The sequence below is a fragment of the Schistocerca nitens genome, chromosome 6, assembly GCF_023898315.1.
Source record: "Schistocerca nitens isolate TAMUIC-IGC-003100 chromosome 6, iqSchNite1.1, whole genome shotgun sequence".
In the NCBI taxonomy this organism is placed as follows: domain Eukaryota; kingdom Metazoa; phylum Arthropoda; class Insecta; order Orthoptera; family Acrididae; genus Schistocerca; species Schistocerca nitens.
Genome location: NC_064619.1, coordinates 306,906,587 through 307,050,765, shown reverse-complemented (window position 1 = coordinate 307,050,765; position 144,179 = coordinate 306,906,587). Strand labels below are relative to the sequence as shown.

The 144,179-nt window shown below is 42.7% G+C and overlaps 1 protein-coding gene across 1 annotated transcript; it reads left to right on the top strand.

Annotated features, from left to right (window-relative positions):
- The first annotated feature begins 72,521 nt into the window (after positions 1-72,521).
- LOC126263338 (forkhead box protein B2-like) lies at positions 72,522-135,203 on the top strand. Its single transcript, XM_049960427.1, has 3 exons — positions 72,522-72,873; positions 124,818-125,100; positions 134,743-135,203. Exons 1-3 carry the CDS (start codon positions 72,535-72,537, stop codon positions 135,201-135,203), a joined length of 1,083 nt encoding a protein of 360 aa, XP_049816384.1. The 5' UTR covers positions 72,522-72,534.
- The last annotated feature ends 8,976 nt before the right edge of the window (positions 135,204-144,179 follow it).

Below are 144,179 nucleotides of genomic sequence, written 5' to 3'. Positions count from 1 at the left end.
ATCACATTTAGGTGCCTGGCATGAGGTTCATCGAACCACCTTCACAATTCTCTATTATTCCAGTCTCGTATAGCGCGCGGAAAGAATGAACACCTATATCTTTCCGTAAGAGCTCTGATTTCCCTTATTTTATCGTGGTCATCGTTCCTCCCTATGTAGGTCGATGTCAACAAAATACACTACTGGCCATTAAAATTGCTACACCACGAAGATGACGTGCTACAGATGCGAAATTTAACCGACAGGAAGGAGATGATGTGATATGCAAATGATTAACTTTTCAGAGCATTCACACAAGGTAGGCGCCGGTGGCGACACCTACAACGTGTTGACATGAGGAAAGTTTCCAACTGATTTCTCATACACAAACAGCAGTTGACTGGCGTTGCCTGGAGAAACGTTGTTGTGATGCCTCGTGTAAGGAGGAGAAATGCGTACCATCACGTTTCCGACTTTGATAAAGGTCGGATTGTAGCCTATCACGATTGCGGTTTATCGTATCGCGACATTGCTGCTCGCGGTGGTCGAGGTCCAACGACTGTTAGCAGAATATGGAATCGGTGGGTTCAGGAGGGTAATACGGAACGCCGTGTTGGATCCCAACGGCCTCGTATTACTAGCAGTCGAGATGACAGGCATCTTATCCCCATGGCTGTAACGGATCGTGCAGCCAAGTCTGGATCCCTGAGTCAACAGATGGGGACGTTTGCAAAACAACAACCATCTGTACGAACAGTTCGACGACGTTTGCAGCAGCATGGACTATCAGCTCGGAGAAAATGACTGCGGTTACCCTTCACGCTGAATCACAGACAGGAGCGCCTGCGAAGGTGTACACAACGACGAACATGGGTGCACGAATGGCAAAACGTCATTTTTTTTCGGATGAATCCAGCTTTTGTTTACAGCATCATGATCGTCGCATCCGTGTTTGGCGACATCGCGGTGAACGCATATTGGAAGCGTGTATTCGTCATCGCCATACTGGCGTATCACCCGGCGTGATAGTATGAGTTGCCACTGGTTACACGTCTCGCTCACCTCTTGTTCGCATTGACGGCACTTTGAACAGTGGACATTACATTTCAGATGTGTTACGACCCGTGGCTCTACCCATCATTCGATCCCTGCGAAACCCTACATTTCAGCAGGATAATGCACGACCGCATATTGCAGGTACTGTACGGCCCTTTCTGGATACAGAGAATGTTCGACTGCTGCCCTGGCCAGCACATTCTCCAGATCTCTCACCAATTGAAAACGTCTGGTCAATGGTGGCCGAGCAACTGGCTCGTCACAATACACAAGTAACTACTCGTGATGAACTGTGGTATCGTGTTGAAGCTGCATGGCCAGCTGTACCTGTACACGCCATCCAAGCTCTGTTTGACTCAATGCCCAGGCGTATCAAGGCCGTTATTACGGCCAGAGGTGGTTGTTCTGGGTTCTGATTTCTCAAGATCTATGCACCCAAATTGCGTGAAAATGTAATCACATGTCAGTTGTACTATAATATATTTGTCCAATGAATGCCCGATTATCATCTGCATTTCTTCTTGGTGTAGCAGTTTTAACGGCCAGTAGTGTATTTTTGCATTCGGAGGCGAAAGTTGGTGATTGGAATTTCGTGAGAAGATTCCGTCGCAACGAAAAACGCCTTTCCTTTAATGATTTCCAGCCCAAATCCTGTATTTCTTCTGTGACACCCTCTCCCATATTTCACGATAATACAAAACGTGCTGCCTTTCTTTGAACTTTTTCGATGTACTCCGTCAGTCCTATCTGGTAAGGATCCCACACCGCGCAGCAGTATTCTAAAAGAGGACGGACAAGCATAGTGTAGGCAGTCTCCTTAGTAGGTCTGTTACATTTTCTAGGTGTCCTGCCAATAAAACACAGTCTTTGGTTAGCCTTCCCCACAATATTTTTTATGTGTTCCTTCCAGTTTAAGTTGTTCGTAATTGTAATACCTAGATAGTTAGTTGAATTTACAGCTTTTAGATTAGACTGATTTATCGTGTAAGCGAAGTTTAACGAGTTCCTTTTAGCACTCATGTGGATGACCTCACACTTTTCGTTATTTTGGGTCAACTGCCACTTTTCGCACTATTCCGATATCTCTTCTAAATCGTTTTTCAGTTTGTTTTGATCTTCTGATGACTTTATTAGTCGATAAACGACAGCGTCGCCTGCAAACAACCGAAGACGGCTGCTCAAATTGTCTCCAAATTCGTTGATATAGATAAGGAACAGCAAAGGGCCTATAACACTACCATGGGGAACGCCAGGAATCACTTCTGTTTTACTCGATGACTTTCCGTCAATTACTACTAACTGTGACCTCTGACAGGAAATCATAAATCCAGTCACATAACTGAGACGATATTCCATAAGCACGCAATTTCACTACCAGCCGTTTGTGTGCCACAGTGTCAAAAGCCCTTCGGAAATCCAGAAATACGTAATCGATCTGAAATCCCTTGTCAATAGCACTCAACACTTCATGTAAATAATGAGCTCGTTGTGTTTCACATGAACGATGTTTTCTAAACCCATTATGACTGTGTGTCAATAGACCGTGTTCTTCGAGGTAATTCATAATGTTCGAACACAATGTATGTTCTAAAATCCTGCTGCATATCGACGTTAACGATATGGGTCTGTAGCCGGTCGAAGTGGCCGCGAGACCGCTACGGTCGCAGGTTCGAATGCTGCCTCGGGCATGGATGTGTGTGATGTCCTTAGGTTAGTTAGGTTTAAGTAATTCTAAGTTCTAGGGGACTAATGACCTCAAAAGTTGAGTCCCATAGTGCTCAGAGCCATTTGAACCATTTGATGTGGGCCTGTAATTTAGTGGATTACTCCTATCACATTTCTCTAATATTGGTGTGACCTTTCAAACTTTCCAGTCTTTGGGTACGGATCTTTCGTCGAGCGAACGGTTGTATATGATTGTTAAGTATCGAGCTAATGTATCAGCATACTCCGAAAGGAACCTAATTTGTATACAGTTTGGACCAGAAGACTTGCTTTTATTAAGAGATTTAAGTTGCTTCACTACTCCGAGGAAATTTACTTCTACGTTACTCATATTGGCAGCTGTTCTCGAATCGAATTCTGGAATATTTACTTCGTCTTCTTTTGTGAAGGCATTTCGGAAGGCTGTGTTTAGTAACTCTGCTTTGGCAGCACTGTCTTCGATAGTATCTCCATTGCTATCGCGCAGAGATGGCATTGATTGTTTCTTGCCACTAACATACTTCACATACGACCAGAATCTCTCTGGATTTTCTGCCAGGTTTCGAAACATAGTTTCGTTGTGGAAACTGTTGTAGGCATGTCGCACTGAAGTCCGCGATAAATTTCGAGCTTCTGTAAAAGATCGCCAAACTTGGGGATTTTGCGTCTATTTAAATATGGCATGTTTGTTTCGTTGTTTCTGCAACTCGATGTTATAAACTAAGCGAGGGAGAGTGGGGTTTTGTTGCAGTGTCTACCACCGCATAGCCTTCAGCTAATTGATGGTTCGTTTATGAAGCCATTAACTCCGCTCAATAGTGATGAGTTTCGAGAATGGCTACGACGCACTAAGGCAAGTCGTATATCTGTTTCATATTTCCGCACTTCTTGGGTCAGCTTTTATCAGAAGCACAACAATGGAAATTTCTGTTAAAAGTTTAAAATATGGCCGATTGTTCCATCCATATTCACCGGAAACAGTTTTCTCCCAGTAGACACCAGTGATATCGGACTTACCGTAGGCCTTCAAGTAAAGAGCTGATCGTATCTGGAGCTGAACGATGGGAATTTACTTCGCCTGGTATATCGGTTGAAAAACACGTGCCTGCCAGGTTGGGTGATAAAGTTGACGAGGTTTCAGCCAAATGCAACGATGACACGCCGACTAGAAGGTCTGATCGAATGAGGGTAATTTTCCCAGTCCTTGGGTCTCTTGAATAATTGACAACACCATCTACTCATTTAATGTTACACATGAAATTCTAACGACTTTGTCAAAAGTTGGGTGAGTCGGATTGGTACTTAGAGTCAGTTGAGGATTGGGCCGCTTGTTCCACATGCGAAAAACGGGCACACAATTCGTGTGCGGGAATAGAGAAGATAATGAGACTATCCTAGTCTGTGAATTTTGTGAACAGGATTAAGAAAAGGATGCAATCAATGAAAACTGCTGTTAAACCGTTATAGCTACTTAAAACCAAATAAATACAGAGGAAATTTTTTTCTGTAGTTTTATATGATTTTTTTACAATTAGTTGGCGTAGAATGGGGCAAATGACATACGTTGCTGTTTCTAGAAAAAGAAATGTTCTTTTTTCCTTTCGGCGTATTGTATTTTCGTGATCACTACATTATAATGAGTTCATAGAGAAATCTGCAGTTCTCTTAGTTAATCTTTTTGTGTATTTGAAAAGCATTTTCAATTTCATATATCATCCTAAACTGGATTCCCCTGTACGGCAAAGTAATTAGATGTATTATGACAACATTACTAAATCTTACGGAAACACCACACTATATATCTTAGACAATAATGTTAATCTATTGATATAATGTTACATGAACACTATTTACTAAGTACACCCACACACAGACACAAGTGAGGGACCGCCCCAGTCCATAACTCTTAGGGAAAGGAAAAAATATAATATAGTCAGGTGTTCTTGTTTCAAGAAAATGATTTAAAAGTCGGTATCACGAATTTTTTTAACAGGGTCGGAATTGCAACTGTCTTATGGCCACTTATAAGTCACCATTCGTCTCCCAGAATATAAAAAAATACTCCATACCCTCAGGTCTCGACCGCCCCCCCTCCCCCTTCCAAACTATCGTATGGGCGCTCTTGCTATTTACTACTACAAGTTGTTGGCAAACCACAAAGTTATAATTTCTTCAGCATGAATTTCAGCTGGTTCCCTTTCCTGATTGTTTTAATGTATAGGATGAACAATATGGGTGAGTTTTTATAACTCTGTCTCACTCACTTCTTCACTACTCTGGCCCTTTCATGTGCTTCGATTATAGGAACTGCGATTTAGTTTCTGAATAGATTGTAGATACCCTTTTGCTCCCTGTAGTTCATCCGTGGTAGCTTCGAAACTTCAAAGAGGGTTTTGCAGTGAACATTGTCAAAAGCTTTTTTTAAATATACAAATGCTCCGACCGTGATTTTTTTTCTTTCTATCTTGCAAGCTAAAACGCTGAGTCAGTATTGTCTCGCGTTACCCTACGAGTACATTTATTCGGACAGGAAGGCGACTTTCCCCTGGATTGGTTTCTACAAGTATTTCCATCATTCGGTAGATAATTCGTGTTAGTACACACGTCAAAAAAAGTTTTGTATTACCTCGGTTCCGAGAGTTCCGGAACCTGTACAGAAAAATGGAAGAGAGATCAATATAAACATCATTTCCGCCCTTTTTATTGCTCATGAAAACCACACATTGCATGTTGTGCCACCATACATCGAGACCTTCAGAGGTGGTGACCCAGATTGCTGTACACATCGGTACCTCTAATACCCAGTAGTACGACCTCTTGCATTGAGGCATGCCTGTATTCGTCGTGGCATACTATCCACAAGTTCATCAAGGCACTGTTGGTCCAGATTGTCCCACTCCTCAACGGCGATTCGGCGTGGATCCCTCAGAGTGGTTGGTGGGTCCCATCGTCTATAAACAGCCTTTTTCAATCGATCCCAGGCATGTTCGATAGGGTTCATGTCTGGAGAACATGCTGGCCTCTCTAATCGAGCGATGTCGTTATCTTGAAGGAAGTCATTCACAAAATGTGCACGATGGGGGCGCGAATTGTCGTCCATGAAGACGAATGCCTCAACAATATGTTGCCGATATCGTTGCACTATCAGTCGGAGGATGGCATTCATTTAAAGTACAGCCGTTACGGCACCTTCAGTGACCACCAGAGGCGTAAGTCGGCCCCACCTAATGCCATCCCAAAACAACAGGGAACCTCCACCTTGCTGCACTCGCTGGACAGTGTGTCTAAGGCGTTCAGCCTCACCGGGTTGCCTCCAAATAGATCTCCGACGAGTGCCTGGTTGAAGGCATAAACGACACTCATCGTGAAGCCAATCCTAAGCGGTCCATTCGGCATGTTGTTGGGCCCGTCCGTACCGCGCTGCTTGGTGCGGTGGTTGTAACGATGGACCTCGTCATGGACGTCGGGAGTGAAGTTGCGCATCATGCAGCCTATTACGCACAGTTTGAGTAGTAACACGACGTCCTGTGACTTCACGAAAAGCATTATTCAACATGGTGGCGTTGCTGTCAGGTATACTGCGTGCCATAATCTGTAGGTAGCGGTCATCCACTGCAGTAGTAGCCCTCGGGCGGCCTGAGCGAGGCATGCCATTGACAGTCCCTGTCTCTCTGTATCTCCTTCATTTCCAAACAAAATCGCTTTGAGAGCCCTTCCTGGCACAAAGTGACGGTACGGACGCTATCGAACCGCGGGATTGACCGTCTTGGCATGGCTGGACTACAGACAACACGAGCCGTGTACCTCCTTACCGGTGGAATGACTGGAACTGATCGGCTGTCGGACCCCCTCTGTCTAATAGGCGCTGCTCATGCATGTTTGTTTACATCTTTGGGCGGGTTTAGTGACATCTCTGAACAGTCAAAGGGACTGTGACTTTGATACAATATCCACAGTCAACGTCTATCTTCATGAGTTCTGGGAACCGGGCTCAAGCAAAACTTTTTTTGATGTGTGTATATTGCAATCGTTGCTTATGGTACTAAACCAGTCAGCATCTGGCTTGTTTAACACTGTCGTTATGAATTTGTTCTTGAAGTCTGCGAATTTTTGTTCTGTGTCGTATCTAGGGGAAACTTTTTATCATGAGTGGTTCTTCCAAGGACCTTAATTGACCATGTGGGAATGTCATCTGCTCAGTTCCCGCCCGCTTAGCTGGGTGGTAACGTGCTTGCCTCCCATGCACTGGCCCTGGGTTCGATTCCAGGCCGGGTCGGAGATTTTCTCCGTCTGTGAACTGAATGTTGTGTTGTCCTCCTTATCGGACGCAAATCGCCCAATGTGGCGCCGAATGAAATAAGTCTTGCACTTGGCGGCAGAACCCGAGTGGGACATCCCGCTCAACAATGATTTGTTTTAATTTGTCTTTATTTATTTACTCGTCACTAAAAAACGCAAGTAATTAAATTAATATAGGATTTACGTTGACGGCTCATTTGTGAAAAGAAACTTTTTCTCTTTATTAATGACGATCAGTTGTAATACTGAGGTACTAATTTCTTGTAAACTATTAGAAACGATTTTATAAACGTTATAAAGTAGACACAGTGGCAATGTCAGAGATGTGGCGCTGTATAGAATCAAAGATTTGGGGTACGTAAAATCTGTATACCACTGATCTAGGTAAGATCTTTGGCGTACAACAGAGTAAATTGAGCCAGGAGTAAGCAGTGAGAGAGAGGGGAAACACTGTAAGCCCCAGCTACGAGAAAAAGCGCGCTTAAGTGAGTGTATATGTCAGCGTCGTGGCGGCAATGCATGTGGCCAATCTTAGTGAGTGTGAGGTGCATGCAATTCTGTCGGCCGCAGTACAGTGTTAATTAATGTAGAGGCTTCAAGAGAATTACTGAGGAAGAATCATCCACAACTGGAAAACGACCAGCAGCTTCGCCTCAAGTAAGACTGTACCATTTCAGACAACCAGCACTGTGAAAGTGTGACAGTGTTGTGAAGTTTTCAGTGGACAGAAAGTTCAGTAAGTGAAACTTAATCATAGTCCTACAGTAAGCACTACTCTAGTTACTTAACCAAGACAATACTTCGATAATCAGGGTTCTATCCTACTATCATATCAGCCTAGTATCACGTTATACAAAGGAGAAACGTTTCGGTACAAAAGTTGATAGAAGTGCCAGGATATAAAGTTAAATTCTATTTTAAGTTACTGGTTAAGCAAAATAAGTAAGTGTTACACCAAAATAATATTAATTAAACATTTAAATCAACCTTCAATTAATGTTGACTTTACTGAATCTGGCAAATGACACTGATTTTTGTACTCTTATTCATATGAGGGTGAGTCAGCTGCTTATACTGCTGTGTTTTATGCAACCTACAATGCCTTCAAATACCACAGGCAAGGGTTTCATACTCTCTCGCTCGCTACGTGGCAGTTATTAGTCACACAGGAAAAATTAACAGGACTTTTTTCAAAAAATTTAATGTAGTTAAATTCTGTAGCGAGATATGTTGTCGGTGGAGATCACGGCTTTCGAGTTATTCAAAACACGCGTTTGAAGCTCACTTTTGCACGCTTTTCTTGAATAATTCGAAAATTACAACTTCTAGCGTAAACGTGTCCCAATATTAACTGTAAGTACGTGATATTTCCTACAAGAAGGTCCTGTTAATTTTTTATGCAGGCTAACAGACTGAGCGTAGCGAGCGAGAAAATATGAAAAATTTGGACAGGGTTCCTGAAGGCGTTGGGGATTACATTAAACCTAGAGGTAGGATCAGTTAATTACCTGTATATTAAGAAGTTTCGTGTGTACAGGAAATGCCGAAATTTGTGGTAAGGTCTTATGAGACCAAACTGCTGAGATCATCGGCCCCTAAGCTTACACACTACTTAATCTAACTTAAACTAACTTACGCTAAGGACAACACACACACCCATGCCCGAGGGATGACTCGAACCTCCGTCGGGGTGGAGCCGCGCTGAGCGTAACAAAGCGCCTCTGACCGCTCGGCTATTCCGAACGACTTCGTGTGCATAGAAATTACACGTATCGGTCTCTTGGTTACCGAATTTCGGCGTTACTTTCGTACACTGTTGTCATTCACGATATCATTTGCGTGTAAATATTATACTTTTGGTAATGAATTTTGACCATTTGGGAATAGTAGTTATTTAAACTCGGCGACAATGAACGTTACTGTGAGCTCACGCTATGCCGTTATTTCCGTGTTGCGCAAGACAATAAGTAAATCAATTTTGTTTTTAAATAATCCTAATTTTGTCGAATATCATGGTAACTGACCAATCTGATTTTGTAAACGCTTGCATATTCAACGGACCTCCTTAATAAGTAATGACCGTTGTCGCTGTCTCGCTGGTTGTTACGTAGCACGTTCGTATTCAGTCTGACCCAACTGCTATAAAAAACTGTTGTTCACTTTAGGACTGGCGACCGTATTATTTCCCTCTATAATTAACTTCTCACAAAATTACAGTTTCTCATTTTGTAATAAATTCGAGTAACTGATCAAAATTAACCTTATTACCCATGTTTGCACCAGATCGTTATTAGGGCAACACATCCACGTGTCATAGTAACAATGAATTATAAACTTTTCCTTGTCATTTCGGTTCATTTTCTTCGGAAATGATGCTTTTTCCAGTAATTATGTATACTTAGACACGTTCGATCGGAAGTATCTCGAGGGCTGTGACAGAGATACAAAGACATAAAAAAAAGGCTTACAACCATTCATGACGACAACTTCTTTGAATTTCATTTTCGTTAACGTACTGATCAAGACATGTTGTTTAAGTAAGATAAAATCTCTTGAGACATCACATGTAGAGCTTCTGAAGACAACCGTCGTCTCCCTTAACAGACACCATGGAATCTTAGGGGTAGTCAAGATTTTTGTGCGCGGTATTATCACCAAACAATATAAACGTTCCCCAAAATTTAATCTTGTCCATTGTTATCATCGCGACTGTAAAAAAGGAAAGAACACGTCTCGAGTCAGTAATCGTGATTGTTGTTTCAATGCATAATACATTTTGAGCCTTGAGGGTTCATCTTCATTCTGCAGCACTTTTTGACAACAGGTTAATGCTGGTCCTATCATCGATTACTCGCAACGGTTCTCCTGCTGACACATCTCTATGCTGGCAGCTTCGGATATACTTGTGGGTATGACATTCACAACAATGTAGAATGAACAAAACACTTTTCTCCCTGTAGTACTCGTACTGAGGATTCTAGATGTCACTACAATAGTACGTAATGATAAGTTTTAACACTTGTACCGGTCACTGTTAGAGACTGATACGTCATTTATACTGTCTTACTGGATAGAAAACAAATACCACCCTTTACATCGTATTTCTCTATCCCCACAATTTTGTTCTACGTGTTCAACTACATCACTTTGGAGGTGCATAGCTACGTATCGCATTGTGGCTCTCTTTTCACCCACTGTCTGGCTTTATGTACATTTGGGATCTGCTGACGGCCGCTAATGTACCGAGAATCTTCGGGGAGCCTTTTCGCACATACTGTGAGCGCATTACACAGTTATCACAAGTACTTTCCCTTACCGAAAACAAAAATGGCTCTGAGCACTATGGGAGCTAACTTCTGAGGTCATCAGTCCCCTAGATCTTAGAACTACTTAAACCTAACTAACCTAAGGACATCACACACATCCATGCCCGAGGCAGAATTCGAACCTGCGACCGTATCGGTCGCGCGGTTCGATGTTGTAGCGCCTACAACCGCTCGGCCACAGCGGCAGGCCCCTTATTGAAAAAAAATAATATAACCATTAACGCAAATAAAGTGTTGTTTATTTATGGATACTCTGCAAATCACATTTAAGTGCCTGGCAGAGGGTTCATCGAAGCACCTTCTCAATTCTCTATTATTCCAGTCTCGTATAGCGCGCGAAAAGAACGAACACATAGATCTTTCCGCACGAGCTCTAATTTCCCTTATTTTATCATGGTGGTCGTTTCTCTCTATGTAAATCGGCGTCAACAAAATATTTTTGCATTCGGAGGAGAAAGTTAGTGATTGGAATTTCTTGAGAAGATTCCTCCCCAACAAGAAACGCCATTGTTTTAATGATGTCCACTTCAAATCCTGTATCATTTCAGTGACACTCTCTCCCCTATTTCGCAATAATACAAAACGTGCTGCCTTTCTTTGAACTTTTGCGATGCACCCCGTCAATCCTATCTGCTAAGGAACCTACACCTCGCAGCATTATTCTAAAAGAGAACGGACAAGCGTAGTGTAGGCAGTCTCTTTAGTAGATCTGATACATTTTCTAGGTGTCTTGCCAATAAAACACATATTTTGGTTAGCCGGCCGCGGTTGTCTCGCGGTTCTAGGCGCGCAGTCCGGAACCGCGCGACTGCTACGGTCGCAGGTTCGAATCCTGCCTCGGGCATGGATGTGTGTGATGTCCTTAGGTTAGTTAGGTTTAAGTAGTTCTAAGTTCTAGGGGACTGATGACCACAGCAGTTGAGTCCCGTAGTGCTCAGAGCCATATTTTGGTTAGTCTTCCCAACAACATTTTCTATGTGTTCCTTCCAATTTAAGTAGTTCGGAATTGCAACTCCTAGGTGTTAAGTTGAATTTACGGTCTTTAGATTTGACTGATTCATCATGTAACCGGAGTTTATTGGATTCCTTTTGGCACTCATGTGGATGACCTCACACATTTCGTTATTTAGGGTCATTCTTGGTACAACTTCAAATAGATTACTCAACAAGTTCTAGAACTTAGTCGAAAACGAATACGGAGTCAGTTATGAGGAAACTGCGTAAAAGAGGCATAGAGCAATGTTGAAGTAGAAACCTACTCCTAATTCCAAAGAAGACAGGCGCTGACACGTGTCAGGATTAGAGAGTTATTACTTTAAATAAGTTGTGATTGCAAAATAGTGGAAGAAATTACTTGCAGAAGGACGGAAAATTGTTAGATGCTGACCGCGGGGAACATCAGTTTGGAATTCAGAGATATGTAGGAACACGCAAGGCAACACTTAATACTACGACTGAACTTACAAGATAAATTAAAGAAAGACAAAACAACTTTAATAACACTTGTAGAACTAGATAAATCTGTTGACAGTACTAACTAGAATACACTCTTTGAAAATCAGTTTGGAATTCAGAGATATGTAGGAACACGCAAGGCAACACTTTATACTACGACTGAACTTACAAGATAAATTAAAGAAAGACAAAACAACTTTAATAACACTTGTAGAACTAGATAAATCTGTTGACAGTACTAACTAGAATACACTCTTTGAAAATCTAAAGACAGTAGTGATAAAACAGAGGTAGTTGTTCAAATGGTTCAAATGGCTCTGAGCACTATGGGACTTAACTTCTAAGGCCATCAGTCCCCTAGAACTTAGAACTACTTAAACCTAACTAACCTAAGGACATCACATACATCCATGCCCGAGGCAGGATTCTAACCTGCGACCGTAGCGGTCGCGCGGTTCCAGAAGAGGTAGTTAAATGTTATCAAAAAGTTGTACGGCAACCAGACTGCAGTTATAGGAGCTGAAGTATATAGAGAAGGGCAGCACGAATGGTCACAGGTTTGTTTGACCCGTGGGAGACTGTACCGAGATGCTAAAGAAACAGAACTGCCGGACTCTTGAAGAAAGACGTGAACTGTCCCGAGAAAGATTACTTAGAAAGTTTCAGGAATTCACTTTAAATGATGACTCAAGGGGTGTACTACAATACGCTACGTATCGCTCCCACAGGGATCGTGAGGATAAGATCAGATTAATTACAACTCGCAGAGAGCGATGTGAACAGTCATTCTCACCACGCTTCACTCGTGAATGGAACAGCAAGAAACACTAATAACGGGTACAATGGGACGTACCCTCTGCGATGCAATGCACAGTGGTTTGCAGAGTATAGATGTGATCGGTGAAGTTCGGCTGGGTTCGGGCCGCTTGTTGTCAACCTTACCTACGATACAATATTGTGCAAATATTGTGTAAATAGTGTTGATTGTTGTGCGGAGATTTGCAAAGTGCTTATTATTAGTCAGAAAAATAACAAAGATTCTGAATGCTGGACTCGGTCCTTCTAGCAGCTTGCCATCAACTTTTGTGTCATTTCTGCAACTCTTTGCCCTATTAAATATTGGTTTCTGTATCAGCTATTAACTGCCTGTCCTGGGAGAAGGAGGCGGGGCTTGTCCTAACAATCGATGTACTCTGAGATGATTGCAAGGCTTTGCTCCCAGCCTCCTCCGCAGAAGGGCCACTTTACAGCGTGCGATGAGTAGCTGAGACGGGGCTATAGCCTATCCCCGATGTTATTAGTCTGTAAACTTAGCGAGCTGTGGCGGAAACCAGTGAGAAATTCGTAAAGGGAATTAAACTTCACAGAGCACTAATTCAAAATTCGAGGTTTTCCTATGACACTGTAATTCAGTCAGACACGACAGAGGACCGAGAAACCTAGATGAACCAAATGAATATTGCCTTGAAAAGAGGTTATAAGATGAAAATCAACCAAAGTAAAACGAGGGAACTGGGATGTAGTCAGTTTAATCAGGCGATGCTGAAGGAATTAGTTGATGTACATTACCATTTGGGGAGCAAAGTAACTGATGGTGGAAGAATCAGACGTGATACAAAATAAATACTGGAAATAATAAAAAATACATTTCTAAAAAGGTAGGCATTTTACTAACATCTAATACAAATCTAAATATTAGAAATTTTTTTTCTGACGACATTCGTCTGCAGTATTTATTTGTACAGAAGTGTTTATATGTACCTCTACATACATACCCCGCAAGCCACCTTATGGTGCATAGCGGAGGGTGCCTTGTACCACTACCAGCCATTTCCTTTCCTGTTCCACTTACAAATATAGCGAGGGTAAAACGACTATCTATATGCCTCCGTATTAGACCTTATTTCTCTTATCATCGTGGACCTTAAGCGAACTGTTACGCTGGCGACAGCAGAGCTGTTCCGCAGTCAACTTCAAATGCCCGTTCCCTAAACTTTCTCAGTAGTGTTGCGCGAAAAGAACGTAGTCTCCACTTGAAGGATTCACCTTTGAGTTCACGAAGAAACTCCCTAATATTCACATGTTGATCACACCGGGTCGCACAAATGTTCTGTAAGGAGTCTCCTTCAAAGACGAACCACTCTTTCCTAAAATTCTCTCAGTTAATCGAACTCGATCGTTCGCCTTCCCTATTACCGGCCTAAAACGTGGACGAAAAGTGGAATAGGCAAAAAAGGAATAAGCTAGAAGCTTTGTAAATGTACTGCTACACAAAAATGTTGAATACTGAATGGGTACTCGTATAAGGAATGAGGATGCCCTGGATGGTATTGGTCAGAAGAGAACTGTAGCCCTATACGACAACTCGACTAAAAGAAGGGATAAGTTGGTAGGACACTTCCTGAGGCGTGAAGCAATAGTTAATTTGGAAATGGAATAAAATAATGGTGCACAAAAATAATAGAGGGAAACTAAAGCTTGCATAAAGTAAATATGTTCAAACAGACGTAGGTTGCAGTAACTATGCGGAGTCTTACACAAGATACACTGTCGTCCAAGAAGTTCCGTGATTGATTTTATTCCTGGCGTGTAAGAGACGTCAGCGCAATAGTTACGATGGCAACGTCAACTAACGTCTGTAAACAACAGACAGAATTTCGACCAGTCACTTGTAAGCGGGCAGTGTAAACTAGTGGACGTGTGGGTGCCAACGTTGTTGCGTCACAAATTCCAACGGGGCAACATTTCTAGGTCGGGTGTTCAAGACATTTCCTCAGAATGTTATAAAGAAGAGAAAAGTGGGTGGAAAGTTGTCCCGTACAGCTTGACTCCCGAACAAAAATGACAACGCGTGGACGCCAGTGGCGACTTCATTGAAATGCAAAACGCAAACCAATCTTTTGTGGAAAAAAAATCACACGGGTGAAGAGATTTGGCGTTATCAGTATGGCCACGCTACAAAAAGACAAATCGCAGATATTCATTTGAGGGATCAACGCGTTGATGACTTAACCAACTTTCGAGCCAATGTGACCCGCGAACTGAACAATATCCAAACGAACTTTTCTGCCCTTTCTCTTGGTTGTATGAACGTTCTAGGCTTTTAATCAACTGGCGGGAGACTACATAGAAGACCTGAAACATTAAAACCATCATTTTAACTTTTCTCTATTTTTAATTAATCCACACGTGAAACTTTTTCGAGTGACGTGGGTAGGCTTGAATGGAGAGTTGTATTAGCTGGTCCTCGTAATATACAGGATGTTCGGAAATTCCCTTTACAAACTTCTAGGACTTGTAGAGGTGTTTGAGTACACAATATTTTGAGCCGGAATCCATGTTCGGGAATGTACCGATTCCGTGTTACAACCGTTTGCTAGTGAGGTATGCAATAGTGTAGTCATGATGGGGAGAGGTTACGTCGAATCGGCTGAGGTCATTTGACGTCCATCCTATCTCTGTGACCTGGTTCGAATGCTTATACACGTGCCTGTCAATGTTAGAGGCACATGACTGAGAACCCGTCTGCAGAATACGTCGACATAATCCTTCTGATTTCCAAGCTCGCGGTAATGGAAGAGTTGCTTCTGGCCTGTATCAAGATCTTTCTCCATAACGTCCGACCCCATTCCATACTCTTTTCGCCACACAACGGCTTCGAGAGAATGGTACCTTCACCTTCAGCAGGCGTGATTGTGGTGATCCAAAGACACGCCGCACGCCTGAACTGGAAGTGACCGTACAACACCACGTTGAAGAGAACCCGTCAACGAGTAAACGAGAAATTTCTTTGGCTATTAATGAGTCGAACTGCAAAACAAATGACGTACTGGGTCACAATTATTCAACTACTTGTAAAAATTGCCGCGTTACAAACACGTTGCAGTACGGAAACGGTACGTTTCCAGACATGGGTTCCACTTCAAAATATTATCTACTTACTGCCCTCTGAAACTCCTAGAAGTTTGTAACAGGAATTTTCGAATACCCTGTATAACAATTAGCTTCAACATTTTTGTTTGCAAGAAAATGCGTGTCCGCGTATATGTGACAGGTTATGGAAGACGTAGTGACAGCAGCGTTGACGAACTACGTCGTTCAATCGGGGAGCGGGTTGCTGCGTGTATAATTTATTGCCTGATTAAAGCGCCTTCCCCTTAGGGCCGGACAAATGAGCTCATCTCTTGTGCCGGCACATCAGACGGCGCCGCCGCGCACGTCCTCGCACTGCTGCCGACGCCCTGAATCCCAATTACCGGCTCGGCGTTGGGCGACAAAAGGCGGGTGACCGACGGCCCTTCCGGCCGAAGCCGGCCGAGCGCGTCCGATGCGGCGGTCCAGCCGGCAGCGCCCTGTGGAACAAAATGGCGGTGTAGTATCCGCCCACCGACCAATCGCGGTGCGGAGCGGGCCCCGCCCATCCCCTCCCAACGCGAACCGGTGGCGGGCGACGACAGCGCCCGCGGCGGGCACGCAGTCCAACTCGGCCCTCCTGGCCGTTGCCGCGTGCCGGCTCGAGAGGTGAGGAGACCTAGCCGCTGGAGCACCCCTCGCCCCGCCCAGAAGACGCGCGCTTTCAATCCCCGCTGAAATGCTTTTGTTTCTAGGCGGCGGCCGCTGCGCCGATATTATCTGACCCGGCAGTGACAGTCCGGCACGCGACCGCTATCGCCGCCAGTGCTCGGCGCGTTTACGCTCGCGAAGCCGTCCTCTCTCTGACGCCTGCCGAGATAGGCTGCACTGATTACCGCCGCTCAATTTACAGACGCTCCGAGCCGTGAAAATTGTTTTCGAAAGTGCTGTTTTTTTGCCTTTGTGTACGTTTCTCGTTTGTGAAGTAGTTCCGGAGCGTTGGAAGAGCTCACACTTGGAGAACGAACCTTTGGAAATAGTTGTCATTAACCACCGTGTCGACTTCCCAGGGCAAGGAGAGGACGCTCTAGATTTATCGGTAAACCTTGTTTATGCGCTGTGGTGCACAGCACGACATATCTTGATAAGTAATAAACTTGAAGCTAATGTGCTATTATGAATCTCTTGCAATACGAGAAATTATTTTTATTTGCTTATTCGTCGGCCTCTAAGTAATTTATTTTAGAAACGACAATGGTTTCGGCCTGGACTGTTATTAGATGCATTTATTCACAATGGCCATTTGAGACTTTTATGCCACTATGAAGTGTCTACTCACTATGAACTGCATCAACGCATAATCGTTGTTTTTAAGATGACCCTACCCTCGTGTTAAAAAAAAAAAAAATTATCTATTCACTATACATAATAAATCAGTACTCTTCATCATTTATACAAAAAAACGTAACACTTCACGTTATCATTCTTTCGAATCCGTGTCTTGATTTTCCAGCAAAATAAAAATAACGAACACTCGTCCCTTATCACGCTAATTAAGTACGTGAACGTGGTTGATACAATGACAGAGTCCTCTTAACGAATCACTGTGCGTTGACACTCGTCTTGGTGAGCTGTCATTTTATAATGACACAATAGGCCCAAATCGCGGTTATAAATAAATGCATACAATAACAGTCCAGGTGCAATACGTTGTCATTTCTAAAATATTGTAGATCGATGGACGCAAGTGAATATGAAGTAATACAGTCATTTATTTCCTTCGTTGGATTGCCTGTATGGAAATATGCACGTGTCAGCTGCAGTTGTTCGAGTGTTTTACCTTGCAAAACAGCACACGAACAGATAATATTGTCAAAATCTGAAACGAATGTCGCCGCTTAATTATGTTGATGCATTTTCACGTGATCGGTGTTTGGACTGGTTATTCAGCTACATAATACAATTTTTCAGGGGAAGAAAAGCTCAAAAAAAAAAAAAAAGGTGGCCTTTCGCTGATCATTCGTCACCTACAAATTATACAGCTATGGATCTGATCCAAGCAACCATCACGTGGGCCTGCATCAGGATATTTACTCTATCAGCGTTGATAATGAGAATGTAAGTTTCCGAACCTCGTCTGCGAATAAAGTTCAAAGAAAGAATTGAGCTATTCGGTGGATCTTAATTTCCTACATAATACGTTATTATCTGACGATAAACTGTTGCTTGTATGGAATTACTACTAAAATATTTTAATTGGAATGACGCAAGCCGGAAAAGTATGTGTCTCATTAGCTGTTGCTACAGATATTCAAAAGGAATCGTAGAACTTACATCGAGACGCCCTTACATTCGAAAACGTACGCACATTTGTTATGATATATGAGAGGAGAAGGAAGACATCGGAATCATGGAAGTATGTTTGAAAGATATTAAACGAGTGATTATGAAAATTTCTTCTAGAAGGTCCCCTCTGCGAACGTGTGAAGCCACAGTAATTCTCTTTCAATATTTCTCTCTGCAGAGTTACAATAGGATGTTTTGATACAAAAAACAGTTAGACCACTCTCAACTCTAAAGGTGTATAGAATGAATTCTATGCTTGTGGTATGACGAACGGCTGCGTTGAGAAACTGAAATTTGATCTTCTAGTAGTGGGCTAGTAAACATGTTTATATAGTTTTCTTCGTTTTCTGTAACTGCGTTGTCTAATTAACACTGTTAGTTTGAGAAAAAACCGTGCCGTTTCTGACTAGAGATGTTTATAAGTCGGATGTCCCTGAGAGTAAAGTCTCTGGTTCAAACCCCAGCGCACAGTTATTGCCTCTTCTTCGGATGTTAATGCAAGACACGCTTAATCGTAGCACGGCAATATTCTATCTTGATAGCCGCCCAACTGCGTAATCTGCGTTATGGGAGCCATTTCAACCAAGTTTTTCCTTCTTCGAATATTATATAGCCTGTCTTTCCTCTTTATGTTGACATGTGACAGTCTTCACAAAAACTGATCTGTTTTCGGCGTCTCTGTTAAGCAAATACCATCACAATGCTCAGTTCCCATTACTTACTGTTCGTATTAATGGCTTCAGTCCGAAACCGCGCTGCTGCTACGGTCGCAGGTTCGAATCCTGCCTCGGGCATGGATGTGTGTGATGTCCTTAGGTTAGTTAGGTTTAAGTTGTTCTAAGTCTACGGAACTGATGAACTCAGATGTTAAGTCCCATAGTGCTTAGAGCCATTTCAACCGTATTAATGTGGCTTTAATGGCCACGTTTATCGATTTTAGTTTTGTCTCGGTCATTATGAAAGTTTGCGTTGCTGCACTACCTATAAACGCAAAAATTCGAGATAGGCGTATTGTGCAGTCTAGACAAAGTACAGCTACACGGGCGCTGAAGTTATATTGAAATGTGGAAATGGACAGACACTGACGCAGCAGAACGGACGGTGGGAAGGTCTGCTAATCCCCCTTTCGTGTAGAATAGCGTCTATATACTGTAGGGCAGTCGAGTAGGCTACCCTGCGCTTTGGAAAACGAGAGATACGTGCGAGAGCTTTCATCGTTATATTTACTCTTCGTTTAAGTCGGCTCACCCTGACATTTACAATTTTGTAAGTAAGGGAAGAGTAGAACGATATTCTTACATTTGGCAAAATGGTATCGGTTCTGGTTCCGTAACAAAAAGTCACAAGCAAACTAAGATACATGCAGAACGACGTTGCTCACTGGAAAGATTGCTGAGATGGACGTTATGAACTTAATGAAGTGGCTTTCGTACCGAGTTTAAATGTTATCGTTAGCTTAAAATATTTTCTGAATGACAGTATCTATTTTATTTTCCTTAAACTCTTTTTCGTTGTCCTTCCGTCAGGGTATTCAAGACAATAATTTTATTTTTTAAATTTCTACATCTTTATCTACATGACTACTCTGTAATTCACATCTAAGTGGTTGGCAGAAGGTACATCGAACCACTTTAGACAATTGCTGTACCGTTCCACTTTGAATCACGCGCGGGAGAAACAAACATTTAAATCTTTCTGTCCGAGCTCTGATTACTCTTATTTTATCGCAACGATTATTTCTTTCTACGGAGATAGGTCTCAAAAAACTATTTTTGCATTCGGAAACGAAAGTTGGGGGCTGAAATTTCGTGAAAAGATCTCGCGGCAACGAGAAACGCCATTGTTTTAATGTACCATATCCGCGACACTCTCACCCCTATTTCGCGATAACACAAAACGAGCTGTCCTCCTTTTAACTTTTGCGATTTCCCCAGTCAGTCGTAAGGATTCCATTACCGTGCAGCAGTACTTCAAAGAGAACGAACAAGCGTAGTGTAGGCAGCCTCTTTAGTAGGCCTGGTCTGCGAATAAAATACTGTCTTTGGTTCGGCTTCCTCGCAACATTATCTATTTTGTAGCGTAATAAAAATGTAATTGTGCTCTTTAGCTCAATATGGTACACTCCTTCAATATTATTTGAGTTATGAATAGCGGTAGGAGAAAACGACTTGTGTGTTCCTAATTGCGTAGTTTGGGTACTGAAGATAAAGGCAATTTTGGGGAAGGCGCGGAGTTAGTCTGAGTTGGTAGCAAGCAGGATTTAATTTCCCTACGGGTAATAGCATCACAGATACAATAACGTCTATCTCCACCTTACAGTATAGAAGTGCACAAGTGGTATCGACGATTAACGTACTGCCGAGTCTTTTGAAAAAGAATGTGTCTGACGAGGGAACCGCACCAACTGCCGTCACCGATATCATCCAGATTTATGGTATAGGGACAGAAGTGGCGCCTCCAAACGACCAAACGTTTAGGAAAAAACATCGTTTTTGGTGCGGGTCGGGCAAGGCTTGAACCTTTTTGTTAGCCTAGTTTCCAGGCAGCAGTTGAACACAGCATTACATAATTGTAATCCGAGGGTCGTGGGGTCGAGCCTCTATGCGAAATCTTTTTTTGTATGAAATTTTTGCGTTACTTACACTACAAATAAACCGAAATAATGCTCTATATATTGTATTTATTATATTTTTGTAAATGGCATGTAAAGGGAAAGTCAACGGAAATTTGGGATTGCACTTGAATTTCCGGGAAGGGATTGTAAGGCGGAGAGAGAATTTCGTACATAAAATTATATATATTTATCATTTTATAATTGTCCACGGCTCGTGGTCTTGCGGTAGCGTTCTCGCTTCCCGCGCGCGGGGTCCCGGGTTCGATTCTCGGTGGGGTCAGGGATTTTCTCTGCCTCGAGTTGACTGGGTTTTGTGTGTCTCTCATCATCATTTCATCCTCACTCACTCGCAAGTCGCCGTAGTGGCGTTAAAGAACTTGTGGAGCGGCGGCCGAACCGCCCCGCGAGGGGTCTCCCGGCCACCAATGCCATACGCTCATTACCATTATTTTACAGGTTTGTTTACACGTGCTGGTGTGGCACTCATCGTAAAAACAGGCATCTTGCATACGCTATAACCGCTGTATTTTTGCAATTACCTGGTAATTTTAAGGTTTCTATAGAAAAACAAATTTAGTTTACAATCATAAAAGGTTGTCTGTCATCGCACATTGTGGCAGCGAAACACGAGTAACGCATCATATATGAAAATATTGGCAACGAAATATATTTTGATGCAGTCTTTTCGGAATGTGATTCCTTTCTCTCTGTCTCGATAAGAGCAGTTTTTATGGCTTTTTATAAAATTCTTTACGTGACAATAAAAACAAGCTACCGTAGAATTACATTAGCGAATGCATTTCGGAGGAAGGGGTGGTGGGTGGCGGGGGGGGGGGGGGGGGGAGACGATTCACTTCAATGTTCAGTACTTCATGACGACAATTCTTCATCTTGAAAAATGTCATTGTAGAATGATGAATTTGTTTGTCCTCTCCATGAGTCAATCAACAGAGGATACTTGTTGTCCTGCGCGTGAGGCTTCATCATATCAGTTAAAAGATTTGTGTATAGTGTTGTTGGAAGTTCCCAGATTTTCTTGAAATAACTGACGAATTACTCATCCACCAAATTTTCTTTTGCCTTCCCTTTTCACGGCTTTCATGAAAATATTAGCAAACACATTATTTCGAGCATTATTTTGGTTTATTTGCAGTGTAAGTAACGTAAAAACTGAAATTAAAAAAATTAAAGAAGTTTTTTCAATTGTGTGTGAAATCTTATGGGACTTAACTGCTAAGGTCATCAGTCCCTAAGCTTAAACACTACTTAACCTAAATTATCCTAAGGACACACACACACACACACCCATGCCCGAGGGAGGACTCGAACTTCCGCCGGGACCAGCCGCACAATAAAGAAGTTTTCGTAGAAATACTACTCGACCCCACGGCCATCAGATTACCGTTCTCTGCTCTTTCCACTGCACCAACCGCGCTGCCTGAAAGTTGCGTTAACCTAAAAGGCCATCCTCCTCCCCAACCGCGCCAAAAATGATATTTCTTCCAAGCGCTTGGGTCATCTGCAGCTCCCTCTTCTATCACTTTCGTTTCTGGCCGAACCCTGCGTAGCTATACCATAAATCTGGACGAGATCCGTGGTGACGAGTAGGCGCAGTCCCTTTGTGAGCGTGAAACCTGGTAACATAAGGCGTGGTAACGTAAGGATTTCTGTTGTACGCGCGTCGCGCCACACATTTCCGTTACAGGGCGGGAGGCAACCGGCGTGCCTTGTAACACTGCGGCTTGGGTTTTTTGTTGCTCGCGCCACCGCACTGCGGTCTGACAGCTACTGGGCACAATTCCGTGTGCGGGTAGCTGTATTGCGCTATGCAACTTGCTAAGAAAATTTCTTACTGGACTGCAGTGACAAAGAACCTACGTAGTTTTGAGGTGAGTATCATCGCTTATTTGTATGCGTGGCAAGAAATGTGTTGAAACACATAAGAGTATTTTGATAACTCAGTGATATTCGGTGTAATGAACCCTTGAGACAAAGTTGGTGCACCATAGTTTGAGCGAAGCAGTAGAACTGTTCTTGCTCACCGTATAACTCGAGTAGGCAGCATGATAATAAGAGAAGTCGGGTGTGTCAGAACCACCAAGAGTTTCCAATTAAATAATCTTCTATTCACCACTAGTTTCGATCAGCTGATCATTAGGTAACGTAATAGTATTTACATCATTCTGTATAGTATCATTCAGTTTTTCATGGCCATCAGGCTTCCTATGATTGCAAACTTTTTCATTTCAGAGTAGCACTTGGACATAACACCCCGAATTACTTGTTGGATATATTGCAATCTCTGTCTTCCCCTGCAATTTGTACCCTCTAAAGCTCCAGCTAGAGCGTTGGGAGTTATTTCCTGGCGTCTTAACACAGATCCTGTAATCACATCCCTTCTTCTTGTCAGTATTTCCCGTATGTTCCTTTCGTCGTTGATTCCGCGAAGAACTTCCTAATTTCTTGTGTTATCAGTCCATAAAATTTTGAACACTGTTCTTCAGCAACAAATCTGAAACGCTTCGATTCTCTTCTATTACGGTTTTCCACACTCTGTGGTTCGTTACCATACGATGCTGTGCTCTAAGCGTACACTTTTAGAAATTTGTTTCTCTAATTAAGGCCGACATTTGGTGCTAATAGACTTCTATTGGACAGGAATACCATCCTCAACTGTGCTAGGTTGCTTTTTATGTCCTCCTTGTTTCACCCGTTAGGTTTTATTTTCTTTATAACTTAGCAGAATTCCTCACTTCATCTGCTTCTTCGTCCTCAATTTTCATATTTTTTCGCTTACCTCATTTCCGCTCCGACTAATTGCTTTCATATTTTACTCTCATTCATAGTATGTGCTTATTAGACTGTTAATTCCATTCAACAGGTCCTGTAATTCTTCTTCACTTTTCTCTGAGAATAGTAATGTCATCAATTAATCTTCTCACTGATGTCCTTTCACCCCGAATTTTTAATCTCGCCCCTGAAACTTTATTTTAGTTTTGTAATTGCTTCTTCGATGTATAAACAGCAGTGGAAAAGACCACATTCCTGTATTACACCCTTTCTAATTCGAGCACTTCGTTCTTTATTTTCAGTTCTTACCATTGCATTTTGTACGTAGTATATATTACCGTCTTTCCCTACAGCTTTATACTAATTTTCCTCAGCGATTAGAACATATTGCACCTTTTACATCGTCGATCTGTTTTTCTGTATGAGAAGACTTATGAAGGTGTCTTGTTTCCTTTAATAAGAGCAACATCAGATCTGCCTCTCTTATGTCTTTACCTTTCATGAAGCCAAACTGATCGTCACGTAAAAGACGTAGTCTAACTGTGGTGTGAAAAAAATAAAAACCATCTTGTTTCTGAAACTGATACTGTTGACGACAGTTCCGATGCAGCAAGATGGTTTTTATTATATGTTTTAACGCTATAGTAAGAACAAAGTCATACTGTTACTTACTTATGATTTGTTGGTCTAAATTCGTAGTTAATAGATGTTTATTTCTCCGTCAGTTTCTGGAGGTCCTTAAATATGTTTATTTTTCATATATATACGAGCTGTGTGGGACGACCTGCATGAAACATACCTTTAGTTTATTACAGTGTTTTTGGCGGCTGTAGCCAAATTTCGAAATTTCTTCTGAAGCCGAGACTGTGCGTGCAGTTTGTCGGTGAGAAGTCCGGAACCGTTCCCTGTTTGCATTAAGGGGATATAAGCTCGTTATTCTTCAGTCAGGATTTATTCTGCGGCTGCCAGAAGACGGGAGAATGTCCTGGCTCGGAATCATCTTTGCAGGTCTCTCCATAACTGACTCGGTAAAGAAATTCAAAGATCGAAGGAAGGCAAAGGACGGTAGCATCATGTCAAGTAAAGCACTACGGCGTTGGAATCAACCTTTGGCTTAATAACAGCTTTACCCTCATTCACAATAGAGCGCCCACCGCCTTACCTGCGGCACAGTGTAGAGAACTGGATTTCAGGTGAGAACATTAGCAAATGACCTTTTCTGGGCAACCGTTTTCACTTGATGTCGAGACTGTACGATAACAAATGTGTCCGGACCCGGAATTTGAAGGGGACGTCTTTTGACCGTGGCTCACGCCGTCGTGCTATCTACACCCCTCAACAGCGAAAGAGTTAACGTCGGTAATTTTCTGGTTCATCTTTTCATTGAGGATTGTTGTTTATTTTCGTAGCACATAAATATTTCTTTGCTTATTTTTTTGAACACGCCATTCAATAGTGTTTCATGTCAAAATTAGTATACTCGAAGTAACTGGCAAATTTCTCAATTTGAAACTCATCATGTCAACAGATTTTAATTCAGTAATTTTCTATATACCGGCACAGCAAGGGTTGTTAATGCAAATTAACGCGTCGTGTATGTTACGGCGCTTTCATGCTTCCTCCTGTAAATTAAATCACTATTTTGGCTTGGTTCTTCTGTCGGTGTGCTGAGCTCTTCGTGACCATAGGCCATACTTCATTAGGTCTCTACAGTCAGTTACGTAAATCAGGTCCAAATATTGTTATAAAGTGCATTAGTTGGCATCACTGCCACTAGAAGCGAGTATATCAACGCCACCAACTGCTGAACATTGCAGACGGCTGTGGTTCAATTGCGATAATAAGAAAGTATCTGCGGAGCTTGGACGGTTTGGGAAGAAAACAAAAAGTTGAAATTTTGAAGCGACCCAGAAGGTGCAATGACCACGAGAGTTTGGCATCCGGGATAGATTCGTTGCCGGTACACAACTTATAATGTGCCACCCGTTTCTAGTCTCTGCGGAGTTTGCATGTACGTGTATAGGTTGCGCCAGACATCGTCTGTGGATCGCCCCTCCTGCGATGGCCACTATCGCAATCGGTAAAGGCCACAATGCGAAGGGTACACATTGCGGATCCACTCTGGCACTTTTTCACGATACATTGTCATTACTTCCACTACTGCACTTTACCTTTCCTAGAGAACGGATATGCATTTACGTCGCTGTTGAAATAAGAAATGTCAAGAAAGAAGGAGTAAATCTACAGTGCCAATCGACCCACGACGGTATTACTACGAAGCTGTGAAACGCAGCTACAGATGTTCCACCAATGAGTGTAAAAATAACGGATATGTTGAGCATACCGTTTAGTATTTCATTTACTGTGAGCAATACGCTCCAAGAAACAATAAAATATGTTGCTGCGAAAGAAAAATTTACCGTTAACAAATAAAGGAGCAGTGCAGTGTTTTCCATCGCCCTTAAAAGGCTCTGAATGAAGAACTGTGGTCGTAGTTTAACAAAATATTGTGATGGGTTATCGTTAAAATTAGTTTTGACTACGCAGTTATCACAATATTTGTACGATTTGTACTTCAACGTCTGTAACAAGACAGAATATGTCTTTTTCTTTCTTTGCTATTTTAAATTCATTATCATAGCTTGGCACGGATGACACTAAGTATGTACGGGTGGACGACTTGACTGGCATCGTAGCCTTAATTCAGTTTATGGGTCACTCTGCAGAATTACGATTAAAATTCAGAGAATAAGATTAATTAACTGCATATCTTCGTTTCCTTACAGCTTATACGATTTAATCATTGCATGTCACGAAAGTTATCAGAAAAAGAGACTTAATCGACAAATATCATCATAGTTCAATCAATCTGCAGGAAATATTTATAAATTATATACACAGAGCCTCCTATTATTAAAGCCGCAACAAAACGTCTGTACTACTTACTGAAATTAGTCTCAACGCGGAGACAGAAAAACACGGCAGGGGACTTTAAATTGTGTATGTATGTATGTACGGATGTGTGAATGCACAGATATGCGAAGCACTTTCTGCAGTATGTGACTTCTGCAACATTTGATGCAAGCTTAATGAGGGATTGCAAATTGCTCTCACATTAGATTAACTACTGACATGCCTCAAACGTTTATTAGAAAAATTTGCTTTTCACCTGACGAGGAACTTCGAAACCGAGAATGACACAATGATAAGTGTTTAGATAAACATCAACTGGATGTAATTAGTAGCTTCGCTTATTTATTAGTTATCATAATTGCTGTATAATTTTACAAATGATAATGAAGTATTTGCACTTTGTGACAACACTGGTATATGTCGACAGCCACGTGGTGACTCGAAATGTAATTATCATAGACTTCGTGATGGGAAACACGCCTTTCGAAACAATAACAGGCTATGGAAATGAGTTATTTGCGGCAATCACAGTCTTGATAGTAGGCTTTTCTGATTTCCTCTTCTGCTTTCTTAGTGGATAATTGATACGTTCGAAATATTGCGTTCTAGGTACGAAATACGATGGCTGTTGTCGGGAAATAACTCACGCCTTTCAGGCGAGAAAATTGCACCTTGCGTGGCAATAAGACAAGCCGTAGATTACTTTGCTTGAGCTCAGAATATTAAAGTACGATATCTATTCTCAACCAATACTTCTTAGATTGTGCTGCCCTGAATAATACGCATTTATCGCGAGTTTCCTGTGCCCGGCCTTTCTACGCTGTGCGCGGGGGGAGACAGCAGATTGCGTGACGTGAAGTTGGTGGTCAGCCACTCCAAATGTACGGACGGCCTTCCGATCAGCACGACGCGTGGTGCACGGCAGTTATCGGCGCAGGAATACCCTGTTGATCCGATCACAGATGGAGAGGCAAAACGGGCGATCAATATGCGGTGTGGAGTGCTGCAAACCGTTTCCCTTGTAATAGCAGGTGGCATTCCGTGCGCGATGGGAGGGGGAACTATCTACTACCCACGGTACCTTATTCAACGTGGTTTTCCTCGACAAAGAAACGATATGAGCTTTCTGGCGCCTGTGAGTGTGATAAAAAGATTGAACTTACTCCATTAGTGCACTAAACCGAAAAATTTATCAGTGTTTCGAAGGTTCCTTTCTGGTAAAGTCGTAAAATTTCTTTTTATCGTACTCAGGAAATAAATTACTTACAAGGACGCCGCCTCATGCGATTTATACGAGTAGTGGGTGTCGATATGTAGACGTCTTATACATTAGCGATCCGTCCAAGCTTGGCACGGACAGCACTAACAACCAAACCTTCAGATGTCAGACACTCGCTATGTCAAAAGTTGCATATCGATAGAGTACCAATCAAAACACAGGTATAGTTTGTGCTATGTGCTGCCGTCCAGGAGAACGTGCGTAAACGGTAAGTAAGAAATTCCACGTGTCCTACTGAACATAGGTGAAGTAAAATTGTAAGCATTTGCTCTGTGGAGCTCACCTGGGGAAGTCGGTGGGGCTTTAGTTTATGGTTTGATCCCTGGTGCTGCTACTTTTTGTGCTATAGTACATATGAAACTATTTTATGGCACAATATGTTCCTGGCATGTAAAAGGACTGTTCGGAGATTTTAGCAATGTTCTACTGGCAGTCTGTTTTCGCCTCGTTTATTTAAAAGTAGCAAACCTGCAGGATACATTTAAAGTTTCACAGAATAAACACAAAAAATCGGAAGAGAAGAATTAAGAAACAATTGCAGCATACTTGCGGAAGTTTTAACAGTAATAATAATAACGATGACACTACTGAAGGACAGTAATTAACAGCTACGTGGCAGCACTGCCGTACACCTATAAACTCCGAACAGACCTTCTACATGTGAGGAACACGTTGCCCTAAATCACAGTTTCAGAAGTAAATTGGCATGACCATTGCTCGAAACCAGTACCCTTGGTACGATTAACTAACGCACTACCGACTTCACTACAGGAGCTACACATGACAGACGCTCAAGGTATGTTTTTTCTGTGCTCTGTTGGTCATGTTGTACTTATTACTTACCGTTTACGGACATTCTCCTGGACGGCAGCACATACCACAAACTATATCGGTGTTTTAGTTGATACTTTACCAATATACATCGCTTGGTACCGATCTGACTGACATCCCGAGGTTGGTGTTTAAGTAATTACTACCGGACGACTTGACTGGCCCAGGGGTAATTAATTTTATGCACAACCCTTCCTCGTAAATCAGCCTAACTATTACTGAAAACCGAGTCAAAATCCCAACTTTAGTTCATGAGATTAGCTTTCAGATACAGACAGATAAACGCGGTGGAGGATTGTAATTTATAGCTAAAGATTTGCCACTCGCAAGAGCAGCTCTAGCCGAAGCTCTAAAGTAACAGACAAGAGCATTTCTCAGGTGGACTACAAGGATTTATTTAGCATGTGAATGTTACTGGGATGCTTATAAATTGGAATCAGTATAAACAATGTGCGTTCTCGTATTGAAACTGCGATGAGTAAAACTATTATATCAGATACTTTGCATTTCAAAGCATCTGCTTCCATTGCGTATTTTGTATAAGGACTATGACAACAAATTAATAATATAAGAAGAGCATACGCCAGTAGGTAGACATTCACTTGTTTCTCGATGAATTAAATGTGTACGTACAACAACAAAGTGAGCGATCAACAAAGGACTGTTCGTAATACATTTTACAGGAGCTTTTGGATACTCTAACATGAATGTTGGTGTACAAGTAATGTAAAAATGGCATATCTTTAGTTCTCAGAAATATTTTATTTTCTTCGTTTCCGATTCTGTGAAATTCTAACAGTAAAACATGTTTCTTCCTAGATATTTTATTTATCTATGATATACTAAATCTTTGTCTAGAAAACTTGTAGAATCTGATGGCTAGATGAGTTGAAGAAATAATCGCTGTTCCGTAAGTCGACAATTTACGATGACGCCCGATTTTTAACAGAGCATAAAACTAATTACGACACTCTGTTCGTATGCAGAACCAAAAATGAATGCGAGTCTGTTAGTCGCTAGTAGGTACAGTCTTCTGGAGTTCTTCGCATGCATAGAATAAATACGTAGGGGCAAAACGTTTCCGACATTAAAAATCGAATTTTTTATTTTCCTTTACAACTTAACGGACGCATCGAACTGGTTGGAGGATGGACATTCTTTGTCAACATTATTAAATATAGCGATATGTTCCATATGTTGAAGCTGTAACACTATGACAGTGTTGTGTTAAATAACTGGGCATGGATGGCTCAGTCGTCAGAGTGAAAATCTTTCAATTGGACGACACTTCGACGACTTGCGTGTCCCTAACCCAACCCAGTTATCCAACGAGGGAAAGAGGACCTACAATTTATCGTGGAATACGCACCTTGTGTCGTTCTTGGCAGCTCCACAAATCGTTGACTGGTGAAAGTTAAACTAAAGGCAGACTGAAAATTTCCGTGATCCGACCAGGATCTGATCGCGCGATCTCGGTTTCCAGACACATGATTTACCGTTTGACCATCAGTCACGACAGTGTTATATTCAGAACATCATACGTGGTAGAGCTGGCTGGCTCTACACTTACATCTACATCTGTTTTTACACACATAGTGCGCAAGCCAATGTACGGTGCACTGCGGAGAGTACCTTGTACCACAGCTCATCAAACTCTTTCCAGTTCTACTCGCAAAAGGAGCGAAGCAGAAGCGACCACATGCTTCCTCATGGACGTCGATTTCTTTTATCTATGCGTTTCTTACGTGAGGTGTACGTTGGTGGCAGTATAATCTTTCTGTAGTCTCCAGTATCAGTGTGAACTGACAGTTGTACGAGGAGTGCTTTCTAAGTAAGTACCGTTTTGAAATTAAGAAAAGACGTGCTAAGATATCTCAATAAATTTATTTTTACATTAAAGCCTTTACCTTAATCTACGCACTGACGCCATTGCAGTCTCATTCTTCCTTGTTTACGTTGTGTACTGAGTGTTTAAGATGCCTCCGATAATCGTGAGTCCTGCCTACTGTAAAATATGGGCTGTTATAAGATTTCTTAGTGCTAAAGGCCTAAAAGCGATCCATATTCATTGTGAGATCTGTGCAGTTTACGGAGAAAACATTATGGGTGATGGAATGGTAAGAAAGTTGGTGAGGGCATTTAAAGATGGCCGTACAAATGTGCATGATGAATAACGGAGTGGGCGTCCTTCGGTCGTTAATGAAAGTTTGGTGCAGGAAGTGGAAAATAAGGTGAGAGAAAACAGACGCTTTACGATTTCCTCCTTGTGGGATGACTTTCCTAATGTTTCTCGTAGTGTTTTGTATGGCATTGTGACAGAGCACTTGAGTTACCGAAAATTGAGCGCACGTTGGGTCCCGAAAATGTTGACGGATGTTCACAAAACCAAACGTTTAGACAGTGCATTGACTTTCCCTGAGCGGTACCACAACGACGATGATGTTTTCTTAAGCCAAATTGTTACGGGCGATGAAACATGGGTGGCCTACGTCACACCAGAATCAAAACAACAGCCCATGGAAGTTGAGCAAGGGCATCGTTTTGCTGCATTACAATGTCTGTCCGTATGTGGCGAATCAGACCAAAGATCTCATCACATCTTTTCGATGAGAAACTTTAGATCATCCACCGTACAGCCCCGATCTTGCGCCCAGTGACTACCATCTGTTCCTGCACTTGAAGAAACACCTGGGCGGTCAGCGTCTTCAAGACGATGACGAAGTCAAAACAGTGGTGATGCAGTGGTTAACAAGTCAGGCGGCAGACTTCTATGAGGAGGGTATTCAAAAACAGGTACAACGTTATGACAAGTGCCTCAATATTGACGGAAATTATGTAGAAAAGTGAATTAAGGTAAAGGCTTTCATGTAAAAATTAAATTATTTAGATATCTTAGCAAGCCTTTTTTTAATTTCAAGACGGTACTTATTTCAAAAAACACGCCTCGTAGTTGGATAAGCCGATTCGGTTGCCCTGCGGATCGCGCATCAGTCCGGGGAAACATAACTACATCTGCGAATCACTGTAAGTGCGCTGCTGCAGGTTTATTTTTTGTGCCATATATTATTGTTCCCTCCCGATCGCTACATGGATGGAGCGTAGGAAGAATCACTGTACGAGGCATTGTTCGCCTGATTTCATCTGCATGATCTCGGATACATACGTAGAGGGATGAAAAGTATTTGTTGTTTTTGCCGGAAGAGATGGTATTGAAGTTTTCTAAATAGCTTCTCGCGAGATGTAGGGAGTCTTTCTTCGAGTAACTAGCGACTGGCATTCTTCACTAACTCTGTTACACTCTCACGCCATGAAAGCAAGGCTATGATCATTCGCACCAATCTTCATTATATACAATCGATGTCTCCTGTCAGCCCAACTTGATAAGTAGTCCCATACATCAGATCGGTATTCAAGAGACTGACATCTCTGATGACCTCAGATGTTAAGTCCCATAGTGCTCAGAGCCATTTGAACCATTTGAACTGACATCTGCTTAACTTATGAATGAGCCTGTGTCATCAATACATTTAATATCTCCACGCACGTTTATTCGAAGATATTTGTGTGGCATGACTGTATGTCTCATTAATGCTGTTGTTCAAATGGTTCAAATGGCTCTGTGCACTATGGGATTTAACATCTGTGGTCACCAGTCCCCTAGAACTTAGAGCTACTTAAACCTAACTAACCTAAGGACATCCCCCACATCCATGCCCGAGGCAGGATTCGAACCTGTGACCGTAGCGGTCACGCGGTTCCAGACTGAAGCGCCTAGAACCGCACGGCCATACCGGCCGGCAATGCTGTTGTCAAAGAGTATCGCGCTATGGTGATTCGTGACATAGGTCTACACTGTCTCGCACTTCTCTTGGCCATGACTGTTGTTCAAGTTACACTCCTGGAAATTGAAATAAGAACACCGTGAATTCATTGTCCCAGGAAGGGGAAACTTTATTGACACATTCCTGGGGTCAGATACATCACATGATCACACTGACAGAACCACAGGCACATAGACACAGGCAACAGAGCATGCACAATGTCGGCACTAGTACAGTGTATATCCACCTTTCGCAGCAATGCAGGCTGCTATTCTCCCATGGAGACGATCGTAGAGATGTTGGATGTAGTCCTGTGGAACGGCTTGCCATGCCATTTCCACCTGGCGCCTCAGTTGGACCAGCGTTCGTGCTGGACGTGCAGACCGCGTGAGACGACGCTTCATCCAGTCCCAAACATGCTCAATGGGGGACAGGTCCGGAGATCTTGCTGGCCAGGGTAGTTGACTTACACCTTCTAGAGCACGTTGGGTGGCACGGGATACATGCGGACGTGCATTGTCCTGTTGGAAAAGCAAGTTCCCTTGCCGGTCTAGGAATGGTAGAACGATGGGTTCGATGACGGTTTGGATGTACCGTGCACTATTCAGTGTCCCCTCGACGATCACCAGTGGTGTACGGCCAGTGTAGGAGATCGCTCCCCACACCATGATGCCGGGTGTTGGCCCTGTGTACCTCGGTCGTATGCAGTCCTGATTGTGGCGCTCACCTGCACGGCGCCAAACACGCATACGACCATCATTGGCACCAAGGCAGAAGCGACTCTCATCGCTGAAGACGACACGTCTCCATTCGTCCCTCCATTCACGCCTGTCGCGACACCACTGGAGGCGGGCTGCACGATGTTGGGGCGTGAGCGGAAGACGGCCTAACGGTGTGCGGGACCGTAGCCCAGCTTCATGGAGACGGTTGCGAATGGTCCTCGCCGATACCCCAGGAGCAACAGTGTCCCTAATTTGCTGGGAAGTGGCGGTGCGGTCCCCTACGGCACTGCGTAGGATCCTACGTTCTTGGCGTGCATCCGTGCGTCGCTGCGGTCCGGTCCCAGGTCGACGGGCACGTGCACCTTCCGCCGACCACTGGCGACAACATCGATGTACTGTGGAGACCTCACGCCCCACGTGTAGAGCAATTCGGCGGTACGTCCACCCGGCCTCCCGCATGCCCACTATACGCCCTCGCTCAAAGTCCGTCAACTGCACATACGGTTCACGTCCACGCTGTCGCGGCATGCTACCAGTGTTAAAGACTGCGATGGAGCTCCGTATGCCACGGCAAACTGGCTGACACAGACGGCGGCGGTGCACAAATGCTGCGCAGCTAGCGCCATTCGACGGCCAACACCGCGGTTCCTGGTGTGTCCGCTGTGCCGTGCGTGTGATCATTGCTTGTACAGCCCTCTCGCAGTGTCCGGAGCAAGTATGGTGGGTCTGACACACCGGTGTCAATGTGTTCTTTTTTCCATTTCCAGGAGTGTATATGATATTCTATTTCCGACACCCCCGATGGCTCTTTAAGTGGGAAAATAATTTGAATTGTACACAATTACGGTGATCTGCACAAGAGACACGTGAGGCGTGTAAATAGAATTGTGTAGGTGGCTGTGGTGTTGAGTGTACAGTTTAGGGCAGTATTTGTCTAGCGTTAAGAACGAGAAATGAAACAGAAAGTGAAACACAATGACAGGCCATACCTCGGAGTCTTTACTAACAGCAAAAAATAGAGCATATCTACATCTACATATACATTCCGCAAATCACCACAGGGTTCACGGCAGAGGATAGCGTCTATTACAAGTAGTCATTTCTTTTATTGCTCTACTCGCAAACGGAGTGATGGAAAAACAACTGGCTATATTCCTCTGTATGGGCTCTAATTTCTCTTATCTTCGCGGTCCTTACGCGAAATGTACATGGGCGTCAGCAAACTCGTTCTGCAGTCAGCCGCAAATGACGGTTCCCTAAATTTTCCCAACAGTGTTTCGAGAAAATAACATTCTCTTATCTCCATGGATTCCCATTCTTTAGGAATTTAATGGACTTGAGGGTGTCAAGCAGCGCACCACTAATGTTTTATCCTAAACTTGCATCGATATGTTTCCTACTCGTTTGCATTACCTTACATTTTTCTGCATTGAGAGCAAACTACCATTCAACATATCAACTAGAAATTATGTACCCTCCCACAGTCACTCAACGACGACACTTTCCGCACTTTACAGAGCCTTCGGCAAACAGTCGCAGGTTGCTGCTTACCTTGACTGTCATATTGTGAACGCCGGCCGGAGTGGCAGAGCGGTTCTAGGCGCTACAGTCTGGAACCACGCGGCTGCTACGGTCGCAGGTTCGAATCCTGCCTCGGGCATGGATGTTTGCGATGTCTTTAGGTTAGTTAGGTTTAAGTAGTTCTAAGTTCTAGGGGACTGATGACCTCAGAAGTTAAGTCCCATAGTTCTCAGAGCCGTTTGAACCAACCATATTGTGAACAAGAGCGGTCCTATCACACCTTACATGCGGTACCCCTCACGATACACAAGTCTCTGGTGGAGACTCTCAGTCCAGGATAAAGTACTTGGTTCTGTTACTTAAGAAGTCCTCGAGCCACGCACATATATCAGAAACTATTCCGAATATCACACATTTGTTAACAGTCTGCACTGGAACACAATGTCGAAAGCATTGCAGAAATCTAGGAATATGCAGTCTACGTGTTGCCCTTCATCCATGGTTCGCAAAAGGGTAAGCTGAGTATCGCACCACCGATGCTATCTAAATCCGTGTCGCATTATGGATAGAAACTTTTTTGTCTGAAAAAAGTTCATTATATATCAAATTCGAACATGCTCAAGAATTCTGCAACAAACGGCTGTTCAAGAAATAGGTCTGTAATTTCGCGCGTTTGTTCTTTTACCTTTGTTATATACAGGAGTCGCCCGCTTTAGTTTCCAGTCACTAAATGTCTTGCTCGATGGACCATCAATTGTGTCACATACCCTAACTCTAGGAGATGAAAGGGAATACAAATCTGAAGGTTGACTCAAAGTTTTATGATCGATAACTTAAGAGTATAACCCGAAATCGAAGGAGCTCAAGAAATGGCAGTTCGTCTTTGTACTATCACGAAATGAGGAAGAGCATGTTATGGATATGTTAAACGAGTTGGGGCTGAAACAGAGATATTTTCCCATAATTACAATCATAAACTTTCTCCTCCAGATACGACACAGATTTTGTTGACGCCCATTTACATACTCAGAAATGACCTCGTACAGAAAGACTAAGGTGTTATTTTCCCCTCATGCTGTGGAATGTCAGAGAAATACAGCGTGTAAACCATAACTACTTACGACGTACCACAATGGTGTTGGGGAAATCGAGACGAACACTTTGATATTGATGCTTTTGGTCTATCAAGTCGGGAAGCTACATCAAATTGACCTACAAATACCCTATTACACCAACGGCTTAGTCGGCTTGATTTCTGCCTTTTTTATTTCATTCACATCAGCAATTTAAACATTGCAGTGAGGGTAGTGAAAGAAAACAAAATTTTCTAAACATTATGAAAAAACAATTACGTTTACATTGCGATCTCAACAGAAGCCTTACAAGCAAAGTGGTCTCGTAATAAGAAGGTGAAGGAAACGAAATGATTTAATTGTTAATTTACAAAATTTTGATGTAAAACTTACACAGACGTTAGTTTTGCAATTTATAAGTGCAAGAACGAGGCGTGTTGAAGATTCGAGAACGATTTTAGCGAGGAACAGAATTAAGCTTTAAATGGTTAAGACAGACTAAACACTTGGAGTAAAAAGGCAATAGGACATTCGTAATCTCGCGTGGTGCTCACGCCCTAAAACTTACATAGCTTTTAAAGGCTGATTTGAGGCTTGATAGAACACAAACGTGCTGCATCAAATTTATCGTCTCGATTCCTCCTGTATGACTTCGTTACGTTATAAACAGTTATCCTTTACACCGTGTTGTCTGAAAGTGGTTCTGTGAACCTACTGTGGAACGCTGAAGGGTGAATTTCAGCATAATCATGTAGATCTGTTAAGTAGTCAGGATCTAGAATGGTTTGATGCTGTCCGTTATATTTACCTTTGCTGTGTTAATCTTTTTATTTCTGGCGCAAGTACTACAGTCAGCATCCTATCTAACCTTTTTTACACAATCTATGCGTGCCCCTACCATTTTATCCTCTACTGTTCCATTCCGCACCAAGTCGGCTGTAGCGTTGCCACAGTAGCTTTCAGCTTCTTCTGATAAGGTTCTTCCGTAGGCCTCTTATCTCTCCTTTACAGTACCCTTCATTTCATACTACCGAGCGAGGCGGTGCAGTGGTCATCACACTGGAGTAGCATTCGGGAGGACGGCGATTCAATTCCCAGTCCGGCGATCCAGATTTATGCTTTCCGTGAAAATTGCTCCAGGAAAACACGGGAATAGTTCCTTTGAAAGGGCACGACAGATATCCTTCCCTGCCCTTGAATCAATCCGAACGTCTGCTCCAAGGACGGCGCTGTCGACGAGGTGTTAAATCCTAATCTTCCTGTGATGAAATCTTCTCGGGTGATAAGTCGAGTGGTGGCGGTGTCTTGTCGCAACATTTCGATGAGTTTCGTACCCATAATCCTCAAGCGAGGTGTCGGAATGCTGTGCTGTACATATCTACATAGTTACTTGACTGCTGTCCTCTTTGCCTGCAATCGCAACTAATCTTCTTTCTTCTCATTTCGTACTCCCCTCGTCCACTTAACATTTGACCTGGGCGACAATCTGGGCAGTTCTCTTAGGTTGTTCGCAGATGATGCTGTAATTTACCGTCTAGTAAGGTCATCCGAAGACCAGTATCAGTTGCAAAGCGATTTAGAAAAGATTGCTGTATGGTGTGGCAGGTGGCAGTTGACGCTAAATAACGAAAAGTGTGAGGTGATCTACATGAATTCCAAAAGAAATCCCTTGGAATTCGATTACTCGATAAATAGTACAATTCTCAAGGCTGTCAATTCAACTAAGTACCGGGGTGTAAAAATTACGAACAACTTCAGTTGGAAAGACCACAAAGATAATATTGTGGGGAAGGCGAGCCAAAGGTTGCGTTTCATTGGCAGGACACTTAGAAGATGCAACAAGTCCACTAAAGAGACAGCTTACGAGTACACTAGACTCGTTCGTCCTCTGTTAGAATATTGCTGTTAGAATATTGCACCTTACCAGGTGGGATTGACGGCGGACATCGAAAGGGTGTAAAAACGGGCAGCTCGTTTTGTATTATCACGTAATAGGGGAGAGAGTGTGGCAGATATGATACGCGAGTTGGGATGGAAGTCATTAAAGCAAAGACGTTTTTCGTCGCGGCGAGATCTATTTACGAAATTTCAGTCACCAACTTTCTCTTCCAAATGCGAAAATATTTTGTTGAGGCCAACCTACATAGGTAGGAATGATCATCAAAATAAAATAAGAGAAATCAGAGCTCGAACAGAAAGGTTTAGGTGTTAGTTTTTTGCCGAGCGCTGTTCGGGAGTGGAATGGTAGGGAGATAGTATGATTATGGTTCGATGAACCCTCTGCCAAGCTCTTAAATGTGAATTGCAGAGTAATCATGTAGATGTAGATGTAGATGTAGATGTAATATTCCTTGATACGAAAGGACTTCCAAAAGTAAGTTACACATTGTTATGACAGGCAAAGTAACTTTTATTAAATGCTGCACTACCGTTCAAAGTGGCACAGAAACAGGACGCTATTTTTCAACACAGTAACCAAGTATGTGGTAACAACGGTCGGAAAGTTCTACCAGTCGTTCGATTCCACGGCAATAGAAATCTGATTCTTGGTCACGGAACGATTCGAGAACCGCTGTGTGAACATTTTCGTCGTTGATAAATCTCTTTTACCTCTAGATTTTCTTTCATGTTGCGAAAAAGACGAAAATTGCACGGTGCAAGATAGGGACTTTACGATCGGCACCAACCACTCTGTGCGGACTCGGTCTAATTGTTGGCACCATTTCCTTACGACTGGACGCGACATTGCATTTGATCCACACAGGCTACCGCCAGAATTTCGTGATGAATCTGTGTGCGATTTAGACGCTTTGCCCAGAAGAATCGTAAAGCCCCCTCAGATATCAACTTCTGAGTACGTTTCCAGTTGACGCGCCAATTAGGTTCCGCACTGTGAAAGCTTGTTACTCGTGCCGTAGCAGAACTGTGTCTGCAAGAAACCCGGAATATGTACACTCTTCTGACAGCGCGCCAATGGTCCTTGAGGTAGGAGCGATATGTATAACATTCTATCTTAAGTCCGTACATACCACCATGTTTAAACTTCTTCCAATTACTTATCAGGATTTTGTATGGTCCACATTTCACGTCCATAATGAGCAGCGCTCCAGACCTGCTGTTTAGAAGTCTCTCTCTCACTTCCACATCAATATGAGGTCACAGCGGAGTTATTATATTCCAGAAAGCTCATTTCGCCTCTGCAAATCCGGTTTTGATTACTCTTTTGTTTCCACCATCCTTCGCAATCTCGCTTGGTAGCTAGAAGAAGTCCTCGACTGCTTCTACTATTCTGCCGTTCCTAAATTCGATGTTACTTAAATTCTGCTTTCTTCTACGCCTCATTACATTCGTCTGTGCCTTGTTTATCACTGAGTCATATACTGTACCAAGTATACCGTCCATTCCTTTCAAGATGTCTTTTTTTACATCCGCCCAGAAGCGGTGTCTCCTTTGTGCAGCTTAGTATTACTATCAGTTCACTTTGCCTTGTTATTTTCCTTCCGTTATTTTCTTCCACTCCCTTCTTTGCTTCTTCGATGTACAAGACAAACAACAGTGGTGATAAGCTGCAAGCCTTTCGTACATCAGTCTTAACGCAAATTTACTGTTTCTGGATATTGTACCACCTTATATTGTAAAAACAAAAGAAAAAAACGAAATCTCTATCACTTGTGAAACCAACATTGCGGGCAAGGAATTGGAAACTTTACTGTGGAAAGAGTGGCCGCTGCGGGGAAATAACCGAAAACTTGACTGTGGGAGGAATCCTGTTTCCTCCTCGGCTGTTGCTTACACGTGTTAACATTACTGAAACTCGCGTAGTTAACCAAGTGCTGTCTATAAGAAACAGGTCAAAAATATACCAAATTTATGTTTGGTTTACCAACATGCAGAAAATTTATGTTTTAGAAATTACAGCCTGAAATTTGTACTTACCAAAATATTGTAATGCTTACAGCAGACGTAGCAGTTCTGCAAGTGTTCACACACAACGTGCGAGCGTCTAACTTAAAAAGAGAATGTTTACTGAATGTTGTAATAGTCATCCTCGAAACCACTGTCACATTGTAATTCACTGAACTTGTTCGCTTTCTTTATTAAAAACCGATTGCCACTTCCGTCCGCGCGGGAGTCGCAGCAAAGATACGGCATTATAAATCATTGTGTTCGTATGTCGATAACTTTGCTAGAGCTGTATCTGTAATATGTATGTGTCACGATGGACATACTAGAGGCTCGACATTGTGACAAACACGTCCCATGCGAACAGTGTGCCAAAGCAGCAAATTCGCCTGCAGATTGAGGTGAGATTGAAGAAAGGGAGAAATGAATTCTTTATTGAATTTGACGTCAAGTGATTAGAAGTGTAGATCTGCCAGACGGTATCTAATAATGATGTCAAAAAAAAAAAAAGAAAAAAAAAACAGAGACTGGTTATACAAGCGAGTACCAAACAAATGTATATTCTGAAGAAGGCTTGCAATCGGTAAGGCGACATTTTACGATTGTATTCTAATTGTTAACTGTTATTATAATACGTGGCTCTGCCAGATGATGTACACATATGTAAAAAAAAATGTAAATGTCGTGTGACTAGGGCCACCCGTCGGGTACACCGCTCGCCATTCGCCTGGTGCAAGTCTTTCGATTTGACGCCACTTCGGCGACTTGCGCGTCGGTGGGGATGAAATGATTATGATTAGAACAAAACAACACCCAGGCTCTGAGCGGAGAAAATATCCAACCCAGCCGGGAATCGAACCCGGGTCCTTAGGATTGACATCTGTCGCGCCGACCACTTGTTTTTTTTTCGCTATAGTTCGTTGAGTTTGGTCTGGGCGGACGTCACAAGACATCCGTTCAAGTTGATCGTTGATTCCTTGACTCAGCTTTTTTTATTACAAAGAGCACACATCCCTCTGACCAAACATGCTGAGCTACCATGCCGGCATCACTCAGCTGCCGGGGGCGGACGTACATATAGATAAAAGTATGTAAAGTATGAACATGAAGGTATATTTTTTTCCCGTGGCAGAGGGAGTGGGCCGGCCATGGCGGCCGAGCGGTTCTAGGCGCTTCAGTCTGGAACCGCGCGATTGCTACGGTCGCAGGTTCGAATCCTGCCTCTGGCATGGATGTGTGTGATGTCCTTAGGTTAGTTAGGTTTAAGTAGTTCTAAGTTCTAGGGGACTGATGACCTGAGATGTTAAGTCCCATAGTGCTCAGAGCCATTTAAAGAGGAGGAGGAGGAGGAGGAGGAGGATATTAGTGTTTAACGTCCCGTCGACAACGAGGTCATTAGAGACGGAGCGCAAGCTCGGGTGAGGGAAGGATGGGGAAGGAAATCGGCCGTGCCCTTTCAAAGGAACCATCCCGGCATTTGCCTGAAGCGATTTAGGGAAATCACGGAAAACCTAAATCAGGATGGCCGGAGACGGGATTGAACTGTCGTCCTCCCGAATGCGAGTCCAGTGTGCTAACCACTGCGCCACCTCGCTCGGTATATTTAAAGAGGGAGTGGGAATCTGTAGTCTTCTATTATTTCTGTGCAGTTTGTGACTTGATTGGTAGAAACTGGGGATTGAGGCAAAGTGTGGAGAAGGCAACATTGGCGAAACCGGCAGACCAATAGCAACGAGCATACAGGGGCGCGATGACTACATTCGGCTTTGCCAACACAACAAATCTGCGATGCCTGAACACCAGAAAATGTAGCAACAAAATAAAATTCAACGAAATATGCGTACCCGCATAACAACATTTATAAACATCGTAACATAATGAAAAGAGAAGATGGCATAAGGCCTGCTCAATCCTGGTTGCCGGCCATCAGAGCCCAACAGGCCGCACGAACAACGAGTAACTGCAGCCGGGCGGACTGCATCCAGCACGAGAAAAACTGTAGACTACACCTCATTCGCCGATATTTACCAATACTGACACCAAATGCAGGAAGCGACAGACGACAGAGGATTAATATTTACTCCACCAAAGGAAATAAAGTACAGTGAAATTTCTTACTGCTCTTGTCATACGAGGCCAATATTAACAAAGTTTCTGGAAAATTGTGACGTAATGTAATGCTCAGCAGAGAAGTTTGAACAAAATATAATGGACTCTGAGCCTCAAAATACACCAGTAGACCCAAAAGGCCACTGCAACTGTAGCCGAAACGTTGGTTTCTCAGTGATAGTTATTTAAAATATGACGCGGTTAGTCAGATAACTTTCACGTTAACTGACCCAAGCCGCCCTAACTTTCCACTTTAATAAACTCCCACATGGTTTTTAAAAAATATATTAGTCTCTCTTTTTACCTTTGCCCCCGTCTTCTAAGTGATGTCTTTTATTCTGCTGCCCATTACTGTGCGGAAGGTCAGGATTGGTTCTCTGATAAATATTTCCTTCCTGAAAGCAATCGGCTTTCCACCCTGCACGTCTTCAATTTTTCGTGATATTATTCTGGTCAACAATTTATAAGCCTGCCTTATGAAAATACTCATACGCACATGCCGTCTTCTATAACGTGAGGAAAAAGATTTTCTGGAAATCTGGCGGTAAGTCAGTCATACGTTACATGGATTTCTGACGTCAAGTTATATATCCGTGGATTTCCTACGCCTGCCACAGATTAAAATATCTGATAAGGTATAACATCGCCCTTTCAAATGGTTCAAATGGCTCTGAGCACTATGGGACTTAACATCTATGGTCATCAGTCCCCTAGAACTTAGATATACTTAAACCTAACTAACCTAAGGACATCACACAACACCCAGCCATCACGAGGCAGAGAAAATCCCTGACCCCGCCGGGAATCGAACCCGGGAACCCGGGCGTGGGAAGCGAGAACGCTACCGCACGACCACGAGATGCGGGCACATAGCCCTTTACTGACTTGTTCGAGCGCAGATCATTCAATACTGCAACTCTAACTCTAACTACATCACTGGATTACCTACACTACAACTCATCAACTACCTGCCACTATTCGCGGTATTTCCTCTCCATAATTTCACGTGTCATGTTAGAACAGTCGCATCCCCTTCTACAGAGCAGGTGGTGTGACGTTAACGTCTGGGACGAACAGCCGTCCCTCTCTCACATGCCTCGCACCTGCCGTATGCGACTTTATTTTTGGTACTCTGCTAAATGAATGAAAGGATTGTTTCATTTTGTACTGTTGTCTACATGTACGAGGTGTGTGAGAAAAGTAATGAGACTAATTCTTCATCTGTCAAAGTTTCTATTGTTTTCGAACAACAATATTGTCTCCTTCAAAGCAGCAGCTATACGGCGGCGGAGTTGTTCCCAGTCTTGGTAGCAGCGCTGATAAGACTTCAATTGGTAGGGCCTTTAACATGTCGATCACACTCTTTTGAATGTCTCCTGATTACCAAAATGACGCTTTTTAAGAAATTTTTTAATTTCAGAAAAACAAAAAAGTCACAAGAATCCAGATCTTGTGAATAGGTGGGCTATGGAACAACAGCAGTGCCTTTTGAGGTCAAAAATTCCTCGATGGGAGTGACCGTGTTATACGGCGTGTTATCATGATGCAACATCCAGTTTCACTCGAGTCACCTTTTCCTGCGCCTTTAAAGAACGTCTTTGTAAAACACTTGGATGAATGTTGTCCTACGGGAACAAATTCTTTCATTTGAGCTGTTGAGGAGACGTCTTAGTGTGCCACTCCTCACTTTGCCACATTGTCTCAGGATCGTACTCAAAAATCCAGGATCCATCACCAGCGAACACATGACCGAACCATTCGTGGTTCTCTCAAGAAGACCAACGCACCGTTTCTTCGATTTCCCTTCTACTCAGTTGTGGGGTTACTCGGTACCATTTTGAAAAAAAAAAACCTTTTTCATGTGCAAAACGGCGGTTAAAATTCGACGTACGGTGAAAGTGTTTAACAATTTACCCATCGTCCTTATTGTTAAAACTCGGTATGATCTCGCAAGAGCACACACACATTCTACGTTTTCGTCGGTTTTTGGAGTTGGTCTTCCTGAGCGAGATTCATCTTCAACGTAATTTCGCCCTTAAAAAAATAATTTGTGCCACGGAAAATCTTGTGCTGTTGGTATGGAATGTTTCCCTTCAGATGTCATGCTCGCCGATTCCCTAGTTTTCAGCGCAAAACTTGAAGGCATAACGTTGTTCTAAATTCCTCTGCTCCATTTTTGTAACACACAACAAAATCACAACTTCACTGACGGCGCTCTCAAAAATCACTTGATGGCTGTACAGAGCTGAAACTCGGACTCAGGATATGCAAGCGATGAAAATATCGGTCTACTCAAGCAGAACAACACAGTGTAGCCAATTTGTTTGTAGTGTTCTCAGTCTCATTACTTTCCTCACACATGTCGTATTGCCATACTCTGAAAACCACTGTGAAAAACATGACACAGGGTACTTAGCATAGTACTAAAGCCTAGAGTATCTTCTCATTTCACTCGCTTATGAAGCATCGGGAGAATGCTTAAATATCTCTGCACTTACTGTATTTGATCTAATTTTGTCTTCATGGTCCCTACGATACATAGTTAGCTGAAGAGTATTTGTTGATTCTTAACCTAATACTGGTTCTTGCAATTATGTCAATAGCCGGTATAATTTGTCTGCCAGTTCAAGTTTTTTGACATATCTATGGCGCTCTCCCGTGAGCCAGACAAAGCTGTGAATATTACTGCAGCCATTCTGTGGCTACACTGTTAGTGGTATAAGGGTCCCACACACTTCAGCAATAATCTGAGACCCAATAGTGATTTGTAAGCAGCCTCCTTCGTATACTGACAGCATTTTTCCACTATCCTGCCAATGTACCGAAGTCTACTGTTTGGTTTACCTACGACTGAGCTTATGTGACCATTTCATTTCACATCCCTCAAATTTGTTACATCCAATTGTCTGTATGAGTTGACTGATTCTAATTGTGAATCATTGATTTTGCAGTCAGACGATACTACAATTTTTTGTTTAGTGAAGTCCATAATGTTACATTTCTGAACCTTAAAGCTAGTTTCCCGTATTTACATCGCTCTGAAATCTCATAAAGATCTACTTCATTACAGACAACTGCGTCATCTGCGAAAGGTGTGAGGATATTACATACTGCCTGCAAGTCATTAATATACAACATGAACATCAAGGATCTCAAAACACTTCTCTGGTCACATCTGAGGTTACGTCTGTCGATGACTCTCCATTCAAGATAACATGCTGTGCCCTATCTGCTAGGAAATCTTTAATTCAGGCTTGAATTTCGCGTAATGCCCAATACGATCGTACTGTCTAGTATTGCGCCGTGTTTTAGTTAGAAAGAAATGAGCAGAGGAAGGACTCTCCACGTATGAAAACACTGCTGCAAAGTATCTATCGATGAACCACCACCAGTGGGTCATGTTTCTACAATATGAGGCCTCTTAAAAGGTCTGGTATCCAAGTAGAAACACCAGGGAAGAACAGGATTTAAAGTCCCGTCGATGCAGAGAATAGGATTAAGGAAAGTGAAGGAAATATACCGTAACAAATAGAAAAGAACAGTCTGGCGATTGATTTAAATCGATTTAGCAACGCTTATACGAGGATAGCTGAAATGGTAAACGTACTGCTTCGACTAACATGTACCTCGTGTACTGATAGTGGCGATATCATTAGCAAAATTCAGCATTTCTTCGCTGGTAACTAAAGTCTTTCTTAACGAGTAACTTCAGCGAATAGAAAGGAAAGAGGCAAAACGTAACACAAATTGGTACATACAGCATGTATCATCCTTTACATACCGTGATGTGGCTTGTGGAGTAACTTGCAGATGCAAATGTAGAAAGAAGGGGATGGTACTGTTTACGTTGGGAGACTGGGAACTGGCTCCAAAGGGCACAGAGGACGAGGAAAAAGACCGTGGCCTAGACAAGGATACGTAATCGTGTGGCTGTACGGAAACTGAATGTATATTTCCCTGGTTCGACTACAATAATGGACTAAAATCGATGTCACCTCGCTTAGAAGCATGCATGCTAAACTGTGAGCTATGGCCACCCCGAGTCTCGAACCAGCAATTCATCAGTCTCAACAACATGGCTATTCAGTTCTGTCAGTTTTCGTAGGGTAAACCGGGGCTAGTTGACGATATTAACGGTTTACAATTTTTAATTCACTCGCTTTTTAGATGGTTAAATTGCTTTTGCATATATTAATAGAACGGTACTTTGCTCTGTTCTACCTAGTATCATATCTTTTTTTATTTTAATATAATCACAATTAATTTGACAGTTTCCCAAAAAATGCAAAAGCGCTGTCTTATCGCAGTTGAGATTTAAATACTGATAAAAGTCTGTGACAGTTCTGCTATTGTGCTGAATTATTGACTTTCGTTGAAAGAATTACAGCCATGAATTAAGGAAAGCATTGTGAAAAAATTAACAATTTCTTTGTTCGGGTGAAGCAACACTGTTAGCGGTCTAGCATAAAAATCTCCTGATAGTCAACGCTCCAGCTCAAAAGTCATGACAGGCCTGAAAGGGTCAGAACAGTTCACACAGTCAAGTTACACCGCTGTGGACGACTACAAGTAATAAAGCAAAGACTATTCCGCCACAAAAATAAGAATAAACAGTTCTCCCAACTCCGAGTACCAACTACTAATAAAAATTGAGCACTCCCTGCTCTCATTTGAAAATAAGATAATCATACTTTCACACATATAAGCGTTCGATAAAAGAAACAAATGTCTGCAGAAAAGAATGTCGATTATATTTTTGATAACTGCTAGAGGCACTGCCGCTTTGTATGAACAATTTCCTAGGTGTCTTTTAATAGGTAAAAATGTCGATAAAAAAATGGTTCAAATGGCTCTGAGCACTATGGGACTCAACTGCTGTGGTCATAAGTCCCCTAGAACTTAGAACTACTTAAACCTAACTAACCTAAGGACAGCACACAACACCCAGCCATCACTAGGCAGAGAAAATCCCTGACCCCGCCGGGAATCGAACCCGGGAACCCGGGCGTGGGAAGCGAGAACGCTACCGCACGACCACGAGATGCGGGCCTGTCGATAAAAGCCCGTCGCAGTGAAAATCCGGTCAGTCGGAGAAGAACACAAAACAAGGACTGTTATAAAACAATTGCTTTGTAATCTTCGTTCTTTAGGAAAGAGCAGCTGGTTGTCGTCGACGCTCGTTGTTCAGCACCTCCGCTTCACTTTCCAGTACTCTCTGCCCCCGTGTTGTAATGCTCGTGGCATCTCGTATGTTCTTCGCATGCAGCAATTTTTCTTCCCACATTCTGTCCTTCTCCGCCACTCAGCATACATTCTTGTTTCACGTTTTGAATTACTTCTTCGCATGCGAATGTATCCGCACTCAATACATTCCTGTTCTCTGAAAGTGTAAGACATTACATTAATTATTCAAATATTGCTATACATTTCTTATTAAATAGTATACAATGAAACGATTATTACATCGAAAATCAGTACAACTTAAGATCAGTATCATTCCCAGAAGTCTTACAAATTTTCCTAATTCAAGCAGTCCCTATACCACCGAGCGTGGTACTTCCAACACATCTACATCTGCATCTACATTTATTCTCCGCAGGCCACCTTCAGATGTGTGGCAGAGAGTACTTTACATAGCACTGTCACTTGCTCCTTTTCCTGTTCCCGTCGTGTTTGGTTTGCGGGAAGAACGTTTGCTGGTAAGCCTCCGAGTGGGCTCGAATCACTTTAATTTTGTCTTCATAGTCCTTTCGCGAGATATACACAGAATGAACCAATATATTTATTGTTTCTTCTAGGAATGTACGCTCTTTCAGTTTTAAGAATAGACCATGCGATGATGCAGAACGTCTCTGTCATACCGCGTGCTACTAGAGTTGACTGAGTCTCCATGACGCTTTCGCATTTATCAGATGAAGCTGTAACGAAACGCGTTGCTCTTCTTTGGATCTTTTCTATTTCCTCTACCAATCCTATATTGCGCTGATCACAGACTGACTAGCAATATTCGAGCATTAGTCGAAGGAGGGTTTGGGAAGCCACTTCCTTTATTGATGGACCACGTTTCTTGAGGATTCTTCTAATGAATCTCAGGCTAGCATCTTCCTTACCCCGATTCCATTTCAAATCAGTCTGTACGTATACTCTTAGATATTTTACGGATAACTGTTTCTAGTGATTATTCTGCAATTGTATAATCACGCAATAAACACTTCTTCTGTCTGTTTTCACAATACGTTACATTAGTTTATGTTGAGGGTCAGTTGCTGCTCACCGCACGAAGCAACGATCCTTGCAGGTCTTGCTGAATTTCGCTAAATTTTTTTTTTGAATTACGACTTCTCCCTTAAAACAGCATTATCCGCGAAAAGCATCATGGAACTTCCGACGTTACTAGGTAATTTAACTGTAAATAGCAATGGTTCTGTGACACTCAGTTGAGCCACGCCTGAAGCTGCTTTTACATCTGAAGATTTCACTCCATTCAGAATGATATGCTGTGTTCTGTTTGCCAGAACTCATCAGTCCAGTCACACAGTTGATCTGATACTACGTACGCTAGTATTTTGTTCATTAGGCGGCAATGCGGAATTGTATCGAACGCCTTCCAGAAGTCAATGAACATGGGCGCCTATATCTAATGCTCCGTCAAGTCTTTTGATGGAGAATTAACGTAGGTTTCATTACATGCAGGACACTGCATTATAGTTTCTTTGCAGGTATTGCTCTGTTATTTAAACCGTTCTTATTTCTTGCTTGAAATAAACAAAACAAAAAAACTACTTCGGCACCGTTTCGACGCAATGGGAGCACTATTTGTTGAAAGTACTGGTAATTCATTTTGCTATGTCCGATGTTCATCAGGAGTTTCATTAGCAAATGCTGTGGGCTGGCCATCAGCTACTGCAGCCTGACTAGGAGCATTTTCAGTTTTAACATTCTCCGTAACAAGAACATGGTCTGTGATTTTCGCGACATAAAAACTTGCTCGTTAGACTTAAGGGGATGATAATGCTCAATCCCTCATTGTTTGAACCCATTAACAGAATTGCCTGCTATGGATGCTTTGCAATAACCAGTGCTCAATAGAGGCTCGACAGATTGCGAGTTCGTCAACTTTCCCCATGGTCTTGACCCAGCCAGATACGTTGAATGTCTTTGATTTTTGGAGTGGGACTAAAAAGAATAAGACATGAATGAATAATGGATGTGGAACATATCGAGTGAAGTAGACATGTAGGGCAAAGAATAATCAAGTATTGACCCTGCTTTTCCACAAGAGCTTATGTTCAATGTCTTGAATTTATACGAGTAAAACGTCAGGCAATGTACACAACAATTACCTAATGGACACTGATCTGGCGGCAACAGTTTTACTGTGCAACTTATTGGTGTATCACCTTGTGAAGTGTTAGTAGTATCCGATAGTGCTCCTAACTATGGTTGTGGATTGTAACCAAGTGATTAGTCATCTTTCTCCGTTCGTTAACTTGTCCCGAACTCCCTACTTCCCTTATTTTGTGGTTTAACTGTATCAGGTTATTTGGTAGGTACTGTTGTAAATAATAACGAAAGTAGTAACGATATCTTGGAGCATTTCCAAATCCGAAGGCCAAATTCCAGCAATGATGAAGTTTCCGCTGTTGTGATCTGAACTGCCTAGCTACTGGTTTAGCATCTATTCTTAGACAGACGATCTGCAGGAAACGGTGGAGAGCTTTAGTTAAATCATTCAGGCTGCACTAAAAAATACATAAAAATATTTTAATCGTCACTGACGGCCTGTTCTTATTGAGCATGATAATCATGATCGAATGTCATGACATGAACCAGAACACGTTGGACGTGTAACACAATTTACTACTTTTCGGCAACGCGTGTAAAAGGCTCTCTGTACATACGCGTAGGCCCACTATCGTGCGATCACACAGCTAAAGAGAAAAGTTTGTCCTCCGCGTATCTCTAACGATAGGGTTGTTCCGCTAAGGCGCAGATTCAAAGAGGGGAGTGGGGGGTGGGATGATGGGTGTTGGGAAGTAGGGGCTGGAGAGGGCCATATGGGAATCATAACCCTCCCGCCTCTCCCCAAAATAAGCAAAAGGATGTGGATAACTTACTATTTATATATTAAAACTTTTATATATTTTATTGTTATTATTATTAATAACCCTTGCTATTCGTCTCTATAGCACGTTAAAGGTTGCAGTGACGGCAAATTATACTTTCGTGGGATTCCACTGTCATTTCGTTGTGACCGTACAATGTTTACGGGAACAATTTCAATGAGTTCAGTGGTTAAGTTGAGCGAAGTCGAATATAGAGCTCTTTCAGCAGTTAGAAACTCGTGTGAATAAACTTTATTTGAATGTAGCTATGAGAACCGTTAGGGGCACAGTCTGATCTACACTGACATGCTGGTTACTAATAATATCGAACATTTATCAGCTCACTTTCGTCGAAAGACGACTCTCTACATTTTTTGCCAACATGTTTCTAAAATTGAGACAATCCTTCGTAACTAATAAATGCATGTACTCACTAGGAAACGCTTAAAGTCCAGAAGACCAGCGCATGAGGAGGAAGTCCAAATCTTCTCCACTTGGTTGAACCGGGTCGCTGAATGGAAATGTGATGGCAAGTCACGAAAACACGGGATGACCAACTTACTGACAACAAAAATGTTAACGTTCCAGGCTTCCATCTCCTACGGAGGTGTGGATATAGCTTAATAGATTCGGACTGCAGAAGGCATGTGGATACGCAACTTGCACATATGAGGCTTTTGCGCTGACAGCACGTGTGATTGTGGTGATATTCCGACAATGAGCCACTTTGTAAATGAGTGTCCTAACAGACATTTCCCTGATGGTATCATGAGCCTACAGGAAGCATCTGACTAGGCGCTCCACTGCAGTGAATTTTCCGACATTCGTATGTAGCGTAGGCCGCTGAATGTTTATGTAGTTAAGTAGTTGCGCTTGTGTATTTTTTGGTTAAATTTCTATAACAATTTTGTTGTTGTACATGATGTATACACTAACCACAAGCAATTAGAAACGAGACACCCTTTTTGTATCCTTATACCGCCGACTATGACGTCGTCAGAGTCGCAGCACAATCTCGTATGGGACAATGATTGGGAAGGAAAACTGCCATTTTCTTTCCAGGGGAGCTATCCCGACATTCCCCTTAATCGATCCACCCTAAATCTGGATGACGGCACAGGAATTTGAAGCCCGCTCTTCTAGCACAAAATTGCAGTGCAGCAGCCAGCACATCGCATCGTTCGAAGTGTTGGTCCTAGCTCGGAAGACACTTCCGGCAGTATCATGTATAAGAATTTCTTCACACTCAATTCACTTACGGGGCACAGGAAGATCAATTGTTTAAACGTCTGTATTTACGCTGTAATTAATTTAATCTTGTCCTCTCAGTCCCTACCGGAGTGATAAGTAAGGGTAGTACATTCGCAGATTCCTGTTCCTTCTCCTACTTCATTAATTAACTATTCATTTGTTTTTGGCTAGCACAAACCTGTAGTCACCCACAGATTGCGATCTTCGAACCCGTTAATTAAACACAATCATTCTGAGCTTCTTCTTATGGGTACTATTTTCCAACGTACCTTGGTCCGTCTGAATACCAAACAGAAGGAAAAACTAGACATAAAGCGAAAACTTAGAGTGCTTTCTGGTGTTAATCCACGAAAAATGTAGTCAGATGAGACGTAAAATGGTATTAATGCTAGTGAACGATAACCCATGAATTGCAAATACTAGTCAAAACGTGGCCGTGGTTTGCGGATCTTAATATTCGTACTAATGGCGTGCGCAATGTCCTATGCTGTCGAGGAAACTTTTCCGTGCTATCAGCCGAGTGGAAGCGACATCGAAGAATCACATCGCCTGAATATGACGGATAAGAAACACGTCGAAACATTGCTTAAAGACGATGCTGCCACTATGCTGATAATTGGAGCATATTTCGTCGGTGAAATTCTCCGAGAAAGCTGAATTGTCGTACACTGTATGGTGTTTCGCAGGAGCGAAAGCGCAGTGTTGACCTCATTATCATACAGCTGGCCGGCGGCCCGGTGATTGATTTGCTTTAAAGAAAGCAATATCCTCGATGCCGTAGGAAAGGGTAAAGTCAATATTACGAGAGCATTTCAACACGAACGTAATCTGTGTTGCACAAACTACTGAAGCAAAACAGCTATAAAGCGTTGACGACCCAGGGAGTAGGTTCGAAGGGGCCATTTAATTTCATATACCTGGTGGGAAATATTCCGCAGGGGTTTATCACTATTTCATTACCGCTTCACCGTGTTTTTTCCTGAATTAAAACTCCTAATAACGGTATTGGCATCGAGACATAGAAAATGTTGCCGTGGCTTTAATCTGTGCTGCTCTTGTTAAATGGTGTTATGGTAGCTGCTGGTAGCAGTTTTCATTTGATACACAGTACCCTTCTTTCCAGCTGCCACCCTCGTTGCAATAACTGTTGCTGATCGAAAAAACTAATGGCCAATACTGTGTAAAGACCGCGTGTACCTTCCCAAATGTTATTACAGTGTGAATCCTGCTCTGTGGCCAGCGCAGTAATTTTCAACTGAAAGTCGTGCGGATAAAAAACTATTCCTTAGTGAATGTAAGCGCGTGCTTCAAAGAACTCTACTTGTGCAATGACATTTTACTCGTTTTTTTGCGCAGTATTTTGCCGCAACAGGAACGCAATAACTTCTGAGTGCGCGCGGGCTGTATAAGACCATTCTTTATGAACTATCCGGCATACAAAGTGTGGTCACGTTCACTTGACCTAATACGTGATCAACTTTATGTTGTTCAGTTTAAAAGGCTCAGCGCAATTTACGGAAATCCTTAAACATTTAGTACCTCTGCTCTGTTATCACGCTGTTCGATTTAACACAGCTACACTTGTTGTAATTTTTGTTGAAGTTATTTACCACATAGTGTTTTAAAGGTACGAACATCCTGTTTGGGAGTAAAGACATAACATGAATAACAATTGGGTTGAAGCAACGTTATATACGGAGGGGAGGATGCTGTTGTTGGGCACCTGTTCTTCCATGTTACATGTTCCAGTGGTTTAGCATGTTAACATATCGTCCTGACAGTCTGAGTGCCTGCTACTGATATTTTATTTCTTTTCGTTAGGTTAAAAGGAATTGCTGTTACAAAGCCATACATTAGTGTAGTGTGCTAGACTACGAGCCCTTCAAGCTGCTGAAAGAGAAACTTCCTCGATTATGGACTGGGAATGTCTACGCCTGCACACTTATTCTGATAGCCACCTTAGAGAGTTTGGCGAAGAGCATTAGTTATTTATTCGAATTTTATTCACATAAAACATTAGGAAAAAAACGGCTATGATTCCAAATGCTAAAAAATTCCTTTAGCTTGTTTTAATAGCTCTTGTACCACATAAAAGAAGGTAACAGCAGTGCAGTTCCTCAGCTTATACGAATTACTTGTTTTCGAAAGGGACGGAACTCTGTTTCGCGAGGAGAGTGTCGTGCAGACTCAACCAACCGTTAACAAAGCTACCGCCACGTTTGTAAATTCTTATGCCCTTTTCCACGTTCCGTTTTAGTGAGAATACAAATTTCTTACGGATAAGTCTTTGCGAATGTCTTGTCTCTTGTCTGTTTACAGGTATACTGAACTTTTCCATTTGTTACGTAGTCCAAATCTATTCTAGTCCAAAGTATCCCGACAATCATTAGTGGACATTAACATGGGGTGTGTTCATACTTCGCCTTTATGACGGCTTGAACTCTGCTTTCAGTGAGGTGTTTGAAAATCTGTGGAGTAATGACAATCCACTACCCTCCAACAACCGAAACAAGAAAATGTAATAACGTTGGACGCTGGGATCTGGATCGAAGTAGACTTATTCGAAAGAGTTCCTTTGGGTTCAGGTCGGGGCTGAAACAATCGTCGTCTTCGAACTGTTCCTTTGCTATATGACGTAAACAGCGCTGCAGATTATGTCCGTATTCTTGCGCATTTAGCCTTTACTTAAGCGCAATATAGAGACCACAACCTAACCGTGAGAAACACCCGTATACTACAACATAAACTCCTCCATAATTGACTGTTGTCCTACTCGTGATCGCAGGTAACATTTTCCAGGCATTTGCCAAACCTAAACCCATTCATCGATTTGCCACAGGGTACAGCGTAATTCATCACAGCACTTCACTCGTTTTCACTCTGCTCGACCACTGTGCTTCATTCTTTTTAACTCGCAAGGTCACTGTGGCAGCTGGACTGTTAGCAGCACTTCGTGACTCACGAGGTACAGCTTCCACTGACTACCGACGGCTTCTTACAAGCACTCTACGCAATGCTCGACAGTCCCTGTTCGTCAGTACACGAGGTCCGTCTGGTCATGATTTAGTTGCGGTTGTTCCTTTGCGCTTCTGTTTCTCAATCACATTAGTAACAGTCTACTACGGCAGCTTTAGAAACATTGAAATCCCTTCAGGATTTGTTGCCCAGATGTCATCCAGTGACTAGTCCACGGTCAAAGTCACTGAGTTTTCCTGACCGGCCCATTTTGCTGCTAATGGCTTCTATTCTAACAGCACAATAGCAACGTCTCCTTTTATACTGGTGGATCTGCCTGTTTGGATATCTAGTGGTCATTTCCACATTGCATAGGAGTGTCAGAATACTTTCGATCGGATAGTTTATATTACATTTCATTCCATTGTGTAATATTAGCAGTAGTTATTTAACCGATGGGCACGGTATAGAAATTTGTTAATAATGCTCCGCGGAAATATGGTCTTATATTTGTATTTCTTACTTTGCACGTTTACGAATTTTTCAAGTGATATGTAACTCACAACTCCAGAAAGAGTGAGATGACACAGTACTTCACACACTGGGATGGTTTAGAATCCCTGTCTAGCGGGTCCGGATTTGGGTTACTTTAAATCGATTGAAATGAAGGTCAAGATCGTGTCTTTGAAAAGTTCACGCTCAAATTCCTCCACCTTTTTCAAAGTCCGAATTTACCACAAGTCTTTAATGACCTTCTCATCGACGAATTTTGACGCTCTATTCTTTTTCTGTTACTTCGACAACACCGATTGAGTATATTGTTCCAGTCGTCCAGAATTACATTAGAATAATGCTGAGATGATATTTCGTTAGTTTACGCTGTTCATTATATGCGTCACGTATCGGCGATTAGATTAATACGTTAACTGTCAGGAATGTCATGTACAGAGATATGAGGTTGGTAAACCACGAGAATTTGTGAGCGACAGGAGAGCTGCTTGTGTTGCTAAGGTTTTTGCAGTAGCCTGCAGTCCAGAGACTGGTCTGATGCAGCTCCCTATGCTATTCTATCCTGTACAAGCCTCTTCATGAACGGATAACCACCGTAACCTCTATCCTTCTGAATCTGCTTACTGTATTCATCTCTTGGTCTCCCCATACGATTTCCCCCCCCCCCCCCTCCACTCTTCCCACAGTACTAAATTGGTGATCTCTTCACGTCTCAGAAAGTGCCCTTTCAACTGCTCCCTTCTTTTAGTCAGGTAGTGCCACAAACTTCTTATCTCCCCAATTCTATTCAGTACTTTCTCATTAGTTACATGATCTACCCATCTAAGCTTCAGCATTCTTCTATAGTACCACATTTAAAAACCTCTATTCTGTTTTTGTCTAAACTGTTTATCGTCCATGTTTCACACCCAAACATGGCTTTACTCCATGTAAATTCGTTCAGAAAAGACTTCGTAACACTTAAACCTACATTCGATGTTAACAAATATCTCTTCTTCAGAAGCGCTTTTCTTGCTGTTTTCAGTTTACATTTTATATCCCCTCTACTTCAGTCATTATCAGTTATTTTGCTGCCCAAATAAAAAAAACTCACCTACTACTTTAAGTGTCTCGTTTCTTAATGCAATTTCCTCAGCATCACCTGATTTAATTCGACTGCATTCCTTTCTCTTTGTTTCGCTTTTGTTGATGTTTATCTTATATCATCTTTTCAAGACACTGTCCCTGACAGAATTACAGTGTCATCGGCAAACCTCAAAGTTTTTATTTCTTCTCCTTGGACTTTAATCGCCACTCCTAATTTTTCTTTGCTTTCCTTTAGTGCTTGTTCAATGCAGAGATTGAGTAACATTGGGGATAGGGTTCAACTCCCTTCTCAACCACTGCTTCCCTTTCATGCCCCTCGACTCTTATTAGTGCCGTCTGGTTTCTGTACAAGTTGTAAGTAGCATTTCGTTCCCTGTATTTCACCCATACTACTTTTAGAATTTCAATGAGAGTATTCCAGTTATCATTGTCAAAAGGTTTCCCTCAGTCTACAAATGCTATAAACGAAGGTTTGCCTTTCCTTAACCTATCTTCTAAGATAAGTCTTAGGGTCAGTGTTTCCTTGTGTGTTCCTCCATTTCCCCGGAATCCAAACTGATTCCGTCCGAGGTCGGCTTCCACAAGTTTTTCCATTCTTCTGTAAAGAATTCAAGTTAGCATTTGGCAACCATGACTTATTAAGTCTCTGTATGTCCATCTTTTCAGAGATGGTTTCAGGACTCGGGTGTTCGTTACAGGATGTCAAATGAAACATTTTTCAGCCGTTTAATTTCCAAAATTATTTTATTAGGCTACCAGTTTCGTCGATTTATTACGCCATCTTCGGGCCCCATGACGGACGTGTAGGAAGATACCATCATCTGCTTGATACAGCGGTCACTTCAATCATAGTAGTTGAAGTGATCATACAGCTGCTCCCATTCCCTCCAAACAGATTTTTAATTTTCCAGTTCATGGTATTTATCTTTCACCTAGTGAAATATGCTTTTAAATTCTTACATTTGTCTTCTCGTCATTCCTGCTTAGCGATTTTGCACTTCCTGTCAGTCTCATTTTTTAGACGTTTATATTCTCTTTCGCCTACTTCATTAGGTGCACTTCTATATTTTAACGGCAGAAAGCAAGAGGAAACTATGCCGAATATTTTTCCAAGTGCGCACAGCTCTGCTGCATGGTTAAATGGTGACCGCAACCCCTTGGGTAAAATATTCCCCATTCGAATTTCTGAGCGGGGACTACCCAGGATGATGTCGTCTTCAGGAGAAATAAAACTAGCGTTCTACGAATCGGAGCCTGGAATATCAGATATTGGGTAAGAAAATTTAGAAAATGGATATGGACAGGTTAAAGTTAGATATAATGGGTATTAGTGAAGTTCGGTGGCAGAGGAACAAGACTGCTGGTAAAGTGAATATTGGGTTATAAATACAAAATAAAACAGTGGAAATGCAGGAATCGGTTTAATAGTGAATATGAAAGTAGGATTAGGGGTAAATTACTTTGAACAGCATAGTTAATGCTTTATTGCAGTATAGATGTCACGAAATCCACATCCATCACAGTGGTACAAGTCTATATGCCAACTAACTCCGCAGATGCTGAAGAAGTTAAAGAAATGTATGATGAGATAAAATAAGAGAGATGAAAATTTAATAGTGTTGGAGGAATGAAATTCAATTGTAGGAAAAGAAAGGAAAGAAAAAGTAGTATGTGAATATGGACTGAAGGGAAAGGAATGAAAGAGGCAGCTACGTCTTAGAATTTTTCGCAGAGAGAGAGAGAGAGAGAGAGAGAGAGAGAGAGAGAGAGAAATGTTGTATATGCGGAGGAGACCTGGATACAACGAAAGGTTTCAGATTGTATAATATAGTAACCAGATTTTAAACTGACACATTTCCAGGGGCAGATGAGGACTCTGACCACAACGTTTTGGTTATAAACTGATTTCAAGGTAATAAGAGGAAATATTGAAAATTTTCACCTATTCATAAGATGAACGTATCGTGGCCATAAACTGAAGCTGATGCAGCTCCCGAAGAAGTCAGTGTCACCCTTGTAAATGTAGTTCTGCAACGCATTCTACTAAAACAGAAAATAAATATTTGTAACTGGCGATGACGCATAGCGAACAAAAATATTCTTGTCCTATATAAGCTACAGTCGGGAACAGCCCTAGACTAAATATCTGTTACTAACGCACATACATTCCACGTAAAAATCTTGTAACAGCATTTGAAAAGTCGCAAACATTTTGTAGCGCTATGCTGCAGAGAAGACTATTACGTAAAATATACCTGTGGGCAGCCCTTACATTCATATTTAACCATTAGGAGTAACATAATTAAAATATGTTCGGAAGGAAGAAAGCTGTCGTAAGCTTGAGACATATATGCAAACGACCTGCTTAATGGCTTGTTTGTCTTTCTCTGCGACGAAATACATCACTGATTCTGCGTATCTGGGGTCTGGCAATTTGTTCGTAGGTTTGTGGAGGTATGTGTCATTGGATTTCTACACCCAGGTAAATCGCGTCAATAACGGGCCGTTGACTTGCATACGCAGTGATGGGACCCGATAGCAACCCAGATGGTTTTCATAGGATTTACATCAGATGAATTTGGTTGCTGAGAAATCAACATGAGTTCCTATGATGCTCCTCAAACCACTGAAGCACGGTTTTGGCTCAGATACAAAGACAATAACACTGCTGAGATGACACCGCCGTTAGGGACGACATCAGGCATGAAGGGATGCTGGTGGTTCGCAGCTGCTAGCGCGTCTTCGATTATTACCACCTGCCACATGCAAGGGTAGGAGAACGTCTCCCATCGCATAATACTGCTGCCACCAGCCTGCGTCGGTGGAACGTTGCACGCTTCGAGCAGCCGTCCCCTCGATGACGGCATTTCTGGAGGAGACCAGCGACCCAGTGTAGCATAAAAATGATTGAGCCGAAGGGCCGACATGTATCCAGTGATCGACGGCCGAATCCCGACGGACTCATGCCGACTGCAATCGTAATTGACGATATCGTCGCGTCAACGTATGAACACGTAGGGGTGGTCTGCTGTGGAGCTCCTTGCTCAACAACGTACGATGAACGATGTGCTCCGAAACACTTGTGCGTGCGCCAGCATGGTACTCTTTCGGCAGAGATTTCGCAGATCACCCTCTATCCCACTTTACAGCGCAGACAAGCCTCCGAACACCACGTTCTGGCCAGCCCTTGTGGCCGTGCGGTTCTAGGCGCTTCAGTCGGGAACCGCGTGACCGCTACGGTCGCAGGTTCGAATCCTGCCTCGGGCATGGATGTGTGTGATGTCCTTAGGTTAGTTAGGATTAATTAGTTCTAAGTTGTAGGCGACTGATGATCACAGATGTTAAGTCCCATAGTTCTCAGAGCCATTTAAACCATTTTTAAAGCACGTTCTGTGAAGAGTAGTGGACGTCCACCCATATAGCGCCTAGTGGTACTTTTACTGTTCTTCTCCCTCTTTGCGTTGATGCTCACGACAGTTCCACGTGAAGATTAGACTAGCTTCGTCGTTTTCGTGATGCTCATCAACAGGTTCTGCGTAATAATAATTTGCCCTTTGTAAAAATCGTTTATCTCAATGGATTTCCCTATTTGTAGCCCATATCTTCGCTTTTGTTACGGCGTAAGGTGTCCATAATGCCACCAGGCGGCATCCAATACCACGGTGGGCAGTGATTATGATGATTTGGGTAATCAGTGTATTTGATGTGTGTACCATTTCATTAATATTTTGGTACATTATCACTGCACTTCCTTAAAGTTGTTTATGTAGTTCACAATGTTCTGAAAGCATATGAAACTCTTTGAAGCAAGTTTACAAGTATGTTACTACTTAACTGCTGTTGGGCTGCTGCAGTCTTCACAATAATGTTGTCGCACGATGTTTGTCAATAACAAGAAACTTTGCTTGCGCAGTCTTGAAGCAGAAGCTACCTTAACAAGCAGAAATTAGCTGTCGAGTTAACGTTGACCTATAGGTTCAAAATGGTTCAAATGGCTCTGAGCACTATGGGACTCAACTGCTGAGGTCATAAGTCCCCTAGAACTTAGAACTACTTAAACCTAACTAACCTAAAGACAACACACACATCCATGCCCGAGGCAGGATTCGAACCTGCGACCGTAGCGGTCGTGCGGTTCCAGACTGTAGCGCCAGAACCGCTCGGCCACCAGCGGCCGGCACCTATAGGTTCTAAAGTTCAGTTCTCAACGTACAGATAAAGCCACTTTTAAACGTCTCATTTTCAAAAGGTTATGGCAGAGTTTTCGATAGTGCCAAATGATGAACAAATATGTGCATTTTGCATGAAAATACTATGAGACCACGCGGCCATTTGGATGCACTTTTAATAAACTTACTTATCTCTTGACCACACTTCTACTTTTCATCAACCTTACGCGTTTCGACTTCCCGTCATTTTCAAAGAGATTGCTGTATCAGTCATATATATACATTAGACACATTGTATCACATCAACATTCTTGAACACGACACAAGTTCAAACCGGTTGCACTTGTCTAGTGCTCGAGAATGTTGACGTGATACAACGTATCTAACGTTTTTATGTGGCTGATATAGCAGTCCCTTTGAAAATGACAGAAAGTCGAAACGCGTAAGGTTGATCAAAAATAAAAGTGTGGTCAAGACATAAATAAAGTTATTAAAAGTGAATAAATATGTCTTTGCATATAAGGCTACACGATTACGCCATAAACTTTAGAGCATCAGCAATTTCTTATCATACAGTCAAACATATGTTTCTAACAAAATTGGTGTGCGAAAAATTTACCATCAGAATTCAATCTGTATCCTCTCTGACAGTTATGACACTATCTCATCACTAACAATAATTATTACAGCCCTAGCACGAGGAGCTGGTCAGTCAGTCTATATCAGATTAGATATCGTAAGCCGTTCATTTTATCAACCGATAGTTCAGTTTTCTTTCTAACTCATTATTATGACTGATTTTTATTGCTGAAAACAATACGTGCTTGTATATGGAAAATTTTGTTATTAACTGATGAGAACTGTAACGATCTGTTTTAAAATACCAGATAACAGTTACTTTAAATGGTTCAAATGGCTCTGAGCACTATGGGACTCAACTGCTGAGGTCATTAGTCCCCTAGAACTTAGAACTAGTTAAACCTAACTAACCTAAGGACATCACAAACATCCATGCCCGAGGCAGGATTCGAACCTGCGACCGTAGCGGTCTCGCGGTTCCAGACTGCAGCGCCTTTAACCGCACGGCCACTTCGGCCGGCACAGTTACTTTAATATGCAATAAAAGAAATGAAATAAATAAAAATACTGACCGTTAGAAAGATCTCTAGCAGCTGCAACCTTTTCAAAAAAAAGAAAAATACATATTTTCGAAAGAGATGCTATACTAATATTCCTTCAAAAGATCCTAGTTTTCTATATTTCCATGCACAGATCGCATTACTGTATTTAAGCTGTGCAGTTTTCACGTAGCATTAATGTTGCTAGTTACAGTTACTAATAAATACCCTTCAGGACAAAAGGAATGACCCACCACGAAGAAACGGAAATCGGTAGATGCGATGCACATGTACAGACAAACGAATGATTATAGTGTTAGAAAAATTGGATGATTTATTGAAGCTTCACAAATTGAGCGAATCAGTAACGCGTTCTTCCACCTCTGGCCATAATGCAAGCTGTTATTCCTTTTGCCATTGATTGGTAGAGTGTTTGGAGGTCCTCATCAGAGGTATTGTGCCAAATTCTGGCCAACTGGCCCGTAAGATCGTCGAAACGCCGAGCTGGTTGGAGGGCGCTGTGCATAATGTTCCAAATCTTCTCGATTGGTGGGAGATCCGGCGACCTTGCTCGGCAAGGTAGGGTTTGGGAAGCATGAAGACAAGCAGCATAAACTCTCGCCGAGTACAGGCGAGCATTATCTTGCTGAAATGTAAACCCAGGAGGATTGCCATGAAGGGAAACAAAACGGGTCGACGAGCTGCTGTGCTCTAACGGTCCCACGGGTGACAACCACATGGGTCCTGCTGTGCAAAGAAATGGCACCCCAGACCATTGCTCCTGGTTGTCGGGCCATATGGAGAGCGACAGTCGGGATGGTATCCCGTAGCTTCCTGGGACATCTACACTCACCCCTTCAGCATTAAATCTCATTGACTGGAGTAGAATTGTCTTTAGCAATAAATCCCGCTTCAAACTGAGCCCCAATGACCAGTGAAGAAGTGTCTGGAGACGACGCGGACACAAGCCTGGCTTTCGCCAGCCGTGGGGGCTGACAACCTGAAATGATGCTATGGGGTGCCATTTATTTCCATAGTATGACTCATTTGGTTGTCATCTGCGGCACCCTTACAGCATCGCGGTACGTCGACGACATTCTGCGCCCTGTTTTGTTGCCCTTCACGGCAAGCCATCCTGGGCTTACATTTTAAGAAGGTAATGTCCGCCTGCACATGGCGTGAGTTTCTATTACTTGTCTTCGTGCTTGCCAAATCCCACTCTGGCCAGCAAGTTCGCCGAATCTCTCCCCATTGAGAACGTTTGGAGCATTATGGGTTGGGCCATCCAACCAGCTCGGGAGGACATCCAACAGCTCTATCAAACAATACCGAATAATTGCTTCCATAGCTGTCAGAGGTGGACCAACACTTTATTGACTTGCACAATTTGTAAAGCTCTACCTCTTGAATGAAAAATCCAGTTTTTCTGAAATTGTACTCATTTGTTTGTCTGCACAGACAAATCACACCTACCGATTTCCGTTCCATTCAGAAAATTGCTTCGTTGTTTGTAGTCTTTTTTGTCTTAGAGTGTACATCACTTAAATCTGCTGAGAAATTCGTCAATGGAACACCAATGAATAATTTTGGCTTTATTAGCAGAGGTTGAAAATACCGTTTCAGTTGTAAGTTACTTTATTTTCACACGACCGATTTCGGACTGTTATAAGCCCATCATCAGGTGTCGTAGCACCGGCCGCTGTGGCCGAGCGGTTGTAGGCGCTTCAGTCCGGAACCGGGCTGCTGCTGCGCTCGCAGGTTCGAATTCTGCCTCGGGCATGGATGTGTGTGATGTCCTTAGGTTAGTTAGGTTTAAGTAGTTCTAAGTTCCAGGGGACTGATGACCTCAGATGTTAAGTCCCATAGTGCTTAGGGCCATCTGAACCATTTTTTTAGGTGTCGTTGCTGTGCTGTGGTCCCCGAGCGCCGAGTGAACTAGGCGCGGTGTGCTGCCTATGAGCGCAGGACAGGTACACGCGGCGCTCGGGGACCACAGCACAGCTACGACACCTGAGGATGGGCTTATAACAGTCCGAAACCGGTCGTGTGAAAATTAAGTAACTTACAACTGAAGCGGTATTTTCAACCTCTGCTATAATGCTCAGTTGCGGATGTTCTTCCAACAGGATTGTTTGTATACTTTATTAGTAGGTTAGATTTTTGTGGTTACTGGCAAGCTACTAAAAATCTGTTTCCCTGAATGCGACTAAAGTAAGTGGCCTTGTCTTTAGCCAGGGACTAAAGGTTATTTTCACTTTGTATATACTGCCCTGCAGCACACTGTGTGCTTTAATGGAACCTGTTGTCTGAGTGAAACGGCGTATTACGCTGAGACGCGACTCTTGCTGTTTTCGGGAAACATTGTTACTGAGCGACCTACCCAGCCACGACTAACAATAAGCCTCACAACTCCACTAATCCTCTTCTGTTATACGGTTTGTGTGTCTTGCCTGGATAGTCAAATCGCAAACGAAAAATATGACATGTACTAGCAGACTGCACGTGCTATTTGACCAACGATAAAACCGAAATCAGTTTAGAAAATTGCTGATGATACCTTGATAACAGACACCACAATTTTTTTTAAACAGGAAGTAAAAAGACAACATTGTTCGTTTTTTACCAACAACCTTGTACCCTATTAGCTACAGTACCAATGAACATACGAAATGATGATTTATTTTTATTGAAAATATATTTAATTGCTCGACGCACCTCAACATCAGTGTGAAATTGTTTCATACTTTAAACTTAACACAGAAAAGTATAAAATGACTTATAAAACCATAGTGCGGCTTAAAATATATAAAAAAGGAATACGGTTTACAGACAAACAGGGAATGAAGGAAAGGCCTTAATGATGTGGATGCATTGATACTGTACCTATTACTTGTCATGATTTATGTGCCTATTTGATTCAGATTTTGTTTCTTTAATAAAAGTAATCTTTTTTTAATACGCACGATAGATCAGTATACTACGGTATGTACTTTTATTATTGCCTTATGTTTCACCCCAATGCCTTAATAAGTAGCATGAAGTTTATATATTTTAGTAGAAGTTTATATATTTTAGTAGAAAATTATGTGCTAAAGTCGGTAAAAGTGTAACAAAAGGCACAGGTTGGGGTCCCAGTGCAGCAAACAGAAGCTGTCGCCAAGTTTCAAAATACATGGGATATGAAAGCGGAATTAGATGAGTTTTCCCAAGGAGATTCACTGATCTGTGGACTACGAAATTACAAACAGCTAATCGTTAACATAAAGTAGCTATAATTAATCTAACACAAAAAGTGCGAAGAAAAATACTTACCTTGGTGTAACAAAATGTGCAGAGCATATACTGTTTGTTGTTTGTAATGCTAGTTTTGCATGATAATTTAGAGATCGATTACATCAGAAAAATGGTGCGTACAGTTCGTATGCGTACAGTTCGTACGGTCGCAGTAAGAGGAACTATGTCCTATAATGCGAAACTTTGTGAGAGAAAACGTATTTTCCAGGTTCAAACATCTGCATCTATAGCCCGCAAGCCAAATTTCGGTAGGGAGAGGGGGGGAACGAGAGTGGCGGAGAATACTTCATGTGTACAATCATGACCTTGCTTTGGTATTTAGTAGGTAATTAGTGCACAGGAAGTCTCCACATGAGTTCAATTTTCAAAGACATTGCAGTTTAACTCTCTCGGTACTAATACTGTTACATGTTTGAAAGTTGCGACTGTTTCCAATGATGAATCGCCAATAATGTTATACATCCAACAAAACAAGTAACTGAAAATGTATGGTCAAGTCCTGCTCAGAGGTAAATAGGTTAAAGCAGGAGAGAAATTCGTGACGAGCCGCATCAAACCGGGCAGAAGTCTGTTGACTCAAAAATAATAAATGATCGAACAGTAATGGATATCTGCGCCTATTCATCTGTAGTACGTTAAAGGCCAACTGCAAGAGCCCGCACCAAGACTCGATCCTGAACAGGTATTCTAAATTATGGAACAATTTTAAAAGTTGCAACTTTCCTCCCATAACAAGATCATCTGTGAACAGCACTGTAGAGTTTCCAGCACTGTCCACTAGATCATTTGCAAACGGGGTTATTTTTCTAAATGGGGAAAAACTTACGAAACGGTCCTGAGAAGATAAGGAGCATATGGCCGAAAATGTGTCCCACAGGGAGGTAGATCTATTTGACAATGTAGGTTTCAGTGATTTAAAGCTCAAATGAGAACACAGCAGGCAATGAATATTCTGTCTGTACTAGTGGTTTTAGGAGCTGTAGCATCATCACGTAGGTAGGAGTCACTTTACCCTTCGTACCACAAAAAGCACGTCTTCCAGCAGGGCAGGCTCACATGCAGAGAGTACAGATATGCCTCGGCTGTGTGACGTTGTGGAAGGATGATAGTTATACCTGCCCACATACTGAGGCTGAGCCGGTGCTGAAAGTTCCACCATAATAAGGAAATTCCCTATAGCCCACCGGTGGGTATTATGAAGGTTGATGAGACCACCACTCGTAAAGGTAGCCATGTCTGTGACAGATACAGACGACAAATCCCAGCACCTTCATGTCCTGTGCAACGAACCAGCGATAAAACCGTAGCTGCGGAGGCAGTTCCGAAGATAATAAGACCTGCACACATTCTAAGTGATGCGGGTAGTTGCAGCTGTCGTAGTGAATATTCCACGGCAGTCGTCTGGTCTAACCCATAGTGGCAGGTCACCTGACTTGTACTGATACCTGAGCCACTGTCAAAGGCTTTATTTCCACTTTCAAGTAGAGCACATTTCCGGCCATATGCCCAAATGATCTTATTTCCTACTTATCCACTCAGGGATCGTTTCCTCAGTTTGGTTCCTTTAAGCAAAATCACCCTGTATGCTGTATGGATAAGGCTTACATGTTGTTGTTGTTGTGGTCTTCAGTCCTGAGACTGGTTTGATGCAGCTCTCCATGCTACTCTATCCTGTGCAAGCTTCTTCATCTCCCAGTACCTACTGCAACCTACATCCTTCTGAATCTGCTTAGTGTATGCATCTCTTGGTCTCCCCCTACGATTTTTACCCTCCACGCTGCCCTCCAATACTAAATTGGTGATCCCTTGATGCCTCATAACATGTCCTACCAACCGATCCCTTCTTCTGGTCAAGTTGTGCCACAAACTCCTCTTCTCCCCAATCCTGTTCAGTACCTCCTCATTAGTTATGTGATCTACCCATCTAATCTTCAGCATTCTACATATCATATAAAATAACGTACGCGAAATTGAAGCACACAGAGTTACTTTTAATTTCTAGCAACACAATGATGATGATGAGGTCCCATACTCCGAGAAGCATAGGGAACGATGCGGGCGACTCACACCGCCGACTAGGCAAGGTCGTAGCGAGGGTGATTTGCCATTGCCTTCCCCCGACCGTAATGGGGATGAATGATGATGATGAAGATGACACAACAACACCCAGTTATGTCGAGGCTTCCCTGACCCCGCCGGGAATCGCACCCGGGACCCCGTACGTGGGAAGCGAAAACGCTACCGCAAGACCACGAGCTGCGGACAGCAACACAAGTACACATCCATAAACTAACATAAAAACTCGACACTGATAGTAACTTCACAGATAAGCTTAGTACCAACGGTAAACCACACTACAGTCGATTGCTCGATCTATTACTCCTACGTATTACGTCTTTAACAGTAAAGGCACTATAACATTCTTTTTAGCTACTCCCGAAATTACTTTTGAATTCGACGGTTTCACTTCAGCAAGAATTCTCGAGGTCTGTCTGCTGCAAGTCCTGCTGGTCCTAAGTTATATAAACTCGTAATGATTCCAGCACGGGAGAGTGTCGAACTGTACCGACTGCAATCCAGGATGAAGGAAAATGGTATCAACCCGAGCACAGCTATCTAGTGTCCTCTACAAGCCAGAGCGTTGCCCTAATGCGTAGGGGCAGCAAAAGCCTCATGACTCTGCTCCTTCAATCACTATTAGCCACCGAACTCTCGTCAGGAGTGAGATCTCAGGAAGATGTCCTTTTTTTACATCTTTCATTTGCTAACCATGTGAGTTGTGCTGGCTGCTGTAGAACATTGTTCTCTCCAGCCAAATATCCCTGTAAGCTAGCAGTGGGGTGAACTGAATCCCAATTGGAGATATATGGGAGGGGCTATTCCATTCCAACATTCGCCTAATGACTAAGGGAAACCTTCCTAAAACCTAAATCGGTTTGAGGGATTGGAAAAATGTTGTCCATTGCCCCAAGCCAAAAATTAATATATATATATATATATATATATATATATATATATATATATATATATATATATATTCCATTGAAGCTTGCTACCTATAATTCTATTATTTAAGCGCAGGCTGTAACGATTCTTACTCCACTGACACAACCAAAAAGACAAAGAGCAGCATCATACTGTCTCAAACGGGGAAGACTGGGCGAGGTACATGGGATAATAGAGGACGATATTACATAAAAACGCCAATTGAATCTTCGGAAGGTTGACACATGGCAAGAGTAATGGGGAACATCTGACCAGGGTCGTCAGGTCTTCTCCTTCTTTCAAAACATCCGGAAGGCTCAGACATGTTGATCCAAGTCACGTTATGGTACTCTTTTCGACGGGTCTGGCTCTTACCCTTCACACCTGCACTGCTTTGGCCTTAGCCAGAGTGATGCGTGGGTATGTGTGGAACCTGGATCCTCCGAACAAATAACACTAAAATTCGGCACACTCAGATATGTAATATCAATGACAGAAATCGAAGACATAGGGCTAGATTTAAAAGACGCAGGTAAATGGAGCAAGCTTAACCGGATGACTGATGAAATACCAAGAACGCTGCACAACACTTATGAGCAGCAACGACCATATACAAGATTACGACCAGACACAAATCCTACATCACAGCGTAATACAGAGGACAGCAGAGATTCAAACACTAATATAGAAACAAATGATGACATGAACACACCAGTATCACCAGAATACAAATCCATATACGGCATACTAACAGATCACATGACTGTAACAATACTTCAAGTAATATGTGCAGTACATCGAGTTTAGAAATAAGTTACAAACATAAAATAAAACAACGAATTTTCCTGTTTGTACCAACGAAAACAATTATGTGTATCATTATTTTCAAACGCGTAATTGTGTAGTACGATAAACTGTGTAAGGTGAAAACTGTAAGACATTTGAATTTAATAATGTTGCCCATAAACATACACCTGCCGTATCATGAGACTTAACTACACAAAAACAAACGTACAACATAGATAAGAAGAACCTTTCAGGAAAACGATGCTCGATGTTACCCTTCCGAGGCTCCTCTTCCACGCGCCATGCGAGGGCACATGTTAAACCCCATACGCAAACCACGTAGAGTTCATCTCACGACATACACAGATACAGTAGTGACCATAATAGTACAGAATATGCTAATTCAAGTCGGACGGTCTCGAAGTGCTTACCGAAACCCTCCCACTTGAAATAGCCAGGTAAATTTACTATATAAAACTTTCGTTTCTTATTTTATCTCTTTTTAAAAACACTGTAAATTTTTTTCTTTCCCCAAACTGTACTTTATATATCACATGCTTTTATAATTAACAGTATAATTCTGTAGACGACAGGAAAAAAACAGCATTGAGAGAAGCTGTAGACAAGGACAAAGAGTCTATCTCTGTAGGTTGTTACTAATTTTTAGTAGCAAACATCGCACCATAATTACCTACGTGGTGGGTCACTCTGTACTGTTAATATATGAATAGATTCTTGCACAAATTACATAATATGCAGTTAAACTTAATTAATTTACACAATAGCGCCTCAAGTAGACCATTAAATGCTCACACGGCACAGATGCAGGTGAATGCCTGATTGAAAGTTAAAAACCTTCATGAAGTAAAAAAATTTCTCAGGTGCGAAAATTTTGGTGCGTGTTAATAGCTCTGTTGCGCCACAGGATGAAAAGTCACTTCCATACTGAGGCAAAGCCTTGTGGTATGGTTACGTGAGAGACCCACAGGTAGGTTCAGCCACCTAATTGGGAAGGTATTCTTTCTTCGTGCTCGTTGACACTTATTCGGTATGTGATTTCAATGTCGTAAGTGTACACGTAAACTATCGGTGACTGTGCTCGGTGGGTGTGGAGTGTAGTGCCATGTTTCTGTTGTACGAGAATGAGACAAGGAAGAGGATCAAATCCGGTCCCGGCATATAGCCTAGTCTTATCGAATAGCGCCAAGGGAGCCACCGAACTTAACGTAGCCATCCGACGGACGAATCACCATCGACACTGTCACAACCACTCATTCTATGAGACACTGCGGGGAAGTTTCGAATTTAACACAGGATACTAATGCGAAGTCTGGTACTCAGGAAATGTACGCCATCATTTCTCCTCCCATTGCCGACAGAATACAGGCGATGAAAATGTTTCCTACCGTCACGATTCGAACCGGCCGCCTCCACAATCTAGACATCGAACCTGGAGGCATAGCATGAGACATTGGACCCGCATCCCGAAGGACGGCGGCTCAAATCCGTACCTCACCATGCTGATTTTGGTTTTCCGACAGATTTCAGGAATCGCTTGAGGTAAGTGCCGGGATTGTTCCTTTAAAATGATCGATTTTCTAGTCATTCTGTTCCAGCCCAAGAGCGTCCTCCGTTACTTCGTCGTCGAAGGGACCTTAAACCCTAATCTTCCTTTTTCAGAGACGTGCACCACCACTCATGCATGCGTTTAAGAATGTTGTGAAATCATCGACACTGATTACAATGTCATAGCTGATGACAGAATATTTGTTGTCGATAATAATCGACCCAAGAACAGTGATGTTAAATCATGAATTGTAAGAGCAGTGTAAAAATAAACTTATAATCAAATCTAACCGATGTGTGCACGCCAGTGCACTGTATCACTGTTTTCCAAAAAGCCACCAGCGAAAATGTGATTCTTCAAAGGGGTCAAGTGTTCTGGCTATCCCTTGCATTTGTGAACATATCGGAAAAAGGGCTTAGTGTAGCTATTCCACAGTAATGCCCCTTAGTTTAAACGCTTCACACCTCTTCCAGCTCAGACAAACTGAGAAAATCGGTTGATTCTTTTGCATTAGTTATTAATTTGATCTTAGGCAGCTTACAGAAATACCAGTTGTTCATGGGCGGTTCCTGAGGAAACCTCCGAAAGCCACGAGTTCTGGGTACGAAAAGTACCAATTGTAGGTACGGCCACTTCTATAATTTCTGTTCATGGCAAATCGTCGAACATTTTACGGTATGTTCTTAACACGATTTTCTGGGGAAATTCAAAACCTTTTTCGATATCATTTTCCGTAACCGAAATCCAGAGGTTCAAAGTTACCGTACTTATGCACGCAACATATGCGCGTAATATCCGCTCTCAGGCGTAAATGTAGTTGTAACTGACTTAGCGAACACATTGTAAGGGTTCTATGGTCACCCCAAGGGTTCTGAGGTCTCCAAATTATGTTATAGTTAGCACTTTTTTCATCTCTAAAACATGGCGTGTTGTCTTTGTAAAATGCGCGCTTCACATGTACAGAAATATGCCCAAAGTGATACTGCAGAGACAAAAAAGGGCTAAAAAGGGTCTTAACATGTCAAAGAAATTAAAATGACTGCCAAAAACTATGTAAAACTGACATATGTAAAACTGACACTCTGAAAATTCAGTAATATAATTATAATAACATATTTGCTATTTTCAGATACAAATCATAAGCCAGGTGTTTTCGAAGAATTCCGATCGATAAGCAAAGTATCCAGAAAAAAACGTAAGGCGAAAGATTTTATGTTAACCGTATATTATGCGTAATTAAAAAAATGGTTCAAATGGCTCTGAGCCCTATGGGACTTAACTTCTGAGGTCATCAGTCTCCTAGAACGTAGAAGTACTTAAACCTAAGTAACCTACGGACATCACACACATCCACGCCCCAGGCAGGATTCGAACCTGCGACCGTAGCGGTCACGCGGTTTTAGACTGAACGCCTAGAACCGCTCGGCCACTACGGCCGGTATGCTTACTTATTTGTTGCTTACATGTGTGACAGTACATAAATGCATCAAAGTGTACAAGTAAACTGTCAAAACTTTGCTCACATACGGAATTCATTTCGTATAAGCAGCACACCCTACTGCAGCATGGAAAAGAGGGGAACAACCGAACAGATGTTCCTGTCGGTACACGAAAAGGACAAATATGTTTCTCTTTAAAAGAGTCTGACAGAAAATTAGGGCAGCTGCTGTCTCAATTCTCTTCTTGCCTTCTTCACCAAAAATTTTGGCATGCGAGCATATTCGCACTTTTTTGTGCTGCAAGAGAGTAGCAGGGAGACAGCGTCAGTGTAGGAGAGAATACACCATGCCAATGGGAGAGAAAGAGTTATCCGATATGTGATTTCGAACAGAGAAGACGGGTTGCTGAAACAACTATTCAGATCTGAAGATGATCCTGACATGTAATCTAAGTCAAAATTTGGGACTGAATATGAACAATTAATGAGAATTATCTTAAATATCAGTAGCGATATTACGAAAAGAAAAGTTGCTACTCACCATATAGCGGAGTTGCTGAGTCGCAGATAGGCATAACAAAAAGACTGTTACAATACAAGCTTTCGGCCAACAAGGCCTTTGTCAAAAACAGACGACACACACACACACACACACACACACACACACACACACACACACGCAACACACGCTCACTCAAATGCAACTCACATACACATGACTGCAGCCTCTGGCAGCTGAAGCCACACTGCAGTGAGTGTGCGTGTGTGCGTGTGTGTGTGTGTCGTCTTTTTGTGACAAAGGCCTTGTTGCCCGAAAGCTTAAATTCAGTCGTTTTGTTGTGCCTGTCTCCGCTATATGGTGAGTAGCAACTATCCTTTTCAAAAAATTGTAACATTCCATCCTGGATTTTCCAATGTTAAATAACAGTAAGCCTGTAGTGGGAGGCAACTGGCACTGTTTGTTCTATGTTTCACTTAAGCCCACATCTTGTCTAATATCTGTCCTTCTTATCAATATTTGATAATTAGTACTACTACTTTGACACAAAACAAGAAGGACTGTAATTAGAGAAATAGTGGGACTTAGTGCTAAATAACTCTTCCCCAATAGAAGCTCCTTAACATGTCGGCGCGACTGCTCGATCTTGGGCAGCGGTCTGCTGACGTCACGAACCGACCGTTGCGTACTTACGTACAAATAGATCAGCTTGCTGAGATTGTTTGTCGCTGTACTGCTTCATGAGTCGTTCCTCTGAGGATATCTCCAGGACTGGAAGTCTAAAGGTTATGCGTTTGACCACTGCCTGATGCTCACGAAACTAAATTCACCAAAACCTCAAATATCGGCCTTGAAAGCCTGCTTTGTATGATTATACGCATACGCGCCTTTGGCACCCTCGCCTTCGGAGGCAGGTACTGGCGTCCGCTCGGCCTCAGAATGGAGACTCGTTCCGTAAATGTTTTACTTTCTTATTAGCTTGCTTAGAATCGCTAACCCGGCAGTGCTGATGTGTTGATGTGGGTTTTCAGAGCGCGGGGAATCGCAGTGGAGGCGCGCGTGGCCAGCCACAGGTGGCAACAATAACGCCCACGCGCAGCGCGAGCGAGTTCGGGGGCGGCGTCGGCGTCGGCGAGGGCGTCGACGTCTGCGTCGCGGGAGCATGCAGCGGCGGCGACATGCCGCGCCCCAGCCGCGACTCGTACGGCGACCAGAAGCCGCCCTACTCGTACATCTCGCTGACGGCGATGGCCATCTGGAGCTCGCCCGAGAAGATGCTGCCGCTGGCGGACATCTACCGCTTCATCACCGACCGCTTCCCGTACTACCGGCGCAACACTCAGCGCTGGCAGAACTCGCTGCGGCACAACCTCTCCTTCAACGACTGCTTCGTCAAAGTGCCGCGCCGGCCCGACAGGCCGGGCAAGGGCGCCTACTGGACGCTGCACCCGGCCGCCATCAACATGTTCGAAAACGGCTCCTTCCTGCGCCGCCGGAAGAGGTTCAAACTCCCTAAGGTAAACACAGCTACGACCACTGAGACCTCCGCGCGTACCTGCCGTGCGTCTACACATTGTTCCATAAGCAATATGCTAGTGCGACGAGTTACATAGCACCAGACCAAAACTATCCGAAAGCCCCATGTACTGTGGAACAGGCCACCACACGTAACGACAGGCAGACCCGCCAGTATAAAAGGAGGCAAGGAGTACTGCGTTTCCAGTTGGAAACAGTAACTGCAGAATGTGTCAGTCAGGATGTAAGTTCACTAGTATATGTTTCAATATGAAATTTAACCCAAATTTAGCTCTCACTCTAAAGTCTGCGTATTACCACAACAATGTACCCACGAATTTATTCAGTCTAAACTCGTATGCTAACCTTTGACAAAACAGAACCTAATTTGAACTGAACAGTAACCGGTCTGAATACATCTTATATTTATATTATATGCGCAACAGGAGTAAAACACCTATCTGGGCCTAATCAAAATTTCCATTTACCTCACGTCTTGACAACATTGTTGCAGATTTCTCGAAAGCACGACAGCAAATAGCAAGCAGGCAACGGCTAAAATAGATTTCTATTTTCAAGTAAAATTTCCAAGCTATATTCCTACTCTTGCATACCACTTGGTGCAGTGTGGTAATGCGTAATGATAAACTTTATTTAAACTGTGCGATGGGGAGAAGCTGTTTCATGAAATACGATTCCTAGACAACGATTTTAGAATTAAGTATGTATGACGATAGGACATCTGTTAAGTCATCGGGGAATGACTTCCATCGTACCAGAGGAAGGGAGCTGTAGAGGGCAAAAATTGTAGTGGAAGACAGAGACTGGAATACATCCAGCCAATAACTGAGGAGGTAGGTTGCAAATGCAACTCTGAGATGAAGAGGTTGGCACAAGGAATAATTTCGTGGCGGGCCACATGAAACCCGTTAGAAGACTGGTGACTGAAGCTGGCCGGAGTGGCCGAGCGGTTCTAAGCCCTACAGTCTGGAACCGCACGACGGCTACGGTAACAGGTTCGAATCCTACCTCGGTCACGGATGTGTGTAATGTTAGGTTAGTTAGGTTTAAGTAGTTCTAAGTTCTAGGGGACTGATGACCTCAGAAGTTAAGTCCCATAGTGCTCAGAGCCATTTGAACCATTTTGGTGACTCAAAAACAAAAAAAAAAAAAATGCATTCAAGAACACAGGGTAAAGCTTCGCGTGAACTTCACACATAACATTGGTCTAAAGAATACTGTGCTTAACAAAGTGAACAATGATTTTAATAGGGCACAGTATTAACAGAAAATTTTTATAAAAATCAAACAGGTTAATCAGTTGATGTGTAAACGCATGACTCAGGGAAGTGAGGTTGTCTTTCTCTCAGCTCTGAGCACGTTAACTAGCTGACAATAACATTCCGACAAACTAGCTGCGCAGTGCTGCAGTCTTACCTCAAAATTATTCTCTTAAAAAAATAAATATGTATTGTTTTCGCATTTCAGTATGTACGTAACATTCGTCCTTGCTATCCTTTAGGTATAGGGTAATATCAACAGCAGCAGTAAATGGAATAACGGTAATAGGATTCGTTACGAATAGGAAGCTAGCACAGAGAGAGAGAGAGAGCTACTGTGAACCGTTCAATGATAGGATTTTTCTCGCCAGAATCGCCAGCAAATCAACAACTGAGATCCTCCAACAGCGCATATAACCACAGGTCAACATAGCACTACTGCGTACGTCCATCGCCTACCACACTTCAAGTAAGGACGTATCAGACTGCACGAGGCAAAGACTGGACTACAACAAGACCAAAGGTTTTTTAACAGTAATGTAACTTGTTGTCTGTCTGACGCTCTTATCGATAACTTACGAAAATCAAAATGACATGCCCACGTTACAAGGAGAGCAGAGTCACTTACTCATTGCACGGCACCTGAGTAACATACACAGTGTATCCCAGTTCCGTTAGGACTGTGGTTATGAAAAATAAGTCATGGATTATGTTCACATAATCACTGTATTTATTCTAAATAGTCTACCCCTGAATCAAAACATAACTGAAATCGTTCTAAAAGTGTTTTGAAACAGTCATTGTATTTCTTTTTTGGAGCTGCTTTAGTACTACTGTACAGTTTTCTTGGATGTACTTAACTGCGTCATAACTGTGTCCTTTCATTGCCATCTTCAGTTTGGGAAACAAGCAAAAGCCGGCTGGGACAAATTCGGCGAAAACGGTAAGTGATCCAGGGCTGTGATCCCTTTGTTGACCAAAAATCCGTGCAAAATCTTCGTCGGCTGGGGTGTCGTTATGAAAGACCAACCAGAAAATTCCCTTTCGGTATTCATGTCGAATTCGACGAATTCTCCCCCATGAACGCCGGAGGGCTCAAAAAACTTGACGTTGTCTCAGTTCTTCACTGCCATTTCCCGACGAGTGTCAGACACGTATTGTTACAGTCGCGGACAGGATTCCTACAGCAGCAATGCTTGTGCTTTAACTTTCTACGCAGCTGTTTTTGAACCTTCAAGGATGATAACGCCCCAACCCGCCACGAGATGGCACTGAAGTTAGGAATTTCACACAAGCAGTCGTAACGGAACTGGGATAGACATTTAAACCCATCTAAAAGCTGCCCAAGTGGGCTGCTGCTGATGTGGTGGTGAAGTGGAGACGTAGAGGAACAACCACAACTAAACCAAGACCAGGAAAACCTCATGTACTGACGGAGAGGGACGGTAGAGCATTGCGGAGGATGGCTGCAAAACATCGCTTGAAATCTGTGGAAGGAATCGGTTGTGCGTGCGTGGAGAGTTAAAAAGAGTACCCGCCAGGGTAGCCGAGAGCGCTAACGTGCTGCTTCCTGGACTCGGGTAGGCGCGCCGGCCCCGGATCGAATCCACCCGGCGATTAACGACGAGGGCCGGAGTGCCGGCCAGCCTGGATGTGGCTTTTAGGTGGTTTTCCACATCCCGTTAGGTGAATACCGGGCTGGTCCCCACGTTCCGCCTCAGTTACACGCGTTGCAGACATTTGAAACACGTCCGCACTATTTCACGCTTTACACTAGACGCAGACAGTTGGGGTACACTGATTCCGTCCTGGGGGGTACAGGGTGGCGGCAGGAAAGGCACATCCGGCCATCCCTACACAGTAACACTGCCACATCCGTTGTAACCACGCCGACCTTGCGATCGCTGCGGCACTATGGTATAAGCGAAAGAAAGAAAGAGAGTTAAAAAGAGTGGGGATACATTGGTCGACGACTTCCTCACAAACGACGCCTTTCTGTGGTAAATGATAAGCGACGCTTGAGGTGTTGCAAACAGCGGCACCACACGACAGTGGATCCCGGACACGAGCGATTTCCGATAAATCACGCTACACCCTTAAGCAATCCGATTGAAGGGTTTGGTTTTTCGAATGCCTGAAGGAGTCTACCATCACGAGTAGTGTAAACAGTGAAGTGCACAGGAGGCGTGTGACCTTGTGAAGATGTCTTTCGTGACGAGGATATGGTCCCCTTACTGCAGTAACGAAATTGTTAAAGCGTGGAGGGATGTGAACAAATTTTACGGCATTGTGTACTGCGTACAGTAGAAAACCTGTTAGAAAATGATGATTGTATCGGCAGAAAGTGTCATCACTTCTGTCTCTATGCTGTTTAATTTTGGAACACAACCTACGACCAGCTTAGAAACAGAACTGATGACACTTTCTGCATGACCTGAACATCATGTTGCAGGACAATGCTCAAGCACGTACAGTGCAAGCTGTTACTGATTTGTTTGACTGATGGGGCTGCTATACCACCTACTGCACTCCCCTGACTTAAACCCTAGTAAGTTCAACTCGCTGGAAACAGGTTATACACAATGCTGGTGACTAGTTTGAAGGCCAGTAAAACTTTGAAACACGTATCTATTTTGTACGATCTGTAAATAAGTAGTTGCCACTATTAAAGTTCCAACCCTCCTATGTTGCAATGATTTCTGGCAACAACATTCCTGAGAAGGATTATCCTACGCAGAATCCCAACCTGAAACCAATGGGACACTTTTGAGACGAGTCAGAACGTCGACTTCGCTCCATAACCCAGCGCCCAACATCCCCACCCTTTATGGTTTCAGCCCTTGAGGAAGAAAGGGCTGCCATTCCTCCACAGGCATTCAGACAGCTCACTGGAAGTGTATCCAGCAGAATTCAGGTTGTCAAAAAGGCGAAGGGTGGGCACACCTCTTATTAATTATCACTGTAATGCATCCGGATTCTTTTGGTCAGATAGTGTACGACTTTGTCGACTGCAGTGGTTTTAGAGAGCTGCAGATGATATTTTCCTGCGTGAAGCGTGAAACTGAGTGTCAGTCCAATGACGTACCACAGGTTCTGTTCCGTAAGTACGCATTTAATTTGTCAGACGCTCGGTGCATGTCTCATATTCCATATGGCACTAAGGCGATAATGATCGAGGAAAGCTTGTGTAAAAATTTCGTAAACTTGCTGTTTTTGTACGAACTTCAGACTCCTTGCTAAGAAGTATTGCCTCACGATTTACGAGAGTTGTCCAGAAAGTATGGAAATGGAAACCACAGTGAAAATCAGAAACATTTTATTTGCAAGAGTTAGATACACTTTCCAGATACTTCTCTACATGGTCGCCGCTCCAACTTAGACATTTGTCGGAGCGTTATACCAAATTTCCAACACCGTCGTCATAGAAGGCAGCCGCCTGTGCTTTCCGATAATTCTCTACGCTGGTCGATAGCGCGTAGCCCGCGCCCAAGTGTTGTCTTCCTATCCAGCGTTTCATGTGAACAGAGATGACACTCAGGACGAGCCAATTAGGGCTGTGTTGTGGGTGATCGAGCACTTCCCATGTGCTGCATGAGCTTCTTCACTGCTCCTGCAGAGTGCGGCTGAGAATTGCCGTAAAGCAGGAAGTGGGTGGCGGTTGTGTTGGGTGGGCTGCATTGATTAAGGCGAAGCCTCTCAGCGGGCCCTCCTACTTGGCGGGCGACATCGTTGTTCTAGGCACCTTTACTCGCTCACAATGCATTCACAACAGAAAAGAGCGTCTTGATACAATCGACGGTCATACTAGAGACACTACCCAATATGTTTGTGCGAAGCTTCATCAGGTTTACACTGAGATGTCCATTTCGCGACCGTTCGGAACTTACTTTCTGGGCAAGCCTCGTATTTACCTTGGCAGTTACGAGGGTTGCCCAGAAAGTAATGCACCGACTTTATTTGCTTCAACAATTCTGTACTGAACGAGATGAGAATTACACACACGAAAGAACAGTGTTTTATCTACACATTCTATTCTTCCACGTAATCTCCAGCCCATTATATGGCTTCCTCCAGCGCGAAACAAGGGCGTGTATGCCCTGTCTGTACGAATCCTTGTCCAGGGGACGGAGCCACTGCTTCACTGTGTGAGTCACGTCCTCATCGTCATCAAAATATCTTCCACGAGTGGCATCCTTTAATAGCCCAACGAAGTGGAAGTGGGCGAGGTCAGGGCTGTAGGATGGATGGGGTAATACTGTCCGACCCTGTTATGAGGTGTGTTCAGCAGTCTTCAGACTTGTGTGGGGCCGAGCAACATCGTGTTGCAGCATAACATCTTCTGGCTCCTGTGGCGCCGAAGTCGCCGGAAGCGCATCTTCAGTTTTGTTAATGTGTTGAAATATGCTTCTGAATTAATGGTACCGCCTCTTAGCATCACATCAAAGACAATCACACCTTCACAGTCCCAGATCATGACTTTACCGGCGGAAGCAATTGCTTTGAATTTTTTCTTCTGTGGGGAGTAGGAATGGCTCCATTCCATTGGCTGTCGTTTTGTTTAGGGCTCAAAATGGTGAACCCAGGTTTCATCACCTGTCACAATCCGGGACAAGAAGGACTCCCCCTCAGCTTTAAAACGTTCAACAAACCCCCTCAGCCGGCCAGAGTGGCCGAGCGGTTCTAGGCGCTACAGTCTGGAACCGCGCGACCGCTACGGTCGCAGGTTCGAATCCTGCCTCGGGCATGGATGTGCGTGATGTCCTTAGGTTAGTTAGGTTTAAGTAGTTCTAAGTTCTAGGGGACTGATGACCTCAGAAGTTAAGTCCCATAGTGCTCAGAGCCAGCCAAACCCCCTCAGCTTTAAAACGTTCAACAAACAAAGACAAATGTTTTTCTTTCTAATTTGTGATCCGCCGTTAGACACCGCGGGACCCATCTTGCACACACTTTTGAATATCCAAGAGTGCGGATGATTGCAGCCACACTTCCTTTGCTAATTGACAGATGCAGCGCTGACTGCCGAGTCGTTACGCGTTTGTCCTCGAGTATGACAACATCAGCTCGTTGCAACATGTCAGGTGTGACAGCCGTGGATGGTCTCTCCGACCGCTGCAAATCATGGAGCTTTGCCGAACCGCCTTCTGGTGACCTCATTCTCGGTGCCCAGCAAGTAACTGCTTTTCTGTCGACAGCAGATGCTTCATAGACTTTGCACAAGCGTTTGTGAATATTCCTCACAGTTACTTTCTCTGCAGTGAGAAATTCAATGACGGCACGTTGCCTGTACGTACATATCTATAGACGCCATTTCGTAACTGACCTGCAGCTAAACTATCTGTCGGAAGTGACGGAAACTTGGTGCGCTAACTCAGGAGGCTTCAAATAATAACATACGTAACGTTTTTCATTCGAAGCATTGTTTTTGGCTGAGAAAAAATTTCCGTGCATTACTTTCTTGGCAACTCTTGTATTTCCTATAATATTTGTCTCGACTGTTAATTGCAATAATTTTTGCAACAGACATTCTTTACTTCGCAGTGGTTAATCGTTTCTTCAAAGATAACCTTTGTTTAGGATCTAATAAGGCATTCAGCACTGTTTCTGTTCTGTCATTTGAATTACCAGGATGAAATCGAAATAATATCATAGTAGGATATCGCATAGTTTTGTTTGGGTACTTCTTGCATGCTGTTCACTAAAGGCAAACAATAACTTTCTGCCAGAAACGGACCAAGGCTTCCTCCTGGAAACCAACATGTGTTTCCTTAGTACTCTTGAAAGAAGCATAAAATGCGTGACAATTCTGTGATCTATATACATATCCTTCGCAAGACTAGTCCTTCATTTCCGCACTGAGCCAACTCATTAGACGCAATCAGCAAGCAGCAACTTCAGGTAACATCTAATGAAACTGTTGAAAATACATGCGTTAAACTGATAACAAGTTCGTTCGTATTTCCACTTAGTGTGCTCCCTGCCGCCGTTGGATAAGCAGCTGCAGCAGCAAGTCGTATACTCCTAGCTCACTCATTTGTTACATAGTTTAATTCTTAATTTCTTTGCGTGTTTTTGGGACTTGCATTGTTTAATTCATAAATTTCGGGCGTATTATAGTATTTGAGAGTTGTAGCATTGCGTTTTAGTACCTGAATAGTGTAAAATCGCGTATGCTCTTTCCGCCGCCGAGCAGTGTGTTAGCAGTGCGCAAGTAGCAGCATTACTGCATTTACTAGGCAATCTTGTATTTTAATAACCGTTTAAATTTTGTCGATTTGTTTGCGCTCTCTGTAGATTAGTTCAGACGTTCTTTGCACAACAGTTTTTAGCATGGATAGGAACTGCAACTGCTGTGTTCGGATGCAGGCTGAGTTGGCATCCCTTCGCTCCCAGCTTCAGGCAGTGATGGCTTCGGTCACCCGGGATACTGCCCGCATTGAGGCTGATCCCTCACCTGTGGTACAGTGGGAGGTCGTCTCAAGGTGTGGCAGGGGGCGAAAGACATTCCGGAGGGCTGAACGGAAGGCCTCTCCAGTTTGTCTGACGAACCGGTTTCAGGCTCTGTCTCAGGCTGATACTGACCTTCGGCCTGACATGGCTGCTTGTCCTGTTCCAGAGGTTGCCCCTCAGTCTGCAAGATCCGGGCGGTTGCAGAGGGTGGGCTTACTGGTAGATGGGAGCTCCAACGTCAGGCGCGTAATGGGGCCCCTTAGGGAAATGGCAGCAAGAGAGGGGAAGAAAACCAATGTGCACTCCATGTGCATACCAGGGGGAGTCATTCCAGATGTGGAAAGGGTCCTTCCGGATGCCATGAAGGGTACAGGGTGCACCCATCTGCAGGTGGTCGCTCATGTCGGCAACAATGATGTGTGTCGCTATGGATCGGAGGAAATCCTTTCTGGCTTCCGGCGGCTATCTGATTTGGTGAAGACTGCCAGTCTCGCTAGCGGGATGAAAGCAGAGCTCACCATCTTCAGCATCGTCGACAGGACTGACTGCGGACCTTTGGTACAGAGCCGAGTGGAGGGTCTGAATCAGAGGCTGAGACGGTTCTGCGACCGTGTGGGCTGCAGATTCCTCGACTTGCGCCATAGGGTGGTGGGGTTTCGGGTTCCGCTGGATAGGTCAGGAGTCCACTACACGCAACAAGCGGCTACACGGGTAGCAGGGGTTGTGTGGCGCGGGCTGGGCGGTTTTTTAGGTTAGATGGCCTTGGGCAAGTACAGAAAGGGCAACAGCCTCAACGGGTGCGGGGCAAAGTCAGGACATGCGGGGACCAAGCAGCAATCGGTACTGTAATTGTCAACTGTCGAAGCTGCGTTGGTAAAGTACCGGAACTTCAAGCGCTGATAGAAAGCACCGAAGCTGAAATCGTTATAGGTGCAGAAAGCTGGCTGAAGCCAGAGATAAATTCTGCCGAAATTTTTACAAAGGTACAGACGGTGTTTAGAAAGGATAGATTGCATGCAACCGGTGGTGGAGTGTTCGACGCTGTTAGTAGTAGTTTATCCTGTAGTGAAGTAGAAGTGGATAGTTCCTGTGAATTATTATGGGTGGAGGTTACACTCAACAACCGAGCTAGGTTAATAATTGGCTCCTTTTACCGACCTCCCGACTTAGCAGCATTAGTGGCAGAACAACTGAGAGAAAATTTGGAATATATTTCACATAAATTTTCTCAGCATGTTATAGTCTTAGGTGGAAATTCAATTTACCAGATATAGACTGGGACACTCGGATGTTTAGGACGGGTGGTAGGGACAGAGCATCGAGTGACATTATACTGAGTGCACTATCCGAAAATTACCTCGAGCAATTAAACAGAGAACCGACTCGTGAAGATAACATCTTGGACCTACTGATAACAAACAGACCCGAACTTTTCGACTCTGTATGTGCAGAACAGGGAATCAGTGATCATAAGGCCGTTGCAGCATCCCTGAATATGGAAGTTAATAGGAATATAAAAAAAGGAAGGAAGGTTTATCTGTTTAGCAAGAGTAATAGAAGGCAGATTTCAGACTACCTAACAGATCAAAACGAAAATTTCTGTTCCGACACTGACAATGTTGAGTGTTTATGGAAAAAGTTCAAGGCAATCGTAAAATGCGTTTTAGACAGGTACGTGCCGAGTAAAACTGTGAGGGACGGGAAAAACCCACCGTGGTACAACAACAAAGTTAGGAAACTACTGCGAAAGCAAAGAGAGCTTCACTCCAAGTTTAAACGCAGCCAAAACCTCTCAGACAAACAGAAGCTAAACGATGTCAAAGTTAGCGTAAGGAGGCCTATGCGTGAAGCGTTCAGTGAATTCGAAAGTAAAATTCTATGTACCGACTTGACAGAAAATCCTAGGAAGTTCTGGTCTTACGTTAAATCAGTAAGTGGCTCGAAACAGCATATCCAGACACTCCGGGATGATGATGGCATTGAAACAGAGGATGACACGCGTAAAGCTGAAATACTAAACACCTTTTTCCAAAGCTGTTTCACAGAGGAAGACCGCACTGCATTTCCTTCTCTAAATCCTCGCACAAACAAAAAAATGGCTGACATCGAAATAATAGAAAAGCAAGTGGAATCATTCAACAGAGGAAAGTCCACTGGACCTGACGGGATACCAATTCGATTCTACACAGAGTCGCGAAAGAACTTGCCCCCTTTCTAACAGCCATGTACCGCAAGTCTCTAGAGTAACGGAGGGTTCCAAATGATTGGAAAAGAGCACAGGTAGTCCCAGTCTTCAAGAAGGGTCGTCGAGCAGATGCGCAAAACTATAGACCTATATCTCTGACGTCGATATGTTGTAGAATTTTAGAACATGTTTTTTGCTCGAGTATCATGTCGTTTTTGGAAACCCAGAATCTACTATGTAGGAATCAACATGGATTCCGGAAACAGCGATCGTGTGAGACCCAACTCGCTTTATTTGTTCATGAGACCCAGAAAATATTAGATACAGGCGCCCAGGTAGATGCTATTTTTCTTGACTTCCGAAAGGCGTTCGATACAGTTCCGCACTGTCGCCTGATAAACAAAGTAAGAGCCTACGGAATATCAGACCAGCTGTGTGGCTGGATTGAAGAGTTTTTAGCAAACAGAACACAGCATGTTGTTATCAATGGAGAGACGTCTACAGACGTTAAAGTAACCTCTGGCGTGCCACAGGGGAGTGTTATGGGACCATTGCTTTTCACAATATATATGAATGACGTAGTAGATAGTGTCGGAAGTTCCATGCGGCTTTTCGCGGATGATGCTGTAGTATACAGAGAAGTTGCAGCATTAGAAAATTGTAGCGAAATGGAGGAAGATCTGCAGCGGATAGGCACTTGGTGCAGGGAGTGGCAACTGTCCCTTAACATAGACAAATGTAATGTATTGCGAATACACAGAAAGAAGGATCCTTTATTGTATAATTATATGATAGCGGAACAAACACTGGTAGCAGTTACTTCTGTAAAATATCTGGGAGTATGCGTGCGGAACGATTTGAAGTGGAATGATCATATAAAATTAATTGTTGGTAAGTCGGGTACCAGGTTGAGATTCATTGGGAGAGTGCTTAGAAAATGTAGTCCATCAACAAAGGAGGTGGCTTACAAAACACTCGTTCGACCTATACTTGAGTATTGCTCATCAGTGTGGGATCCGTACCAGATCGGGTTGGCGGAGGAGGTAGAGAAGATCCAAAGAAGAGCGGCGCGTTTCGTCACAGGGTTATTTTGTAACCGTGATAGCGTTACGGAGATGTTTAGTAAACTCAAGTGGCAGACTCTGCAAGAGAGGCGCTCTGCATCGCGGTGTAGCTTGCTCGCCAGGTTTCGAGAGGGTGCGTTTCTGGATGAGGTATCGAATATATTGCTTCCCCCTACTTATACCTCCCGAGGAGATCACGAATGTAAAATTAGAGAGATTAGAGCGCACACGAAGGCTTTCAGACAGTCGTTCTTCCCGCGAACCATACGCGACTGGAACAGGAAAGGGAGGTAATGACAGTGGCACGTTAAGTGCCCTCCGCCACACACCGTTGGGTGGCTTGCGGAGTATAAATGTAGGTGTAGATGTAGACATCACACGTAGCAAAATTACACTTTCGAGTAGTAAGTTGTGGGAGAATGGACAGGTGGTGGAAGAACTTGTTCCTCTATTTCACACTAGTCTCTTATACACATTGAGTCTGCTTCGTTAAAATTATTTGTGCTTCCAGTGTTGGTTATATCGGACACCATATTTTTCTCAGAAGCTGTTATTATAAACATGTCCTGTATTTCGAGCGCCCTTATCAGTTCCTATGATAATTTTTAAAAAAGATTCTGTCTCGCAGTCTGCCTGTTTTGCGTAAGTAGGCCGTAATTAGAAACGAGGTTGCGTTGACAGATGGGACAAGCTACAAGCAACTTTCGTGCCAGAAGACAAGACAAGTGTTCACGTGTGTGACTCTTGGCGATGACGGCCAGCTTTCATCATGGTCAGCAGTGCGCGTCTGGCTAGGGTAATCGCTGCGCAGACGGCCCGTCACAGCGCCAGGATTTGTCAAGCACCAGACAAGCCTTATTCTGTGAAATTCACAACAGAACACTTTTATGAGGCACCGAACCGCGTTCTTTCCACCACGCACTTGTCGTGCTCGTAGATTCATGCTGCTAGGGGAACGTGTTCGCCGCTATGAAACTAACATGAAAGTACTAGTTGACGGCAAAAGTTTCATTGCCACCCTATATTGTGAAATAGTATACATCAAGTTGCAAGTGCCGGTGCGGGTTCACTACTGAAGAGTGTATGGGACGCGTTTTGACGTTAGTATCTCGTCGAGTTCTGTACAGGAATGCGCCACAGAATTCATACTTTAGTCATCATTATTGCCGCAATCAAATATTGTCGATTAATAATAACAAAGTCGTATAAAAGCTCTGAGATATTTCTTGTAAGACGAAAAGGGATTTAACGAGAAGTAACTAATTTGAGCATTTAGAGACATGTCCGCTACAATTTTCACGCGGATAAGGTTAAATTAAATACACCATTCGTTCTGTAGACCCACTGAGCAAATAGTAAAGTCAAGCAATGAGAAATTTGAAAAGGAAGGTAAGATTCAGGAAGAAGAAATAAAATCTTGGAAGTTCACCGATGACGCTGTCATTCTGTCAGAGACGGCAAAGGATCTGGAACATCAGTTGAATGGAATGGATAGTGTAATGAAAAGATATTATGAAATGCATATAAATTAAGATGAAGCAAGGTGAATTTGACGTGATCGAATAATCATCTGATCTCATAACTGACTAAAGTTTATCTTACAACAAGAATCATTATTTCATTGGGCTGAAGTTATATTGCATTCAAATTCATTGTAACTGAGGAAATGATTATCTGAGTTAAATAGTACTTCTGAATCAAGCACTTAACTGTTATCAAAGACTGCTCGTTGGAAATTCTTTTTAATTTTTATTTTGATTTAATATCTTTTTTCTTAAAACGAACAGATTTTATGCTCAAGGCAAAATTACTGAGTAGCTTCGGCTTGTGTTGTTGCGTTTGAAAAACCTGTTACTGACAGTCTAGACAGCGTGGTTTAAGAAAAGTATCGAACGTCAAAGTTAGAAAACTATGTGCAGCTTCTGATAAACGGTAGATACAAGAAATTTCTATTAAAAATGAAAGTAAATTAACTGTATTACGCAAATCCACACTAGCTTTCAGTAGCACAATCTGGTGGCCACATTTACCTGTAATTCTTTAGGATAGTAGAAAGGTGGGTAATGTTAAATAGACCTTTTCAATTATTATTAGTTCTGTGAAGTTTGGAGACGAGATAATGGCAGAACTGAAGCTGTGGGGAGAGGGCGTGTTCGGACAGAGAGCTGCTTGCCTTCTGTGGTTAAAAAAATTGAGTAAAGGAATCAACGATCAACCTGAACAGATGCCACCTTACATCCGCCCAGAACAAACGCAACGGACAGTACTGAACAAAATTAAAAAAAAAAAAAAAGATGGTAGAGCACTTGCCCGCGAAAGCCAAAGGTCCCGAGTTCGAGTCTTGGTCCGGCACACACTTTTGATCTCCCAGGAAGTTTCATATCAGCGCACATTCCGCTGCAGAGTGAAAATTTCATTCTATTATTATTCCAGTTAGAGCAAGAAACCTACATTTATTAGTACAGGAGTGGTTTCAGATGAGATTTCAATCTGAACGGAGGCAGTAATGAACGATTCATTCTATTACATGGTAATGTGACATGAAAAATGAAAAAAAGTCCTTGGAGCTCTGTTCCTTAATGTGTTGTTACTCTTAGACGAACATGGAAATGTACGTAAATCATATCATTGTAAGATAAATTCATTTTCATTATATACACCTAAAATTACTTTAAAAATGGAGACTCTCTCTTAAAATACTAAGAGATTCATAAAGAGGCGCCACATGCTGAGGCAATTACTTTAGGAAACGAGGCACTAGAAGTGGAATATGAGTTACTGTGTATAGAGAACGAAGTGACTGATAAGGACTGAAGGAGAGAAGATACAAAAAGTACACTGCCAGTAGAAGGAAAAGTGTTTCTGAGAATTAGACATTAGTAAACATGGATTACACTTTTAAGTATTAGGATATCTTTTGTTTTTTCTGAAGGTTGTGTCTCGAGTGTAGCCTAGTAAACTATCAAAATGTGGACGATGAACCGTTCAGACAAAAAACAAATGAAACGCTGAAGGTTAGATGAGTAGCTCGAATAATTAATTAGGATATACTGAATGTAGATGGGAAAAAAGAGAAAATTATGGGACAATTTGACTGAAAGAAGTGATCGGTTGATAGAACAGACACATCATGAGGAGTGAACAAATTGTGAATTTGATAATGGAGGTAAGAATGGGGGGTAAAAACTGTAGAGGGAGACTAGGCAATGAGTGCTGTAAGCAGTTTCAGGTAGTTGTAGACTGGAGTAGTCATAGAGATGTGAAGAGGTTTGTAAGTGTAGACTTGCGTGGGGAGCTGCATCAGACCAGTCTCTGGACTGGGACGACAAAGACAACAGACCCATACTGATATCCTAGAGGGTGTGTAACATGTTAGAAAAACAAACATACTATATTTACAAAAGAACTAATATGTTAATGTTGTTTTCACAGATTCTAAGCAATATAGTCCTGAAAGATGTTAAATTTGTCAAATATTTTAAACAAAAGCTTTTCACGAACATATAAACGTATTCATGGTAGGGAGCATAGGAAAATTCTTATGTTGTTGTAGGCAAACATCATAAAATGCAAAGAAATTTTACAGCATTTACTACACCGCAACACAAGACATTGTATAGAACGTAAGTTAAGTGAGATATGATATTGGTTCTGATAAACAATTTATCGGTGGAGAGGAAAGAGATGGGTATAAATTAATGCTTTAGGCTTCTTTTAAACTGTAGTTTACCAACACCTTAACATTTTATAGTTACAAACAAGTTATAAATAAAACGTGTCTGAATGTAGGAAACCATTCTGAAGCAAAGTAAAAGAAATACTTTGTAGACGTAGCGCTGTATAGCTTTAATTAATGTTAAGAACTGCAATATGGAATACACATCTGTAAAGGTGTGTTTAATTAGGCACGATCGATTTCGGGTTATGATCAGACCATCTTTGGGTCGAAAAACCATCTCAGGTATGCATTTATTATTATTCCAATTATGCAGATGCATAGCGGAGACGGTTTTTGGGCCCGATGACTGTCTGATTCTAGACCGTAATCGATCGTCTCCGATAAAATATACCTTTTAGCTGTATACCACAGAATGCAGTTCTTAACAAAATACAACATTTTATGTAGGTTGCTACCGTTCCTAGAGCTGATTCCAATAACTGAGGTGTTGTTTTGAAGGTGACATATATTGTTTTCGATAAATTTCATTAAAGAATAATTGCAATGGAAATCAGTACTTAATATACCTATTATCTGGAGCCTAGTGCAGTGCGTTCTTGACTCACATTACAAAAATTAGTATTGCACGCCTTTAAAAGCGTGTAACATTACGGAATATAAATATGCTGGCCTTGGAATCTATTTCTGAACATACTCGCGCACCCTATGCTATATTTTTCGTATATTTCCTTGTTCTCTTCAGCTTGTACTACATTTATTCCTGTTTACTTGCAGTCAAAGAAATCCGTCATACGTCACCCTCCTTACAACGCTAGCGGAATTCTCAACACAGGTCCTCTTTCTAGAGTCCAAACTGAAGGAGAAGCAGCAAGAGAATACACACCAGTAGTCACTCAATTGGGAATATCCAGATCCACACGTAAACTGATAATACACGAACTGTATTCGCAGCTGAGACTACGAACAACCATCAGCTGTATAAGGGACTGACGACAGGAAAATGTGTGCCCCAACGGCACTCGAACCCGGATTTCACGCTTTACGCGAGTGGTTGCCTTAAGCGCTTTGGCTATCCGTGCACGACTCACGGCCAAACCCAAACTTTCATACGTCGTCGTTCCTACGTCACAACCTGGAGTCGTACGTACATGATGTAATTCCAATACAGAGGAGGACTTTTTAATACAAAGTCGTTGTACGGTATCTGCGGATATTGTAGGAACTGTGCCATTAATATAAATTTATGTTACAATTTCACCGAGGAGCCCTAGCGTATGTCTCAGATTAGGACGACAACCAATGGAGTAGTTAATGAATTTTCTCGTCATTTTGTTTTCTTTTTGTTTTTAATTATATTAATGTCTATCGGGCGTCTCCAAGTATAAGTGCTTTTCATCTTATTACACCCAGCTCAGTTAGTGTGTATCTCTTCCGTGACTGCACAGTCCACTTTCGTGTGGAAATGGCTCCCACAAGTAGCACACTCAGTGGCTGGAGATGAAAGTGGTTGAGTTGTGCGAAGATTCCGCGTTCCTCGCTTGACTTCTTTATATCTGCAACAACTGTAGAGACAGTTCGGCACCAACATTTATTGTCTTCTTTATCCTCCCGGGTCTGGAGTGAGCTGGATCCTCATCACGTTGCATTTAAGTTTATCATTGTAACGCGTCACTAAAACTCCTCGGTACTCGCACCAGAGTACTTTTCGCGACAAAGAACTTCCAGGGAAAGTCTACTGTCATTCATACAGCGGACATGTCTCAATCGTCTTAGCTGATGTTGTTGACACGCGCTCTTTTTAGGACTTACACGTTAGTGACATGATCCTAGTATCGTTCAGTATTGTTCTGATTTTCTGCCGGCGGAAGCGCACAAACGATTGGATTTTACGACAATACATCGTCCAGTTCCATAGCTGAATTGTGACGTAGAGATGATAACAGATTGATATGCCATTAGACTGATACCACAAGTTCATGTTCTGTGGTTGTGGTGGTGGTTAGTGTTTAACGTCCCGTCGACAACGAGGTCATTAGAGACGGAGCGCAAGCTCGGGTTAGGGAAGGATTGGGAAGGAAATCGGCCGTGCCCTTTCAAAGGAACCATCCCGGCATTTGCCTGAAACGATTTAGGGAAATCACGGAAAATCTAAATCAGGATGGCCGGAGACGAGATTGAACCGTCGTCCTCCCGAATGCGAGTCCAGTGTGCTAACCACTGCGCCACCTCGCTCGGTAAGTTCATGTTCTCTCTAGGCTCTTCTTTTGTGAAGACATTAATGACGTCCCAACGGCTGCTCGTGCTGGACACTTCTCCACACCATGTGTGGAGGTACAGAGATAGAGGTACAGAGTCTGGGAGGGTAACAGCATACACAAGGCTATTCCTAGGTATCTCCAGGGTTTCAGCGAAACATACGAGACATAAGGAAAATTGACACATATCAGTGGATAGACCATCTCTTCAAGGTTTTTAACTCACGTCACAGATGGGCAACATGGCTGTCCTTTGTGACGTGACAGGCGTCAGTACGTGAGGAAATTTATCGAAGTCGCTGATACAAATTGCCTGGGAAAGCACGACAGCAAGCCACATTGGAAATCTATCCATTGTAGTAGTAACAGTGGTATTATTAAGAGAAGTAGTTATTTCATTGATCCATAAATCACTTTTACAAGAATACTGGGCATTACAATTTAAGAACAACAAAAATAACATAATGCAAACATACAGGAACTTACGTACTTACTGGACTAGATTGACATGGATGGAACAGGTGGTCGCTCGTGAACTTAAAGGAGGAACTATCATTACATTTGCCTGAAATCATTTAGGGAAATCACGGAAAACCTACATCAGGATGGCCCAATGAAGACTGGAACTTCCAAGTTCCTGACTGGAAGGGCAATTTATTTAAAACAGTGCCAACTTACTCGTTTTATCCATCGTTTACAGCGATGTTTTGCAAGGAAGTTATTTAATAATGTAAAAGACTAGCGCTACACTTTTCATTTACTTCTCACTCCAGGTCACTCCACACACCTCACAGACATTGTTTCACAATGTAACACTACACACACTGTCAAATGACGTCACGAACATAGAGACGATGTTTGAATTCTATTTTGTGTCGGAACTTTCCGTTTGCTACCGTAAAATCTGAGTCAGCATCCTTATGTAATGAGTAAGAGTATAAGGTTTCAGTATTATACATTTCATAATTTTTGGAGTAACGTTTTCCAAGAAAGAAAAGAAAAGAAAAGAAAAGTAGAGAAAAGAAGAAAAGTAGTAGCAAACATATTGGATAAGTGTTAAGTGAATTAATACCGTCATTGTTAATTATTTGTGTCACATTTCGTATCACACCGCCAACTCTGTGCTACCTAATTGTAAATAATCTTTCACTATGTAGAATGTATTGCGGAGCAAATATTTTTGAACTGACTTATTACACAAGTTTGGTTCAGTAATCCCTTGAATCGCTCTGGGCAGTTTATTTTACAATTTTATTCCTTGGCAGAAAATGCTATTTACAGTTTTACGTTTATTCTTACTTAATAAAAATAAGTTCAGTCTGAATGTTGTTCCATGGTCACTGACAGTCATCTGCACAGTAATTATCGAAGTTTTTCTTTATTTGCACGATTGACAGGTAAATGTACTCATATGGTTGCCTATCTACAGGCGCGAAGTAATTCGATGCGACAATACAGGTGATTTTTCTATATGTTCTAATACGCCTGCCCCTAGTGTAACGACACCATGACTCGTACGACGAATCGAAACTTGCAGAGATGCTCTGTCAACTACTTCGTATCGTATTTGTGTATGTTTTGGCTCAGTCGCATTCTGAAACCCCAGAGGTTCTTACTAATAAGAGCGAGAATTCAGCGGTGTCATCGCACATTCATTATTACTTTTCGTCTGGAAGTACACATTTTTTAACAAATTATAGAGTCAACACATGAATACTAATTTACATACCGATAATATAGTTACATACGCCACCTGATCAAAGGTATCCATATACCTACAGACGACATTAATATGGAGTGATTCCACCCTCCGCCTTTATGATGGCTAGACTCTGAATGTACACTATTGGCCATTAAAATTGCTACACCAAGAAGAAATGCATATGATAAACGGGTATTCATTGAACAAATATATTATACTAGAACTGATATGTGATAACATGTTCACGCAATTTGGGAGAATAGATCCTGAGAAATCAGTACCCAGAACAACCACCTCCGGCCGTAATAACGGCCTTGAAACGCCTGGGCATTGAGTCAAGCACAGCTTGGATGGCGCGTACAGGTACAGCTGTCAATGCAGCTTCAACACGATACCACAGTTCATCAAGAGTAGTGACTTGCATATTGTGACGAGCCAGTAGCTCGGCCACCATTGACCAGACGTTTTCAATTGGTGAGAGATCTGGAGAATGTGCTGGCCAGGGCAGCAGTCGAACATTTTCTGTATCCAGAAAGGCCCGTACAGGACCTGCATCATGCGGTCGTACATTATCCTGCTGAAACGTAGGGTTCCGCAGGGATCGAATGAAGGGTCGTAACACATCTGAAATGTAACTTCCACTGTTCAAAGTGCCGTCAATGCGAACAAGAGGTGGCCGAGACGTCTAACCAATGGCACCCCATACCATCATGCCGGGTGATACGTCAGTATGGTGATGACGAATACACGCTTCCAATGTGCGTTCACCTCGTTGTTGCCAAATACGGATGCGACCATCATGTTGCTTTAAACAGAACCTGACTTCATCCGAAAAAATGACGTTTTACCATTCGTGCACCCAGGTTCGTCGTTGAGTACACCATCGCAGGCTCTCCTGTCTGTGATGCAGCAGCGTCAAGGGTAACCGCAGCCATGGTCTCCGAGCTGATAGTCCATGCTGCTGCAAACGTCGTCGAACTGTTCGTGCAGATAGTTGTTGTCTTGCTAATGTCCCCATCTGTTGACTCCGGTATCGAGACGTGGCTGCACGATCCGTTGCAGCCATGCGGATAAGATGCCTGTCATCTCGACTGCTAGTGATACGAGGCCGTTGGGATCCAGCACGGCGTTCCGTATTACCCTCCTGAACCACCGACTCCATATTCTGCTAACAGTCATTGGATCTCGACCAACGCGAGCAGCAATGTCGCGATACGATAAATCGCAATCGCGATAGCCTACAATCCGACCTTTATCAAAGTCGGAAACGTGATGGTACGCATTTCTCTTCCTTACACGAGGCATCACAACAACGTTTCACCAGGCAACGCCGGTCAACTGCTGTTTGTGTATGAGAAATCGGTTGGAAACTTTCCTCATGGCAGCACGTTGTAGGTGTCGCCACCGGTGCCAACCTTGTGTGAATGCTCTGAAAAGCTAATCATTTGCGTATCACAGCGTCTTCTTCCTGTCGGTTAAATTTCACGTATGTAGCACATTATCTTCGTGGTGTAGCAATTTTAATGGCCAGTAGTGCATGTAGAGGCGTGGCAGCCCGTTCTTCCTCAAGAGAGGTAACCATGTTGTACGTTAGGGTCTGGAGCGAACTCATCTCATAGATGTTCCATTGTGCTCAAGTTGGAACTCTGGCCTGGCCAGTTCATTTCAGGAATAATATTCTCCACAGACCGTCGCCACACATATGCTGCTTTATGATAGGGTGGACTGTTATGCTGATACAAACAGCCATCGCCTCCCATAGGTTTCTCTGCTGTACGCAGTACACAACGCTGTAAATTATCTTCATATCCTTCTGCTTTAACGTTTCCTTACTCACAGTAAGGGCACCACATACGAACCACGAAATATACCTTATTCCGTAACACTATCTTGTCCGTATTTCATTGCTCTCACTACATATGATAGCAGGTTATTGTTCTCTGGGAAGTTGCCAAAACGAAGCCCTTCCATCGGATCGCCAGACAGTATAGCGTGATTATTCCCTCCAAATTACTCATTTCCAACGATCGTTCAGTGGCACCGCTATTTTGACCAACTCAAGTGTCGCTTAGCATTTTGAGAAGCTCCTTGTCCATTGTCCCCTATCTTCTTATCTCCATACGCAGAGTCTGCGTCGTAGCTAGGCTGCTGTTAGCACTTCCGAACTCACGAGTGGTTCTCTCCGCTGATTCCGTGAGGTTTGTAGACCACTCTCCGCAAAGCTAGACAGTCGCTGTCCGTCGGGACAAGAGGTTTGCCTGGTGTTACGTTAGCTGTGGTTGTTCGTTTGCGTTTCCACTTCACAATAAAATCACGAATGGTTGAGCTGAGCAGCTTTAGAGGGGTTGAAATGACCCTGACAGATATGTTACTTAGGTGACATCCAGTCTCTAATCAACGTTCGGAATCACTGATCTCTCCTGGCCGACACGTTCTGCTGTTGCAGCTGTTCTACTGACAGCGCAATACTAAAACTAAACTCCGCCCGAACACACCATGAAGGCCCAACGGTACCGACCGACCGCCGTGTCGTCCTCAGCACACAGGAGTCACTGTATGCGGATATAGAGGGGAATGTGGTCAGCACACCGCTCTCACGGCCGTATGCCAGTTTACAAGACCGGAGCCGTTGCTTCTTGATCATGTAGCTCCTCAGTTTGCCTCACAAGGGCTGAGTGCGGCCCGGTTGTCTACAGCGCTCCGCAGGCTGGATGTGAAACGTCCCCTTAGAAAAATTAGTGAATTACTGTGCTGGTAAACCCCTTACGTTATTTGATTTTCAAACAGCTGAGCAGAACTGAACGTACTCAGACATTTCGCTCTTTACTTATTCTGATCAATACTAAACTGACACACAAAATTTTTAACGCAACGCAATCTGACTTTCAAAAATCCCTACAAAAGAATGGCCCTGACTAACAATAACCTATACCTTTCATGAATCACTTACCTCACAAAAATCTACTGCAATACAGCGAGCGCCACTACTGCCATCTAAATAAAAGATTCTAACTACTGAAGGGACTAACTACTGATAGGCATAGTTAGCAAATGAAAGATTTTGATAGAGAACAAACAATGTATTTACCTTCATAGTGTTCAAAAGTCGTAATATATATATATCAGTTCATGACATCCAGTCTTAGAAATTTAGTGTCTCTGATGGACACACGCCCAGATCACCCGCTATGAAAACTCCGCCATCTCTCTCCCCACATCCACCACTGCTGGCGGCTCACCTCCGACTGCGCAACGCTACGCGCTGTTCACATCTAACTGCCCACTACAACAGAGAATTTTTCAACAATGCAAACCAGACACAGACTGCACACAGCACAGCCAGTGATTTTCATACAGAGCGCTACGTGGCGTTACCAATATAAAAATCTAAACAGCCTACTTACAGATGGTCACCCATCCAAACGCTAGCACAGTCCGGCATCGCTTAACTTCGGTAATCTGACGTAACCGGTGTTACCACTGCGGCAAGACCCTTGGCACAACGCAGACGCTGGTGCAATTTAGACAAAATTGTCAAACCTACGGTTCCTAGAGGGGTGAAGACTAGATATTACCATTCTTGTTGATTTGTCCTTGCTGGCAGAGCCTGTAAAAGAGATAAACACACTCTGATGGGGGATTAGTAAAACTTAATCCCTCAACAGGTCAGGCCAGCGCGTGGTTGGCCTGTGGTGAGGTTGTTGCTCAGTCCTCGGATGAGCCGGTTGCGGGAGTGGCCCGCTTTCTCTTAGAACTTCTTGGCGATGCTGCGAATCCTATCTCGGAGAGGCAGGATCCCGGTGTCCTCGTGGAGTTGGCGCGTCGAGTAGCGCCTCGGAAGATGCATGGCAGTCTTCAGGGCGCGATTCTGTATCCGCTGCAGACTCACAGTGCGAACATCTGCGGCTTTCCCGCCCAGACCACGGCCGCAAACTCTAACAGTGGGCGAACCAATGTTAGGTATAGCGTGATGCCGTGTTGTGGTGGCTACGACGACTGCGGGTTTAGCAGCGGATACAGGGCGCGAAGGCGTCCTATTTCTATCCCTTTGACATCACGGATGTGATGCTTCCAGGTAAGCCTGCGGACTACGGTGACCCCTAGGTATTTCGCCATCCCACTCCATGGGATAGGTTCTCCCAGGATTTCGACTGGCGTCACCCATGGCGGCATAAGTCTTCGAGTGAAGACAACTGCCAGGCTCTTCGTGGCGTTGAATTTCAGCCGCCATTTTGTTGCCCGTGGCCCCAAGGCGTCACACCCGCGTTGGAGGCGGTTTCTCAGCACTTGGGCGTTCATGCTGCGAGTGAACAGGGCTGTTATCATTCGAGTACAGCGCCAGTTCAACTCCTGCCACTTTCGGGGCGTCGGCAGTGTGCAGGGAGTACAGCGATGGTCCGAGTACCGACCCCTGCGGTACTCCTGCACGTATCTGCCGGTCTGTGGCACAACGCAATAGTCCCCGCCTCCTTTTATAGCGGTGGGTCTGTTTCTCGTGACATCTAATGGCTACTTCCGCATTACATAGCGATGCCTGGAGAATCATACCACCCAGTATGTATAAGCTAATTTCGCTTTAAGCGCGACTACTCCGTACTACAACCGCACATTCGTTTTATCAGTTTGGCTCATGAACTATATATTTTTAAAAACTTGTAGAGTAATCAAATACGCCGCGCGGGATTATCCGAGCGGTCTCGGGCGCTGCAGTCATGGACTGGGCGGCTGGTCCCAGCGGACGTTCGAGTCCTCCCTCGGGCATGGGTCTGTGTGTATGTCCTTAGAATAATTTAGATTAAGTAGTGTGTAAGCTAAGGGAATGATGACCTTAGCAGGTAAGTCCCATAAGATTTCACACACATATGAACAGTAATCAAGTACGTAGTACATTACGCATCAATGGTACAGCTACACACACTGAGATGACAAAAGTCATGGGATACCTCTTAATACCGTGTCCAGGCTCCTTTTGCCCGGCGTGGTGCATCAAATCGACGTTGGATGGACTCAACAAGTCGTGGAAAGTCCACTGCAGAGATATTGAGCCATGCTGCATCTATAGCCGTCCACAATTGCGATAGTATTTGCCGGTGCAGGATTTTGTGCACGAGCTGACCTCTCGATTATGTCCCATAAATATTCAATGGAATTCATGTCGGATGGTCTGGGTGGCCAAACCATTCGCTCGAACTGTCCAGAATGTTCCTCAAACCAATCGCGATCAACTGTGGCTCTGTGACTTGGCGCAATGTCATCCATAAAAATTCTATCGTTGTTTGCGAATATGAACTCCATGAATGGCTGCAAATGGTCTCCAAGTGCTCGAACATAACTATTTACAGCCAATGATCGGTTCTGTTAGACCAGAGGAAATGTCTTACATTCCTTGTGTACGTGGTGCTACCGCCAACTGTATATTCGCATATCGCTATCCCATGAATTTTGTCACCTCGCCGTATGACAGGACTAACAAGAAAGTGTGATCATGAGAATAATAATTTTTGTCATGCATACAGGGTGTTACAAAAAGCTACGGCCAGACTTTCGGGAAACATTCCTCACACACAAAGAAAGAAAATATGTTTTGTGGACATGTGTCCGGAAACGCTTACTTTCCATGTTAGATCTCATTTTATTACTTCTCTTCAAATCACGTTAATCATGGAATGGAAACACACAGCAACAGAACGTACCAGCGTGACTTCAAACACTTTGTTACAGGAAATGTTCAAAATGTCCTCCGTTAGCGAGGATACATGCATCCACCCTCCGTCGCATGAAATCCCTGATGCACTGATTCAGCCATGGAGAATGGCGTATTGTATCACAGCCGTCCACAATACGAGCACGAAGAGTCTCTACATTTGGTACCGGGGTTGCGTAGACAAGAGCTTTCAAATGCCCCCATAAATGAAAGTCAAGAGGGTTGAGGTCAGGAGAGCGTGGAGGCCATGGAATTGGTACATACTGACGAAACTAAAATGAGCTCTGACATGGAAATTAAGCGTTTCCGGACACATATCCACATAACATCTTTTCTTTATTTGTGTGTGAGGAATGTTTCCTGAAAGTTTGGCCGTACCTTTTTGTAACACCCTGTATATCTATTTCGTAGCAGTTGTGAGCTTTCTCCAAAGGTATCGAATGTGAAACGGAGGGACTGTCGGAAAACAAAGCCCTGCCTCCAAGAGAAAGTTCGTCCAAACGTGTATTAAAATGCGAGCGTGGAGGGGGCGGCATTTCGGCGGCAGATGCTTCAATCAGCGCTTTTTAATAGCAGTGGCAGTGGCGGCAGTACACAACGGGAGGGAAACAAGTTGCGGCCTGGCCCGTATTATATAATCCGTTAAAGCGCCGAGAGCCGAAATTACACGTCTGCGGCGGCGGCCGTGGGAATACACCATGTGGCGCACGCTCTGCTCTGCCTCCTTCCAGAGCGCCGCGGCTGGATAATTGTCAGCTGCTGCTGCATCCGTGATGACTCACAGTTTACACCAGTTGTTCTTGCCAAGCGTAACAGACAAAGCGATAAATGTGGGACGGGAATTACGTTGTACATTTTACAGCATCTGGGTCCCGACTAAAAACAACGGCATAGTTCCAACTTGTTTGCAAGAGAACCAGAAGCTAATGTCCATTATCTGTCAGACAACTGCTCATTGTGAGAGGCTAACCACCGCTTGGATTTAAGCGCCAGTTTGCCTAACTTGAGTGGTAGTTCTTGTGCTGCTCACAGTTCGTTACGTGTCGGAATTCCTGCCGTGCTGTATCAGAAGGAGCAACTTTACGAAACCAGTGGATGGCTGTGCCCGCATTCACCTACTCTTTGCTCTAAGAGTCCGTTCACTTTTTTCACGTATTGTTGTGGTGCAGGAAACGGTAAACGTGGAAAGTGGCCAGATGTTGTGCAGGCATAAATACTTCAAAAGTATGAAACACATTTATTAACAACAGAATTCAATGCATCAAAGCGCATCCCTAAATGTAAAACACAAGCAAAATGACTAACTCTCATTTACGAATTAACTTAATATCTAGAATAACATGCCAAACAGTGAAATTCCTGGCCTTCAAATTAATTTTAGCTTTTCAATAACAAGAACAGCACAAAGTAGCAGTCAAACACACCGCTGATAACTATACAAACTGGAAGGAATGACAAGAAAAATAAAATAGCCAGCTTGTAAATCAGGGAAAAAATGCAGAACTAAACCAAATAGAGTTGACACACCAGGCCCCAAAACTAATTCAAGTATAGCTAGTGAACAAGAGAAATAGTAAAGTAGGGCACAGTGAATCAGACTATATAATGCTAGGCCATAGGACAAAATAAATTAGGCTAGTAATTCATCCAAGGCCAGCAATCTCAAAGTCAAGAAGGTGAAACAGTTGAAAGACATACATTGTCTTTTTTACCTCTTTCATTGACTATAGAACCCATTAAACTAACTAGAAATCGTGTTAACTTTTGCCTGTTTTCAGTTCTATGGGGTAATACTTTCGTATTATTGTATTTTTAAGTGGCCTCGCTGATCAGCAATTTCTTAAAAAAAAAAGAAACGGATGAACGAACAACGGTGCATTTCTGTGTGGCCTACGTGACTCGTAGAGCATGGAGAAACGGTCCTTCTAGCCAAAGTTTTAGTTGAGCCGTTTCAATGGCTCTTAAAATATCTCGGGAGAAGTTTTTTAAAGAATCTGATAGAGCAAGAGCTCTGCACAAGATCTAATTGGACTAGATCGTCATACAGAAAAGCGTGACACTGGATGACCAGTTAGGACTGCGAAAACAAGGTATGGAGCGCTCATTTTTGCTGGCGAGAAGCCAAATAGGTTTGAGGTCATGGAGAGAGCAGTTCAGACAGCCATGGGATCTCGGAGTGTGCAGTCAGATAGGTGTGTTGTTGTATAAAGTTAAGATTGTGCTGGGGGAGTATCAGAGATCATGAAAAACCACTTTATTCAGAATACAGTCAGATAATAGTGCGAATTTATAGGGAGTAATGTCGACGCTGAAGGGTATCAGATAGATACTGGGCGCTGCATAAATCAGATCTTTGTAGGATGCAGCAGATGACTGATGGAAGCCAACAGAAGTTGCTACCGTGGCGGGGCTGCTTCATTCTGCGAGAAGAAACGCTAAGAAACATATAATTATAAGCGTGGTTAGCGAGGGGAATGAGGAGTGAATTTAGAGTTCTTCTTTCAGCTCGCGTAAGTGTCCACTTCGATCTTTCAGATACCGGAATGATCCATACTGCTATTATCTACCAATGCCTTAACTAGTGGTAATTAACTTAATCATTGCATGATTGATCTTACATGCTCTGTAGTGCCGGCCGCTGTGGCCGAGCGGTTCTAGGCGCTTCAGTCCGGAACCGCGCGACTGCAACGGTCGCAGGTTCGAATCCTGCCTCGGACATGGATATGTGTGATGTCCTTAGGTTAGATAGGTTTAAGTAGTTCTAAGTTCTGGGGACTGACGGCCTCAGATGTTAAGTCCCATAGTGCTCCGAGCCATTTGAACCATTGCTCTGCAGCATTTTCTGCTAAAATATCAGTGTTCTGTGTCAGTTTCCATAATTCATGTAACTGAGCTTTCCTCGTTCTTGAATGACTAAAATTCCTCTCATATGCAGTGTCCATTTCCTTATGACACAGAGTCCGCCCCACGCTGACCTCTTTCCATCACCTTTCACTGTGGAAGAATCGGTATGCGGCAATAACGTGTAGTAATTTTCCATATTTCTGCAGCCCTATCCAGTGTCAATTATTCTTGAGAATGTTGATAGTGCTCATTTTTAAATTACCAGTTTCCTGGTCCCAGTATCATCATAGTCGGTAGCGTAAATCATTAGGATACGAATTACAATCAGTGATCAAGTAGTCGCCTCCATAAGGCTGTACCGAGTTAGCGTTACTTTGTGCAGGGTGGACTGAGAATTCCTTTCTTCAGGGATTAGATGATTCAATTTTGTGAGAACTCTGTTTAGCCACTGCCCTTACGGTTGACTACCAACGATAATTGAAAAACGGTGGGGTTTCTGGTGAGAGAAGTTGCTGACGTGTTCTTGTAGTGCATGAACAATCAGCTGTTATCAAGTCGCAAATCTTTAACAATTGTAAACCCCAGTTAGTCCAAAGATTTTCATACGAGCGTATTACCAGCGTATTACCAGCAGTCATATTACAAAAAGGAGTACCTTGAAGCACGATTGCCAAAATAAGTAAGGTGCAGCCTTAGAGTTTAATTCGCACAGAATCTTCTTCTGCTGAAATTTATTTCAGCTAACAATACTAGGCCTTACAGCAGCTCCACCGTTAAGGCAATACAATAATTAGTGCAGCTTAAGCTGAAACACAGCCAGATACAGATATATGCACAGGCAGTACAACACTCCTTTACTGCACTGCTATCCAAGAGCACATGCCACATCTAACATCTGCTCCGGTCTCGACAGCATTACGTTTCATGAGACCAAGAGGCCAGGCACTACCTGTTCGCACAGAGCGAGATTCAACCCCTCAGTTGATAAGTCACCGTTACTACAGGTGCAGACTTCACTTGGCTGCGACCTGAACTTGCCACTCTGTCTTGTCCAGCTGACTCCCATCTTAATCACTTTTGTTGTGTTTCGTCGTTGGCTCTCTGAATACTGTCCGTTATTGCTTCCAGTCGCCATGGCTACAGCAGCCCTTCTGTCCTCTATACACATGGAGCCGCAACTGCCAACTGCGTCATCTTCCCACGTGCCTACTCACCGACGAACTCCATGAACGAGCCCCTCTGGGACGTAAACAAGACTAGGTGGCGCGCACCATCGATAGCTCGGCATCGTACTTAAAGTCTCATTCCGCTGCAGCTGCCCATGGCTCCCGGCGCTGGCTTCAAGTTGTTGCCGCTTCTTTGCGCATACCAGACTCCACTCATGGCCGCTCCTCACCTCGTCGTGGCGCTGTACTCAGCAATTTAGCAGTGTTGTGCGTGCTCTGGCATGGTAAGAACCCATCACCACTGCTGGAATCAACGAGGCAGGGGGCATAGGGGACTTAAAAAGCCTCCTCATTAAAAAGTTCCTAAGCAATTAGGGAACGAGGGAACGATGATGTGATGTGATGTCTTTCTGAAGGTACACTGCGCTTACAGTGTGCTGTTGGCGATAAAGCAGGTGCACAGTTTTAACCACTTAGTTTCTGTAACATGCACTGCTGGGAGTCAATGGAAGACGTATCTGAGGCCGCATTAAAACCCATGTAAACATCCACCATGAGAGAACGTCCCTGCCGCCTGTCAGAACTTACCCGGTTGCCAAATGGGATACGGTGCCTCATGTTTTTCGTTATACTCCTACACTGCTATTGAAGTATTAGCTCGTTGGACAAAATACTTCTACTAGTCACCACTTAAATAAACACTCGAATCGCTTTTTGGCCCTGTGATAATGCAAAACTGTTCCACAGTCATGTGATTCCCCTCTCCCCTCCCCCCCCCCCGCCCCCCACCACCACTGGTGATGAGCCAAGGCAGTGAAGTGGTGTCTAATACGTGCTAAATGGTTGTATGAAATCAATGGTTTAAGAAGGACCTGTGTGGATATGAATGAGAATGGCAGACAGGAGCTATCGTGTCTGAACTTGTCCAGACCGTACTGTGAATGCAGCTGACCGTTTTCCGATTTGTTGCTGACCAACAAGACCGCAAGGAATGGTGTATCATTCACAGCCGTGTAACGCGATATAACAACATTAGTAATAAAAATAATCTAACAGAGAAGGTCCGGAGACGAGCGCTACTCCTTCTCCATAACACGCTGTTTCAGACGCCACCTCATTGACTCAAATCTGTGAATATAGGCCCATATCAACCGGTTTATGAGCGAAACTTGCGAAGTGAGTTGCCTGCAACGGACATATGGAGTCTGGGACGTCGCATTGTTCACAGCGGAACAATGGACCAAAGAAGGCAGAAGCCTGGTGATAGTACACTGTGGGGGTAAAATGGTCCAAAGAGTCTTAATTTTGCCTCTTTTCAAACAATGCAAGATATCGAGTGCGCAGACTGCCTAATGAGGAGTTTAACCAGCACTGTCTGGAGGATATAATTCAGACTGGAGGTGAGTCTGTCTCATTTTGAGGATTGTTTTCGTATCATTACTTGGCCAACGCATTCAAGTTACCGTGAATGTGAACCAGGATGTTGATATCAAGATTTTCGGGGACCATGTGTCACTCTTTCTTCTGTATCCTCATGAAAACATACTGCGGTCCTCCCAGGATGACAACACGCATACGTTCCTCGTTTAACGGACACTAAGGCAACCAATAAACCTCTAAGGCCCGCTAAGACAACCGATGTTAATCCCATAGAAAACGTCTGGGACTGTCTGAACAAGCAGGTGAAACTTTGCAATCAGCATCACAGCTTTTTGGTAGCTCTATGAGATTCAATGATCAGTGAGTAGTTTTTACGTCACATGGGGATGAATAATTTTTTGTCTGTTGTGCTTAATACTGGGTAAAAAAGATACCATAGGAAAACCAGTACATTGATTTCACGCATGTTGTTGTGGTCTTCAGTCCTGAGACTGGTTTGATGCAGCTCTCCATGCTACTCTATCCTGTGCAAGCTTCTTCATCTCCCAGTACCTACTGCAACCTACATCCTTCTGAATCTGCTTAGTGTATTGATCTCTTGGTCTCCCTCTACGATTTTTACCCTCCACGCTGCCCTCCAATGCTAAATTTGTGATCCCTTGATGCCTCAAAACATGTCCTACCAACCGATCCCTTCTTCTAGTCAAGTTGTGCCACAAACTTCTCTTCTCCCCAATCCTATTCAGTACCTCCTCATTAGTTACGTGATCTACCCACCTTATCTTCAGCATTCTTCTGTAGCACCACATTTCGAAAGCTTCTATTCTCTTCTTGTCCAAACTGGTTATCGTCCATGTTTCACTTCCATACATGGCTTCACTCCATACAAATACTTTCAGAAACGACTTCCTGACACTTAAATCTATACTCAATGTTAACAAATTTCTCTTCTTCAGAAACGATTTCCTTGCCATTGCCAGTCTACATTTTATATCCTCTCTACTTCGACCATCATCAGTTATTTTACTCCCTAAATAGCAAAACTCCTTTACTACTTTAAGTGACTCATTTCCCAATCTAATCCCCTCTGCATCACCCGATTTAATTTGACTACATTCCATTATCCTCGTTTTGCTTTTGTTGATGTTCATCTTATATCCTCCTTTCAAGACACTGTCCATTCCGTTCAACTGCTCTTCCAAGTCCTTTGCTGTCTCTGACAGAATTACAATGTCATCGGTGAACCTCAAAGTTTTTACTTCTTCTCCGTGAATTTTAATACCTACTCCGAATTTTTCTTTTGTTTCCTTTACTGCTTGCTCAATATACAGATTGAATAACATCGGGGAGAGGCTACAACCCTGTCTCACTCCTTTCCCAAGCACTGCTTCCCTTTCATGCCCCTCGACTGTTATAACTGCCATCTGGTTTCTGTACAAATTGTTAATAGCCTTTCGCTCCCTGTATTTTACCCCTGCCACCTTCAGAATTTGAAAGAGAGTATTCCAGTTAACGTTGTCAAAAGCTTTCTCTAAGTCTACAAATGCTAGAAACGTAGGTTTGCCTTTTCTTAATCTTTCTTCTAAGATAAGTCGTAAGGTTAGTATTGCCTCACGTGTTCCAACATTTCTACGGAATCCAAACTGATCTTCCCCGAGGTCCGCTTCTACCAGTTTTTCCATTCGTCTGTAAAGAATTCGCGTTAGTATTTTGCAGCTGTGACTTATTAAACTGATAGTTCGGTAATTTTCACATCTGTCAACACCTGCTTTCTTTGGTATTGGAATTATTATATTCTTCTTGAAGTCTGTGGGTATTTCACCTGTCTCATACATCTTGCTCACCAGATGGTAGAGTTTTGTCATGACTGGCTCTCCCAAGGCCATCAGTAGTTCTAATGGAATGTTGTCTACTCCCCGGGCCTTGTTTCGACTCAGGTCTTTCAGTGCTCTGTCAAACTCTTCACGCAGTATCTTATCTCCCATTTCATCTTCATCTACATCCTCTTCCATTTCCATAATACTGTCCTCAAGTACATCGCCCTTGTATAAACCCTCTATATACTCCTTCCACCTTTCTGCCTTCCCTTCTTTGCTTAGAACTCGGTTGCCATCAGAGCTCTTGATATTCATACAAGTGGTTCTTTTCTCTCCAAAGGTCTCTTTAATTTTCCTGTAGGCAGTATCTATCTTACCCCTAGTGAGACAAGCCTCTACATCCTTACATTTGTCCTCTAGCCATCCCTGCTTAGCCATTTTGCACTTTCTGTCAATCTCATTTTTGAGACGTTTGTATTCCCTTTTGCCTGCTTCATTTACTGCATTTTTATATTTTCTCCTTTCATCAATTAAATTCAATATTTCTTCTGTTACCCAAGGATTTCTATTAGCCCTCGTCTTTTTACCTACTTGATCCTCTGCTGCCTTCACTACTTCATCCCTCAGAGCTACCCACTCTTCTTCTACTGTATTTCTTTCCCCCATTCCTGTCAATTGTTCCCTTATGCTCTCCCTGAAACTCTCTCCAACCTCTGGTTCTTTCAGTTTATCCAGGTCCCATCTCCTTAAATTCCCACCTTTTTGCAGTTTCTTCAGTTTCAATCTGCAGTTCATAACCAATAGATTGTGGTCAGAATCCACATCTGCCCCTGGAAATGTCTTACAATTTAAAACCTGGTTCCTAAATCTCTGTCTTACCATTATATAATCTATATGATACCTATTAGTATCTCCAGGATTCTTCCAGGTATACAACCTTCTTTTATGATTCTTGAAACAAGTGTTAGCTATGATTAAGTTATGTTCTGTGCAAAATTCTACAAGGCGGCTTCCTCTTTCATTTCTTCCCCCCAATCCATATTCACCTACTATGTTTCCTTCTCTCCCTTTTCCTACTGACGAATTCCAGTCACCCATGACTATTAAATTTTCGTTTCCCTTCACTACCTGAATAATTTCTTTTATCTCGTCATACATTTCATCAATTTCTTCATCATATGCAGAGCTAGTTGGCATATAAACTTGTACTACTGTAGTAGGCATGGGCTTTGTGTCTATCTTGGCCACAATAATGCGTTCACTATGCTGTTTGTAGTAGCTAACCCGCACTCCTATTTGTTTATTCATTATTAAACCTACTCCTGCATTACCCCTATTTGATTTTGTATTTATAACCCTGTAATCACCTTACCAAAAGTCTTGTTCCTCCTGCCACCGAACTTCACTAATTCCCACTATATCTAACTTTAACCTATCCATTTCAAAAATGGTTCAAATGGCTCTGAGCACTATGGGACTCAACTGCTGTGGTCATAAGTCCCCTAGAACTTAGAACTACTTAAACCTAACTAACCTAAGGACATCACACACATCCATGCCCGAGGCAGGATTCGAACCTGCGACAGTAGCGGTCGTGCGGTTCCAGGCTGTAGCGCCTTTAACCGCTCGGCCACTCCGGCCGGCCTATCCATTTCCCTTTTTAAATTTTCTAACCTACCTGCCCGATTAAGGGATCTGACATTCCACGCTCCGATCCGTAGAATGCCAGTTTTCTTTCTCCTGATAACGACGTCCTCTTGAGTAGTCCCCGCCCGGAGATCCGAATGGGGGACTATTTTACCTCCGGAATATTTTACCCAAGAGGAAGCCATCATCATTTAATCATACAGTAAAGCTGCATGTTCTCGGGAAAAATTACGGCTGTAGTTTCCCCTTGCTTTCAGCCGTTCGCAGTACCAGCACAGCAAGGTCGTTTTGGTTAATGTTACAAGGCCAGATCAGTCAATCATCCAGACTGTTGCCCCTACAACTACTGAAAAGTCTGCTGCCCCTCTTCAGGAACCACATGTTTGTCTGGCCTCTCAACAGATACCCCTCCGTTGTGGTTGCACCTACGGTACGGCCATCTGTATCGCTGAGGCACGCAAGCCTCCCCACCAACGGCAAGGTCCATGGTTCATGGGGGAAGATTCACGCATGACTAGTTATAATACGAACAAATGATTATCGCTATCTGCTAAATCGTGTTTCACCTTAAAACTCTATTTTGGACTGGCACTCTAAACTTTCGACTTTATTATTGCAATAAAGGAAAGTCATATCTTGTGACCTAGAGCAGGAAACATTCCTTCATCACAAATGAGAGTCTGAAGTGTTTCTGAAATACTAGAAATTGACTTCCACCAAAACGTTTAGGTCAGCTACTCTCTTGTGCAACTGAACTGTTAGTGCCAGTAGTAGCATTAAGCCCTGGTTTAGCGGAACTATCCGTTTTTTTAATCATACTCATGACCCAATTAATGAATTCCGGAACGCTATCTGACTGCGATCATGGAGAAGAAATGAGGAAAGTAGCTCATTCTTACATAACGAACTTAACGTAATAAATGGCATGCACGGCATGAATATTTGCATATCAGTGGATAGGGACCTAATTCGTAAGATCTTACCAAAATTATAAGTGTAGTAGTGACTAACGTATACTCTGTCAGAGTGCAGTGGGTAACGAGGGCTTTCTTTGTTATTGCACTAGTCAAATACGAAGAATGACCAACAGCTGTCAACACGTCTCAGAACCATTTCAATTAGGTGCAGTTCTAAAGATATGTAAATGCATGGCCTATTAAGTAGATTGTGGAACATCAGTATGTACACTTTAGTCCCAGCCACAGTTTTTCTTCATTCAACGATCGTCGTTAAGACCTACCTTCACAGTCGAAGGTACGTGAAATGAATGGGGGGGGGGGGGTACTTAGTACGATAAATAAGCAGAAGCCATTCAAGAACTGAGATGATTCTTGAGCTTTGTTAAGTGCAGTTGTTAAGTAGACAAAGGTGGCAACTTGTCACAGGCGAACACGAAATGGTGGGAGACAAATCGCACCTCAAAATGCAAGTAAAACTTTAATAAATGAGTTGACAAAGTGTAAATGAGAAACAGCATATGTAATTAGAAGATATAATTGTTTCCAAATTCAAGTTAGCAACGGACGCAAGGCCGTTGGATTCCGAAAAACGCCTGCACAAGAATTGAGAGTATATCACAAAGACTCAAGTATGATTGCACGTTTCCATGAGTAACATTAAATGAGCTAAAGTGGAGACTGATTGAGTTAACTACATAATGTGTTAGACGGAATTTAAAAAAAAAAGCGATTCTGTAAGCAGATTCTAGTTCAACGAACTCACGAGTACTAGGAAATTTTCTAACACTGCGAGGTTAGATACATGTTTGCCTTCGCAATACATAGTGTTTAGGACACGAAACTTGCAAAAACTTATACGTGGGATGCGAACACCACAAAAATGAATTAGCAGCAAATCTTTTCAATGAGAACCACTTCGAATAACCGTTAATAATTTAACGTTCTCGCCAATTATTGCAAACCCGTCTCACCGCATATAACGTCCAGCAACCTGTGACTCGAATACAACGGAATCAAAACGAACTGTAAGCATGGTCTTTTAACTGCCGGCACGCTGACAGGCTGAAATCATCAGGGAAGCATCAGAAGTGATCATTTCTTCACCGCATTTCAGAAAAACATATATATCGATACTGGTTGCAGAAACGTCTTTACCAGGTATCAGAAAAAATAAGTTCGCTAGTTACTGAAGAAAAACTGCCGACAAACTGAAAGTGGCCTTTAACAGGCAACTTTCAGAAGCAGTATTTACAAGCAGTTCGTAGTAGCTAATGCCGTGTAGCGACGCCGCTTCACAACGCATGTGATGTGTGTGGATACTATGGAGCTTATAAGTGGACAATTGTGTACAGAAACAAGTTGTACAATGCAGATTGGTTACAACTGAAGCTAACGCTAAACTACGGACGCTAAGAACTTTAGTCTGTAACCAACTTATTAGCCATTAAACGTATTCACAGACGCAGTTTTGTAGAGGCCAGACAGTAACCTCGTGAGTGCCCCAAAAACAACCTTATTTTAATCTGCTTCGCGTCCAAACAAGATATAATCTAGAGCTATCCATTTTACGGTATGTGGCGGAAAGAACTTGAGGTATCACTATCGTTTCCTTGCTTTCTGTTCACGGATGGTTAGTGAAAGGAACGTCTATCGACAAGCGTCCATGTAAGTTCAAATTTCTCTGATTTTCTCGAGCCTGACATTAGCGAAATGTGTGAGTGTGTTTGCGGAGGGGGTGGGGGAGAGGGGGATAGACACATTATGTTACCCGATTCTTCTTGGAACGTAAGCGTTGGAGTTGAAGTTGAATGCGCACCTATGTGACGCTCTCGTGTTTGCTAATCGCTGTCCATCACGAAACACATAGAGTTTCTTTGAATATTCTCTCTTTCCTCCATTAATCCTTCCTGGTAACGCTCTCAGAATCTCAGACAATACTAACGAATCAGTCGAATGACGATTTTTCAAGCTGCTTGTTTCTTTGATGGGTTATATTTTCAAAAATGGCTCTGAGCACTATGGGACTTAACATCTATGGTCATCAGTCCCCTAGAACTTAGAACTACTTAAACCAAACTAACCTAAGGACATCACACAACACCCAGCCATCACGAGGCAGAGAAAATCCCTGACCCCGCCGGGAATCGAACCCGGGAACCCGGGCGTGGGAAGCGAGAACGCTACCGCACGACCACGAGATGCGGGCAGGTTATATTTTCTTAAAATTTTTCCAGTAATCTCAGTGTACCATCTGCTTACCTCGCAATTACTTTTATTTAGTTATTCCTTGTCCGATAGCTGGATACGCATATTTCTATATGTTTTACGGCTGTTTCTTTCTCTAATGATTCTTCGTCAATCGTGTAATCGAAGAATAATCGGATTTCTCGCTTGTTTGTAATACTTGTGTATTACTGTCGCTGAGTGCCCGGCGTTGCCCAGGCAGGTATTTACTCCCGTCTTCTAGTAGTTCGTCTCGTCCTTCCTCCTCTCTCTGTCCGCCACCTCGTCCCACCCTCTCCCAACCTCCCCCCCCCCCCTCACTGTCCGTTTTCTCATACTCCCCCCTCTCTCTATCCATTTCCTCCTCTTCCCTCTCTCTGTCCATCTCCTCTTCCCCCTCTCTGTCCATCTGCTGCCCACCATCTCTATCCATCTCCTCCTCTTTACTTTCTCTGTTCATGTCCTCCCCTCTTATCTCTCTACACCTCCTCCCGCTATCTGCCCACATCTCCCTCTCTGTGCCCATATCCTCCTCTCCTCTATATGTGTTCATCTCTTCCTTCTCATTTTCCGTCTCTCCGTCTCCTCCTCTCCCCCATCTCAGGAGGAGGTTGGTGCTCTTGCTACCACAACATTTCTTTCCAGATAGTAAGTAACATGTGTACCAGATTATTTGAAATCGATTCTGGAGTTTAGAAAGAGCTTCTTACTCGTGGCTTTACCCATGTGCGCGCATTTCACATACATTTCACACATATTTGACGTATTTCACACTTGTTTGTATACATATTTCAACTGTATCTCTAGAGAGTTTCTTCGCCCTGGAGTTTCGTTTTCACGCATCTTAATGTTTAAGTCGTTTTATCTCCAGAACTACGTGTCATACAGTAACATAATTTCTCGGGTACTTTCAGTATTATACGTGAATACTGTCTGCAAAACGTATCGCGAATAGAGTTGATAGTAAAGAAGTAACAAATTAGAACGTCATGCCTGATGCGGCAGTTTTACTGCAAAAAATTTTCTCCTTTCAACATTTTGGAGGGGGCATCACCCAGAAAAGGTTTCACGATGGTTTGAAACGATGTGAAAGGTTTTTTGCAAGTGGCTAAGTGCCCTCATTCTCATATACTGGATTAATGAAGTCTGGGTATTGTCGCGTCATGGGCTATAAATATTTTTCACTTCCACCCCTGTCATAGGTAAGTAGTTCCTACACCACAGCACTTCTTTCGACAAAGTAAGTGATTTGTGTACCAAGTTTGGTTCAAATCGATCCAATAGTTTAGGAGGAGATGTGGAACTTATGTACAAACATACATCCATTTTTGTAGTACGTATGGATTTATTTATGTCGGAGAAGGACTGCTAGAAACTGCACCAAGTGGCGACTCTTTGGACGTCTTCCGTGATTTCGTTAGAGTTTTGTGATGCTGAGACTTTTCTACTTATGGACACATCATTCGCAACAACCTCACGGAGTATCCCTAGTTATCACTCAGATCTTTTACGTATATCGTGAACAATAAACGGTGTACAATACTTCGTTCGGTTACTAACTCACACACCTCACAATAGCTTATACGTGAAAACGAAATGTCGAGTTCTACCAGCTGGGAAGATAGTGCAATAGTAAGTAAATTCATATTTTGTGCTGGAGGCGAAAGTGAGAAACTGTATAGAACTTTGCCGTGAGAGGTAACGATTAAAACAACGTTCAGCCGTCCAAAATTAGGTTTTCCATGATTTCCCTATGTCTATTAAGACAAATGCATGGATTTTTCCTTCCTCTTTCTTCGAAAATGTGAGTCTGTGCTCCGTCTCTGTTGACCGTGTTTTCGACGTGTTGTTAAACGTTAATCTTCCATCTTTCCTCCGTTATCTCGAATTCCATCAGGAAGTGAAAGACTATGACATCAATCTGGACGCCATTGCCTCCAATGTTTAACGTGGATGAACAAAACAAGTTCCATAAAATCGGCGTTTCAGGATGCCTGTTTATTCATTAAGAGGAGAGTTTCGGTTTCTATAATGGTAGTACTACGCAGGCTTGAAACTTTTATATAGGTCTACAATCGAATGACGTCAAGTTCTTAGGTATTCTTATCCATCCCACGACCCCTGCTGAAAAGGGGAAATATCCGTTCTGTTTCCAATGAGCTCGTGTATTGGACATGTGTGTCGTACTGATATGGGACTATTTCATTAGCCGGCCGCGGTGGTCGAGCAGTTCTAGGCACTTCAGTCCGAGGGTCGCGCGGGTGCTACAGTCGCAGGTTCGAATCCTGCCTCGGACATGGATGTGTGTGATGTCCTTAGGTTTAAGTAGTTCTAAGTCTTGGGGACTGATGACCTCAGATGTTAAGTCCCATAGTGCTTACAGCCATCTGAAACATTTGAACTATTTCATTACTACGGAATTGTAGACAGAGTTACTGGTATGCCACAAAATAAAACAATAAACCAAACTATGGTTCGAAACTAGTTTTCTGCATTCCACAAACACTGACTACCAAATGAGAACCCCTCTTGAGCCGACTCTAAACATGCCTGCAGACTTCGTAAAAAAATTCAGTTTAAAATGGTTCAAATGCCTCTGAGCACTATGGGACTTAACTGCTGTGGTCATCAGTCGCCTAGAACTTAGAACTACTTAAACCTAACTAACCTAAGGACATCACACACATCCATGCCCGAGGCAGGATTCGAACCTGCGACCGTAGCAGTCGCGCAGTTCCGGACTGAGCTCCTAGAACCGCTAGACCACCGCGGCCGGCCCAGTTTAAAAACTTGTATTCATCCCGCAAACGAGTGCGTAAGGTTGAAACAAAACTAAAACAGCCAGTAGCCTGCGAATGACGACAGAAACACGCTGGTAGGCTTTAATTAAAAAAAAATTGTGTCATATGTAGAAACTCTCATTTCAGCTCATTGTAGTTTTGTAAGGCACTAATTATGTCGTAGTAGTTTGGACGCATTATTATGAAACATTTTTATTTATTTTTATCCACCATTAGTCAATGTGACACGAGGTTCATTCTCCCTGCGAGATTAAGTGGTGCTGAAAGTTCTTGGTCAGCAGTGTAGCTCCTTTCTCATGCAAATTTCAATGGTACGCGCGTGTGCAAATTTTACGTCAGCATCAACTGATCCACAAATGAATGGTGCGTGGCTGCAGATTGGCAGATGTTTTCTGTTGCTTTTGTTTATTCATCGTAAATAGAAAGAATTAAAAAAAGTACAGCGCAAAAGTGCCAACAGTAGATGAGTGAGACGTGCAGCTTTACCGGACATTTATACGCGTCCAGACTCATGTGATTTATTACTGGTGGTGGTTGTTACTGTTGTAAGGAAAGCACCACTTAAAGAGAAAAAAAAGATAAGATCGCAGGACTGTGAAGTAATTTGTAAGCCTCGGTGTCTTTTTGCTCCCACAGCCTTGCAGTTACCGAGGTGTTCGTCATACACGGAACAAACGACAACCTCTGCAAATGTCACATTCATCATTAAAAATATACAGCTGCAGTAGTGATTTATGTGCTGCGCACAGGTTACTTTCCAGTCATTCAACCGCAGGTGAGATAAAATAAACATAAAAAGAAGGAAGTATAATAATGATTTACTGACATGGAGGTACGTGGAGGACTGTAGACACTGTACAACGCATCGTACGAAGACGGCGACCATCGTCTTCTAAATACTTCCTTACTTAATCAGTCTCGCCCAAATCTCCTTCGCAGTGTAGACGACGTAAGGGATCAGTATCTGTACCTGTCCGCACTGCAGTTATCGCCATTATTTTCAACGACTCTTTCCTGTATATACTGTCGGCGGCCGAAGTAGCCGTGCGGTTCTGGGCGCTGCAGTCTGGAACCGAGCGACCTCTACGGTCGCAGGTTCGAATCGTGCCTCGGGCATGGATGTGTGTGATGTCCTTAGGTTAGTTAGGTTTAAGTAGTTCTAAGTTCTAGACGACTGATGACCTCAGAAGTTAAGTCGCATAGTGCTCAGAGCCATTTGAACCATTTTTGTATATACTGTCACAGATATGTACACCTAATTAGAGCTACCACTATTGAGCCTAGTACTCAGAGATGGGTTGTCTCAGATCGCTAGACAAACAATTCAAACAAATCGTATTAATGAGTTTTATTACGAAAAGTAAATGACAATACTTAACTTTGAGAATTACATACATGTGTCGCAAGCAAAGGGTAACATACAAAATAATCAACGTTCTTCAGTGTATACAATTAGTAACTCGCTGCTATACAAGTGCCTAATGTTGATGCTACTGTTGGACCGGCCGCGACCAGTCGGGTGCGGTGCTTATGCCCTCTTCGCAAAGAGGCCGCTGCTGTTGCGTTGTCGTCCTGGAGAGGGGTCGGTCAGCGTGCTATTGGCTGACCTGTTCTCACAGCCGTCGCTGCTCTATCGTTCCCGACTGGCGTGCTGGCGCTTGACTTTACTCCGTAACAACTTTGATTATTATTTGATTTTAATAAAAGCTTCTTAAATGAATTCGGCTTACTGTAAGTTATCATCGTTACTAGTGCGTCTGTATCATATAGTACAGTTAAACAGGGGCAGTGTTATGTTAGACCCAATAGTGTGTAGCCCTATAATTGAATTGTTGTCAGTCGGAATAACTGCAGTCTAGTTTAAGAAGAAGAATAATAAATGCTTGAACGTAGAACATTATATACAAATTCCCATTACAAATATGCACAACTCACAACAACAAACACAACAGGCCGGCCGCGGTGGCCGTGCGGCTCTAGGCGCTTCAGTCCGGAACCGCGTGACTGCTGCGGTCGCAGGTTCGAATCCTGTCTCGGGCATGGATGAGTGTGATGTGCTTAGGTTAGTTAGGTTTAAGTAGTTCTAAGTTCTAGGGGACTGATGACCTAAGATGTTAAGTCCCATAGTGCTCAGAGCCATTTGGACCATTTGAACAAACGCAACAAGATTAAACAGATTAAACACAGTTAAACTAAGCTGATTTTGTAGAGTGCAACAATTATAATAATTTAGCAGATTGAATAATACTTCTGTTATAAAGGGCGTAAATAGTGAGCATGTACAGGATGGTCCATTGACAGTGACCGGGTCAAATATCTCACGAAATAAGCATCAAACGATAAAACTACATAGAACGAAACTCGTCTAGCTTTAAGGGGGAAACCAGATGGCGGTATGGTTGGCCCGCTGGATGGCGCTGCCATAGATCAAACAGATCCAACTGCGTTTTTCCAAATAGGAACCCCCATTTTTTATTACATATTCGTGTAGTACGTAAAGACATATGAATGTTTTATATGGAGCACTTTTTTCGTTTTGTGATAGATGGCGCTGTAATAGTCACAAACGTGTAAGTGCGTGGTATCACGTAACATTCCGTCAGTGCGGACGGTATTTGCTTACCCGTGTTAAAATGGACCGTTTACCAAAAGGTCGATATCGTGTTGATGTATGGCTATTGTGATCAAAATGCCCAACGGGCGTGTGCTATGTATGCTGCTCGGTATTCTGGACGACATCATCCAAGTGTCTGGAGCGTTCGCCGGATAGTTACGTTATTTAAGGAAACAGGAAGTGTTCAACCACATGTGAAACGCCAACCACGACCTGCGACAAAGGGTGATGCCCAAGTAGGTGTTATAGCTGCTGTCGTGGCTAATCCGCACATCAGTAGTAGACAAATTGCCCGAGAATCTAAAAAACATCGATTGCACCCGTACCATATACCTATGCACCAGGAATTGCATGGCAACGACTTTGAACGTCGTATACAGTTCTATCACTGGGTACAAGAGAAATTACGGGACGATGGCAGATTTTTTTGCACGCGTTCTGTTTAACGACGAAGCGTCATTCACCAACAGCGGTAACGTAAACCGGCATAATATGCACTATTGGGCAACGGAAAATCCACGATGGCTGCGACAAGTGGAACATCAGCGACCTTGGCGGGTTAATGTATGGTGCGGCATTATGGGAGGAAGGATTATTGGCCCCCATTTTATCGATGGCGATCTAAATGGTGCAATGTATGCTGATTTTCTACATAATGTTCTACCGATGTTATTACAAGACGTTTTACTGCATGACAGAATGGCGATGCACTTCCAGCATGATGGATGTCCCGCACATAGCTCGCGAGCGGCTGAAGCGGTATTGAATAGCCTATTTCATGACAGCTGGATTGGTCATCGAAGTACCATACCATGGCCCGCACGTTCACCGGATCTGATGACCCCGGATTTCTTTCTGTGGGGAAAGTTGAAGGACATTTACTATCATGATTCACCGACAACACCTAACAACATGCCTCAGCGCATTGTCAATGCATGTGCGAACATTACGGAAAGCGAAGTACTCGCTGTTGAGAGGAATGTCGTTACACGTATTGCCAAATGCATTGAGGTTGACGGACATCAAAAATGGTTCAAATGGCTCTGAGCACTATGGGACTTAACATCTATGGTCATCAGTCCCCTAGAACTTAGAACTACTTAAACCTAACTAACCTAAGGACAGCACACAACACCCAGCCATCACGAGGCAGAGAAAATCCCTGACCCCGCCGGGAATCGAACCCGGGAACCCGGGCGTGGGAAGCGAGAACGCTACCGGACGGACATCATTTTGAGCATTTATTGTATTAATGTGGTATTTAAAGGTAATCACGCTGTAATAGCCTGTGTTCTCAGAAATGATAAGTTCACAAAGGTACATGTGTCACATTGGAACAACCGATATAAAATTATCAAACGTACCTACATTCAGTATTTTAATTTAAAAAACTACCCGTAACCAACTGTTCGTCCAAAATTGTGAGCCATACGTTTGTCATTATTACAGCGCCATCTGTCACAAAGCGATAAAAGTGGTCGAACTAAAACATTCATATTTCTTTTCGTACTACACGAATATGTAATAAAACATTGGGGTCCCTATTTAAAAAAACGCAGTTGATATCCGTTTGAACTATGACAGCGCCATCTAGCGAGCCAACCACAGCGCCATCTGGTTTCCACCTTCAAGCTAGACAAGTTTCGTTCTTTTTAGTTTTTTAGTTTGACGCTTAATTCGTGAGGTATTTGGTCCAGTCACGATCAATGGACCACCCTGTATACACAGCTGTGACAAATATCTTGTCGGACCTCCTTTTCTGGGAGTAGTAAAGCAAAGCGACGTGAAGCGGACTGAACAAGTCGTTGGACATCCCACGCAGAAATATTGAGTCATACTGCCTCTGTAGTCGTCCATGACTGCCGGTGCAGGGTTTTGTACACGAACTAACCCCTCGATTATGTTCCATAGATGTCGAACTGTCCAGAATGTTCTTCAAACCAATCGTGAACAGTTGCGTCCCGTTGACATGGAGCATTGTTATCCATAGAAAAATCCATTGTGTTTGCGGACATGAAGTTCATGAACGACAGCGATCATATTCATTTCTGATCAATGATCGGTTCAATTGAACGGAGAATAAAGTACACTCCATGTAAACAGAGCCCTCACCATCATGGCGCCACCACCGACTTGCACAGTGCCTTGTTGACAACTTGGGTCCATGGCTCCGTGGGGTCTGCGCCACACTCTAGTCTTACCATCGGCTCTTACCAACTGAAATCAGGACTCATCTGACCAGGCCATTTAGGGTCCAACCGATACGGTCACTAGTCCAGGGCCGGCTGGGGTTGCCGAGCGGTTCTAGGCGCTACAGTCTGGAACCGCGTGACCGCTACTGTCGCAGGTTCGAATCCTGACTCGGGCATGGATGTGTGTGTTGTCCTTAGGTTAGTTAGGTTTAAGTAGTTTTAATTTCTAGGGGACTGATGACCTAAAAAGTTAAGTCCCCTAGTGCTCAGAGCCATTTGAACCATTTGAACTAGTCCAGGAGACGCGATTATGACTATGTCGTGCTGTTAGCAAAGACAATCGTGTTGGTCGTCTGCTGGCATGGCCCATTAACGCCAAATCGCCGCACTGTTTCAACGGATACGTTTGTCGTACGTCCGACATTTGATTTCTGCTGTTATTTCACGTTGAGTAGCTTGTCTGTTAGCACTGACAGTGCAGACCGTGGACCACATCTTTGTCCGTAGTGAGATGTAACGCCTGAAATTGGATATTATCGGCACATTCTTGACACTGTGGATCTCGGAATATTGAATTCCCTGACGATTTCAGAAATAGTATATCCCATGTGTTTGCTCCAACTATCATTACGTGTTCAAAGTTTGTTAATTATCACTTGAATACAAGTGGCAACTCCGCCAACGCCCTGCCCTCTTATAGCTTGTGTACGGGATACTACCGCCATCTCTATATGTGCGTATTGCTATCCCATGACTTTTATCAAAATGTTAAAATGTGTGTGAAATCTTATGGGGCTTAACTGCTAAGGTCATCAGTCCCTAAACTTACACACTGCTTAACCTAAATTATCGTGAGGACAAACACACACACCCATGCCCGAGTGAGGACTCGAACCTCCGTCGGGACCAGCCGCACAGTCCATGACTGCAGCGCCTGAGTCCGCTCGGCTAATCCCGCGCAGCACTTTTATCACCTCAGTGTAATTGTTACAAGAAGGTCGTTGAGTACACTAAAAATGAGTCGCCAAAATTAAAACTCTCTAGCCGTATTGTTAAATGAAATAGTAATCAGAGAAACAAAACTGTTGACAAGCTATTCCGTGAAACTATATTGTGCGGTACAGTGAGCAGCGCTACAACGCGTCACGTCACAATACGTTACTTTAAATTCCAAAACATGAAGTTAATAGAATGAAAAAGCTATGTAAAATTACTAACTGAATTTTGAAGAAATGAACCATTAAAATGTTTCTTTACAAATTTCCTGTGAATAAGTACGCAGTCTGCCAGACAAACTTTTAAACACAGAATAATGGACACAGAAATGCAACACTGTACTGTGAAAATAGAATTATCTGTTCAGGAAATTATATCTGAACTGAATTCTTCTGACACTAGTCTGATAATGCATTTTGAAAACACAGCTAACAGAATGATCTAACTATAATAGTGTACCGTAAAACTGGTCCTAACAAGTTTCTTACGGCTTACCTGTGGCAACAGAAACTTGGTAGTGCAGCAGCAAGCAAGCTAAATAGGAAAGAAAAAGCCTTGCGCAAGTGAAATGCAAGGACGTGCAACTATTCTAAACAGATCATGCTTTACTTTTACTCTGTGCAGCTGTGTTCTCACTGTAAAATGCGGCGACATACACAGTCAGAAAATAAAACTATTTTGTGAAAAGACTGTGCTGTAATTTGAAATTGTTAAATGACTGGAGAAAAATGAAATGGTGAAGGAGTGTTACAATCTTTAACTTCTGAGTGCAAGCCGTATGAATAAAAACTTTGCTTATTCTCCTTTGAACAATAAAAATAACTAACTGAAACCAATAAAGTGAGATTCCACTAAAATTTTCCGATATTCATACACATCATGATAACTCGCAAGCACTTTGGAAACACTTCACCTCAAATCTTTTCAGTTGTCCAATTCCTCTTTACATGATTCACATGGATTTGACTAATGTCTGAAGTATTGCTGGAAGCAACTGACACCATGAATCCTGCAGTGCTGTCCCTAAATCCGTAAGAGTACGAGGGGCTGGAGTTCTCTTCTGAACAGCACGTTGCAAGGCATCCCAGATATGCTCAATAATGTTCATGTCTGGGGAGTTTGGTGAACAGCGGAAGTGATTAAACTCAGAAAAGTGTTCCTGTAGGCACTCTGGACGTGTGGGGAGTCACGTTGTCCTGCTGGAATTGCCCAAGTCCCTGGTAATGCACAATGGACATGAATAAATGGAGGTGATCAGACAGGATGCTTACCTATGTGTCACATGTCACAGTACTATCTAGACATATTAGGTGTCCCATATCACTCCAACTGCACACGCCCTACACCATTACAGAGTTTACACCAGTTTGAACAGCCCCTGCTGATATGCAGGGTCCATGGATTCATGAGGTTGTCTCCATACCCGTACACATCCATCCGCTCGATACAATTTAAAACGAGACTCGTCCTACCACGCAAATGTTTCCAGTCGTCAAGGGTCTAATGTCATTGTTGATAGGCCCAGGTGAGGCGTAAAGCTTTGTGTTGTTTAGTCATCAAGGGTAAACGAGTATGCCTTCGGCTTCGAAAGCCCATATCGATGATGTTTCGTTGAATGGTTCGCACGCTGACACTTGATGAAGGCCCAGCATTGAAATCTGTAGCAATTTGCGAAAGGGTTGCACTTCTGTCATGTTGAACGATTCACTTCATTCGTCGTTGGTTCCGTTATTGCTGGATCTTCTTCCGTCAGCAGCGATGTCGGAGATTTGATGTTTTACCGGATTCCTATATTCACGGTACAATCGTGAAATGGTCGTACGGGAAAATCTTAACTTCATCGCTACCTCAGAGATTCTGTGTCCAATCGCTCGTACGCGACTGTAACACCAAGTTCAAACCCAGTTAAATCCTGATAAACTGCCACTGTAGCCGAATAAGCGGTCAAACAACTGCGCAGGCACTTGTCTTATATAGGCGTTGCCGACCTTAGCACAATATTCTGCCTGTTTACACATCTCTGTATTTGAATATTCATGCCTATACCAGTGTCTTTGGCGCTTCAATGTATAACGCTCACATTACTTTCCATGAGTACCAAGAATAAACTACTAACCTTACAACGCAAATGAGTTGCTCGACATGTGCAGCGTACTTGTGTTGCTACCGATCAGCCGCACCCGGTACCCGTGTGGTCTGAGACGCCTTGTCACGTACCGCGCGGCTCCCCCCATCGGAGATTCGAGTCCTCCCTCGGACACGGGTGTGTGTGTGTGTGTGTGTGTGTGTGTGTGTGTGTGTGTGTGTGTGTGGTCCTTAGTGCAAGTTTAAATTAGATTAAGTAGTGCATAACCTTAGGGATCGATGACCTGAGCAGTTTGCTCCCGTAAGACCTTACCACAAATTTTCAAAATTTTGCTACTGATTACCGATCATATTAGGCGCAGTGATCCTCCTCGCCGCCCTGGCCCCACTGAAGATAGCTGAGTTTCGCCTCTACGACAGCTTCACGTCCGCTGAGTATACTTTCAGTTAGGTGTCTGAATGTCTGGGGAGGAATGTTCCTCAAGAGCCGGAACCAGAGAAGGTAGTAATTTTGGACGATGTGGTGTAGAAGGAAGTCAACGTTCTATTTCATCGCAAAGAAGTTCCATCGAATTGAGGTGGGCACTCTGCGCAGATTTGTCCATTTCAGGAAGGTTACTGTCCACAAACCATTTATTTAACCTGGCAAGATTACATCTAACCAGGCATTCTACTTATTTTACGTTCATATGTTTTAGTAAGAATGTTAAACTACATCTAGTACAAAAGAGGAAATAAACAATTACAAAGGCACACTTGGAAAAATACATACATATAGAGTTTATGTTCGTAGATGATAAGTACTGTTTTAATTAGATATTATGAAAGAGACAGATTTTAGATAGGAGTGCTAGCACCAGGGAGTGTGAAGGAGACTGGTGGTGAAGGGAGGAGAAGAATAGAGACATGATGAAACATAATTAAGGAAATATAAAGGAAAAGAAGATTGCATAGCTCATAGAGATAGATGAAGAGGAAGAAGAGAAAGGAGAAAGATAGGAGACACTAGCTTTGCTATTTGAAAGAAGATTGGCCCTGTACATTAATTTTGTGGAAAACGTTGTGAGGATGATAGTAGGAAAAGCTTCAACTTCTTCTTAAAAGCAGCAGGGGATTGAATTTTGAGCAAGGTAAGGGGCAGTTTGTTCCAGAGGCGGATAGCGAAAACTGAGAAGGAGTTTGCAAAAGTTTTTGTTTTGTGCGTGGGCACAGTTAGGATTCCAAATAAGAGTGACCTCGTGTTTCGATTACGGCAGTGTGCTCTTTCATGCTCATACAAATCACTGTAAGCAGTTAACTTTTCTACAGTCTGGAACCGCACGACCGCTACGGTCGCAGGTTCGAATCCTGCCTCGGGCATGGATGTGTGTGATGTCCTTAGGTTAGTTAGGTTTAAGTAGTTCTAAGTTCTAGGGGACTGATGACCTCAGATGTTCAGTCCCATAGTGCTCAGAGCCATTTGAACCAAGTTAACTTTTCCTTAGGCAGAACAGTGGGACCACAGCATGACCTCGAAAAACATCACGACAGTGTCACACCACCTCTTCCATACTTCGCTGTTGGCACTACACCTATGGTAGGTAACGTTCTCCAGGCATTCCCCAAACATAAACCCTTGCATCGGATCGATACCGTCTACAGCGCAATTCATCACTCCAGATTACTCGTTTCCAGTCATTCACTCTCCAGTGCCGTCCTTCATTACACCATCTCAAGCCTCGCATAGCACCGACTACCGAAAGGTGTGGCTTATGACGAGCTGCTCGACATTGTCCCCTCCCCCCCTTTTTTTTAAAACCTACACACAGTAATTGTTCTAGCTGGACTGGTGCTAGCACTTTGAAATTCACGAGTTATGCCTTCCACGGATTTCAAGCGGTTTTTTTACAACTGCCCTCCACAATGCTCCACAGATCCTGTCCGTTAGTACATGTAACTTACGTGTTCTTAGTTTAACTGTGGTTCTCCCTTTGCGTTCCCAATTCACAGTCACAACACCAAATGTCGACTCGGGCAGCTTTTGAAGACCTGAAATGTCTCTGAGTGATTAGTCAAGTGGCATCCACGTTCTAAGTCACTGACCTGTGGTAGCGGACCTGTTCTGTTGTTACTGTTTCTGTACTGTCAACATAGTGCTCACCGTCTCCTTTTATACTGCCGGGATCGTCTCTCATGACACATAATGGTCAATTCCGCATTACATTTACAGTTTCCGGATACTTTTGGTCAGATAGTGTATGTATTGGGTTGGTGCGTTGGTGCATAAGACAGCAGCGTTGGTATTCCAGTTGCTATGTGTTTATTTATCGGTTGTCATTGGAGTTCAGTGTTGCTATTTGAGATTACATGTTGTTATTTTGTCATTTTCAGATAGTTATTTGAGCTGTGAACCCTACAAACTGAGGGGAAAGTGGATAAATCGGAACATTTACGACATATTCTGCTGTTTGCTTTCAGTAGAGGAGTGACAGCGACGGAGCACCCAAAAACATTTGCGCCGTGTGTGGAGATAATGCCACTGGGCAGAGAACGGCATGAAAATTGTTTTCTCGTTTTGACGAGGATCGTTCTCCATGTTCAGGTCAGCGTTCGCGGTTTCATGAAGCTCCTTTGAACGCATCAATCCACAATGGTGCACATCAGTCTTCTCGAGAACTGACATGTGTGATGAACTATGATCATACCACCATCGTATATTTTCATGCAGAGGAAGATTCAAATATCGGGTGTATGGGCACTGCATGCTCTCAGCCAAAATCACAGGAATTTGCGGGTGGGCATATGAACGTCTCTACTCCCTCGTCATCAACTGGCTCGTGAACAACACCTATCATTCCTAACCTGTGTCGTTACTGATGACGATAAATGTTGTCCTTATGCTAACATAAGGCAAAGAATGGAATGGTTGAGCCAAAACAAAGAAGAAACTTCCCGTACAAAGGCCTGCGCGCATACACAAAAGGGAACGTTATGCATCTGGTGGAACAGTGACGCCGTGGTGTTCTACGAATTGCTTCCCGGAGGTGTAACCATCACTACTGACGTTTACTGTTGAGATGTCTTGAAGATGCCATCCAAGGACAAATTCCAGGAAGACTGCGTGAAGTGATGCTAATCCATAATGACGGAGTTGCATTGGGAGGTCTTTCCACACTCACCTTTTTCATCTGATCTTGCGCCCTCAGATTTTTAGCTTTTCCGCTCTATAGGGAAGTCTTCAAGGAACTTCCTTTCTGGATGAAAACCCACTCCGAAAATGGCTCGACCAGTTCTTCGCCTCAAAACAACGTGATTTCTACAGTCACGGAGTCGATAATTTATCCAGAGTTGGCAGACATTTGTAAATATTCGAGGAGCATATATTGTTGATGACGAAAGTTTCTTGCCGGCCGAGGTGGCCGAGCGGTTCTAGGGGCTACAGTCTGGAACCGCGCGACCGCTACGTTCGCAGGTTCGAATCCTGCCTCGGGCATGGATGTTTGTGATGTCCTTAGGTTAGTTAGGTTTAAGTAGTTCTAAGTTCTAGGGGACTGATGACTTCAGAAGTTAAGTCCCATAGTGCTCAGAGCCATTTTTGAACTAAAGTTTCTGTTATGTGTATCTGTTGTGTTTATTAAGCTTACGGAAAACAACTACGAATTTATGCGCCAACTGTAACACCTCGGTTCAGTTTACAGTGATAAAACCTATAGAAAGAATAATTTAAAATTAAGAATAGAATTCTAGAGGGGAAAATAGTGTAGAATCAGAGTTCGGTAATTGCAGATCACAATAATTTAACTTCTAAGGACAGCAAAGCCACGGAAGCTCCGTCATGGAGAAGGCAGTGACGTTAAACTCTTGTGATGAAAAACCTATAAAAAGACCTGATCGTCATTATTGCCGCCTTTTTTCCTTGATTGTTTCGTTAAAGGGCGGGGAACCCGTGTCAGTCAGCGAGACAATAATTAGATTGGACTGTCGTGTTAAGATTAACAATAAACTGTTAGAATATTACGGAGATTAAAAGTGATGTAGTGAACGACCTCTGACTGTTGGTAGCAACGGAGTATTAAGGGGATTTTAGGACTTTAGTGCTAGATTGGAACTTAACGGACATATAGACGACAGAAACTCAAATTATCTGCTGATACGATTGAATTCAGAGGTACCGGTATTCACATATTAACGTGTGGACTTTTGAAAGTGTCGTGTGCTGTTAGTTGCGAATCGACGTAGAGCGCGTGCATATCGGCATTTGCGGACTATTTAGATTCCTCCCGGCTAGGAACCTTTTAAATAGACCATCATCCATCACCATCTTAATCCTTGAATATAGAGTGAAAGTGAAATGCAAGGGTGTTGTACTTATTTCATTTACCTAGTACTAATCAGTGAAGGTTTTACGGAACCAAAGCTATTCAGCAGTAAGTCAGCACCATCTAGCGGAAAGTGTAGGCATTAACTGACACGCTAACTGAAGTGAACGTTTAGGTGTTTTACGGACTGCTTAATATGAACTTTTGTGACTCTTTGACGTCCCCACTCCCTCCGAAAGGTGGCACAGGCTGTCTTAATCATAAAAGGGGAGAGTTTTAGCCGAGCAAATTACTAAATAAAAGAGATATTTACAAGACTCGCAGTAATAGCAAAACACAAGGCCCGCACTTCATCGGAGAGTCGTCGCTGTCACGTCGGGAAGTAAAGCCGGAAAACTTACCGACGATACGTATCTACGAGCAGACGTGGACGTGGAGTACCTAAAAAGGGAACCACAAGAGAGTTGGGGATGCTTCACAACCTAATATATTTGTATGTGAGTGTGTACAGGTTGTGTGTGTCTGCGAGAGTGTTGTCGCGGCAGTCCGGCTGACTTGTAATTTGCAGGTGAGCAGTCAGTACTTGTGGTGTGGTTACGTGCGGACAGGTAGAGAAGGAGGCCCTGGAGGCGGGGCTGGCGAGCATGGCGTCCTCGCTCCACCCGGTGGGCGCGGGCGGCGCGCCGGCCACGACGCTGCCGCGGGCGCTGGCGGCGCCGCCCAAGTCGTTCAGCATCGACAGCATCATCCAGCAGGACGCGCCGCCCCCAGCCGCCCCCGTACCCGCTCTGCAGCCACCTCCTCAGCCGCAGCCGCAGCCGATGCCGCCCACGCACTCTCAGCCTCCGCAGCTGCCTCCGCCCGCGCTGCCCGTCATGCCCACACCCCTAGGTGCGTACCTTCTTCGTGTCTTACGGGCTTACACTGATGGCCATTAAAACTGCAAAACCAGGAATAATACTTATTAACGAAATTTTACTTACAAGGAGAACTTAAGGTCCCCTAAATTCAGTTCGGGATGAGACATCTCAGGTCAGTAGTATACTTCATGGGTGTCCACCCATAAAAATTGTAAATTCCGAGAAGTTCGCTCAAGTTTTACATGCATCTCATATACCGGTATATTCGTATGCTCTGGCGGCATAGCGAAATAGCTGCGCCTATAGCAACTCGCTTTCCACACAGACCATTCGGGTTCGGTCCTACATCTTGGTCACTTATTATTTTGTTTCAGATACAGATAATTATCTGAAATATTATCTCAAAAATTGTATATTGACATTCCCAACCGTTGTTAATGTCTTATGCGGGAAAAGAACACTTTCTATCAATTACTGACTCTTCGGGAGAACAAACAAAGCCTAAATTATGTGACGAAATCTTTCAGAATGATGAGAAATCATCAACTTGTGTAATTAATGTGATTCCTGGAAAATGTACCCCTCTTATTCAACCCTGTGACACTTATTTTTATAGACAGATGAAAAATCTAATTAAGAATTGTGATTATCTGATTGAAAATGATAGAGAAGTAAATTACCGTAAAGAATATCTAAAAATATAATCAACAGTGCATCATCAAATATCGTTGCCAATTTTTAATGAAATGATTCGGTATGCTTAGTGCGCTTCCAGGCTTTCTGACGAAAGAGAATTGCTAACAGATGTATCAAATAAAGGTTGGTTGCGTAAACAGCCATCTTTCATGAATTGTATAAAATGTCAAAATGTTTTTTCAATGTTTTGATGATAATAACCATTCTGGTGCTTGAATATAAAAAATGAAATTGCACATAAAGACAGTATTCTAAAAACTGTTTTATAAATATTACAGTAACCGAAATTTTGTACAGTAGTAATTAAAGCTTTAATGCATTAATCAACTTTTGAAAAGAAAATATCAATTTTAATTTACATTTTATGATAATTAGCTGTAATAGTTATTTCATAATATTTTAGGTCATTAACTGTGTTTTAAAGTTGTTATAATTTTTAAACCAATTTAAAAAAAAAAACAAAATGAAATGTTACGTTAAGATAGGATTGAACCTGTATCGCGCGTGTGGTAAGTGAATCCACTACAGGTGCAGCCATTTCACTCTGATGCCAGAGCATCTCAGTTGACTGGTATATGAGCCTTTTGCCTCGGAATCTTATGGCTAGTGCGCCTTACAACTTTATGGGTGGGCCCTCTTGAGGTATACTACTAATTTCCGAAGTCTCATTCTGACCTGAATTGCCGAGACCGTAGGATCCTCTTGTTGGTGTGCTTGTACAGTATAGGAGGAAGAATATGTGAATAATGTTTTAGGTTATTCGGGAATGTGCAGGATGCGAAATTTAGGATACAGAATTGACATTTGTTATGATCTGACGAAACTACGATCGCCTCGATTTACAACATATGAAATATTAGTTCACTTGTTTACATGACTGACAGAGATGTTTACTTAATTACATACAATCCATTGCCATAGGAGTGTTCGATTATTTAGATATCTCTGTGACATTAAAGCACCATTTGATACCCACAATTACAAACTCTAATCTTGAGGTACAAATTCAACATTTACAAAAGTACAGTTGCATCTGAGATTTCACGGCAGTGGTGTTCTAACTAGATCATGTGGGAGGCTTCGTCAGAGAGCACGAACTTAAGAGAGTGAGCTGGTGCTCGGCCCTATACCTAACTCTGTGCGACAGTGCTGCGGTGCTGACACTGGGCGTGTCTTCAGGAGCGCCTTCCATTTGTCGTTGAGGACCGAGAGGAGAAGTCACTAATGTCTGTAGTATCGACACACGTTGCCGACTCTGGTTTTCCTATGCCATATTCGGATGATACCCCACCAATTCTGGCTGGTACAAGACTCAAATCGGATGGACAACGAGATGAATCGATCTTGGGTGACAAATACGTCATTCTATATTTCTTCAACTCTATGTCAGAGTTCATCATTTGAAGCGGTTTCCAATTGGTGGTGAGAACAAGCCAATCACAAGATAATGACTCATTTCAGTGGGTGAGAGATTCAGAGTACGTGCTACCAAGAGCAACAGTCAAAAACCAACTGTTTCTAGTTTGGTCAACAACACGGTGTAATCTCACTCCTCCTTCCTAATACCAGCAGTAAGAAAAGTCTATTATGAAAAATTAAAGAGGAGCTAGGATTACAACAAACTTTCTAGTTAGCTTTTCGTGTAGAGTTGGCTCCAGTTCTTCTCACCTAGGAGTCTGATTCTTGAAGCTAAATTCTCACATTTTAGGTCCTCACGGTTGAATTGATATAAATAAATTTGAAGATTGTTGTTGCAAAATTTTAGTTGCAACGTTAATATATTTTGTCACATTTTAGTATATCATACAGCCTTTTCAATTTTCACGTTAAGAAAGCCGAAATTACATTGTTCGACCAAAATACAAAAATTCGTCTGATCACATCAGAGGCATGCGGTAATGACCACATTCCTTTAAATGGTTTACAGTTTTTCTTGACATATGAATTTCTATTAATTTCGAGTATTATTTCATAAATGAATACAGAAATAAACATAGTAAACAGTACTAGATTGCGTAAATAATAACAGATATTTTTAGTGTGCCAAATAATTCGTAATTTCAAACGTTTCTAAAAAATAATTTTAACTGTCATTCAGAGCTATTACAGTACTTATCGGCTGTAACATCGAAAATAAAGTAATTCCTTTTCATAAATTTTAGCTTAAAATATAACATACTGTGTATAAAATTATACGAAAGCCTTTAGAAAAGCAGCTGAAATAATACTGACCTGTCTAAAATTCGAAAAATAATACTGGTATCGCCAACTACTGTTGAGGAAAAGTACTGCTAGAGGAGGATATACCATTACAACGGGTAACATGATATATTGCATTATCTTGTTGAACATAACGTCAAAGAGGTCTCGGAGAAAAGGCGCAGACACTGACTCAATGATGCCAGGAATGTAATGGCAGCTCTCCAGGTTATCGGCTACAGAACTCATAGGTGATTGCTTGTGTACCCAAATGACACTTCATAACATCACGCCTGGTGCTTTCCCCGTATGATAATAATGGGCCCATATGACAATAACGAATGCAATCTGGAAAGCGTTTTTTCTTCAAAACGTAAACATTTATTAGCAGTTTTGTCGAGATTAGACTCTGTTGTTAATTCTTTGTCTGATCTTGTCGGATCGCCCACATACGGAAGCGACCATCATGATGCCACAAGTAGAACTGGGACTCGTCTGAAAAGACGACCTGCTGCCACTCCGGAATCCAGTGTCGTCGTTGAGTGCTGCACCGTCGGCGCACCCTTCACTGCTACCACGCCAAGGGTAACCACAACATGATGATTATGCTGCCAGTTAGTAGTGTTTCAGACGTCATGACACTGTCCGTGTGGATACTCCTCAGTTTGGAAACAAATCCATTTCCTGACACTGGATACATGACGTGGCTGTACGATCCTACACGATCAAGTGAACCATATCTCTGTCCTTTCAGGCGCTAGTCGCTTGCGGCCTTTGAAATCCCCTATGGTTTTGACTTTCGTTCTCCTGAACACATCGATTCCATATGTGTGTAATAGTATTAGACGACAATCAACGAGTGTGGCAATATCGTCTCGCTCGGCTACGATACGTGCTCGTAGACATTTCTGCTTCTTTGACGAGGCGCACATAACCAACATTCCAATAGGCTTTTTTTCTTATATACAGAATATAGATAGATTGCTTTACTCATGTCTACTTTTTGCGGTTGTGCTGATACGCTAATCTTTTGCGTGTAGTACACTACGTGCCACTTGATGTTTGTTGCATGCTGCCTACATGATCCTGTTGTTTTATTGGCCAGCCAAGTACCACACGTGTGCTTTCATTCTTAGAATCTTTCATTCTTTCTCCCTATGGTTAGAACAAGTTTTGTTCGAATAACACTCCTTTGAAGAGTGAGGGGTTTACAGCCAAATACTGGTTCTGCTACATGGAGCATACAGTCTCCAATACAATTCCGACTGAGAAATTTTCCTTTGTGGAATGACTGGACCTGGGAATTCATAGACTCGTGAGATCAGCGGATTATCTACACCTAGGAAAGCTAGCTGTTCCAGTTTACATACTTCCTCACTACAGACAGAGAATGACATAGTGACCGGTCAGCTTTGTTAGGCTCACTGCGCCTTATCATCGACTTCTGCAATTACGTTAGAGCATCCTTAGGTATTTCTGGAACTGGAGAAGTCATTGCTGGTGAATAGCCGGGATGATAAGCTCTAAATGCTGTGGAGAATGGGAATATCATAGAGAAACGAGCAATTTATAACAAATAAGGAAAGAAGGAAAACATAGTGGAGGTAATAACTATGGAATCAAGAAAAGAAAGTTAATTTAAAAGTATTAAGTCAGCATTTACGACTTCTGATCTCCGTCATTTAATTTCAGTGTTGAAAAATTTGCAAAAGAAAATATGTGAACGGATACCAATGTCAAGAGCAGGAGTGCAACACAAATTTCATCTGGTCGGAAACATGAAATGTCATTGGCATCACCTTCATCATTATGTAAGTTGGTTACACTTGTTTCATTTCCCGTATCTCAGTTGCCCGTTTTATCAGTCTTCTCAATCCTTCGTTTGTAATCCTTGGGTTTCCTTGGCTACTTGAACTTACATATTCCAATGTCACCTAACCCATGTTCTTTTTGATCTCCCTTGACACGTCACTCTTTTACTTTCTTTGAACATCTGTCGAAGATGGTGTGTCCTTTCCACCTGAACGGTTTTGTTCCAGTTGTCTCCTTAAAATCAGCTTCAATTCCTTTTTTTCTCCAATTTCTTGATTTCTTCTCTAATCCCTTCTTGTTACTTCAGAGCAAAACAGACAAGAGTATTTGGTTTTCATTGCTCCTATTTTAATTTTATCCGTGGGAGCAGTTTCCACATTTCTGCCCCATATGTCATTATACTACTATCGTTTTACACATTCGTCTGTAGGCGTTTTCAGTTATATCTTTACTTTATATCAACTACGTAACTGTCTTATTGTTAATGTACCTTCATCAACTCTGTTCACAATTTCTGCTTAGGTGTCACCTTCAGTTATTATTGAACTGTTAAGTACTTCTACAATTTACCACTTTTTTATAATTCTTGATTTGTTCGTAAGTCACTCCCGTTGCTTCTAACTGCGACGAGTTCTGTCCTCTTTGCATTCATTGACTGTTCTTACGGCGTATCATGTCTTCTTTCCTATCATTAATACAACCCATTTAAGACACTTAGCCTTTAATTTTTGTAGCGTGTGATGCACATCCTCTGCTGTGATTACCAGAGCGGCTACAAACAGTAGACTACAGGAAGTACTTTCTTAGTCTGGTACACTCATGTCACGCAGTTTTTTTTCTCTACAGTTTTTTTTCTCTACATAGATCCTAAAGAGTGTTGGGCACGCACAGCATTCTTGCAATTATCTCTTAGTGAAGCGTGTAGGTTCACAGAGTTCATTTCCAAACCCTATTACTTGTTGTAATGTTTTGGAACGTTTTTATACCTTCTTAATGAGCTGCCAACTTAAGCAATTTTGTTCCAGTGCGTACAGCGACCTATTGACTGGGCTAGTGTCATATGACTTTTGAACAGCAGACAACAACATAGAGATATTCTAAGTGCCAAAGTTTGCGAGGTACTTGTGAAAAGACTGAAAAAATTCTGCCGTCTAGAGAGCAATGTAATGTTACGTGGCCGAAGAAGGACAGATATTAGGAACATTACTAGTAAGGTGAACAGGGTTTTATTCGGCAACAGAGCTCTACTGATAACAAATGTTTACTGAAACTGAGGTAGAGTTTTTTGGAGCTGTGAATAGAGGACAAATTAAAACTCTACGTCAAATCGGGATTTTTCTCCTTTTGAACAGCACTGTGTGTGATTGATATATTAATAGTGGGAGGGACGCTTTAAAATTAACTGGAAGCGTAACGAGAGGATCTCGGGTGTGCAGACGAATAGCAGTGTTGAGATACCGCGAAGTTTCAACGAGTGTCATACTCATTATCTTTGGGCGAAAACCGTAAGAGTTTAAAATATAATAGTGTAGAAGGATGTATTAGCAGGACGGTTAGAAAATGACATAATGATGTACCAGGAGGAGTTGGAAAAGTAAACCATTGATGGGCATCCCTTATCATTCTGGAGACTCGTTCTGCAGTGTATCACAATGGCTGGTTTTCTAAACATTCTCAACAGTATTTCTTGAGAAGAATTTTTTTCTTTGAAGAATTCTCATTTAACTTCAGGTGCATTTCCGTAAGGTACTGACTGATATGATCATCGACAAATCTAGGAGCACCACTCTGTAGTGCATCATGCGCCGGACCCCAGTAGCCTTTGTGTGTGAAGAATTCATCTGGCAGCTTGCCGCCATAGAGAGTAAGCCACCTGTACGCGGTCTCATGGGAATGGCTGAGTGAGGGGCTACAAGTCTGAAAGGGCGTTCTGCTGACAGAACGTCTTCGGCTCTTTAAGTCAAGAAGAGTTGAACATATGGTGGACTTTATCCGCATTGCAGTTAAACGTCTCTTCCTTCCTGGAACCTGCTCGAGAGCCATATTACGACGCTAAGTACGACTTTCAAATGCAGGTCCATCTTGAGATGTCTATTTGGGGTCTCAGAATTTTCAATCAAACAACTTCGAGTAATGTCGACCAAATGTGTTCAGTGTCCCACCCTACTTCACAGTGTTACAGGCAAGAAACGCATACCGCAAGCAGTCAGAACGACTATGCCTAGGGTGACCTCCTAAAAGAATGTTGCAGGCCCACTAAACGATCTCATATTGGCACGTCGCGTTTTTCGGTTTGTCCTCATGCGTCTCGAAGCTCTGTCTTATGGACACCGTAATTAAGCACATTTTTAATGTTAGTAAAAATTGGTAGCTAACAATATATTATTTCATCAACAGCTGATGCTGCTCCTGAAACTTTTTTTTTTCAAAAATTTACGATATATCACTTGAACAAACATATTGCTGAAAACTGTTGTCGTCCATTACTACACTGTGGCTAGAGATGGGGCTATAAGTGGTAATGGTGACAGCCCACTCTTCCCCACAACGTCGGGGCGAGTAAGATGAATAACATAGATTATAGTACGTACGGATGATGCAATGGAAGCTCATGTGAACCTATCCGCCGGTGACGCTGGAAGGTAGCAACTCCAGAAGACTGTGGCGACGATCTGCAGAGAATAGATGATTGGTGCAGGGGGTGATACTTGTATTGTATTGAACTAAGGACCTAGAAACGACGGAGACGTTCGTCCCCACCGTAGCCCTCAGTGGTTCACAAACCCACAACAGGCTACAGCAATCCACTCACCCCACCGCCGTCCTACACCGAACCCAGGGTTATTGTGCGGTTCGGCCCCCAATGGACCCCCCCGAGAACGTCTCACACCAGACGACTGTAACCCCAATGTTTGCGTGGTAGGGTAATTATTATGTACGCATACGTGGATATAGTGTTTGTGCAGCAATCGCCGACATATTGTAACTGAGGCAGAATAAAGGGAAACAGCCCGCATTCAACGAGGCAAATGGAAAACCGCCTTACAAACAATCCAGAGACTGACCGGCACACCGGACTTCGACACTGATCTACCGGGCGGATTCGTGCCGGGGACCGGCACGCCTTCGTGCCCGGAAAGCAGTGCGTTAGACCGCACGGTTAACCGGGCAGGCGGATCACAGTTACTCTGAACGTATATATTGCTGATGAAGAAGTCCGCCACTGTTGAATTACAATATCAGTGACAGTCAATGGAAACAGTAACTAAGGTAAAATACTTAGGAGTAGCCATCCGGAGCGATCAGAAATGCAATGATCACATAAAATGAACTGTAGGAAGAGTAGATACCAGACTGAGAGTCATAGCAGGAGTCTTGAGGAAATTATTTTTAACCATGAAAGAAGTGGCTTAGAAAACATATGTTAAGAGCGATTACTATTTCTCATTATTCAGTAACCTTTATTAGACTGAGTTCGAAGAGATCCAACGAAGACTGGCGCGTTTCATCGGATCGTTTAGTTGGTGTGCGAGCGTTACGCAGACACTCAACCTACTCCAGTGGCAGAAGCTACAAGAGAGCACTGTGTATCATATCATGGGAAGTTTTACTGCTGAAATTTCGAGAGCGTACGATTCGGAATGAGTTTTGCAATGTATTAATTCCTCTTAAACACGACCCGCGAAATGACCACAACGAAAAAATCAGATAAATTATAGCTCATACGGAGGTTTGCCGAACTCATTTTTGCCGAACTCATTCTTCATACGTGCCATTGACGAATGGAACAGGGAAGGGGGGAAAAGATACGCTACCAAAAGTGTCCTCCGCCACACACCGTAAGGTGGCTTGCCGTGTAGAGATGAAAATATAGGAGTGAAAAAAAGTGGACTCTATAGCATTCTGAGGCAAACTGCTCAGCTTTAGCAAAGGAATCTCGAGATGGAAACCGTGGAGATGAACATACCGACATCTGACTCGCGATCGAAACTATGTGTTCACCTTTTGGGGTTTTGGAACAAGGAATGGCTTCTTGTGGACGCTACGAACAAGCTACATACCAGAATGAGATCGAGTCTCCGTTTTAAACTGCTAGTAAATTTCACACAGTTTTAATCTGCTAGTAAATTTCAAGCTACATACCCTTCTCTAAGGATATATGTCATGCATTGCCAACTACCTGTCGGCCATACCTGGTTGACTCATGGTGACATCCTGAGATGAGAAAATCTGCATCGTTGGCATTGTGGCTCCTCTCTGTTGGTGGTCCATGTCCTGTAACAATAATTGGGCTTCGCTACTTTACGGTGAATGATGTAGCTTTCAGATAATGACTTCCTGGTAGCGTATACGGTTTTATGGATTGTTAGAGAGAGTGACGGCCGGCGCACCGCCACTCCAGTGCCTTTTATTACATTTTAATTTCGATTACTACTTTAAATATTATTTTAGTCTTTTATCCTTCTGTGACTTGAGCACTAAGTCTGTATTCAGTAGTGACTTATAGGGCCACCAGTCGAGTGTGGAAGAAGACTTCCTGCCATAAAATGAACGTGGATTGGTTACTTCAAACAGAAACAATTATCCTGCCTCACTGCAGCTCCTCATCTTCTAAATTCTTTTCTTCCCTAAATATTTTTCTCTTGGCTCTCTGCCTCAGATGACACCCTTTTCTCTCCTGGAGACAGGTAGGTTTCGGTTCCTACAGGGAAAAGGAACTGCTGATCTCGATAAATAGTCCTTTTCGTTGTTGTTGTAGTCTTCAGACCAGAGACTGGTTTGATGCAGCTTTCCATTCTCCTCTATCCTGTGCAAGTCTCTTCATCTCCGAGTAGCTACTGCAACCTACAACCTTCTGAATCTGTTTAGTGTATTCATGTCAAATGAAAAATTTTGTAAAAAATATTGAAATCCCCAAAAATTTGACAGTTGATTGATTCAGCTACCCGGTGTGATGCGCCCGCAGATTTCAACCGGCTGGTGCTGACGACGCTGCAGACGGAGCGGGCGTCGCGCTGCTCGTCGGGGCTGTGCCCCGCGGCGGCGGCGGCCGTGGCGGCGTCCTACGTGTCGGCGTGCCTGCACCACCCGCCCCCGCAGCCGCAGCCGCCCCCGCCGCCCCCGGCCGTGTGGCTGCCGCCGCTGGCGCCGCAGTCGTACCCCTACTCTTACTCGTACCTGCACGCGGCCACGCTGTACGCCGCCGCGCTCGGCCTCCTGGGGCCCGCCGCCGCCTCCACGACGGCCGCCGGCGCCGCGGCGCTGCCCAAGGCGCCACCCCTCAAGCCGCACGCGCTGCCGCCCCCGGCGCACGGACTCGCGCTGCCGCCGCCCGCGCCGCCGGCCACTCCCTTCCTCGACGTCGTCGACTCCAGCTCCAACAGCTCCACCGACTTGTTCACCGCACACGTCAAGGCCGAGCTCTAGAACACGTGAGTCCGTGCACCGCTCACTCGCTGTTAATCTCAACGTGAGCCACAGAGGACGAGTTTGACGAAAACACTCACATCTCATATTGGTTCTTTGACTTAATTTTAAAGGTTTACATAACAGGTGTGGGTCGGGGGTCGGTCTTTTGTGACAACAGAAACTAGGTCAAGGTGAATAATTCATTACTTCCGAGAGGTCTAGGGCGTTGCAGTCATGGACTGTGCGGCTGGTCCCGGAGGAGGTTCGAGCCCTCCCTCGGGCATGGGTGTGTGTGTTTGTCCTTAGGATAATTTAGGTTAACTAGTGTGTAAGCTTAGGGACTGATGACCTTAGCAGTTAAGCGCCATAAGATTTCACACACACACAACTCTTGGCTTGACAACAAGATTAGGCTGTTTTTTAGCATTCATATTAGAACGCTTACTGAAATTAGATTTGTCATCTAGGACAAGTTGAATTAGGTAGATTCATGAAAGCTTAAATGCATTTCTAAGCCCTCGTTGTTTTCGTTTTCTTCCTCACGAGTACAACCTTTCGCATTCCATATATTCCGCATATAGTACAAGACATTTTCTCTGTTGTGTCAGTCCACATAGCTATGAATAGTTATGCAACTTTGCAACAGTCGAACAATTGTAGACAAGAGCGGACAAACTCACGTCTAGAGATCTGTATAAAGTGACAAGGAAGCTGTACATTATGTTTGCTCATATCTCGTTAGGTTTCACATATTCCATTTTGGAAGTAAATTATAAAGGAATTAACTACGATAATGGTCATCAAATCTGTGGATGTTAAATAAAATGTATTTAAGCAGTTTAAATGACCTAATTCCAGAACACTCTTGGGAAAAATAACTATCAGAAAATGCGCATCTGAGGCGCTCTCCATCAGAAAAGTTACGAATTCACAACAGACTTTCGTGGTACGAGCACCATTACTGTCATCGATTCGCATTAAATAACGGGCACTGCAAATAATATCAGGGGATTCATTCGATGGAAAAACAAGCTTAATGTTAAATGTTGTTCTTGTGTCAGGCGAGTACGCTATTTGCAGAACTTAGAAAAGCAATGCATCATCTTTCACGAACTGAAAAAGGTCTGCAAATGGTTGTCGGCATTATAGGCCAGCAGTTGTACAAGTTAGGATATTTTTGATCAACAGAACTCAAGTATAGTTTTAGTTTCAGGAAACAATTCCTTATGAGGGTCATTAGGTCACACCTGTGACATGTGGGGAATTGTGAACAGAACAGAAAGAGGGTTGAATGACGCCACGTTATGGAAGCTAAAATTAACAGTTTTACCTTGTGAAGGAGGGAACAGAAACCATCAAAAATGCATTCTACAGTCATCACAGACAGCAAGATTGTAATATATATGGCACGCAGAACATCAACAACATAAATTGTGAGTCAGAAGTAAGTATCAGTCAAAGTATTCATTGAATAAAACTTTGACAAAAAATGGCTCTGAGCACTATGGGACTCAACTGCTGATGTCATAAGTTCTCTAGAACTTAGAACTACTTAAACCTAACTAACCTAAGGACATCACACACAGGCCGGCCGCGGTGGTCTCGTGGTTCTAGGCGCGCAGTCCGGAACCGTGGGCCTGCTACGGTCGCAGGTTCGAATCCTGCCTCGGGCATGGATGTGTGTGATGTCCTTAGGTTAGTTAGGTTTAAGTAGTTCTAAGTTCTAGGGGACTGATAACCACAGCAGTTGAGTCCCATAGTGCTCAGAGCCATTTGAACCATTTTGAACATCACACACATCCATGCCTGAGGCAGGATTAGAACCTGCAACCGTAGCGGTCGCGCGGTTCCAGACTGTAGCGCCTAGAACCGCTTGGCCACTTCGGCCGGCTAAAACGTTAACACATGTCGGTCCTCTTCGCCAGCTGATATTTGAATTTATAGATGTAAATATGACGTAAGACTCCCATTGCAATATTAGTGACAACGCTACGTTATTCCTCTTCAACTTCTTTTCTCCAATCGGCCAATCTGAACGACAGATCCATTTAATCAAATAATGATTTACATGTTTCTTAGGTAGCACCTTACAGTACGAGCAATGAAAGAATTAAGCGTCAAATCAAATATTTCTGCCAGCGCGCGACCATCACAAAAAACAACAACAATAATTTATAAAACGCTGTCAGCTGAAGATAATGTCAACCTTCTTCAAAAAATTACCAAGAAAGGCAAAAATATAGATCTCCCCGAATCCAGTGCTAGAGGAGTTCCCGTTAGATCAGGTGGCTGTTTCTAAATGCAATTTGAAAGAAATCATGAGTGTAAAAGTAGCAAGAAACAGGGAATTCGATGCTGATCATTACCTGACTAAAATTAAACTGAAACTTCTCCCCAATAAAAACCAAAAGAGACATAAAAATTAATGAAATATAATACAGACAGGCTCAACATCACCAAGGAGGTAATAAAAAATTTTCAGGAAGAAATTAAAGTAACTAAATCAGGGAAATGGGAAGAAATATCGAAAGAAATCAACAGGGCAGCGAAAAATGTATTTCGAACAACAAAAATGGAGAAGAAGGTCTGGTGGAATGAAATCTGTGAAGAAGCAGTTACAGAAAGATCAAAATAGTGCAAAAAATGGAAATGTTCTGGGAAGCCTGAACACCTTGATGAAATTAGAATGCAAAAGAGAGAAACAGCAAGAATAAAAAAGAGTGCTAAAAGATCTTTTGAGAAACCAGAACTTCTTGACATACAAAACAACTTTGTAAGAAATAGCTCCCGGAATGTTTAAAAGTCGTCTAAAGGGCTACAAAGCTCTGAGTATTTGCTTCACAGATGAAAATTGTAAAGTAGGCCTAAGCAACACACAGAATTGTGAAATACTAAGTACATTGAAAAATTATTGAACTGTGAAGAACCAAACTGTAAGCTAGAATTACCAGATCTCCATGAAAATACAGAAGCAGATCCACCACCTACAGCTGAAGAAATTAAAAAAGCAATAATTACCCTGAAAAACAACAAAGCCAGTGGAGACTCAATTACATCTGAACTTATTAAATGGTCTCAACCAAAAATTACAACTAACCTTCAGCTCATGTTTGAAGAAATATGGGAAACTGAAAAGATACCAGAAGATAATCTGAATGTAAATTACTACAGAGGTATATCTTTGTTACCAGTGGGTTATAAAATATTTTCAATAATACTACTAAACAAGGTGGAAGCACTAGATAGCCATTTGGAAGAATATCAGTGGGTATTTAGAAAGGGCAGGCCCTGCTCAGAACAGATTTTCAACGTAAAGTCCATAAATCGCCACAGACTTGCAAACTCCAAAGATATAGTTGTAAAATTTATAGATTTTAAAAAGGCATTTGACTCGGTTGATAGGGAAACACTAGATAAAGTGATCAGAGAATTAGGCATCAAATCTATTAGCAAACCTTATTCGTGAAACGCTCGCAGACACCAAATCAGAAGTAAAATTTCGGGGTGAAATATTGAAGGCATTCAATATAAAAACAGGGTAAGGCAATGTGGTGGCCTGTCTCCACTCCTCTTTAACTGCATACTAGAGAAAATAGTAAGAGAATGGAAACAAAAACTAAAAGAACAGAAGTTATCACCAATCAGACTGGGAACTAAAAACAAAGGTATAGAAATTCACTGTTTAGCGTTTGCGGATGATTTTTCCATTCTTTCTAAAGACCTAACAAATGCTGGAATACAAACCAGTCTCTTAGAAGAAATAGCTGACCAAGTAGGTTCAAGAATATCTGTAGAAAAAAATAAAATTTATGACAAATATAAAAAACGCTCCGGAATCCCTAGCAACAGGTATTGGCCAGATAAAGAGGATAAAGAAATTTAAATATTTGGGAGAAATGATCCAATTAAATGGCTTAGAAAAATTCGCTGTAGAAGAAAGAGTACATAAAATGGAGAGAGCTTATGAAATAACTAGGGATGTCTACAACAAAAGGTGTCTGTCTAAAAATTTGAAGATACAGCACTACAACACTGTAATAAAACCAGAATGTCTTTATGAAAGTGAATGTTTAGTACTGAACTACAAATTACACAAACTTGAAATGCTAGAAAGAAAAATCATTCGAAAAATGCTTGGGCCACCAAAAAATACAGAGGTATTGAAGTTAAGAAGCAATTAAGAAGTTTATCGCAACATAGAAATCATAAATTAACGCTACGAAAGAGGCGACTGCTATTTTTTGGACACTTATACAGAATGAACAGCAACAGGTTAACCAAACAGATTTATAAATATCTTTGGGACAAGAAGTCAACAATAGCCTGGATTCAAGAAGTTAGGAAAGATTTGCAAAGAAATAACATACATGAAAAAGATGCAACAGAAGGAGAGATTTTCAAGAGGAAAGTGTTAAAAATGGGAGGATTCCAAGGCAGGAGGGAGAAGAAGACAGGGTTAAATTGGTCTGAGGAGAGAAAAAGGATACAGAGTGAAAGATGAAAGAATACTGGAGGAGAATGAAAGAAGAACAAAGAAGGAAGCATTGAAATTGGTGCGTGGTCCTTAGATGACCCAATTGAAGAAAGAAGAAGAAGAAAGAAAACACTGTCAGCAGTTAAAGATTATTTTTATTGTTGCTCACTGCTTATCTAGCTGTCACTGCATGACTCTCGATATTCAGTATGGAGCAAAACTAACGAATTTTCTTAAAATACCGGAAGAGTAGTAAATTATGCATAAATTCTAACAATGTGTATACATCGTAATTACTGGCAGCAACGTATATATAATACATGTGTGACCCAAGTTTATTATCAGTTTGGCAACAAACGTGCAACAAAAAATGAGTGCATTCAAATCTTGCTTCGAAATTTTCATATTCTAGGTAGCAAACTGCATCTACTGGACGAGATCGCTGAAGGCTTGAAACAACTGGTCATGATAAATCGGGAGTGTTGTAGTGTGACTTACGAACCAATGGCAGAGTTTGTTTAGAGGCAGAGCAATTACTATCTCAAAAACAATATCAGAGTGACTCTGACTCAAATACATCAGCATTTAGTTGGCCTAATGTATCAAAGAGAGTTGGCTGTAAACGGCACAGAACAACCTTTCAGTATTTACAATTTTGTATCGTCTATTACTGCCCCTAATACTTCAAACAATATCAAGTGAGATTATAATTAGATTGTAATTGTAAATGCTATGACAGTACAAAGCATTTTATACAGTCTGTGGCTGAAATACATTGCCTAAACAGAAATGTGAGGTACATGTAAAAGACAGGTTTGACTGTACTTGATTGTAAAAGACTATCTACACATTGCATACAGGTCTACCGACTAGAATCAGCATTCCAGCTACAGAGTGACAAGAGTCGAGAAAGATCAATTTATACGCAACCGACTATGTCTTTAGATATTGAATGTTGCTTTAACTGTGGCAGGTTATCACGATACTGCAAATATTTAGTGGTGTTTACTGTTATGACCTGACGAAAGTACAATCATCTGGTCATAACTGTGGATCCTTTGATTCCTATTGGCGTTGTTTGATCGGAACTATGACATATGAAATATTAGCCCACTTTATTACAAGAATGACAAAAAGTTTTACATAACCTTATACAATCCATAGTCACAAGTTTATGCCAAATATTTACAGATGTCTTTGAATATTAAAGCATCACTTGATGTATGATTTTCTATCTCCTCTCTGGAAGTATAAAGATCACAAAGTTCTGAAACGTAGTACATTCTAAGACAAGAATCAATTGTGTCCTAACTAAACGATTTTGTCTGCTTGTTCTGGGACCACGAACTGGGCAGAGCCTTCTTCTGCTGGGCTGTATATTGACCTCCATGCGGTGACACTGCGGATCTGGGAACGAGGGTGTGGCTGCAAGACATCGCTATCTTCTGTGGTATCGATGCGAGCTGTCAACTTCGGTTTGGCACAGCGATCTTTGGTCAATACCACATTTACATATAGAGCAAAAGTGTTTGCTATCGTCTCTTATACATCCATGTTACAAAGCATTCGTTGTTTTTTGTATAGCGTGTACTGTATATAACAGACATTAGAGAATGGATATAACTGTGCCATGGCAACATCACTACGTAGTTTTGGAATTGACAAGCCGTTTACCGTCAATGACAACTTGTGTTAACGAGTAACATGTTGTCTGATTTGTGTTGGTTCAATAATTCTCTAAGTAAAGTACTGTTATTTTATATATTTTGTTCTATCTAGTCAGTGGCAGGTTTTCGGGGAATGTAAGGTCGCGCCTTTACCATTATAATCCAGAATCTTGTGTTTTGCTATTCTTACCTTCATGTATACCGCATGGATTAAGTGGTAAGATGGAATATGGTCAGATAAGCCAGTGGACTTGACATCGTAAGCGATTATAGTAATTATTTAGTGATTATAGTTATTACTGTGCAGATTACGTGATAAATGTTCCAAGTTACGCTTCAGCGGTAATCGTTGCATGGGGTGGTTGTTTTCGCTAGTGAATATTCCTTAAGCTGTAAAATTACTGATGTAAATTTAACGTTTTCAGACTGTATGGGGCATTACGAAACGTTTCCTTGAAGTTCATACGAATAATCAAACAAATAATAATTAATTTTTAAGAAACTCTAACTCTCCTAAATATTCCTTCTCCGTTTGTATTTGTGACACTACTTACTCTCTCAGCCAAGGCGCGTCATTTAGATACCTGTCCGTTATCAAGACGTAAAAGAAATATACCTTCACTGAATTCGAGGATGTTTCAAATTGTAATTAAACCAAATAAACGTCATGCAGACTACGATGGCCACAATGATACACAGGAGTTTAGAGCTATAAGGTATTTCATTCTACAGCATAAATGAAGTACTCAGTGGTTCTGTAGTTACAAAATAGAACTAAGAATTAACTGAGAAAGACTAAGATACACACATGTTTCAATGAGAGTCTTTTGAAAACAGCCATTGTCAGTTAGCAATAGCTTTACGTTATGTGTGAAATCGTCCCTGTTGACAAATAAATAATGCGATTAGTGGGAGTATTACGAGTACATACACGATTTCCATACTTATTGATGAGAATGTGTATGTTTCTGTTCCTCTTTAAGGACTGTTTTTGAATACACCATTTCTTAACGGTGTTGTAGATAACAATGTAGGAGGTACTAACATTTGTGAATGGTATGAAAATCAAGAAAGCCAGTACAGATACTATGAAACTTATATGATATACGTAATAACAAGTAAAGACAAAATATTCGTTTGTGAACGAACGCCTTTAGCATTATGCCTAAAATTCGCATTCTGAAATATTGTTCATATCTGATTTTACGCATATTAAGGCGTAGCTCATGTTCTAATTTTTACATAAAAAGAAAATTAAGTAAAAAAATTAAGCAATACTGAATTATAAATTATAGTTGTTCTTGTATTAAGTACATTAATTTATTAATCTGTAACCAGGTCATTAGTGAAGTGCTTAAGTCACACAGTGCACACAACATCTATGGAAAATCGAGATCAGTTTCGGTGTGAAAATGCCAGTTAGTGAAGCGCAGTGCGACTTTAAACCTGTGATTACGTAAAGAGGAATCAAATAAATCCGAAGGACACATAAAATTTTAGTGGTATTTTATTTTATATAAAAATTAAGCAGTAACTATTAGGAGTGAAAGCAAAACAGTATAATATTTAAGAACAGTAATTGATTTTGCCTTCAATGTAAAACACAAAATGCTTTTGACGTAATATATATACACACTGCTGCACGTAAAAAACTTACTTATACAAAAATGCTTTTACAGCTGCTGCGAAAAATATTCACTCCATTAAACTTGTGCTAGAGAAAATACTTCAGTTCCCACAATACCACTCAATATCTGTGGAATATTTGGATTAAAATTGTTTGATTATTAAGACACAAGTGTGACAACAAAATACGAATTGCAGAGTGATTTAGGAACCTTTCAACAGCCTATAATTTACTAAAAGCTTACGGCTTCTGATACAACAGGCAGGTGGTAGCCTCATATCGTTGACTGCTTTATCAATTACCACTGGTACAATCATACGACGGAAACAATCTGTCAGAAAGAAAGTTACGAGAATGTAACAAAGTAGATGAACATATATCAGAGCGAACGGCTAGCGAATTGCTCTTTAAATACTGTAAACGCTTCAAACAACGTTTGAGATAACCTACAAATAATTTGTAAACAACTCCATTACCTAACAATGCAGTGTCTTTTTGTGAGTTGTTGTATAGCAAATAAGGAAAAAACTATAAGAAAAGCAGTATATGACAGAACCAAACCAATCTGATATCAGGTGTCAGGAACCTCATTTTCCAAAACATATAGAAGCTACACGTTACGATAAACAGAGCTACACCCTGTGAAACAGTGATTACACTGACGGCAAACTAGTTCGCACGTTAAATCCTAAAGTCTGTTGGTAGGAAACTCAGATCTGTGCTGGCCCTCCACATACAGCCTTAGGTAATGACTCTTTCCATGGACTACTGAAAATGATTATCCAATGTAACCGGTACTACTGCTGAAATATTTCTGTGAGGCTTAACTGTAATAAGCTTTGTTGATATAAGGTGTTATTGCTGCTGCTCTCTGTCTAACGTGGGAAATATGAATAAGCTCCATTAAGTCATATAATTACCTGATTACCAGATCGTCCCCCGTATTTTCAAAATCTCGCTTCCAGAGGCAGAGAAGGGTGGAGTTAGTAACATCGGTCCTCACTTAAGTTGCTCATTCCAGACTGCGAGTATTTGATGACAACTTCCCACGTGATCGAGCAAGCTCCGAGTTACCATGTACACTCTACATTCATAGAAGTCCCAGCAAAGGCTACGGTAGCAACAGACAATAACCAGGTTTCTTGTGACGAAGAGAACAAATCCCCTTTGGGCATTAATGACAAGTTCGAAATAAATTCACTGAATGCAAATAACTTGGCTTCAGC

Excerpts from the sequence above, each read along its gene's own strand:
- LOC126263338 (XM_049960427.1), top strand. The coding sequence starts at position 72,535 with ATGCCGCGCCCCAGCCGCGACTCGTACGGCGACCAGAAGCCGCCCTAC. Across the intron at positions 72,874-124,817 it reads AGAGGTTCAAACTCCCTAAG|GTAGAGAAGGAGGCCCTGGA; the intron begins GTAAACACAGCT and ends ACGTGCGGACAG. Across the intron at positions 125,101-134,742 it reads CGTCATGCCCACACCCCTAG|ATTTCAACCGGCTGGTGCTG; the intron begins GTGCGTACCTTC and ends ATGCGCCCGCAG.